This window comes from Vitis vinifera, chromosome 18 (assembly GCF_030704535.1).
Source record: "Vitis vinifera cultivar Pinot Noir 40024 chromosome 18, ASM3070453v1".
Taxonomy (NCBI): Eukaryota; Viridiplantae; Streptophyta; class Magnoliopsida; order Vitales; family Vitaceae; genus Vitis; species Vitis vinifera.
This window is the reverse complement of record NC_081822.1, coordinates 8,555,537-8,659,776: the sequence shown is the minus strand read 5'-3', so window position 1 is coordinate 8,659,776 and position 104,240 is coordinate 8,555,537. Positions and strand designations below refer to the sequence as shown.

Genomic DNA, 104,240 nt, shown 5'->3' with positions numbered 1-104,240 from the left:
AGACATCTAAGTTACAAAATATTAAAGTTCATTATTACAAGTCAAGCCATTAGAAGACAATGTGTGCCTCCTACAATGAAATACTTGGTCACTAGAGAACGAGACTAGTTAGGAGTCTGAAAATGCTTTATGATAATTACAAGCACATCTATAATATTGGTTAGGACAATGTTACAACCTACTCAAAATGACTCTTACAGGATCTTGAAAGCTTTTAACAAAACCTAAAAACATCTACACATCTCTATACAAGAATGAAAGTTAAGGAAACCAGAAGGCATCCATACATCTTTACACAATGATAAAAGATAAAGGAAACCTGGAGACAATCACATATTTTTTTAAAATGGTGAAAAATAAAGGAAAAGTATAAAGAATGAGGATAGAAGATAAAAGGAAAAAGTTTAGAGAATTTCATAGTGTTTTTGACAACTTTTGAAAATGCATCTCTACACAAAGATGGAAGATAAAGGAAAATATATGGAAGATAAGGAAAAATATAGAGAATTCTATAAAATAAAAATAAAAATAGAACTCTTGAAATTACATATATAGGCTTGTGTTTAGCATTTGTAGATAATTTTAGATTTGTGGGGAAATTAAGGGTTCTATATTGTTATTTAGTTTCTATAAATAGGAAGATATCCTATTTTGCTAAGAAGTTTTGTTTGGCATTGTGGGCTAAGATGCATGAGGCTTAGAAAATACCTAAATGTATCAACCAAGTTGGAGTTTGGTGGAGTTAGTTGTTCTTCGCTAACAAACAATTGAACGATGTTGACGTCTCTTACATGTATATGAATCACACTCTTTTCTAATGATCCAGTATTTTTTTTTTTTTTTTTTTTTTGGAATCAAAAGAAATTCAAACTTTGGAATTTCATCTTACAATTTTTAAAATCAAATATACAATATAACAGGTAGTTTTTGTTATTACTCCGCAAAATAGTGTCATTTTTTTTTTCTATATATAAAGGGTAATCTTTTATGATTTGATGTGAGTTAATAAATTTTTTTACAGATAGTAATTTCGTGAGCCAAGTTATAAGTATGAACACTTTATGTAATAATGTTGTAGTAGTGTACATGGGTCAAGAAAAAACTCAATGGATATTGTTCTCTCTCGGGTGAATTAGTATACTGTTAAACAGGGATAACGATTGGATAGGGTAGGGATGAGTCGATTTCATCTCAACTACGTTCTCATCCAAATAAAAATTAAATAGGGTGGGTAAGAATGAAAATTTCTTATCCTCATCCTACTCATTTAATTTTTTTAATTACATAAAAAATAAATATATTTTATAAATAAAAAATATTATAATTTTTAATAACTTATTTTATTGAAAAGTAATTTTATATATTATCGGGGCAATATAAGGCAGAACAAGATAATTTCTGAACTTGTCTCAAGTTAAAAGAAAATCCTCAAATTCATTTCTAACTCATTTATTCCAAACTCATCTCATTAGGGGTTGGACAGATGGATACTCGAAAAGGCTCACCCCATAGTCATCTTTACTGCTTATAGAAATATGAGCCAGTATGCTGCCAATAGAAATATGAACATCATAGTAGTTGCATTTTTTTTTATCATTTTGGTGAGGTGGTAAATGATGATTAAAAAAATTTTAAAAAATTGAAAGTTAAAAAATCAATTCTCCATTCAACCAATGCATGTCATCGAACATTATGATAAAAAATTAAAAATAAAAATAAAAACAATTTTCAAGCAAATGCTAAAATAACAAAATAATTATTATTTTTTGGTATTAACAAAATACTCTTCAATGCAATTGCTAAATTTTAGCACATGGTTCTATTGATGCCCAATTTTGCATACTTTATGTGGATCTATATACATTAATGTTGATTTTCGTGCAACGATTCTTGGTGAAAAATTAGAGAAAAACGAAAAGAAAATACACAGATTTAACGTGGTTCGGCAGATTACCTATGTTCACGGGAATAAGGAAGAAGACTTTTACTATATATCGTTTGCCTTTAATAGTAAAAATATAAGCTTGAATGACAAATGTTGTTATTCCGTTTCACTCCACTCCAATATTTGCCCATTTTTCTTCATATATGTCTTTCTTTCAATACGAGTCACATACTACAACAACCAACCACATGTTTCAATGTCAGATATTGAACCACCAACAATTCTATGTCATGCTTATACATATCTTATACACACACAAAATTATACATAACATCACTTTAGCACTTCCATTCAAAATATTCTAAAATGGTAAAATAAGTGTTAACTTAATTGGGAATGAAATAATATTATAATGGGAAAATGAAATTTAAATTTTTTTCTTTAAGCTAGATTAACTTAATTTCAGTTGACAATTTGACTCTAAACTTTACTAAATACACTCTATATAGTTCCTAAGATTTACATTGATATTTGAAGACTCCCTATTATCATCAATTTTGACTTGAAGTCATTCAAGTAAAATGTGATTGGGTATGTATAGGTGGATAATGACATCGACGTATGTGTATTGGTTTTATAGGAGAATAATAACATTAAGGTGGTGTTTGTTTTTTATTAAATAAAAAAAACAGAAATATTTGATTTTTTCTATTCAACTAAAAGTAACATGTTAACATCATCCAATATAACTAAATTAACATATTGATATCAAATATACTTTAGTTATATTAAATGATGTCAATAAGTTACTTTTAACTTAGTATAACAAAGTTAAATATTTTGATTTTTTCTATTCAACCAAAAAGTAAACACCTCATAAGAGTCAAAATGTTTTCTTTCTTGTATTGTTGATCCAACCCATTAAGGTTTTCAAAGTATAAATATGCCTTATTTTGTTGAATTTTTAGAGATATATCCTAAAATGACATGGCATTCTTCTTTGCACATTCAAAATACTTTTTAAGAACATTTTATTATTATTATTATTATTATTATTATTATTATTATCAAGATTTGTTCATATTGATGGATCACATTCCTTCGAAGTGTTGAGGAATTTACTAAGGAGCATGAGATCCTACTTCGAAGTGTTGAGGAATTTACTAAGGAGCATGAGATCCTACTTCACACATGTAAAGATAAGTGTAGATGTTGGTTAATTTAAAACCTTAGGAAGAATCTACCGTGTAGTCTAGGTAAAACCATATATTTGTTTTTTCATATTTCATGAATACTATGAATTCCCTAGTTTTTATGAGTTATGGACAGACTCTTTAAATAAATTTCACGTAAATCACATATTATCAAGTAATTGGATTTTATTTTAATATTTGACTATTACAAATTAATTAAAAAAAAATTGAATGTCAACTTAAAAATAAAGAATATATATTCACTCTTTTTTAGGAATCAATTTCAAAACTTTCATAATCTATTCTACTAAATTAAAATAATTTTCTAAACTTAAAGAGGTATCATGGATGAAGAGTTTGTTTGATAATGATTCTAAAAAGTGTTTATGATCTTTCTAGCATTTGATAAGCACTCTTTTGATAAAAAAAAAAATTAAGTATTAAAAATGTTAGAAATATTTCTTAAAATCATTATTAAACTGACTTGAAATATGTTTTAATATTTTATGATATATGTAAAAGTTGAATGTTTAAAATTGAGCTAACCATTTTAACATATAGATAAGCAAGGAGTGACACTATCAAATAATTCAATAGAGTAGGAATAAAGCAAATGATTTGGGGAATAAAATTGAATTTACATAATTAAATTTGAATAATTGTTGTGACTTAGCATGCATCAACCACTTAATCCCTCCATATTTTATACTTTTTGTAAGAAGAAAAAAACAATACTACTTTAATCAAATAAAGGCTAAGAAAAAAATTAATAAATTAAAATTAATATTTCTCATAGGGAAAGGGCATCATGAATAGTGCATTTTACATATGGAATAAAGGTAACGTCTTACTAAAAAAAGCATAATTATGTAGAAATAAAATCCAATATGAACATCTAATTCTTTGTAAGGGCGTAACTTGGATGAATTGGTCCTATCTAATCCAACTTTTTTGAACGGGCTTGTATAATTATTTTTAATAATTGAATTAAGTTTTGGTTAAACTTTTTCAACAAAAACTTAATTTAGGGTAGGTTTGAGCAAAGGTTACCCAATTTGATATTTTTTTTTATAATACTTATAATTTATATATAACATATATTCATATTTATTTTATTTATTTTTTAGATATTTATAGAAAAATGTCAAATAGTAATTATATCATTTATATTTTTTTAATAAATTTTTTGTTACTACTTTGAAATATTATCCATTTATTATGTAAATCTTGGTATAAATATATAAAATTAAAAAAAAAATATTGTATATGGATTTTAAATCATATAATCCAATCCACTTAAGTCTAATTGGATTACATGTTGGAGTTTAAAAAATGAGATTGAATTGAGTTTGGACTAAGGGTATATTTGGTAACTGTTTTCAAAAATAATTTTTTATTCTTCAAACAAAAAAAAAAAAAGTACAAGAAAACACGTTTGCTAATTATTTTTTTAAGAATAGAAAATAAAGTATTTTTAGAAAATATATTTTTTTAACTATTTTATGTTATTTTCACTTGTTTTCTTATGATCGTTTAAAAAAATAATTATATAATAATGTAGAAAGATTAAAAATAAAGCATCGAATATAAAAATCATTTTTTAAATATATTTAAAATATTTAAAAACAAGTTCAAAATATTTTAGATTGTCAAATAAATTTTTATTCTATAAAATATGGAAGAATAATTTTTTAAAATTGTTTTAAAAAACATTTATTAAATATGCGCAAGTATCTTAAATTAAGATAAAATGATTTTTCAATTTGAATTGAGTCAGATTTTGATGGGACTTAATACACCGAGTTGCAGCTCTGATGCCGTGGTTTTTACTTTTTAGGAGCTTTCAAATCCAGATGAACCCAATACAAATTAAGGCAATAGCGTTGATCCCAAAAATAAGGCATAATAATACCTTCCTAAGGCACTAGTGTCACTAGGAATCACAGCGTCCAACCTAAAAGATTTTTTAATCCACTTGCAATACTCGCCCTACATGGTTAATTTACCTTTGGGATACGTGGCAATTTAGTATAATATGGGCATGAAACTTCTAATAGCGGAGACAAATTACTAGTCCTACATTCATGGGTAATACTGTTTCATCAGTTGAAAGGCCAGACAACTTACGAAGCCTGCGGACAAATGGATTGAACTCTACATGGGAAACATCACACGGTAAAATCAAAGGATAAGTAGCGACACCTTTGTTTACTCCGATGAATATCACTTATAAATAGTTGAACTCAACTACAATCAATAAGATTTTTGAAACAGATAGGTTTATGTTTGGTTCTCAAAAAGCATTAAAAAAATTAAATATAATTAATATATAGATTTCTAAATTGTTAAGTTTTTAAGTAAATAAAATAGAAAGAACTTAAAGTAACATTTATAAATAGTTAATTAATTTCATTCTTTTTTCTTTCATTGAGGACCAAACATGGTCATAATGTGTCCAATTTAGTTTACTAATAAAATGAAATCGTCAACCTCTTATTCCATGACATCAACAATTTTCCTCAGAAATTATAGAAGCCTGAATCAAAGCTTGGAGGAGATTTGGGGACGCAAATAAGAGAGGGAGGAATGGAAGCAGCCAAGAGAGCCTAGAGCACCAATGTATAGAGATGGGCAGGTGAGAGAAGTAGCAGGCTCGATGATGTACAAATATTACCCACATAGGGGGATTTGGAAAGATGGGAAGCTGCCACTGACCTTTTTATCTTCAATTCTCTTAGACCGAAGAATGCCCTTCTCAGTTCTGAAAGTTATTATTTTCTTGTGCATGGTACTCATTCGCATGGATTGCGGCACCCCTGTCTTCAAGATGGGGATCATGAGATTGACAGGAGCAACTTTGTTCGGAAGAAAAATGCACTACGGCATATGGTGAAGATCGAGCGTTATCAGCAAATTGGTTCCATGAACTAAAATAAATGTTTGGTTCCAAAAGTTTCTGGTCCAAACAATCTCTTTTCTCTATCTTGTTTCATTTTTAGCCAAATTTCAATTTTGCTTATTTTAATGGCATGTACAAATTTAATCCTTTTTAGTACACTTAGGGGATTCTTTTCGTTCATCTCTTGACCATTAATGCCCATCTTTCTAATACGGGGCAGGGGTGGGTGAGAAGGGCAGAAATGGGTCAGTTCTTTGAATTTCTCTTTCAGCCTATTTTGTTGTTTTTTGGTTCACACTTCACAGCAGGATCATAATCATGGATGAGGAGCGTGAAAGTTGATCATAATCACTAAATGCATAATTTCCCTGCGGACCATTTGTCTGGCCTTTTTTCAACCTGAATCCATTAAGCTTTCAGCTTTCCTCTTCACGGATTTTTCTTTTGGGTTCTTCCCCAAGCCAAACCTAGAGTACTCTTGAACTCATTTCCAGGATTTTTGTTTTTGGTTTCAAGCTGAAACAAAATCAAATTGAGAGCATGGATGATTTGTCTTTAAAAAATAAATATCATTCAACAAATTTTTCATTAAGATAAAATATAAATTTTTTCCTTCTAAAATATTTTTAGGACTTCAAAAATGGCAAGAGAGATTTCGTATCTAAGGCTCCAACCTCATTAAACCCAAGCTGATTAGCAAATGTGATGGGGTTTGATGCCAAGTTGAATGGCAGCCGTCTTCAAAGGAAAATTATTACATAAATTTGGTAGGCTAGTTGCTTAAATTTGCCGAAATGTTCATGAAAGTGTTTTAGAGTTGGTTTCTATTTTGTTCAAAGTTTTGTGGGTTAAAAATGATGGTTCCAAGAATCAAGTCAAGACTCAAAAGACAAATTTAATTACCTTATTAAATTAAATGAGACTATAATTACCCCATAAATGTAATGTCAACACCCATAATACATAAATTATTACATACTTTCACATTAAAAAAAATTAAAAAAAAAAGGGAATATAATCACTCACAAGTCACTACCTGCTCTCCAACTCTCCGGGCAGTCGGGCAACCAAAAGTCAGTGATCGCGTCCTCCTCGGCTGCCCAAACAACTCAAAAGCTGCCCGTCATAGCTGTCCCTTTGATCTTCTTCTCCAAACACCGAAAAAGGAAAAAAGAGAAACAAGCGGTATCTTCTGCAAATGCCGGATTGTTATTGCCTATTGGTATGTGCATGATTTCTTGAGTGATAGCGGGACATTAAGCTTTTTCGGATCCAAATTTACTGAGCATTCGATTCTTTTATAGAACTTTGGTTTCACCAGTTTCCCTAGAACGTAAGCTCTGGATCGAAGCATGAAGCTCAATTTTAGAGGCAATGGTTCGGTGGTTGTGCCGGTGGAAGTACTCAAACTCGCTCCACCTCCGTAGAGTGGAATTTTATCACCCATCAGTACTATTGTTAGTGATCGGTGGCTCTTTCTCGATTGATAGAACTTCTTTATCTGCAAAACCGAAGTTGCCAAGATCAGGAAATTTTGATCTGAATTTAATGGTGGAAAAAAAAAAAAAGGACTGTAGAATGGGGAGTTTTGAGTAGCTTACGGTTCCGGAGGCCACCCTGAGTCGGGAGTAGGATAGATCTAGAGGCGTCGATGTTACATGTACACCGAAGAATGTTGCAGTGTTTCGAAATGTGAGTTTGACGGTGGAGTTCATGGACACCATGTCCGTAGCCACCCCTGTAGAATCAGAACCGGCTTGAACGACGAATCTCTCGAATGTGATGCTCTGGAGGGAAAAAGGCGCAACTTAATCCACACCCATTTGCGAATTTTGCAGAAAAAAATGATTAATTCTAGTAATTTAATTAAATTGTGGTTGATAATGTAATGATCTTACCTTCATAGTGATCTTGGGCTTCTGGGGCTTACTCGCACCCCATAAAATCAAGGAGAAGAGAGAGAACAAGACAAAAAAGCCAACAACAAAGGCGAGAAAATAGCAGCGGCGAGGGAGACCTTTTTGACGCTCTTCATCTTCAAGGAGCCCTTCTTCCTCGATCACCGCACACTCCTTCCAGGGCTTTTCACCTTTCCGATGGCCACCCCGAGAGGCATCATTGGGGGAGATCTTGCGAGATCCGGGCTTCAAGGAGCCGGAGAAGCGGCTAGAGGAAGACTCCCGGGAGTGGCGGCCGACGGAGGAGTGGGAGTGGGGAGGGGAGCCCATGGGGCTGAGCACAGGAGTGGAGTGGAAGGATGTCGTGGTCTTCTCTCCATCGTGGGAGTCTCGTGATGGGCTCTGCACATAGTAGACCGGCCGCCGTGGAGATCTGGTGGGCGACGATGCGGCCAGACTGGTGACCTCTGAATCCGTCTTGGCGTGCATTGTGTGGTTCCTGCAACCCTCAATTCCCCCCGCACCGATTCACAGATCAAAGGTGTACTCTAGTTCTTCCCCACTTTCTCTCCAAAGTCTCCACACTACGGAGAGCCTTTTAGATAATGAAGTTTCTTTTTCTCATGGGTTGCTTGTCAACTTGATTGTAGTTAATAATGACTGGAACCCATAAATTCTATACATATAAGAAAAATGTGGAGGTGTCAATGTTGGCGCTACAGACAGGGGGCTACAGCTAATCGTAACACACAGATTATATAAAATATTTTAAAATATCATCCCTTAAAACAGTAAACTAGACTTATGGAGAGGATTGATTCGGACTAACCCCTACTTACTTTGGTGTGGAAAGCAAGGGCTTTACAATAAAGTATGGCAAATAACTAGACCTGTTGTGCAATCTTTTTAAAGAAGTAAAAGAGAGATACAAAATAAAATATTTTGAAAAGAATAAAAGAAATGGGAATTAGGTTTGGTTTTAGGCGAAGACCTGACAGCCACCTTACAGTTGGCACCAGGACTCTTCGATTAATCGTGCACCGACGCAGTTCTGTAGCTTCCACGCAAATCGTTTCTGAGGAGACAATGGGCTGGGCCTTAATTGGTAAACGTAAACCATAGTTTTACCGTCTCGTGAATCATACTGGGAGTCAGAACCGCATATGAAGTTGCTCTGCCTCTCTCTCTGGGCCAACAATAATGAAAAATTAATAATTTCAGATGTTTTTTTTTTATTTTTAGAAACAGAAAATGATTTTAATTTCTATGCGTAGTAGGAAAACTTTTTTGAGACCTTAATAATACGATAATTTTTAAAAACTATTAAAGAATTTGAGATATTATAAAACTTTTATTTTCTCTAATATAAAATAAATGTATATTTCATAAAACTTTAATTTTTATATTTTATATAATAATAAAATAAAACAAAGAAAGTGGAGGTGGGCTGGCGTCCCTTTGGAGGTTGAGATTCTTATTATTAGAGGAGAGTGGCGGGCGTAGACTGAAATGGGGGAAGAATAGGGTGTGAAATGTGGGATCCACAGCCTCAACAAAACATGCATGTGAGGCCATGTGGAACGAGGATGCTGTATATCGCAATCAAATCTTTCTAGCGGGTGCATTCTTTCCTTGTGCTTTAGGAAATTAATATGCCAGTGCTCTTCCCATTTGCTTTTCATTAATTAAATCTGGTCATTGCCCATAGCCCATAGCCCATAGCCCATAGCCCCTCCTATATATACATATATATTGCTTGGAAATCCCAAGACAGTCCCTCTCTAGTCCCAAATGGGCTTAATGGCGGAAATCAACTGTGTAAAAATTCTGACACATCCATTGTATGATGGCATTGCTCGAGCACTTCACTAAGACTGGAACCACTCGCCTTCGTGGATGAGAGAGGGTTCAATCGGTGGGCGCTACATCCCATGTTCAAATGATTTCTCTTTTTTTACAGAGAAATTGTGAGGCAGGATACCCACACATTCCATTAAAAGATGATTCAGAGAGATTCTACTTCCACAGTGCCCTTTTTAATTAAATAATTTATAATTTTATTTGCTTCCTTATGTTTGCAAATATTTAACTCCCAGGCTTAATTTTCAAATATTCTTCATTAAATAGCCTAGTACTATTTTGAATTCTCTTTCAAATTAAGAAATCTATTGTTTTTAATAATTAAGCATGTCACCTCTTAAAATCATATAGTTTATAATAATTATAAATATATTATCTCAAAACTTACTTGGAACCACTTTTATAATTTCATTAGAGTCTCCATTCGGTTATCATGAAATATGTTGATTACTTATTCTTGAACCATCAAAATTTAGTTTAAATTTTTCATTGATGGGAGAAATCCATCAAATTTATTTTTTAACTATTAAATATATGTGATGTCTTTTATTTCAAATAAAACAATCAATTTCGAAGATTTTGAAGGTTAAAATTAACCTTTTTCCATAACAAGAAAGAGATTGGGGTGATTCTTACTAAACAATGTTTTATTTCTATAAATTCATATATTTTACATGATAATGACATTTTTTTGGAGCCGTTGAATATTTTACAATTAAATTTATAATTTTTGTATAAAACTTGGCCTTCATGTGATAGAAAAATGGGACAATTGAAATTAATGTCATCCCAAATTATTTAGATAAAAAGGAATTTTCTAAAAATATGGTTAATATTTTTCTGCACTCTTCTAGGAGTTAGATGTTCATAAAAATATATATATATATATATTTTTGACATAAAATTTAATTTCCAAATCCAAAATTTTGTTTACAGGCGGCGTAGAAATCCCTCGTTTCTTAGGGACCTTCTAAAGTAGTTATTTTTAATATATTTTATCCTCGTCGTCCTAGTCCAGTTGCCCATCACTAGAAGAACATGTTAATAATATGCTGCCACTCCAGATTGGAATGGATGCTGTATAGCGCGCTGTGATGGATTGGCACTGCAGGCCCATTACGAAAATATCTCTTTGGGCCTAAGATTGTCCATGGGCCTCGTTTTAGTGGTTTAATGAATTAGGTTAGGTTCGGATACCCAACGCCTCTGTGAGCTTTTACTCAAGCGCAGGGTTTGGTATGGTGTGTTGGTGCTCATTCTTTCACTACTTCATTTACAGGCCCACCCGCCCACCAAATTGATCAAAGCTTCTGCCCGTTTTAGAAAAGTTGGGTCGACTGTTGAATCTCGTGGAATTGGCTTCGCAATTGGGCCTGGACTTTCCCTGGCCATGACTAAGGCCTGGGAAATGGTTGGCTATCCCTACCCTAGTTGATTGTCAAAAATCAAAATATAAATAACAATAAAGCAGAGAAAGATTAAGAGTAGGTTTGGAAACTATTTTTCAAAGAAGTTTTCTACACAAAAAACTATTTGTTTTTAAACTTGAAAATATATTTGATCTTTAGTAATGAAAAATAACCTTTCAATTCATAATGATCTTGAAATAATTAGTAATAAATTTCAATATGGCAAAATCTAATTCTGAACATGCCGTTCCGGCTATTCATAGATTACATTTTGAATGAATGACCTGATTGTTAAAGTGATAATTAGTGCGCTTCTCAAATAGGGATTGGTTTGCTTTTAACTTTTTTAGATGGTGAAGTGGAGTGGAAGGTTATTATGTGGGGTGAATATTTAGCTACTAAGCAAAATAATAACAAATCCTCGTGGTGGTTACACATAGAATTAAGTAAGGAAAGTTCTTTTATGAGTTTAATTGGTTGAATTACCAATTTTTTTTAAAAGTTTCTAAAACTTGATGGTTAAACTTTATTACCATAAACGACATCATAGGAGATGTTTTACAAAAAACTAGCTCTATGTCAGAATAATAAAAAAATTTAACATCTCTCATTTTTTTATTTTTAAAATTTGAAAAAAAAATAAAAAAAAATAGAAAAGAAGGTTGTCTTACTCAAAACCCCGATTATGATATCCCTTCTCTCCCATTTCATATCTCTCAAACGCATCTTTTTTATATTTATAAAAAAAAGTTTGGGTTATGAGTTCATTATTAATTGAGGGTACATATAGAGATAGACGGAACTTTGATTCATGTTTAATTGATTAAAAAAGAAATATATAAATTAAAAAAAAGATTTAAATATGAGAAATGTAATTAATATTATATTAAATTATTAATTTTTATAAGAATTTAAGAGCCAGTTTTAAAGTGATTCTAAAACATGTTTTTAATATTTTAAATATTCGAATGATAAAATTTTTTAAATATTAAAAATATTAAAAACGTTTTTGATAAGATTTGGATTCACTCAAATCAAATGAAGAACAGTTTTGAGAAGTTTTAATTTAATCGTGAAAAGCACCTTCCATTCGGTGGAGCCGTTACGTGAAGGGAAACAGTAGCTGCATCATCCAATTGACCGATTCAAACGAAAATAAAGGAAGACGAAAAAGAGGAAAAAGGGTACGTCTCATCTTCTCAACCGACACATATGAAAGCTGTAGCTCTGTGCTTCTTGTGAAAGTGCGGGATGGGCAATAGAAAACCAAACAAAATGATTATTTATATGTAACACCCCTCCAAAAAAAAAAAATGATGGACCCGAAAACGTTGAGAAATTTGCCAGACTGCATGACAGTCCTACACGCCACAATCACCCACCGACTCAAAGCAGAGAGCCACCACGCAAAACCTTGAGATTCTCTATATCAAACTCCCTTGTCCCCTGCTCTTTCAGGGATGCGAAGCTTGTGATCCTTTAATTAATGCATTTTCTTTCAGAGCTCCATGGGAATTTGAACTGTAAAAGTGCCAGCCAAGGTGGGGGATAATTTCCCATATATTTTTTTGGGGTGAAAAAGCAACTGAATTGAAGAAATAAAGGAAGTCGGTAAAAGATACTGATTGCAGGCTTACGGCTTTGTATATTACAAGACAAGTTTTCCTTTTTAAAATTTTGTGAAGGTAGGACTACCTACACGGCATGCAATCTGGCATGGAGCTAGAGAACAAATTATTCATTCAATGAAGGAACCAAAAGAATTGAATGCACAAAAGCAGGAGAAAGAATCTTCAATTTTCCCTTGGAAATATCTTTCCGTTTGGGTGTAGTATGGAAACAGCCACCAGAATGGGAAAACTAAATCGAGCTTTTAATTTATTAGATTGCGTTGGCTGGATAGAACGAGGAAACTCATGACATGGGTGTTTATGTTTGACCAAGGATGCATCGGGCTTTTGTGTATATCTGATGAGTCATGAGTCATGACATGCAGGGAAAGACCAGCAAAATGCACTACATTTCCACGATTTTAGTCAGCATGTTGAAATTTGAAGCATATTTTTCAAAATCTTCTTCAATATAATAAAGCTGTTGAAGTATTATAAACACTTGCAGTGGAGCAAGGCTCCTGCGAGTAGCAATGGTGAAAATATTTAAATTTACATACAATTTTTTTTTAATGTTTTAAAATAAAAATTAATAATAATTTTTTATAAATAAATATGAATTTATCTTATATCGATCTTTAAAAATTCACTTCTAAAATTTTAAAATTTAAGGTATTTTTCAATGCCATTAGCTTTTTAAAGTTAGTCTCTACTAGTTTTAAGCTTCTATGTAAAAAGATTTATTGGTTAGATTTTATGAAAAATTTGGAAACCATCATATAAAAATTTAGAAGAAAAATGAATAGGATAAAAATGTATCAAAATTCAAAAAAACATGGAAAAGACTCTAAAAATATTATTGTATTTATTTATTTTTAAACACCAACTTTCACTACTGAACAGAGAAAAAGTTAAAACAAAATATTAATGTGGTAAACTTGGTGTGAATATATATAGGGGACTGCCCTCATGCAAGGAAAATATTTCAAAATTTAAAATATGAAAAGAATTTATTGCATTTAATTATTTATTAATTTTGAGATTTTGTTATATATGCTTATACCTGCAAAATAATTTATTATGTTAAAAAATTTATGTATAATTTATATATATATTAATATGAAACATTGCATTATTTTTATCCTTTGGGTAAAAAAATACTTGGATATTTTATTTATTTTGATCTGTGTGTTGCATTTTTTACTTTTGAAATTTTCAATATGCATGCATGTCAGAACCTTTGTCCTCAAATTATGATGGTCCCAGCCGCCCTGTAACGCAAAGTTTAAGAATTTCACAGCAACCGCTAGAAACCCTATCCAGTGAACTGGAAGCTCCAACACCAATCCATATTATAGTTTAGTGGAAATAAAAATTTATTCAACAAATTAAGGAGAGGATCACATGCTGAAGCAGACAATTCAGAAGTAGCACTTGATTTCTCACAGAGCTACTAAGCTCAGCCTTGTGGCCACTATGGGGCTTCTGACCACATGTTTAGCTTCAACATCCACCCAGCTCAGTGAACCGAAGGCTACCGTCTCTTTCATCAGACTGGGGCCTTCTATCCTCAGCTTGTAGCTTAGCTTCTGGTACTTGTCTTTGAAAACCAATTTGTCAGGCACCACGCTCACCTGAAATCCGTCCATGCCTGTCAGCTTAGCGTTGTAAGTCGACATTGCTTCCCCGACGTTAGTCACTGTTCTTCTAAATTCTTGCACGGTTTTAGAATCTGATCTGGAATCATTTGCATCAAAGGAGGCAATGAAAGACGGGTAGTTGAGATCCAAGGAGGGGTCGGAGCAAGTGTAGGAAGATGACCTTGTGATAATTTGGATTTGCTTGGTGGAGTAATTCAATGCACAGAGGAGATTTATATGGTCTTCAAGATTCACGTCATAGATGAATCCTGGGTCAAGAGCCTTGTTGGGATTGATATGGCCAGATCCCATGGCTAGGGGACTGGCTGGTTGGTTATCGTCGCCAATGCCTTTGATGGGGTTGAGTGTATTATCCAGTGAATCAGAAGTGGTCATCATGGCTGACCGGATGGCTGCGGGGCTCCATTCAGGGTGTGCACCCTTCAGAAGTGCCCCTACTCCTGCTGCATGGGGGCACGCCATAGATGTCCCCGACAATAGATTGAATTCACTATAAAGTAACCGCGAATTCACATCAGCCACTGGGTTAATTTTTGGCCATGACGCCAAGATTAATGCGCCGGGGGCAGTAAGGTCGGGCTTCAAGACCACTGGGCAGCTTGGAGACGGCCCTCTGGAGCTGTAGGTAGCCATTCTTGGTGCGCGTTTGGCACCAAGAATTGTTTTTGAAAATTCTATACTTGCTTTTGGCTCAGAGCTAGTCTTTATGTAGTCCATAACAACTTTTCCGTTTTCAGGGTTGACAAAAGTGGCTGGAAAAGAGCTTTGCATGAAGAATTCTATGTCGGGGTAATCTGTTATGAAGACTCCTCCCGCCACTCTCGCAGTGTTGGCATTATCAACTTGGATGCTTAAGGAGTCATTCTGGTCCTGGCACACAACAATCTTAAAGCCAACTTTCTTCAATTCCGTCAAATCCTCGCATGAACCCATGAAAACAATTGGGATTTGGCTGAAAGATGAATTTGCAGGATAGAGAGAGGAACCGATGACTGAAACTCCATTCCCGAGGGTCACAATCCCGCTGAATTGGCGGTCCATGGTGCTGGCAGCAACAGTTAGAACCCAAGGAATTCCGTTGTGTAAGGTTCCAAGAAAAGGCCCCTCGTTTCCTGCTGACGTAGCTACGAAGATATCCTTCTCCAAGGCTGCAAATGTGGCTATGGCAATGGGATCTTCATACAACAGAACCCCGTCTAAGCCCAGTGACAAGGACATGACGTCAACCCCATCTATGATTGCCTGATCAATTGCAGCAATAATATCAGATGCGACGGCACCCACGTCCCACAGGGCCTTGTACATGGCCACACGAGCTCGGGGAGCCATGCCGCTAGCAGTTCCTGAGCCATAGCCGAAGTACGACGCACCCTCTACATAATTTCCAGCTGCTGTTGTTGACGTATGGGTCCCATGGCCATCGGTGTCACGGGTTGAATTCATTGAGATGGACACATTGGGATGTTTGGCAATTAGACCTTTGTTGAAGAACCGAGCTCCAATCAGCTTCTTGTTGCACATTGAAGAATTGAACTGGGTGCCGCTCTCGCATGCTCCTTTCCATCTAGATGGAATTTCGGTCATTCCATCATCGTTAAAGCTTTCACTCTCTGGCCAAATTCCAGTGTCCACCAACCCGATTATGACATCTTTGCCATAGTTTGACATGGGCCACGCTCCGGAGTTGGAATTCAGGCCAAGAAATTTAGCAGAATGAGTTGTATCAGCTTTAACAGGAAGATCTGGAAATGAAGAAATATAGCCCGGGAAGCTTTTCAGGGCCTCAAGCTCCGAAGGGGAAAGGATTGCACTAAAACCATGGATTACATTAGTATAGCTGTATATAAGTTTAGAAGAGTAGGAAGAGGAGTAAGGGTTAGCAGTGGCAGCGGTATTATCTGACACAGACGCAAGGGTAGCCATGTACCAGCTATGATGGCCGGAGAAAGCTTTAGGCATGGCTGATAGGTCCATGTGGACAATGTAAGTGTCCGACTGTGCCAACGTGGAAACGAGGTGTGAGATAGGGATAAGGAGGAGCCACACATACAAAGGAATATGGGTAGCCATAGGAGAGCAACGGAAAGGGATAATTTTAGAACAGCACCATTAAGTTGGTGGGCTTTATAAAGAGAATTGAGGTATGGGGGCAAAGATATTCCATTTGATTTTTCCAACTTGTCCATTGCTCGGTTTGTTCGTATGGCAGCTAATAGAGGGGGGCCTTCCTTTCTGTGCCAATGTTGTCATGGCCGTTGACTCCAAACAAATTTTACTCTACCCATTTATCCATCCACCTTTGCTGTCACACAAGCTGCAATGAAGTTGATGCCACTGACAATCTCCACTTTAGAGATTTCATCCGAACCCTTCATTTACCCTTAGGCCCAGATCTTGGAATCTAGATTGCTGAATTAGGGAATGGAGACAGCATATGTAGCATTACAGCCAACGGGATAGGTGCTATAGAGTGAAAGCTTTCTAATAGAAATCTACATGCATGTACAGCCTTACGATGTGCAGCCCAATTATCGTGCATTTACGGTTGGTTTATCGGGTATAACATGACAATAAATCAAACTGATATCATTATATTATCAGAAACGCACATATTCATCGCCATCGTCAAACTTTATGCAAATCAAATACTTGTACATTTGCTTTCATCTTCTCTCACGTCGTTTCGTGTACGTTAACAAAGAAACCTGATATGGCCACTAGAGCGATGATCTTGGTCATGGCGTGGAGCACTTTGGCTTATAAGTACCTTAGGACAAAAGAAAATTGAATGCTTGCCATTGAGCCCACCATGTGCCCCACTGGTAGCGTACAAACAATTTAACACCAGATACATTCTTTTCTGAGGACAGAAATAAGAAGGGCCATGTGAGTGATTGTAAAACTATCATCATCCAATTAATGGAATCTCCATTATCCCATAATATTCAAGTTTTAGAAAATGTGATTGATTATGAGTCTAATTTGTGAAGATTTTAAGCTTTCACTATAAAAGTCCCCAAGTCAGAGGGCACTCTGAGCCCTCTGAAACAAGACAAGGAGAGTCTTGAAAAGAACAGGTGTTATGTCGGTGGAAACTTTGATGCAAACATGGTTAATCTAGACTACAAAAATAAAATAATCAACATAAATGGTATACGAGGTTTTATCGTGGTTCCAACAATCATACATACATCCACGAGTGAGAGAGAAACATTTCACTATGCAATAAAGAACATTATAGAAGACAAATGACATAACCAGATACAACTATTGAGTTTAAAAAACAGTTTATGTTTCCCCACTTTTCGTATCCATACCCTACAACGAGCCTTTTTATTTATTTTTTGTTCTTCCTTATATCTCTATCTACCTCTTAGTCTTTATAGATTAATCATATCTCAATCTACCTCGTATAGTTTTTATAGACCTATCTCCATTTTATAACTCTTTCTTGTCATTATCTAAAATATTTATAGAGATATTTTCAACAATTTTTTTTATTGTACGTGGAAGTCTAATCTTATAATAATATATCAATCTATAAATATTTTATAAAATATTTTTTACAACAAAAGAATCTATACTAATTAAAAATTTGGGATACTTCCTAACAAGAAGGGTAGAAGAAATGGCCGGAACCTGAACTCTATAATTTGTTCAATAATGGGCCACATTCAACCCTCTTCTAGTAACAGTATAAGAAAAAAAAACAAAAAAACCGAAAATGTAGTGGAATTGGGAACGGAAAAAGTTCGAATTTCCAAATTAAACTGAATCAAGCATTTTCATGGAGTACAAGAACACTGAAGTCACTATTCCTCTTGATCAAAAGGGGAATGATGAAACGAACTGGTCATCGTGTATTTGCGTAATTATTAAAGTACTTAATTGGCAATCAACAAAGGCATAAAAGAGATTCAGCCTACTGGCGTAATAACAGGGATTTGAAACCTGGGACTAAGTCCTCAGAATTGTTAATTTTAAATCACGTGAAGGCTGGAATTTAATTTAGAGTTAGAAGATTAAAGAGATCTAATTCAAGGGACAGAGTTCATTCTTAATTTAGTTCATTTTTGCTTTCATATTTAACATCATAAACTTTATAGTATTTTTATTTATTAAATATATAAAAATAATTTTTAATGCTAAATTTATAAACAAATGTCGTTGCATGGTGTATTGTTGTATAGAGTTCTTCAGGTCTGGAGATGGATTGGAGCAAGCGTAAGTGTTTGATCAAGTAATGGTTCAGATTTGCTTGTTGGTGAAATTCATGGAGTAGAGGAGATTGACGTAGTTTTGTGGAGTTGCATTGTATATTAGGCCTGGATGAAGTGGTCGGTTCTGATCAATTTGGCGGGCTCCCTTGGCCAGGGGAGAAGCAATTTTGAAATTTAAACCGCTATCCCGTGTATGATTAAAATTATAAAAATAAAATATCTACTCATCTTTTTCCGAGGGCAAAACAAAAAAATTCTGAATTTTACATTTATTTTTCAAATAACTTATTTTTAAAGGAAATCTCTAGTACATAAGGTAACAAATAAGAACCTTGATGTGGGCATAGATTTGCTTCTCAATTGGCCCAAATGTATGGCCAATCAGCAGGATTTCAAGTTTTTCAATCATTCGTATGATGTTTTGCTTCCCATTGTCATTCTCTTTGGAAATGAATGAAAGGCATAAACTGCGTGTGAGATGACCTCGGCAAAGCGGTTGACCTTGAGCCTAAAAATTTGGTCCGAAACTCCACAAGGCTTCTCCTAGTAGTATTATTTTGATTTGGTAAATTGGGTATAATAAATTTTTATTATAACCAGATTGTGAGAAATGCAAGAAGTTGAGTGGGCATAGAGTCATAAAGATTCCCCTCGTTTCATTTATTCTATTTATTCAACTATTCCAAACTCAGGAATACACGGTACAATTGCATTAATCGCTGCAGGTTCGGACATTTTGTCCAGATGAATAGCATGTTTACCGGTGGTTCACCACCAGCGGTGAAACCACTATCGGGCTCCTCACTGTGTGTTCTCCATCGTCTTCGATCCATGTCAACCAACCAAAGGAAATCTTCCCGTCCTTGTCGCTCTTATACTTTATACTCATAGTGTAACTCTGCTTCTCATACTTCTTCTCAAAGACTAGAGTCGTCGGTGAGACTGTGACCTTGGAGCCTCTAGGAGCTATCACTGTAGCGTGATAAGTTGCTGTGCCATCTCCTACATTCGTTACAGTTCTTTGAAATTTCTGAACCACTGTTGTTGATTTGTTGTCATTTTGGCTGTACAGAGCAATGAATGATGGGTAATTCAAGTCTGGAGATGTTTTGGGGCAAGTGTAAGTGTTTGATCTAGTAATGGTTAAGATTTGCTTTTTGGTGAAGTTCATGGAGCAGAGGAGGTTGACGTAGTCTTGTGGGGTTGCATCGTATACTAGACCTGGGTCAAGTGCTCCGTTTGGATCAATTTGGCCAGCTCCCATTGCCAGAGGAGAAGCAATTGTGAAATTCAAACCGTTGTCCCGAATATGATTAAAAGTGTTATCATATGGGTTTGCTGTGGTCACAATGGCTGACCGGATAGCTGCTACACTCCACTCCGGGTGTGCACCTCTGAGGAGCGCAGCCACACCAGACGCATGCGGACAAGCCATGGATGTGCCGGAGACCATGGTGTAGTCACTGGACAAGGACAAACCTGTCCCAATTCTTGCTGTCTCACGATTTGGAACCCAAGCAGCCAAAACCAGTGACCCAGGTGCCATTACGTCCGGCTTCAAGATGGTAGGACAGCTGGGTGAAGGACCTCTTGACGTGTAAAAAGCAACTGCAGGTGCAGGTTTTGTATTCACAATGGTCTGTTGGAATGTCATGGTGGCTCTTGGTTTATTACCAGTTTTTGCATAATCAATCAGAGCCGGCGCATCTTTCGGGCTAATCACCACGCCAGGCCAGTCTAGACCGCCCAACTCGAATAATTTGGGATCATCGGAAATAAATATAGCAGCTTCAACTTCTGACTCAGAGATCGCACCCAATTGACCATAGATATATCCGGTGTTGTGGCATATGATGATGCCATAAGGTGCGCCAGATAACAACTCTGATGAATTGCACGCAGATAAAGTCTTGTCGTAAATAAGAGGAAGGTTTTGAACAACAGCACTTGCAGGAAACATGGTCCATCCAGTAATGGTTAACCCATTTCCAAGAGTCAAAGTTCCAGTGAATGAACGGTCTATAGTACCGGCTGCGACTGTCAAGATCCATGGTATTCCATTATGTAATGTCCCAAGAGGAAGTGGGCCAGCATTCCCTGCAGAACATGAAACTAATACGCCCTTCTCCATAGCAGCAAATGAAGCTATAGCTATTGGATCTTCATACAATGGCACATAATCAAATCCCATGGAAATAGAAATCACATCAACGCCATCAGCGATGGCTTGATCAATACCAGCGATTACATCAGAAGTGAGCCCTTCTTCGCCGGCGACCTTATACATGGCCACCCTGGCTCTGGGCGCAACCCCTCTTGCAGTTCCCGTGGCATAACCAAAGTAGGATGCACCTTCCACATAATTCCCAGCAACGGTGGACGAAGTATGAGTCCCATGCCCAAATGAGTCCCTAGGCGAGTTCATTGTTACGTGAATGCCAGGATTTGCCGCTATCAGACCCTTAATGAATGATCTAGCTCCAATGAGCTTTCGGTTACACATGGAAGAATTGAAGTCTTCACCTTCCTCACATGTACCCTTCCACCTTGCAGGAATTTGGGTCATACCGTCATCTTTGAAGCTGGGGCTCTCCGGCCAGACACCGCTGTCAATAACGCCAACGATGACGTCTTCGCCATAGTCCGATGCAGGCCATAGACCAGTGACAGGGTTGAGTTTGAGAAATTCAAAAGTGTGGGTGGTGTCAAGTGTGACTGCCCTGTCACGGTAAGCTGAAACGAACCCTGGGGATTCACGTAAACTCTCCAACTCTTGTGAAGATAGAAGAGCGCTGAAGCCATGGAGAGCGTGATCATAAGTATAGATAAGCCGGGCAGTGGACTGAAGGCCGGCGGATGTTGTGGGAGTGTCAGTCTTTATAGCATGAAGGATGGAGGAGTACCAGTGGTGATGGGTTGCGAAAACCTTGGGCATCACAGACTTGTCCATGTGGATGATATACGTAGACCTCTCTCCTGACATTGATCTAGCTTGAATAGTCAACAAAATCCATGTCAGGAGGATCAAGTGGAGACGATGAACCACCTTATCAAACGATTCACACCTCATCTTTTCTTTAAAACTGAATTGATTGCGGGGAGTCCGTGTGACCGCTGATTATATACTGCACTGAGGAGGATATCGGGAGTTGGCGGAAAAAAAAAATCAAATTAAGTACAAAAGAAATAAGGAGAGGTCATGCCGGACCTCTGATTCCATTGACAAGTAATCCAGTATGCTTCGTTAAATTGCATATTAATTATTTTGGATCTCTACAATGAAAAAAAAAAAATAATAATGTCTTTTGTCTCTTCCAACTTTGATGTTTTGATGGTTGATATTTACTAGGTAAAGAATTGACTAGGTGGGGGAAAAAATGCATATTCGTTGGACACATGGACAGAGGTTTGTGAGCCCAGCTGGGCCAAAAATAGAGCAGAGTGCCGCAAATTCGATATGGTATATGGATTTAAATCCAGCGTTGTTATGACAGCCGAGCTCCAGAATTGGTTGGTAATCACTAGACTGAATTCATATGTTCCGCAAATTCGATATGGTATATGGATTTAAATCCAGCGTTGTTATGACAGCCGTGCTCTAGAATTGGATGGTAATCACTAGACTGAATTCATATATATATATATATGGTCAAATCTTTGATGATTTCATCATATATGATTGAGTTGAGAAAACTTTTGGATAAGTATCCTACATAATGTCTTTCATTCGATATGGTATTTTGATGTTAGGATGAATCTCTTTACATGGGAGAAGGCTCTCCGGCCTAGTCTTTAGACTTTCGATGTGGATGTAGATTGCTTACCGGCCGACGAGGGGTTCGGCTTTCATTGAGGTATTCCTTGTAATTAAAAGTATAATAAACATTTTAAAATTATTTTATTGAAAAATCTGATATACATATGATATAATTTGTGATATTAATTAGATGTAATTATATCATGTCGATCGATAAGAAATGTTAATTTTGTAATTATGCACTCATTATGAAGTTACATAAAATACTTCATTTAATCAAATATCAATAATTTGTACACATTACATTGCAATGTTCCTTTAGTACCAAAATGAGGATCAATGTGGTTCGATGGAATTAGTAGATGAAAAAACTTTGTCTTGCTGTTGGAGACAATATTGGTACCAACATACCATGCATATATCTCTTAAGTTTTGCCTATTGCTTCTACATGGATAAGATGCTCAAGGTTCACACATGTGTTAATGTCAAATCCTAGTTCCATTTTATACGAAACTTCATATGACATTTGTGTGGAAGGGGAGTAACTCGACATATTATACTCTTCATCGATTGAACTTGAAGATTGGCCTAATTCATTACAGGAGGAGGGTAGACGTTAGCCTCATTCGAGGAGTCACTAAATTGAGTCCCTATACTCATAGATTCAAAACTCCCTAAAAGTAACTCCTCGTTATATGTTTTCATCGTTCATTTTCTTCCTCTACAACGCTTCCAATAACTCTTATGCTTGGACCAGCTCTTCTAGAGCCATGGTCTTCATCCTGTGTGTAGTGGGTGAAATCATTTTCACAGGTAAATTAGTTCATTGGATATTGACTTTGTTGATGTTCTCAAATATCTCCTCCCACTTTATCACCTTCATCATCAGTTCCACCTCTTGAACCATCATAACCAGAAGCAGAAGTACCTATAGCACTAGGTCAACTGCTGTGGCCAACACTTGTGGAGTCAACCTCTTGGTGGAAATTCAATGCTACCTGAAATAAATTCTTAGTATCTTTACTAAAACTTTCAGAGTGAACTTTTTCAGACAATACACGTTCAACATTAACTCCAAATTCTCGAGCATGAGCGGTAATTCGTGGATCAGGATTTCCAACTTCATCATCCAATTGTATAGGTTTAACCCATTGGAACAACTAATTATCTTCTTTTTCACCCACCTCAGCTAAAATGTCAAAAAGATTAAGGTAATCCTTTTTAGCAACTCGATCATTTTCTGTCCCCATATCGCATAACTTTAGCCTCATATTATAGTAACAAAAAACTAATTGCTCCAGTCGAGGGTAAGCCAAATGATTTCGTTGCTTTGTGTGGATGAGAGAGAACATACTCCAATTTCTCTCACAAACAGAAGATGACGTAGTTTGTGAGAGAACTTTGATGACTAACTTTCTTAATGTAGGTGTTTGATTCCCATACATGAACCACCATTCAATTGCAATCAATTTCATAATTATATAAATACTTATGTGGTGAATTTACAATAATGATAATAAGTTTTTTCCTATAAATACTCACTGGGCACCATGGTTAACCTTGCGTCGTTGCAACCACTGCTCGATCACCGAATCCTCTTTTTACATTTAAAAAAAACACAAGCTGTGTATTCAACATTTAATTTGTTAATATCATATTTGTTAGTAAACGTTCAAATGAATTGGTGAACGAAATTATTGTTTTATTAAATTGACAAAAATAACAGTTTTTTATTTACCTCATTTTCAAATTGACCAAGCGATTCAGTAGCTGAGTCTAATTTTGCATAAACTTCATAGACCGCTTGAAGTAGTTTCGAATCACTACCAACTCCACGCCAATATTGAAATCTTGGATTCAAGAAGTATGCTACAATAAAATTAAGTAGATTTATTATTTTTTTAGAGAAAATTAAATAAATTAAGAGTAAAAACTTATAAAGATAGATAATACTTAAGTACCTGCTGCATGAAGTGGATGTCTTAGTGTTTTCTCTCAACGATTTTTTTATTATTTTGAAGATTCAATCTCTAGTTTCTTGACGAATAAGGTTCTCTTTCATCACTTGCATAAGCTTGTCCTCAAACGTCATTGCGGGACCAACTTCAGAATCCAAAAGTCGAAGCACCAAATATAATGACTCATATAATGAAATTATATTTGTCACTTTGTCCCAATACGCATGGTCAAACATTAATTACTCCAAATCTCGTCCAATTTTTGTCCTATAAGCTTGTGTTGTGCTCATTCATCACTCATAAACAATCTTTTCAAATTAGCCCTTTTTTTTAAGAAGACTATCAAGAGCAACATAATTGATAACAAACCTTATAGCTCTTAGTCAAACAATGTCTCCACCACAATACTTTTTCATTTCTGTAAGTAATCAACCATGGTTGTAAATGAAGTTGGTTATCTTACGAGCATTGCTTATCACATTTGTAACATTGGGTCTTTTGTCAATGTCTTTAAAGATTAAGTCGATGCAATGTGCTGCACACGAAGTCCAATATAAGTCAAACTTCTTCATCAACAGTTTTCCTGCTTTCACGAACACCGACCCGTTATTTGTGACAATTTGGACCACATTTTCTTGACCAACTTCTTTGATAACAGACTTCAATAGCTTGTATATATACTTGTGGTCTTAGATATTGTTCAATACATCGACTGATTTAAGGAACATTGTGGTCCCTTTTGAATAAACCATGAAATTAATAATACTTAATTTCATGGGTCATGTCTGATATTATTGTGGTCCCTTTGTACTCCATTTTCAAGTACTTGTTCTTTATTTCATATGGAGATGGAGATTTGATTCTCATTCTTGCAATTCATATTAATAAATATTTAAAACATGTCACAAAATACTATACTTACTAAAAGTCTGAAACAATATAACAATTCAAAAATTAGTAATTCAAAAATTAAATATATCTTTGATTTTTTTTTTTTTTTTGTCTTGTTGTAGAAGACTTGTAGAGCAAAGGGACAGTAGGGGGTGATTGGTTCAAATGTCGCATACTTTGTGATTTCCGCATCGTCGTTGGTGTACCAGTAGGTCGTGAAGACTCCCTTGTTTTACATTTGCTTCCTACAATGTTCTCATATTGTTGACGCTCCCATTCTATCGCTTTCGAGGCACGAATTGCAGATCGATATGCTTCCCGCTCATCCGGGTGCATATCTGTTGGATACATATACACATCTTGATCATCAACATCTTTATTATCATCATCATCTTCATCAATTAGAGGTGTATCACTGGCCCCCATTGTGCCACATAATTGAGCACAAATCTCTTGAATATCTACAATTTTCTTTACTTTTGCTTTAGTTGTGTTATGCACTATCGATCGTATCTCTTCTTTCACTTCGGGAGGCACTCTAGGACACTTTTTTGGTATTGTTATGCAAGTCGTTATGCATTAAATAGAACTTGAATCACGTGATGCCTCCATTTTTTATTAACAACCCATAAAAATTACAAATTGTCCCATTTCTGTTCCCTTTTATTGGTGAACAATACTTCCAAGCTGGATCTCGCTCTAGCATGGGAGGACCACCTCCACTTCCACTAGCCATGCTAAATCGATTGCAAAAAAAAAAACACTTGAATGTGATTTCAATGTAAACAAAAATTAAGTAAACACTTAAATTTAACATGTTGCAATTGAATGTGAAAATAAAATTAAATAATCATGTAAAATGAACATATTCCAAATATACTAATTTATTCTAATAGCTAAATTAATTAAATAATTTAGCTAAATTAGTTTACTAAATCTAAATCTATGAGAAATCTACAAAATATACTAATTAATTATAATTGAATGTGAAAATAAAATTAAATAATCATTTAATATGAAAAATTTATTGAATGTAAATTTAAATCTATGAAAAATTTACTAAATATACAAATTAACCATAATTGAATGTAAAAATAAATCACAATAATCATATAATTAAATGTGAAATAAACTAGTTGAATCTAATTATAACTAGATTCAAATTAACTACTTAAATCTAATTCTAACTAGATTGAATGTGAAAATAAAATTAAATAATCATCTAAAATAAACATATCCATCTATAATTAAATAATCAAATTAACCTAAGTTAATTCAATGAAAATATACAAATTAATTATAATTAAATGTAAAAATAACATTAAATCATCCATATTGCAAATATACTAATTAATTGAAAATACATTAATTAATTACAATTGAAAACAAACATACCTTAAAATAATTGAATAATTGAGCAACCTTAGAAAAATTATGAGCAATGAGAGATCAAATGAAGAATGAAATCAAATGTGGATGAAATGGATGCAAAATGAGCTATTTATGGGAAAATTTTGGGCCAAAATAGTTGTTGAAAGATGATTTTACCATTGAAAAACAATTTTGGTTGTTAGATCAAAATCTGGGTGAAATCTAATCGTTGGATCGTGAAATAACTGTTGAAATATCATCTCAACCATTAGATCAAACCCAGATTCAATTTGGGGCGTTGGATGGACTACCACCATGACCATTGGACGCGGGCATGATTTGGGTCGTCAGATCACACTCAAAAGGGCAACGATTTTTCCACATGAGCGGCGATTAATTGATAAAATCGTCAATTTATCATTGTGGGCCAATATATCGCTGATATATTGGCAATATTTCCCAATTTTTTGCCTTTTCGATAAATCCTCATGAAATATCGTATCGAAACCCTCCAATACACGATATATCAACGATATATCGTCGATACATTTTGATATTTTTGTCAATATATGTATTTATATATATATATATATATATATATATATATATATATATATGTATCCAACCCTATTAATGTCACAAATCATGGACAATTTGGCATATTCACATGATTTCTTGCGATGCAAACAACAAAAGGCCATAAATTACAAGCCGTTATTTATATGGAGAGGGGTTAATCTAAATATTACCAATGATATTGTTTGTCTGAATTCGTACTCAAATTTTAACTACAAATCACAATCAGGGAGTGATGGGTGGGATGTTTATTGCCGCCTAGTTATCAAATTGTGGTGTGAGATAAGTTGGTATTCAAGTCTGTCAACAATCAACACTAAAATTATTTATGATTTTAATGCTTTGATTCCATAGGTGAAAACAACGTTTTCTGGTAAGTGGACCATATTAATTAATGTGAAGTGATGGAAGAGACACTGCCCCTACCATGTGAACATGGCACCCATATGTGCACGATGTTGACTTGGATGTCTTTTACCAATTTCTCTTTCAAGTTTCAATCAACGGTCATAAATAATTCTCCAATTAGAACTTCCGTAGGTGTGAGTTTTGGGACAAAATACCCCTTTCAGTTTTAGCCCCCTTACCAAATTTATGTTCAAATTACCTTTTTATTGCCCCATAAGAGCCATGTCATATATATATATTTTTTTCTTTTTAAAATTAAGTTGAAGCCTCAGTTTTGTCAACTGAGGCTTCAATTTTGAACTAAAGTCTTAGTTGCTAACGAGACTTCATTTTTTAACTAAAGTCTCAATTGGCAATTGAGAGTTTAGTTATTTTTTTTTACTTTAAAATTTAATTAAAAATATTAAATTATAAATTATTATTGAAATTAAAAAATATATTTTAATAATAAAAATTTATATATTTAAACTTAAAGATCTAATATTACTTCAATAAAGATAAATTAATAAATATAATAATAAATAAATATTTTATTTATTGATAAATTAATAATCTTAAAATAATAAAGTTATATGAAATCTAAATAAGATATAAATTATATAATTTATTAATTTAAGATATTTAATTTGTTCTAGTTTTAATATATTAATTTATTTGTATTTTGGCAAATTTTTCTTTATTGAAATAATAGTTTATTCTTAAGTTTCTATATATAGATTTTTTTTTTATTGTTTTAAAGCATATATTTATAATTTAACCTAAAAAAAATCTATTATTTGTACACACAATATATTCGTCTTGAAGATACATTTTGAAATTAGTTAGTAAAATTAATTAGCAAAAGTCTATTACAAAATGTAATTTTTAGTAGTTTCATCAAAGTCACAAAAAAATACTTATTAAACATTTATATAATGGAAAAAATACCCCTCCCTAATATTACATGTGATATAACTTAAATTAATAAATTATATAATTTTATATTTTATTTATATGTCATATAATTTTATTATTTTAAGATTATTAATTAATTGATAAATAAAATATTTATTTATTATATTTATCAAATTGTCTTTATTGAAGTAATATTAGATTTTTAAGTTCAAATATATAAATTTTTATTATTAAAGTATTTTTTTAATTTCACTAATAATTTAAAATTTAATATTTTTAATTAAATTTTAAAGTAAAAAAATAAAATAACTGAATCCTTAGTTACCGATTAAGGCTTCAGTTCAAAAATAAAGTCTCAATCTTAATCGAGGCTTCAATTTAAATTTTGAAAAAAAAAATAAATTAAGATATGACTCCTATATAGTAATAAAAAGACTAATTTGAATATAAATTTTATAAAAGACTAATATCTTTTTACATGAAATGGCTATTTTACCCCAAAACTCGTGCTACTCATCCTTGGAAGTATCGGCCAACGCACGTATCGCTCCACTCCATAATTTATAAGTCCACTCGTTATACGTTATACGTTATATTCTTAATAAAAAGTGATACGAGATTTATAATTAAATATTTGGAACTCAATACTTTTGCAGATATTCTTTGTTACGCGGGTCCCATATTTTATTCAGATGAACGAAGTTCACATGAAACAGGAACATGACCTAATCCCAAACTAGCTAGTCTGTGATCGAAAGCTTTTACCATGGTGTCACCACTTGCGATACCACTATAGGACTCCTCACAGTATGTTTTCCATCATCTTCAACCCATGTAAGCGAGCCAAACGAGACCTTGCCATCCTTGTGACTCTTATACTTTATAGTCAGAGTGTAGTCCAGCTTTTCATACTTGTTCTCGAAGGCCAGCGTTGCCGGTGAGATCATGACTTTTGAGCCCTTCGGTGCTGTCACCATAGCCTTATAACTTGCTGCTTTATCTCCCACATTCGTCACAGTTCTCTGGAATTTCTGGACGAATGTCGTTGATTTGTTGTTGTATAGAGCGATAAAGGATGGGTAATTCAGGTCTGGAGATGAGTTGGAGCAAGTGTAAGTGTTTGATCTGGTGATGGTTAAGATTTGCTTGGTGGTGAAATTCATGGAGCAGAGGAGATTGACGTAGTCTTGTGGAGTTGCATCGTATATTAGACCTGGGTCAAGTGCTCTGTTCGGATCAATTTGGCCGGCTCCCATGGCGAGAGGAGAAGCAATTTCGAAACTTAATCCGTTATCCCGTATGTAATTAAAAGTATTATCGTATGGGTTTGCTGTGGTCACCATGGCGGACCGAATAGCAGCCACGCTCCATTCCGGGTGTGCTCCTCTCAGCAGTGCAGCCACGCCAGAAGCATGTGGACAGGCCATGGATGTCCCGGAAATCATATTGTAATCACTGGACAACGACAAACTTCCAATTATTGCAGCCTCAGAATTTGGAATCCAAGCAGCCAAAACCAATGACCCTGGTGCCATCACGTCCGGCTTCAAGATACCAGGATAGCTGCGGGAAGGACCTCTCGATGTGTAAGAAGCAACGGCTGGCGCAGGCTTTGTATCCAGGAGGGTCTGTTGGAACCTCATGGTGGCTGTAGGTTTATGAGCAGTTTTGGCATAATCAACCACAGCCTTTGCATACTTGGGGCTGATCATCACAACAGGCCAAGGTACACCACCTAACTCGAATAATTCGGGGTCGTCGGAAATAATTATAGCCGCTCCAACCTTTGACGCAGCAATCTGATATAATTGTTCATAAATAAGTCCTACCTTGTCGCATATAACGACGGCATAAGGTGCTCCAGACAACAGTGCTGATGAATTGCAGGCAGACAAAGTCTTGTTATAAACAAGAGGTAGATCTTGGACCAAAGCACTTGCAGGAAACATGGTCCATCCTGTGATGGTTAACCCATTACCAAGAGTCAAAGTGCCGGCGAATGAACGATCAATGGTACCCGCTGCGACGGTCAACACCCATGGGATTCCATTGTGTAACGTCCCAAGAGATGGGCCTTCATTCCCAGCTGAAGATGAAACTAACACACCCTTCTCCATGGCAGCAAATGAAGCTATAGCTATAGGATCCTTATACAATGGCACTAGATCAAATCCCATGGAAATGGAAATCACATCAACACCATCCGCGACAGCTTGATCCATACCAGCAAGAACATCGGAAGCGTATTCGCCTTCATCCCAAAGGGCCTTATACATGGCCACCCTGGCTCCGGGCGCAACTCCTCTTGCAGTTCCCTTGGCATACCCAAAGTAGGACACGCCTTCCACGTAATTCCCAGCAGCTGTGGACGAAGTATGAGTCCCATGACCTTGTGTGTCCCTAGCTGAGTTCATCGTTAGATTAACACCTGGATTTGCAGCTATCACACCCTTATTGAAGTATCTAGCTCCAATCAGCTTTCGGTTACACATGGAAGAGTTGAACTCTTGTCCTTCTTCACACGTTCCCTTCCACCTTGCTGGAATTTGGGTCATGCCATCATCTTTAAAGCTAGCGCTCTCGGGCCAGACTCCGGTGTCGATAACGCCAACAATGACGTCTTTTCCGAAATCCGACGCCGGCCATAGACCCGAGATTTGGTTGAGTTTGAGAAACTCAAGAGTGTGGGTGGTGTCAAGTGTGACAGTCCTGTCACTGTACGCTGAGACAAACCCTGCGGTTGACTTACGTAACTTCTCCAGCTCATCTTTGGATAGAACTGCGCAAAAACCATGAAGTACATGATCATAAGTGTAGATAAGCTTGGGCGTGGATTGAACGGCGTTGGATCTTGTGGAAGCAGCCGTCGTGAGGGAATCGACGGTGGAGGCGTACCAGTGGTGATGGGTAGCAAAAGCCCTAGGCATGAGAGACTTGTCCATGTGGATGATATACGTGGACCTCTCTCCTGACGCTGATCTGAAATGGAGAGTAAACGAAATCCATGCAATGAATATCAAGTAGAGACGATGTACCACATTATCAAACCCCATGGTTCTTTCACTTGAATGGAGTCCATATGGGCGCTGATACCTAGTTATATGATGATCACTAGTGTCGTCAAGTTATGAAAGACAATGACGAGAGCCTTAAAAAACAGACAAATATCAAAAGAAATAAGAAAATTCTACCGCCAGGGCCTGTCCCAGCTGATTGAATAATTGAGCTTGGCAGCGGAGCTAGTGGTCCTTTGGATTGCGAAGGCTGAATGAGTCTTCTTCCGCTTTGTCGAGGATATGGTCCAGCTCCCTGGAATTTTTTCACATATATTCAAATGACAGGTTTGTTCCTATTGTATTTTAACCTTTTTTATAACTTTGGATTTTATGTAAAAAACAAAAATAGAACGTGCGGTTGTAATTAAAAAGAGGGTGAGAGTCGTGGATATATCAATAGGAATCATATTCATCATCAATCACGTTAAAAATCTCTTTTTTTTTTTTCTTGTGTATGCATAATTTGGTTAACACTACTGCCCAGTTTCAAGTAACTCCTACGATAAAATAATGCTATTTATATATATATAAAAAAAAATCTGCATATTGTCTCTTCGGAACAAATCTTCTGTCTGCTTCTTGAAACAATAATATCATCAACGATAGCACTGAACTTGTAATTAAAAGAAGGGAATATTCCTAATCCCTGCATACTCGTGTATAAGAACTGCAGCTTTTAATTCTGGTTGATTAAAGGTTAATGAAGTGGGGCTCGTTGGCGGCTAATGCCAGTTTATAGTCAAATGCAGTGAACTTGTTTGGAGGAGCTCGGCTACATTAAACATCCAGAGATGCCCTGTAATGAAACAATATTTTGACAAAACGTACAACAACCATATTAATTATAAATTGTCCAAAAGTATCAAGGCTACAACTGGAAACAGGCAGAATTGCAAACAAACTTTGTCTCTACCGAGTATGATTGCAGATAACTTTGTCTCTACCATAAATATATATACATACAATGAGTGGGCCTAGTATGCAGCTTGAGTCATGCATTGTCCTTGTAATTCCAAACCTGGCTGACTATGTATCTCCGGATAGCTCAAATACGGATTGGTATATATTCATTCAATGAAAAACTGAGATTCCTCCGATATAAAAATGAATACGAAAAAAGGGTTTAAGAAATTCAACCAGGTGGTTTATCAGTTCCTTTGGAAAAGAAAATCTGGTGAGTGCAAAATGATTTAGAGATGAGAAGTTGTGAAATAAAGAAAAAATGGTGAGACGAGAAGAGGAGGCTATGTTGGCTGCAGTTTCAGCCTGAAACTGAGAAAGGCTATAGAAAGAAAAAATGGAAGAGTGACACCTTGTACCAGATGCAAAGAGATTTAACCTGTGTAAATCTCTCCACGTGGAAGCATGACAACCACTCAAAACAAAAACAAAAAAGTTGTTTTTACATATATATATATATATATATATAACCTAACACAGCATAGGCACATTATGTTACTGGCTGAAACTGAAAGTGGCGTCAAAACCACCGAAACGATGACGTGAAGAATTAGAAAAAATAAATAAATAAATAAATAGAAAAATAGATTGAAACAGTGAAGAATTAAAAAAAAAGGAAAAGAAAAAGTAAAATGGAGCGAAAAGGTACAAAAGAGTGGACTGAAAGAGAGAAAGGATGGGAAGAAAAAAAAAAAGAAAAAATAAATAAATCACCTATAGTGGATTTCTAGGATTCCATTTGAGAGACCAAAAGTGTGAAATTCTAAGAGGATATTTTATTTTACGCGAGGAACTTCCATATGGAGTTGAATTTCAAATCGATTTTTGGATTTTGGTAGGATGGATTATACCTGGAATTTTCATATAATAATTTTTAATAGAAAATTTTGTGGATATTATCATCGGTCTATTTATTATGGTGAGATTTTGCAAGTGATTTCATGTATACAATTATTGTTTTAATTTTTTTGAGTTTATATGAACTTTTAATTTGATTTTTTAAGCAATCACGTTGGAGAAAAATTCAGCAATTATCTAATAATGACATACCTCATGTCAATTAAAGAGAAATATTTGTATGAAGTACTAGAATTATTTGGATTTTGTTGAAAAGATGAAATTGAAATTTATTAATGATATGCTAGTATTGAAAATAATAAACATTATTTGTGAAAAATTTGGAGTGTTATTTTATGTTTAAAACATGTGTTTTATGTGCATTTGAGTTGGGATTGGACAATGATGGTATATTGCATTTACTCGCACACATGGTTATGTGCAAGGAAAAATAAACAAACCATTATGTGAAACTGATACGAGAATGAAAAGACCATAAGGAATGGGAAAATGAAAAGAAAAAAAAATTGAAAGGACTTAAAAAGGGCAAATTAAGAAATGGGTGAAATTCTTAATATGAAAAATATAAAAGTTTACCCTTAGAAAACTCTCAATGAAAAGTGTATTTGTGTCGAGCTCCAAAACCCGCTCCAAGGGTATGACGGTCATTTCACACCTCAAGCCCAAAGGCTTAAAGTGGAAACAACTCAAACATCATATTGTAACTGAAAAATTTACCAATTACTAAATTCCTGTTTAAAGTAGTAGAACAAAAATTCTAAAATCTCCAAATAACAATTTTTGAAACTCACACATCAAATCAAGTATTATTGTCCAAATAACTCTAAACTCAAATAATTCCAATGGAAAATAAATTTTAACATCTAACAATGCTCAAAATAAAGAGAGTTTTGACAAAAATTTTAACAAGCCAAATTCTCCTCATAATCGTCACTCCTCACCCGAATTGAGGGTACCTGAAAATTATCAATAAAGGGGAATGAATTCAAAGCCCAATAAGAAATACTAATACAGTTTCATGGATCAAATAGTTTCAATCATGCTTACAAATAGGAGATTTATTGTAGAATCATTTTCATAAGAACGTTTGAGTACAAATATACTAATACATGCTAAGGTGTTTAACCAAAATTTTCCTATATATCAAAATCATTTCATATATATTTCAAATCAAATACATTTCAATTGTTTTTACTAGTTATCAAATAACAAATAGTGTCCAATTAAGTGAGACTTTACAAATAGGTGGCTAGCCTCAAATGTTCTTTTTAAGGTGGACGAAACCAAATACTACTAGTACTAGTAACCTCTAACCAAACCCTTGGAGGTTGGGGTTCAAATCAATTACATTTCCTATTATAAAAATGTAAAGGTCAATTATTATATTCCATTGACAAGGACCAAAAAGTCAATTATTATATCCTATTGACAAGGGTCAAATAAATTAGAGTCAAATTCTTTATTTTATTTATTTCAACTTACAAAAGCATAAAATCCTCAAGTATTTCGATATAAACAAAATAAATATTATAACACATTTTCCATACAAAAATATATTTGATCCATGCTTAAAAGTAAAATTAACACTACTACAAAAATAATATATGATGTCACTATTTATGGTGTCGCATTTAAAATAATGACACCATTGAACTTAAAATTTATAAAGGTGACACATCATATAAAAAATCTTCAATTAGGATAGTTAGATGATGCTAATTTCAGATTTATGATGTCATTTTTTGGAAGTGACACCATATGAAATAAAAAGTTTTAAATTTTATAACTTAATGGGCCCTTTTTAAAAATAGTGAGTAGGAACAATTTATGAAAAGTCCATTGTTTCCATATATACATTAACTAATATAAAAAATCTTATTGCTTAACCCTAACCATCATTTTCTTCTCCTTCTTCTCACACCCATGGTCGGCACACCCATAATTGATATTCTTTGCTTCGTAAAATCTCGGGTAAGTCAAAATCTCTTATCTACCATCTTCATTTTTTTTATTAATGCAAAAAACTTTGTTAGTATAATTTTTTTATATCTCTTGATTTAGTATATCTATGATGTGGGTTTTGTAAATGGTGTTTTTTATCGAGTTCCAGGGAAGTAAAAACTAGGTTTAACATTCTAACATATTTTTTGTTTCATTGCTAATAAGCCCTAAAACAAATGAAAACAAGAAAAATGAATTATTTTTAAAAATTTTGTCTAATTGAGAATGAGAGATACACTAGTTTGTAGTAATTTTTCGCATGAAATAGTATTTTATTGAAGACTTGACTATATTTGATACTTTTTTCCACCGTGCTAGGAGCTTTTTGGTGAAGTCTAACAATAGAGATTGACATCTACTACAAGATGATACTCAATTAATCCAAAAGCACTTAAGTTATTTAGGGTTTTCTTCGGTTAACCTAAGAAAACATTCCCACTTTCTTTGTATTGAGTCACCTAAATAGAATATAATATTGGGTATCAGAGTCGTAAAGGGTATTATAAATATGACTTTTTTTTTTTAGAGTCACCTACATGGAATGAATTATTGGTAGGTGAACAAAATATTGGGGTGATTGTAATAGTTGAATTAGTAAATGGAAGATAAGTGTATGTTGCTTTGTTTATTCTATAAAAACAATAATTTTAGTAGTTGAAATTTACATGCTTTGTTGTTTTATAAAAACAATAATTTTAGTATTTGAAATTTTAAAATGTGAATGAAATGCCTGAAAATATGTTTTGAAAAATAGGATAGTAATAAATGGAAAATAACTCATTTCCTAAAAATATTTTGATAAATTAAAATAATATGTGGTTAAAATATATTTTTGTGAAAGTATTTAAAAATGAATCAAAATATTAATAATTGTTATTTTGTTTGAAAATAATTTAGGAATATAAAATAATATTGGGGATAATTTTTGAGTTTAAATTGGGTTATAAATGGTTAAATTTTTTAGGACTGTCCTTTTTGAAAATAATCCAATGATAATTTTTTTTAAATAAGAATGTTGAAAATAATTTTAAAAATAAAATTTTGTTGGCAATGATTTTTCTAAAAGTATTTTAGGCATAAATGGAAATTTCTTGTATGAAAATAAGAGAATTTATATATATATAATAGACATAAAAATAGACTTCTTTGATATTTAATAAACAAGTGAATTTTTCTCTAAAAAAAGAATAAAATAAGAATTTCTCTATATAATAAAATAATTTATATATGAGATAGTTTTCAATAAGAAAGTTTTGAAAATAAATTTGGGATAAAATATTTTTTAGTAAGTTTTGTTTAGATAATTCAAGAATAAAGTGGTTTATTAACTTTTCTTTAAAAATAACATTCTTCTTTCTTTTTTGAATTGATCAATTTTTTTAGAAATAAAATTGTTAGATTCTATTTTTTGTAAATGTTTAAGAAATTCTAAAAAATTCTTTAAAAATGAAATGACATTTCTACCACATTCCTTGTAATAAATAATTGTTTTTTTTTATACATATTGTAAAGTAAAAAAAAAAAGTCTTTGTTTAGTTAACCTAAGAAGACATTCCTACTTTTCTTTGTGTTGAGAGTCACCTAAATGGAATAAAATGTTCAATATCATAGGAAAGTAAAAAGTATTGTAGAAATGATTTTGTTGAGAGAGTTATCTAAATGGAATGAGATATTGGTAGGTGAATAAAATATTATGGTGATTGTAATAGTTGACTTAGTGAGTGGAGGAGAAGTGTATGCTTATGCTTCTTTGTTTATTCTATAAAAACAATAATTTTAGTAGTTGAAAACGTGTATGAAATGACTGAAAATGTTTTTTGAAAAATAAGAAAATAATAAATGGATAATAGCTCATTTCCTAAAAATCTTTTGATAAATTAAAATAACTTGTAGTTAAAATATATTCTTATGAAAGTATTTAAAAATGAACCAATATATTAATAATTGTTATTTTGTTTAAAAATAATTTAATAGTAAAAAAATAATACTGAGTTCAAATATGACTACTTTGTTATGAGATTCATTAAAGAAATAATTGTTGATTTTACAGTTATTGCATCAAAGGTTTTACTCGTTTAATGAATTGTACATAATTTCATACTTTCAATTATTGTGATATTAATGTTATTCTCATTTGATTTCAGTTTGATGACAAATAAAACATATTCTCAAGTAGAATTTGATGAAATTAGAGAAAAATAGATTACTTTTGTGTTATAACTAATCATGAATCATATTGATGTATCGTGATCATTCATGGTAAGTCCCTTAGTTGTTATATGATTGAATTTTCCATTGATATTGTATAACATTACTTATTCTTTACGAACTATTTTTATACCAAAATGAGAAAAAGAAAAAAGAAAAAGAAAACATTAGTACTTAGATTTGTTTATTGTTTATAACATCACATTTTTATTTTCAATAAGAACTCTAAAACTCATTAAACTATGAAATGCAGGTATACACTCTTGGGAGGACAATATGAAGAATAAAAAGAAAGGAGAAAGAGGCAACAAGATTTAGGTTTTTAGATATGACTCTTATGTCATACATTATAGGACATAAATGTTACTTTATTTGGAATTGAGAATTTTGGGTTTTTGGATGCAACTCTTGTGTCATTTTATGGTTAGCCGGTTTTATGCATATGAAATGAAAGTATACATGAATGTTGGGAAGCTTAACATTTCTAAATCATGTTTTAATGTGTATTCACTTTTCTTTTTTAGTTTTGGTGGGTTTGATGTGTTTGATGTACTATCATTTTGTGAACATTTGACATACAAATATTATTGGATGATGTAATATGTTACAAATTAATTCATAAGCATTATGAAAATATAAGTTAAATGTAATATGATTATTATATTTATGGACAATTTACACAGGTTAGTCTTATTTATTAATAAGCATTACAAAAATCTACAAACTAATCAACAAAAAACAACCATATCTTCCATAATCATTTACAATGATGTGACACCATAAATTAAAGGTGATACATTTAACGTGACACCATAACTCAAAGATGATGCATTTAATATGACACCTTATATATCTCATACAACTCTATATCAAATTAAGCATCACTAAAAATATATGGTGTCTCTTCTGAATGTGTCACCATTTATCTGCTTTGGTGTCGCTTCCAAATACGTCACCAATTGATACCCTCTATGGTGTCAGTGGATAAGGTGACGCTATGTTGTAGTGACACCCTATGTTTATAGTGACTTATTATAAATGTCACCATATATCTTTTTCCTTGTAGTGTAACAATTACACATTTCAAACAACATATATATATATATATATATATATATATTTATTTTCTTTTGCAAAATCTGTATAATTTCCTTTACCTCAAAAGAAGTCCTCAAAAACTTTGAAGAAAAATAATTCCGGAAAACCTACTCTTCACCTAACAAAGTACAAGAGAAATAACTATTACTATTTATCTAAAATTATAAGTTTAACAATCCTAAAATTTTAAGTATTCAAATTAATATTTTTAATTATGAAAGATAATTTCATCTATTCCTATTTTAGAAAAATTAATAAATTTATAATTCATATAAAACTTAAATTTTATTTTCAATTTATTTATTGGGACACAACATAATTTAATTAAACTATAATATATATATTAACCACCAAACACACTCCCCATGCCTATCTCCCTTATTCTTAATATTATTTTATTATTATTATTTTTTCCCATCCTACTCATTCTTTCTCACATGCTCAACACCCAAGCTTCCATATTATATATATATATATATATATATATATAGTCTTCTCTAGCGCACACCCGTCCTTTTTTCTTTTTTAGAGCTCACGCCCTTTTTTTTTTAATAATTTCCAATCCCTTAAATCACATATAAAATATATATATATTTAATCATTTAATTTGTTATATTTCATTGTTTAGATCTATTCATCTAAGAAAATTTGGAATTTCCCTATTATCATGAATAGAACAACCTATATTCATAATTTCAGTATTTTGACTTAAAACATTTAAATAGATTAACCCTAACCCAAATCAAAATCTTCCAAAGAATCATTTTTTTTTTTCAAAAACTTAAGATTTCCCAATTTCCAACAATAAATCAACCAATAATCCTAAATTTCTAATATTTTTTATATTAAAACGAATAAAACAAAAAAATAAAATAAAATAATTCTAATCTAAATTATTATTATTTTTCCAAGAAATCTAACGTGTTCAGAACTAACTAACGAATATAAAATATTAATTTTAGGGTTAGAATCTTACCTAGAAAAACCTGAACTTCAAACTCTGAACCTCTAACCCTTGAACCCTACAATCTCCAATTTTCAAATTCTGGTTGATAGGGTTTTCTAAATGAAGAAGACAAGAGGAAAATCTAATTTATACTTAGGATTTTTAATTGTGAAAGGACTCTTTCACCTTTAATGAATTTAATTAATTACTTAATTACTTTAAAAATTACTATTTTGACCATAGATTAAATTTTGGGTGTTACAATTTGAGTACGAACGCATATCTTTCAGTAAAAACTCGAAAATAATAATACATTATTTGATTGTATGTGAACGTTTGCATTATGTTTGCATCTAGATGAAGGATTTGTATAAATTATTTGATTGAATGACGTCAAATGTATGTTCGAATATGTTGCTAGAAAAAAATCATTTATTTATTTTGTGTAAGAAAAATACAAATATTTAATATGATATGTATGATTGATGAAGAAAAAAAATGTGATAACTTAGATTGATTTAATTTTGTATGGTTGAGTTTTATTTAATATATATGATGTAAATAAAACATTATTATGTATACTACGATGTTATATTCACTTAGAATCGTTAACCCCTTTGGATGCAAAACATCCTATTGAGCAATATGAAAATGCTTATTCATTCCTTTTTAAAACTTTTTAGTTCTAGATATTGTTTTGGAAGAATTGAAGGAATATCAAAGAATGTTCTAGAAAGTCCCAAAAAGTAAAGAACTTAACCATGATCATTCTTAATTTATATTAACTTATTTGGCATGCACTAATTTGAGTTATATAAATTATTGTAATCTAATCTATATTTTTAAATTTTGTAAAGGACTTTTGGGAGTATATTATCATAGAAATTATTGTAAAAATATATATAAATTAGATAATCACTTGGGTGGTAAGATGATAAACTTATTATATTTGTGATTAGGTGATGATTGGTTTCAGGAAAAGAAAAAAAAAATCAGGGTCTTCGAGTTGACTATTAGCTTAGATTAAGAATAATAGGTCAAACCTTTAACTAGGGTCCGAGTCAGGTTCTTGAGTTACCTAAAATTCAGAATGGGACATATCTTATACCATACTATATCCAACCAATCAAATATGACCCATATGGATTTAGATCTAGCATCATTATGTCAATTCAATTCCAAATTTGGTTGAAAACAACTATACATATGACAATCAAAAAATACTCATATGTAAATAATATTAAGATAAAAAATTATTCTTGAAAATATTTTTTAATTAATGTTTAGAATAAAAAATATTTTTTTTTAATTGAAGGAATATATTTGAAATTTTATGATAGAAAATAGCTTTTTAAAAAATTATTTTGAAAATGAGCTGATTTTTTTGAACAAATTTTAGACGTTTTTAATTATTTTTTGTAGTGTTTTAATTAATAATTGAAAATAAATAAAAAACATTTAAAAAAATTTTATATTGTAATATTTGAGTTTTTTGAAAATAATTTAGAATTGTTTTTAAGAACCATTCACTAAAACTATATTTTGAAACCATTTCTAAAAGATTAGTTCCAAACAAGTTTCAAAGTTTCATCCATACATGGAGGAGAGATAGAGTTAGGGTTTTGGATTGGTAGAGTTGAATAGGTTGAAAAAAAATGGAATTATCATCATCTCACATGTAAAATTTATTTATTTTAAAAAATGGACATACATAGAGAATAAGTGAATGCGTTTAAAATTTCTCTTCTTATTTTAGAAAATTAAGATTAATATTTGAAAACTAATAATTAAAAAAACCCATAATTTAACATATATTAGAATATCTCAAATCACGAAAGTGTGTTCATCATTATTTTATATTATTAAATTAGATAGTTAAGAGGTGTTTGATAAAATTGAATACTTATTAGTTAATGACTTAAATTAATTTTAAGTTAAATCATACTTTAGTTATTAACTTAAAACTTATTATTCAATTTTTACTTTAAGTATTAATGTTATTTACTAAAATTAACTTTAAATTATCAAATTAACACATTTATCCTCATAATTTATAATTGGGATAAAATAAGTCAAATAACAATGTAAGTCATAGAGTAGCAAAATAAATCAAAAAGGTAAATAGAACAAATGGGTATAAAAATATAAAATCAAGATATGAATTTAAGAATAAAACATACTTAATTTACTTGATGACTTAAATTAAGTTATTAAGTTAATTTATCAAACAATCACTTATCAACAAATAATTTAAAAAGTGAAAAATTGAACATATTTTGAACATACTAAAATATTAAAATTTATTCCAATAATAAAACACTTATAATAATTATTTATATGAAAAATTGGAATTAGTAACAAATAAGATTTATAATTATAAAGGTTGGAAACAGAGATTCATCAGGGCTGGGCCCAATCTTCTCTCCCCATATCTAAGGCTAAAAGACAGTCGAGCCCAGGCCACACCCTCGATTACCTTTGTGCCTTAAGTACATATATTTGTAATTTTATTGAGTTAATTTTAAAATTAAATTATAGCTTATAACTAGTAAATAAAACTTATTATTTATGAAAATTAAGTTTATAATTCGTAAATTATACTTTTTATGAAATATAATTTGTAATTATAATCTTATAAGTTTGAATAAGTTCTTAATTAAATTTATAATTTATATTATAAAAATATAAGATAACTTAAAATATTGATAAAAGATAAATAAATACTAATAAAAAATATTAAATATTTTTATTATGTTAATTGAAATATAATACAAATATGAGAATTCAATACAAATTAAAACTTTACAATAACATTAATTAGTATGTCAAATCAGAAGTTTGAAGTTTTAAACTATAAAACTTTGATACTTTGTGGTACATCTCACATGAATTAAATAGATGTACCATATATATATTATTAAATTAAAATATTAAAATTACATTTAATTAAATAGATGTATCAACTAGGACAATGGATTACGTCTTTGACTTGGGCTCACAAATTAATTAGGGACTAAGTCAAGATAAAAAAATATTTTGTCTTAGCACTTATATATATCTTTCTTAAACTCATTTTAAGGTTTGATATTTGCATTAAGAAAAACCATGACTTATCCTATCATTCCAAAATCTCTCAATTTTATCAAATTCTAGATTGTTGAAAGAACCTACATCCCCTTAGAGGTTAAGGTAAATCTCAAATTTAATAACATTAAATGAAAGATAAGAGATGAACTCGTCCTTGAATCAGTAAAGATATGAATTAGATTTTGTATTATTCTAATTTTCTATAAATTCGAAATAATAAATAATAAATAGTTTTAATATCTTGTAATTAAATGATTTAAAATTTTTAATCCCTGAGTATTAAGTATTAATGTATTATAACTTTAGTTGGCTCAAATGTCTAGGAAATGTTGGACTAGCGACAATATTTATGTTCCAACTACTTGCTCAGCAGATGGATAGGGATTTGATGTCTAAAGTTTTTTACATTTTAATCCACTCATTTACTTCTTATCATAAAAAAAAACAATAAATTTCACCATTCACAATCAGGATGGAATGGAAATTTTTTTTACTGACAATTAATGTTTACGGGTTCCATAATTTTTTAAATAATTTTCCTGATCATCGTAATGACGGACTAAACTAATGTTTGCAAGGGAAAGACAACATTCAGAAATAAATTTAAAATTATTTCATGAGTTTAAAATATAAATTCGAAAATTCTTAGGTGATGTTTGTTTTTTTACTTAATTCTAAATAGAACTTTAATACTTAATAGTATTAAATATTAGGTTGTTTGTTTTTGTAGTATTTTATTTCTATTAAGTATTAAAAAGTAAAAAAAAATCATTATGTTATTTTTTCTATTTAGAAAAAGCCACATATTTTAGCTTTTTTTATTTAATAAAAAGTTTATAATAAGTCATGAAAAAGTAAAAAAACAAACAACCTAAATTCTAAAACTAAATGATTTTCAGCAAAAAGCCAAAAAAACAAACACCACCTTAGTAAATTAAAATTTTTATTAAGAATATATTTTAATTTCAAAAAAAGAGAATAAGTAATTTTATTAATCAATTTTTAGATCCCGTTTCATAACAATTTTAAAAAGTGTTTTTAATATTTATAATATTTAAAAAAATTTATCATTCAAATATTAAAAACGTTAGAAATATTTTTTATAATCACTTTTAAATATATTTTTATTCATTTTTAATAAAAGGTGAATTAGTTAGTATGAGAAAGAAAAAAAAAAAACATTTATATCTTTAACTTATCATGGGATTCAGAATTAAATATTTGGAACTCAATAGTTTTGCAGATTCTCTGTGTAAGACTGCAACGCGGGTCTGATATTTAATTCAGATTAATAAAGTTCACATGAAAAAGGAACATGTCTTAGGCTGTAATCGAAAGTTTTTACCATGGTGTCACCACTTGCGATACCACTATGGGGCTCCTCACCGTATGTTTTCCATCATCTTCAATCCATGTAAGCGAGCCAAACGACACCTTGCCATCCTTCTCACTCTTATACTCTATAGTCAGAGTGTAGCTCAGCTTTTCATACTTGTTCTCGAAGGCCAATGTCGCGGGTGAGACCATGACTTTGGAGCCCTTCGGTGCTGTCACAATAGCCTTATAACTTGATGCTCCATCTCCCACATTCGTCACAGTTCTCTGGAATTTCTGGACGAATGCCGTTGATTTGTTGTTGTATAGAGCGATAAAGGATGGGTAATTCAGGTCTGGAGATGGGTTGGAGCAAGTGTAAGTGTTTGATCTGGTGATGGTTAAGATTTGCTTGGTGGTGAAATTCATGGAGCAGAGGAGATTGACGTAGTCTTGTGGAGTTGCATCGTATATTAGACCTGGGTCAAGTGCTCTGTTCGGATCAATTTGGCCGGCTCCCATGGCGAGAGGAGAAGCAATTTCGAAACTTAATCCGTTATCCCGTATGTTATTAAAAGTATTATCGTATGGGTTTGCTGTGGTCACCATGGCGGACCGAATAGCAGCCACGCTCCATTCCGGGTGTGCTCCTCTCAGCAGTGCAGCCACGCCAGAAGCATGTGGACAGGCCATGGATGTCCCGGAAATCATATTGTAATCACTGGACAACGACAAACTTCCAATTATTGCAGCCTCAGAATTTGGAATCCAAGCAGCCAAAACCAATGACCCTGGTGCCATCACGTCCGGCTTCAAGATACCAGGATAGCTGCGGGAAGGACCTCTCGATGTGTAAGAAGCAACAGCTGGCGCAGGCTTTGTATCCAGAAGGGTCTGTTGGAACTTCATGGTGGCTGTAGGTTTATGAGCAGTTTTGGCATAATCAATCACAGCTTTTGCATACGTGGGGCTGATCACCACAACAGGCCAAGGTACACCACCTAACTCGAATAATTCGGGGTCGTCGGAAATAATTATAGCCGCTCCAACCTTTGACGCAGCAATCTGATCTAATTGTTCATAAATAAATCCTACCTTGTCGCATATAACGACGCCATAAGGTGCTCCAGACAACAGTGCTGATGAATTGCAGGCAGACAAAGTCTTGTTATAAACAAGAGGTAGATCTTGGACCAAAGCACTTGCAGGAAACATGGTCCATCCTCTGATGGTTAACCCATTACCAAGAGTCAAAGTGCCTGCGAATGAACGATCAATGGTACCCGCTGCGACGGTCAACACCCATGGGATTCCATTGTGTAACGTCCCCAGAGATGGGCCTGCATTCCCAGCTGAAGATGAAACTAGCACACCCTTCTCCATGGCAGCAAATGAAGCTATAGCTATAGGATCCTTATACAATGGCACTAGATCAAATCCCATGGAAATGGAAATCACATCAACACCATCCGCGACAGCTTGATCCATACCAGCAAGAACATCAGAAGCGTATCGGCCTTCATCCCAAAGGACCTTATACATGGCCACCCTGGCTCCGGGCGCAACTCCTCTTGCAGTTCCCTTGGCATACCCAAAGTAGGACGCGCCTTCCACGTAATTCCCAGCAGCTGTGGACGAAGTATGAGTCCCATGACCTTGTGTGTCCCTAGCTGAGTTCATCGTTAGGTTAACACCGGGATTTGCAGCTATCACACCCTTATTGAAGTATCTAGCTCCAATCATCTTTCGGTTACACATGGAAGAGTTGAACTCTTGTCCTTCTTCACACGTTCCCTTCCACCTTGCTGGAATTTGGGTCATACCATCATCTTTGAAGCTAGCGCTCTCGGGCCAGACTCCGGTGTCGATAACGCCAACAATGACGTCTTTTCCGAAATCCGACGCCGGCCATAGACCCGAGATTTGGTTGAGTTTGAGAAACTCAAGAGTGTGGGTGGTGTCAAGTGTGACAGTGCTGTCACTGTACGCTGAGACAAACCCTGCGGTTGACCTACGTAACTTCTCCAGTTCACCTTTGGATAGAACTGCGCTAAAACCATGAAGTACATGATCATAAATGTAGATAAGCTTAGGCGTGGATTGAACGGCGATGGATGTTGTGGAAGCAGCCGTCATGAGGGAATCGACGGTGGAGGCGTACCAGTGGTGATGGGTAGCAAAAGCCTTAGGCATGAGAGACTTGTCCATGTGGATGATATACGTGGACCTCTCTCCTGACGCTGATCTGAAATGGAGAGTAAACAAAATCCATGCAAGGAATATCAAGTAGAGACGATGAACCACATTATCAAACCCCATGGTTCTTTCACTTGAATGGAGTCCATATGGGCGCTGATACCTCATTATATAATGATCACTAGTGTCGTCAAGCTATGAAAGACAATGATGGGAGCCTTAAAATAAGACAAATATAAAAAGAAATAAGAAAAATTTACCTCCAGGGCCGGTCGCAGTTTTAATAATTGAGCTTGGCAGCGGGCCAGTGATCCTTTTTTATTGCCGAGGCCGAATTAGTCTTGTTCCATCTTAACCCTTGAAAAATTGTTTATATATATTTAAATTACTAGTTTGTGTTTATTACATGGTTGTAAAATCTGCATATTGCCATTTTTGGACTAAAATCTTCATGTTGATATTTGAAACAAAATCATCATCAACCATAGACTCCTTTAAAATAGCAATATCTCTTTCCTAATTAGAAAAGTTTTTTTGGATAAAAGATGGCAATATTCCGTATCCCTCATAATCGTATATAAGAACTGTAGCTGTTAATTCTGGTTGATTAAAGATTTATTTTGAGTATGTATTGTGAATTGTTTCTCTTTTATATATATTTGAGTACTTTGTATGAGTAGGAAGCAAAAGAAGTTACACATTAATGGAGAGAACATTTTTGCAAATAATGTGAACACAATTTGAATACAATTAGTGCAATGCAAGTTATAATGAAGTGGGCCTCGTTCGCAGCTAATGCCAGTTTTTGGTCAAATGCACTTCTTGATATCTTTTAGCTGAACTTGTTTGGAGGAGCTCGGCTACATTAAATATCCGGAGATACCCTGTAAATTCTCGCAAGGCTACAATTGGAAACAGGCAGAATTGCATCTGAAAGTTTTGGTGAGTGGCACAGTCTGGATATGCTAAATATCATGGCAGATAACTTTGTCTCTACCATGAATATATATACAATGAGTGGGCCTCATATACAGCTTGAATCATGCATTGTCCTGCTAATTCCAAGCTTGGTTTACTAGGTATCTCCAGATAGCTCAAATACGGATAGGTATATATTCATTGATATAAAAATGAGTATGAAAAAAGGGTTTAAGAAATTCAACCAGGTGGTTTATGAGTTCCTTTGAAAAAGGAAATCTGATGTTTCCATACTGATATAGTGACATATAGAATGCGTTGGGCCAACAAGATGATCCATTCAATTGAAGCACAAGAGACGAGGTAGCCCTGCCTCAAAAAATTAAACTTACTTTGTTGAAGGAAAGAAGCCTGGACAACCCAGAATTGGTTTTAAGAAGACACATGATCGACAGGCTGGAGCAGATAAAATGAAACTTATGTGAGCCGAAGATCATTTTCAGAAATGAGTGGATTCAGACTAGTTTTTATTTTTATTCTTTTCTCGTGTTGTGTTGTAATGTGAAACAAACAAACTGCAAACTGTCCTCATCTTTTGCATCAGCACTCTACGGTTTTAACAAAGAATCACTATCACATTATCTATGATATCGTCATAGACTACTTGAATGGAAGCATTAGTACTACTATTTCAGCACCTACAGCACAAGGCCAGCTATATATGTTTTCTGTTGGTCACCTATTTCTAACATTTCCTTTATTTTCTTCTTGCATGCATCCGCTTCAAACTTTTCCGTTTGCTGTCAACGTTTTTTTTCAATTATAATAGAAATAGGCTCCTTTCATGGTATATATCACCCAAAATTTTCACTAAATTAATTTCATTAGTCCCATTACCCATCTCGAAACATCCTGGAGATCGCCTGCAAGGTTTCCCTTTGGCACTCTTACTCTTTACCATTCTAACAAATTACCATGGTAGTGTCACTAGCTGCTGTTTGGAACTCATTCATCCGAAATTTGAGTATATGCGTTTATGCCATCATTTAGAAAACTATGTGAGAATGTCAAAATAATGGTAATTTTGTTGTCCACAGTTTCTAGTAAAGAAACATTCCAATGGAAAGCATTTAAGGGTATTTTGCCTTCCTCCAATTCATGAATGCATCTCCTGTGTCCTAACGTTAAATGCTATCAAATTCATTTTGAAACCTGCTCTCCAATCTCATTCGGAGTCGAGATATATATAAGCATCCATGTCCCATTATGATGATCAGCCATGCATGTACCGAGTTCTTAATGATCGGATAGTGATTGAGTACTCACCAGCATATATAATTTTTTAATATCTTTCCATATTATTATATTCAATAAATTATTTCAAATTAAATTTCATGGACCATAAAAAAGGGATTATCAATTCATCAATACTATTGTGACATAACAAAGCTAATATTAATTGATATTATAAGTGATATATACTTTTCAACAGAATGGACCATCATCTGCTCACTGAGGAGCAAGAGCAAGAAAGGAAAGCCGGCCCTTATCCTACAATGCAACAGGCTATCACTTAGGATTCTTAACCCATACAACCAAAAAGTATCCAAACAGAGCATAAGAAAGACCGGTGGTAGCAATATTACAAACGGATAATGATCAAGTCTTCTAAGGAAAAAAATCGCCGAGAAAAAGACATATACTTGAACTTATCGTGCTGATATTGACCAGGTTGACCATAGTTTCATTTTAAGTATTATAAATCCTCTGCTCATCAACATCTTCCTGGCATTACATTTCTCTATGTGGGGTTCCTCAGTCGTTACAAAAGATACGCTGTACCTTAAATTTCTCTCGCGGAAAGTATTGCAAAGCACTTGATTTTCATCATCTTCCCAGCATAACTCATCCACAATGAGCAGGGTGCGGAGTTCCCGCAGTCTCTTTTCACATCATGCAGTACTGTCTTGGCTACTGCTCTTACTACTAGGGATCAACAATGCGATGTCAGAACTTGAAGAACGCCAGACATACATCATTCATATGGACCATTCCTACAAGCCTGATTCCTTCTCAACTCATGAATCATGGCACCTTTCTACTCTAAAATCAGTGTCAACATCTCCAGTCAACCACAAAGAAATGTTGCTCTACTCCTATAGTCATGTGATGCAAGGTTTCAGTGCCAGACTCACACCTTCTGAACTATCGCAATTGGAGAAGTCTCCAGCTCATCGTGCCACATATCGGGAGACGTTTGGAAAGCTCTTCACCACCCACACCACTAAGTTCCTTGGGCTAAAACCCAACTCTGGCATATGGCCTGCAGCATCATATGGTGACGGTGTGATCATTGGAATAATTGACACTGGAATTTGGCCAGAAAGCAGGAGCTTTAGCGACAAAGGGATGTCACCAGTGCCAGAGAGATGGAAGGGCCAGTGTGAGTATGGAACGGCATTTTCCCAATCTTGTTGCAACAGGAAGCTCGTTGGTGCTCGATCTTTTAGCAAAGGCCTCATAGCAGCAGGCCGAAATATCTCCACGGAGCTTGACTTTGACTCAGCACGAGACAATGTTGGTCATGGCACCCACACCTCATCCACGGCTGCAGGTAACTACGTACTTGGTGCAAGTCATTTTGGATATGCTAGGGGTAGCGCCAGAGGGGTGGCACCACGAGCGCATCTTGCCATGTACAAGGTCCTCTGGGCAACAGATACATATGAGAGTGCAGCTACTGATGTGCTTGCTGGCATGGACCAAGCAATAGTTGATGGGGTTGATATCATGTCATTGTCTCTTGGCTTTGACCAAACACCTTATTTCAGCGATGTCATCGCCATTGCTTCTCTTTCCGCAATTGAGCAAGGAATTTTTGTTGTCTGTGCTACTGGGAATGATGGTGGGACAAGTAGTACACACAACGGAGCACCTTGGATCATGACAGTAGGAGCTGGCACCATTGATCGGAGCTTCGTGGCAACAATGACTCTTGGAAATGGCTTAGTAGTGGAAGGGACATCATACTTCCCACAGAGCATTTACATTACTAATGCACCTCTGTACTACGGAAGAGGGGATGCAAACAAAGAGACATGCAAGCTTTCAGCTTTGGATCCAAATGAGGTAGCTGGAAAGGTAGTCCTCTGTGACAGTACAGAGACTGATGTTTATACACAGATACAGGAGGTTGAAAGTGCAGGTGCATATGCGGGCATCTTCATTACCGATAATCTGTTGTTGGATCCAGATGAGTACTCCATTCCTAGCCTGGTTCTGCCAACTAATTCTGGGACTTCAGTCCTGGAGTACGTAACAGGAATGAGTAATGCAACAGTGAAGGCCCTAAGGTTCGTGTCAACGAAGTTGGGTACAAAGCCAGCACCTCAAGTGGCTTATTTCTCTTCTAGAGGACCCGACCCAATTAGTCCGGGTGTTCTGAAACCAGATATTCTTGCTCCTGGAGTGGATGTATTGGCAGCAGTTGCACCCAACGTGCCATTCATGCAAATTGGTGACTATGATTTGGTGACAGATTATGCACTATTCTCCGGCACATCAATGGCAGCACCTCATGTTGCTGGAGTTGCAGCATTGTTGAAGGCTGTCCACCGTGATTGGAGCCCAGCAGCCATCCGATCAGCTATCATGACTACCGCAAATACTATAGACAATATTGGCTCTGCTTTTAGAGACCAATGGACAGGACTTCCCGCTTCTCCTCTAGATTTTGGCGCTGGCCATATCAATCCCAACAAAGCCATGGATCCTGGACTCATCTTCGACATGGATTTGCAAGATTATGTTGAGTTCTTATGCGGCCTTGGCTACACTAGGAAGCAGATGAGTGCCATCCTCAGACGCAACCAATGGAACTGCAGTGGGAAACCTAATGACCTCAATTATCCTTCATTTGTGGCCATATTTACTAAAGGAGCAGAGTCTCCAAAAGTAAGGAACTTCAGCAGGGTACTGACAAACGTGGGGAATGATACAGCAACTTACCAGGCAGTTGTAGAGGTTCCTACTGGAATGAGAATCAAAACAGAGCCCAGTATTCTCACATTCACTAGCAAATACCAGAAGCGAGGTTTCTTCGTGACCGTAGAGATTGATGCAGATGCTCCCAGTGTCACCTATGGTTATCTGAAATGGATTGATCAACACAAGCACACTGTATCAAGCCCCATAGTGGCCATCTATAATAAGTGAACACGAGCACACCATCCATGTTCGTTCTCGCACTGTTATAATAAGTGAACAGATATTTCTGCTTATGCTAATGTCTATCAGTCCAGGATTCAAGGAAAATGGCAAAGTTTGAGGATGAGAATATAAGATACATGAAAAACATGCGAATATGCGGATCATTTACTAGAATAAAGACTAAACTAAATTTGAATTTCATAATCCCCCTATCATCATTTAACATAAATTTCATTATTCTCAATAAAAACCACTAGAAGCCCAAATCACGGCAAAAGCAGAGACATATAAAATCCAGAGAAACTGTTCATGGAGGGTAGTATTCAAGAACTTAATTAATTGGGAAAAGAAACCAGTGAACTTAGGTTTTATTAAAATTTAATTAACAGATTAACCCGATTGACTGGTCCAGATTATCTCAAAATTTGTTCATATAATTTTCTCAAGGCATTAACATATCGGCAGGAGACAATAATGCTAAAGGAATCCACATTCAGCTCAAGTACTTGTTTTTCCCCAGAACATAGTGATATTATGCAAAACGAATCCAACAGTTCTATGAGCATGTTTTAGTGAATTTCTCCGTCGCTGGATGCAGAGACAGTGGTCAATCACACAAAGAAGTCGTTGCTTTTGTATAAAATATTTTTCATATTTCATTGTATGATGGTTGCCGACAAAAGGAGAATTTATACTTTCGGATCCAGTTCTCTCGAGGCCCAAAATGGAAAAGTGAGCGGACCCTGCAGCATAGGAGTTGCCTCCCAAAACCGTGAGTTGCAAGGTGGTGCAATTAAAACGAGGTCGTTTAAGCAATGCGTATGATACAATGCCATGTGGTGGACAGGAATGGGATAGGACCATCAACACCGCCATGACCGCCAAAGGGGCAATCACGGGGTGCATGGTTTTATTTTTTAATTTTTAGATGAAGAATACAAACGCCTCTCTGGCAGGAGAAATCAGCCCTTTTTATAATTTCTAAATAAACGTATTCTAGTCGGTATATTCCAAAGACGATTTTTTTATGGGTTATAAAAAATAAATAAATAAAAGGAAGGTCTAAAATTCCAAACTCCTGCCGACAAGATGGTCTGGTAAAAGAATAAAATAATAGCGCAGAAAGCGTGCTTTTAAATATTGAAAATGCCCTAAAGCAATATCTTAAAAAGATGGTCGGTGGACCGGGCAACCGGAGATTTTAGATATGAAGGGCTTTTTTAACTTTTACGGTCATTTTAAAAAATAATTCTTAAAAAATGGTACTTTACAAAATAATTCTTAAAATATGGTACTTTAAAAAATAATTTTAAATCTATTATACTTTTTGCTACTTTAAAAGGTGTTTCTTAAAGAGACACCTTCTATATTTTTCATAACAATCATAAATATTAAAAAAAAAATTTGAATTTACATTGAAGATGTCTTTTCAATAGACACCTTTCACAATTTTTATATTAATAACACACTTAAAAAAATTTGAATTTACATTAAAAGTGTCTCTTCAAGAAACACCTTTTATAATTCTACAAAATCAAATTTATATTAAAAGGGTCTTTTAAATAGACATTTTTCACAATTTTTGTATCAATTTCATAATAAAAAATTTGAATTTATACTAAAGATGTCTTCTTAAAACACATTTTCTATAATTTCACAAAATTAAATTGTATCAATGATCCATTGAAATAATTGAATTTATACTAAAAGTGTATTTTCAAAATATACATTCCACAATTTCATAAAATTAAATTTATATTGAAAGGTTTTCCTTTAAGAGACACTTTTAGTATAAATTTAATTTTTTTGATAGGTGACTAATATAAAAATTATGGAAAGTGTTTCTTCAAAAAACACATTTAGTATAAATTCAATTTTGTGGAATTGTATAAACTCTTTCAATGTAAATTCAATTTTTTTCACTGTGTGACTAATATGAAAATTATCAATGATGTTTCTTCTAGAAACACTTTTAGTATTAATTTGATTTTATGGTATTATGGAAATGATATTTCTTTAGTATAAATTCAATTTCTTTTTAACGTGTATGACTAATAAAAAAAATATGAAAAAATGTCTTTTGAAGAGATACCTTTAATATAAATTCAATTTCATGGAATTATGGAAGGTGTCTCTTCAAGAGACATCTTTAGTGTAAATGCAATTTTTTTTAAACATTTATAGTTGATATAAAAAATATAAAAGGTGCATCTTCAAGAAATACCTTTCAAAGTGACAAAAAGTGTCGTAGATTTGGAATTATTTTTCAAATTACCATATTTTAAGAATTATTTTGAAAATGAGAATAATTTTTTAAAATAGCCGTAAAAGTAAAAAAAAGCCCTAGATATGAATGTATGCAACAGTTTTGGGAGCACTTGAGTGCCCATCATTCATAATTAATCAATCTGACATTGCTCGTGGCAAATTAAGGTAGTAATCATTTCTATTATTGTTTTTAACGCGTAAATCTGGTCCAACAATGGTTGATTTAATAAGAGAAATAACATCCAAAATCTTCAAAATACCACCCCCTTCCTCCGTCTTCTGGGCTTATCAAACATCACCCAAATTTCTTTGCTCGGCTCGGTTCTCAAAAATTAGGAGTATTAACTTAAACATAACACATAATTCAAAATAGAAAAGTCCGGAGTTTGAATTAAGATATCTAGGATGCACTGCATGGAACCAGCAAATAAAGAGGTGCGGAGGAAGGTTGGGTGGCTATCAAGATTTCAGGCACTTCACGAAAGGTCCAATTGGTCAGGCAAAAGTTCAATGTAGTTTGGGTCATACCCACAAAGGTTATGAGCTCAAAAGATCATAGGTGGTTGGCCGGCGAACTCAAGCGGCATCATCCTACCCTACCGTACAGGGAGACAAGTCAAAAATAAAGATGGTCAAAAATGGTACATGCACAAAAGCCAAGGCAACCAAAAGGAGGATACTGATCGTGGGTCTCCTTGGAAGGCAAAAAGCCAAAATTGAAGCCGAAAAGCCCTCTAATAACTTCAATATTCAAATCACCGGCAAGCACATCAATGGAGGGGTCCAAAGATTCTCAGGCCTTTGTACCCTTCTGGGTCTCAAGGTATCCCACCACTCAGCGCTCAGCACCCACCGCGTTTGGAAAAATGCTATAGTTAGGCATGTGAGAAGCAGGTCCCATTTTCTTCATTCCATTCCATCGCTTCACCACAAAAAGTGGTCCCTCACAGCCATACATATTCAAGACATTGCTTTGAAGCATTTAATATCAAACATGTTAATTTAGGGATATGATGTAAACAGACTGAATTTGTCTGCCCTGCTTTTTTGGCCCTCAGAATCATGTAACAATACTCCATTGTCGATGCAGTTTTTATAGGCGTCGGTTGTCTCGTGAATCATACTCCAGGTCAAGTGCTCTAAGCCTCTAACCCGAATGATTTCTTTCTTTCAAGAAAAAACAAAGGACTGCTTTCAGTTTCAAATTTGAGCTGTATTTTCTCCCCCTTGTATGTCGACAATTTCATGTTATTTGGCAATCACTGAGCTGTTTTCCAAGAGGTATGCGACACGGAGAGTTAGGGACCTGACTCTAAAGTGAATTTAGAGAAGTTGTGAGTGTAAAACCTCACCAGATGACTAAGCTGATCTTTCCCTTCCCCAGGGTGAGATTACATGTGGCTACAATTTGATGTTCAGCAAACGATCCTCATGCATAAGGCCTTCTATGGGCAGTGAGTTTGAAGATATATGAAAAATATAAATCCTTTTAATACTATCCATAGCATTCGAGATGGGTTAAATTTGTTCCCTGGCCATCTAAGCTGAATTTAATTATTTTCCTCTGCACTAGCTGTTTAAGGCCATTTACAAATTTCAAGGCATGATATCAAACTCCATGTCATTTCTCTGTCATTTGAATGGAACATTTCTGTGGACAGCCGAATATGAAAAAAGAAACAAAATAAAAAGGAAAACAATAATTCAGGGGTACAATTCATTTATGATGCTATACAGAGCATGACACAAGATGCTACATAATCTACAAAAGTGAAACTCAAATTGATATAAATCACATATACAGGCGAACCAAATGATGTTTGCATAGACTCAGCTATGGAGGAAAAAAATGACAATAATGACGTATGTCAATTCACCTTCTATACGAGTAATATGAAACTACTGCTCTTCTACGAGTTCTTCTGGCTTTTTCCACAAGGATCTATTGTTTTGAGCACCACTTTCATACCCACTACTGTCACCTGATTCAATCATCCGTTTCTCCAGAAACCTATCCTTCATTCCATCACGCTGTGCGCGCCCATGTTCCCTTCCAGCTCTACGATCCTGAAACTAGATAAAGGTTAACAGCAATGTAATTCATTTTGGAAAATCTAGATAAAAAAAAAAAAACTACTTAAATTGATGTGGTTTGCAAGTCATGTGCAAAATGAGGTTTGAATATGGCTGGGGTTTGAATATGGTTGGTCTCACATATTCTTTGGCAAAAATTTTAAAGAGAGATTCAAAATCTGTTGACAGGCCTCTTTCCATAAAGCCCCAATGGTGATTTTCTTGAGTTTTCCTTTGTTTTTGAACCAAATATAAGAGAACAGATTCTATATTTAACATGTTTGATAAGAACACACTTCCAAACAATGCCACATCCAGAGAAAGAGAGTATCACTACATCCTGTTAGTATCAGAAGGGAAATGAATTAGAATTTCAATTCTGCATTTGTGTATGAAATGTTTTTGTTTCCAGCTCAGAGTTCTAAGAATCCTAAGCACAAAGTTGGTGGCTGTTGCATGTCAAGAGAGAAAATCTAAAACATGAAAGAAAGAATGCTACACAGCTAACTTCATAAGCAGCATGACGAAGATGGAAATGCAATCAAGGGAGAACAATTTTGCTGCAAAAAGAATGTAATCTTACATCTCGGAAGGGGAAATCATCAGCTTCAAGCATATGAATCACATGCCCCATCTTTGGCCTCTTCTGGGCATTTGGGTCCACGCAGCGCAAAGCCACTAAAAGGGCACGCTTCAATGCCCTGGAAGATGGCTTCTCAGGTATCTTGGGATCCAAAACACCCTCTGCATTCCGGTTTGTAACCATTGCTTTAAGCCACTCAACAAGGTTCACCTGAAAGTTGGACTTGCAACTTTAAATAAAAAAGAAAAAGTAGAAAAAAGAAAGAAAATATTGAAGAGCTACATTGAACTGGTCTTAAGATAATGTCATGAAGTGAAGTAGATTATCACAACAAACCTCTCCCGGAGGCCGGCTATAATCAACTGGGTTTCTCCCAGAAATTATCTCCATAAGAAGAATACCAAAACTGTATACATCACTTCTTTCATTCAACATGCCAGTACTAGCGTATTCTGGAGCTACATAGCTGCAAAACAGAAACTGAAAATTGTCATCCCTTTTTTGCTTGGTCAAATTTATGGACACCAAGACAGGTTGTGATTAAAAGATAATTTTTCACTCATGCAGTTTCAACTGACCCAAATGTTCCCATCACACGAGTTGTGACATAACTCCTCTCTGAGCCCAAGAGCTTCGCCAGGCCAAAGTCAGACACTTTAGGATTCCACTGCTTATCAAGCAAAATGTTGCTCGACTTAATATCACGATGGACGACCTTAGGCTCAAGCCCCTCGTGCAGATAAGTCAACCTGCATTCTTCATGAAGTTTCAGTTAGTAACAAGGAGTAAATAACCAAAGAACGAAATCCCAATTAATGATGAAGTTAATTGATTCAAAGCAATACCCTTTGGCTGTTCCAATTATAATGTTCATTCGGATGTCCCAAGTAAGAGGGCTGTGAGGCCCCACATCTCCATGAAGCCACTGTTCTAAGTTCCCATTGTCAACATACTCATAAACTAGCATCCTAGAACAAACCAGGAAAGTACATCAGTGCATCTAGATGACACAAACCAAAATTCCCTATCTAGCAAGGTCATAAATTTAGATTGAAAAGAGAAAGAAGTAGGATATAACTGATGAAAACTGAAATACCTATGGGCTCCTTCAGCACAGTAACCAAGCAGCCTCACCAAGTTCTTATGCCTGACACGCCCAATTGCTTCAACTTCAACCTTAAACTCCTTCTCAGCTTGTCCCCTGAAGCAAAATAACAACCCAATCAACCACTTTCTGACATAAATCAGCAATACCAAAACCCATTCTGCATAAAAACATATACTGCAAAAAAAGCCTTTTTATTCTCAATTTGATGTCAACCCAACAATCATTGCCAAATAATCGTAAAAAATACAACTAGTGCAGCATATTTCACAACTGAGTTTGTGAACCACAACATATACCTCATAATCAAAATCAGTTCAACTCCCATATAAATGTATTTTCCAATAAAAATCTATAAATTAAAGAAAAAATAAAAAGCCCAAAATTGAACCTGTTATTGAGCAAATTCTTGACAGCCACCTGTGTATTGTCCTCCAAAACACCACGGTAAACGATCCCATACCCACCTTCACCTATCACGTTTTCATCAGCAAACCCATTGGTCGAAAGTTCAAGCTCTCTCAGAGTGTACCAATGTCCCCAACCCAAATGCGAAACCTCAGGCACAGCAATTGTCACCTGATCACCGGACCGAGCCTCTCCACTTCCATGAGACGACCCGCCGCCGCGTTCCGGGTACGAAATCCGGTGATCTTTCCCAATCTCAATGTGAATTCTTTGAAGGCCCACGGGACTCTCCTCTCCCGGCTGAAGCAGTCGCTCCGCCCCGGCAAAGGGGTCCGATTCAGGGAGTGGGTTCGCATTTGGAGGATGATGAGTCTTGGGGTCAGGGTTGGGGTTCGCTGGGTTTCGGGAATGGTCGATTCTGATTTCCTGGATTTCTTTGGACACATTCGGGATGGTGGGTTTGTGGGAGGACTTGGCACTGTTCCGCCTTGAAGTGAACCAAAGCGATATGAGGAACAGAACAAGAACAATGCCAGCCCCCACACATATGCCCACAACTACCCACAAGCGCAGACCAAAAATTGAGGTATGTTTTGAGAGCTCATCGTTCAAAAACGCACCCTCAGGCATTGTCTTCTCCTCCTCCTCCTTCGGCGAAGACTCAAATTGTTGGGAAGACGCATCAAAAAAGAAGAGAGATAAAGTGAGCTGGCGGCAGCAGCAGAATGATAAAGAGGCACCAATGGGCTAATCTAACGGCAATGGGTAGGGACTAGGACTGGAGAGAGAGAGAGAGAGAGAGTGCAGCTGTCGTGATGGGACTTCTGGAACAGGAAGATACCCCACTCCCACTTGCTCCTTTTGACACTATCGTTAAAACCGTATCCAATCTCCAATATGTAAACATATTTATTGCTTACCATTATCATCATTTATGGCTGTTGACTGCTGTGGCTGAGTGGCTCTGCTTGCATTTTATTTTCCATTTTATCATCCTCTTTTCTATTTTCCCTTCTAATTCCAAGGGACATGTCATAAGAAAGTGTAAAATGACGATAGGACGACAGCGCTCGAAGCATTATGTGGAGGTGGTGGTGGTGGTGGAGGTAGCGTTGCAACTTAAGATATAGTATTATAAAAACAATACTTTAATAACGCGTATGAAGGTGGTCTTTGACATTTGCGGTGGACCTTTCACCTTTGCTTTTATCCATGCTTTATGATAACATATTAATAGTTTGTTTTAAGTAATTTGAGGTACAATTCCTTATCTCTGGATTTTCTGTAGGATTGGGTCCGGACTCCGGACTCCTGACTCGGGTTGACATCCGGCTGCGCTGTAGTCGAGGGGACCATCTCTTGTTTCAACTTCCAAACACTGGGCTGTCTCCGATCCGCACATTAGGGTTTAACGTCCTAGACCCACCATTCAGCCCATACTTCATTCCTCTCATGTTCACTCCCACCCCCTTGCCGCCCATCCAGAACATCCAACGAGAAATGAAAATGATGGTGGATCCCCTAAATCCGTAATTGATTGGATTTGCAATTATTAGCGCTAATAAATACACATATAGATACACAGAGATTAGGGAAGAATTAAGACATGAATGGTCTGTCGGTTGATCTCAAAAACATTGGAGTGGGGAATAGGAGGACCGGACCGCATTAATTTCTCAACAAATTTTTAGGTAGGGGGAACCCGCACGTGAAGATATTGTACTTCTTTAAATCCATTATCCACGACTGTACTTCCATTAATACCACCCATTTAGATTTCAGCCCTCCTTTCCACCGGATAACAAATACACTTATGCCTCAATTTTTATTCAAATCTCACATTAATCAAACTATGAGGGAAAAAAAATACATGTCCCCTAAATATAGATTTAACTATCTTTATAAATTAATGCTCGGTAAATTGGTAATTTGGATTAAATAATATTATTTTTCAATTTCACCCATGGATTAATTAATAATTCAATAAATTTATAAGATTATATATTGTACAAATATTTATTTAGTTTCATTTAGGATTACATAAATTAATATTTTTTTAATATGTAATTAAATCCATATGTTTTGTTATATGTATCCAATGTAATGTTATATTTTTCAAAAATTAAATATTCATAAATTTTACTTCTTTAAACAAACTACATAGTTTATTCATAAAATTAAATATTTAATTCACTTAATTGCAATAAAACAATATTAGATACATTATTTTGGGAAAATAAATCACATCTTGATTAATTTAGTTATTTATTAATCAATTGATTCATTAATATTCGCCTAATTAAAGGATTTTCTTTGGTCCTAAAGCTAGCTATTTATCAAAGTTTAATGATATTTTTAAAAATCATTACTTTCTCCACCTAAGCTTAAGATTTATTCTATCTTTTATAAAAGTTGGTACTATTTTTTAATTTTAAAATTAGAAAATATAAAGTCTATCCAACTTATTTTGCATGTTTAAAAATAGAAAATATCATTAATTTTTGTATAAAATATAAAAACTCTTAGGGGGTGTTTGGCACGTCGGAGTAAGGAATGGAAATAATATTTTGTTTCCTTTCCTATTTCTTAGTGGAATGGAATGAATTTGATGAAATAAAAGAATTCAAATTTATTATTAAAAAACCAAAAGTTTTGTTTTTGTTTGTTTTTTTCTTTTTATTTTTTTCCTAACCATTAAAAATTTTCAATATTGTAAACACGTGAAATCGAAAAATCTTTTTCCAACCATTTCAATTTTTCTCTCCAATTTCCATTAATACAAGATAAAGAAACACCAAAGATTTCAAACATAAATTAATAAAAAAAAAATTAATCGATTTATAGAGAAGAAGAAACACATATAAAAAAGTAGAAGAAGAAAGAGAAAATAAGGTAAACGTGATCGAAGATGTAGAAAGGAGTTTTCAGAACCTAGTTGCAGCAAACAATGACGAATCTTAGATCCAACAATCAAAATGAACATCCAAAACCCTATAAATTAGAAATTGATTTTTTTTTTTTAAATATCGTGGAAGGTTTAATTGATTCAATTTGGAAGAATCACTTGTTGCAGAGAATTGGATGATGAGTGGGTCTCTAGCTTTGCAAAGAAGATAAGAAGTGGATGATGAATGGATCTCTACCTTTACAAAGAAGATAAACATAGGGTTTGAAGAACAAGATAAGAGGGTAAAATAGTAATTTGGGTTATTTTATATTATCAAATAGGTTTAATGAATCAGAATACCACCTACTTTTAGGGGGTGTTTGGTACACGGGAATAGGGAGTGGGAATAGACATCTCATTCTTTTTCTCCCTTATTCCTATATTTGGATAAATGTTAAGAAGGCGGAAATGAAATAAAAAATTATTCCGGCAGAAATCAAATCCAACTTATGATCTGATTCATTAAACCTATTTGATAATATAAAATAACCTAAATTACTATTTTACCCTCTTATCTTGTTTTTCAAACCCGATGTTTATCTTCTTTGTAAAGGTAGAGATCCATTCATCATCCACTTCTTATCTTCTTTGCAAAGCTAGAGACCCACTCATCATCCAATTCTCTGCAACAAGTGATTCTTCCAAATTGAATCAATTAAACCTTCCACGATATTTAAAAAAAAAAAATCAATTTCTAATTTATAGGGTTTTGGATGTTCATTTTGATTGTTGGATCTAGGATTCATCATTGTTTGCTGCAACTAAGTTCTGAAAACTCCCTTCTACATCTTCGATCAAGTTTACCTTATTTTCTCTTTCTTCTAATTCTTTATATGTGTTTCTTCTTCTCTATAAATCGATTAATTTTTTTTTATTAATTTATGTTTGGAATCTTTGATGTTTCTTTATCTTGTATTAATGGAAATTGGAGAGAAAAATTGAAATGGTTGGAAAAAGATTTTTCGATTTCACGTGTTTACAATATTGAAAATTTTTAATGGTTAGGAAAAAAATATTATAATAAAGTTTGTGTTTTTTTATTTCCTTTTTTGCAAATAAGAAATAAGTATTTGGTAGCTTTGACAATTTATATGTTCTTATATTTTTTTTCTTTTTTTTTTTCTTAGTAAAATATAATTCTATAGCTTTTTTTGCATGACAAATTATTTAAAATTTTGATAAAAAAAAACGAATATTTAAAATTTTTTAAGGTTATGGATTTTATCGGATATGATACTTGTTGAAAATTAGAATAAATTTGAATTCTTTTATTTCCTCTTTTGAAAATAGGAAAAACATTTGCTAGCTTTGAGAATTTAAATATTATAATAAATAATTTTATAACTACTTAAGCATGACAAATTATTCAAATTTTTAATAAAAATAATAATTGAATATTTGTGCATTAGGGTTATACGATTTTTTATGGTTAATTTTTTATTTATTGAGTATATATATATATTTTTTAGTCTTATTATTTAATAACAAAAAACCTCTCAAAATTTATTTTTTTAAAATAAAAATAAAATAAAAATAAAATTTAAATTATATGTAAGGATATTATTGTAAATTTATTTCTTTTTCATTTCCATTCCTATTATTATCAAACATTGGAATGGAAACAAATAATCATTTCAATCTTGCATTCCTAAGTTCATCCAAATGCTAGAAATGGAATCATCAAATTCATTCCATTCCACTAAGAAATAGGAAAAGAAACAAAATATTATTTCCATTCCCTATTCCGACGTACCAAACACCCCCTTAATGAATGCAAATCCGACTCATAAGTTGGATTTGATTTCTGCCGGAATAATTTTTTATTTTATTTCAGCCTCCTTAACATTTATTCAAACATAGGAATAAGGGAGAAAATGAATGAGATGTCTATTCTCACTCCCTATTCCTGTGTACCAAACACCCCCTAGTCATTTTGTATGGGAATTGATATTTCATTTTTTTTATTACTTATTCTCATATTTTGATAAATTAAGTGATGTTGAAAATGAAACTAAAAATGTTTATAGAGGAAATGAAATCTCACTTATACATGAATATTTCTAATATGAGGTATTTTTAATACTCAATTATGGATATAGTATTCTAAAATTTTTATTTAATCTATAATTAATTAATCACTTTTTAAAATTTTAAATTATTCTTAAAAACTATAAAATATATTAAAGAATTTAAAGCATTAATCATTGTATTTATTTTGAGTTTCAAATTATTAAACTTATTAATAAATTCAATATAAAGTTTAGTTTAATTTAAAATTCATTCTCTAGTAAAAAAACAATTGAAAAAATAGTATTTTATTTTACTTTAGTTTTAAAAATTGTTTTTAAAAACAACAACCAAATAGTAATATAAATTTTTAAAAACAAATTTGTTTTTAAATCACTAGTCCAAATAGATTTTTATTATTTAGAAAAATAAAAAAATCTCAAAAATGTCTTTTTAAATGCTATTGTTAATTTATTTACTTTTTTTCTTCTCAGTACTTAATATTAAAATATAAAAAAATAATCGTTTCAATCTTATATTCTTATATGTATCTAAATATAAGAATTTGAATAGTTTTAAAAGCTATATAAAAAAATTAAGATATTAAATTTTTTTTATTATCTCAAAATTTAAAAATTTTAAAAATATAAAGTAAATCTATGTATATATATTTTTTTATAAGAGTTCATACTTTTTAGAAGGAATTTTTTACTTTTAAAAACAAAAAATAAAAAAATGTATCTAAACAAAGCCCCACTTGTAATTACTGTAGCTTCCCAATAATTGACTTTCGTTTTCACCCAAGGTAGCACATATCATGCAAAGGCTGTCACAATCGTTAATAAGAAAATTTCGACTCCAAGACACGGAACAATTTGCAAACCAAGGCTTAAGTATGATACACTCCCATATTCTCTATTTTTATATAAAATATAAAAGTTCTTAGAAACTTATGTCCAAAGGATAATGATGTTAGAAACTATTTAAGATATCAGAGATGTTCAAAAACTTTTCCTATCTCAATCACATAAGGAATCTCTATACTTTTATATATATATATATATATATATATATATATAATTTTTTATTTTTTATTTTTGAAAACAAAAATTTTAAAGTTTATCCAAATTAACAAGAATTAAATAATTAACATATCATTTATTTAAAGATATTTCTACCAAGTTCCTTATGTAATGTTATTTAATTCTAAATATAAATTAAAATTAAATAGTACTTAATAATTAAGTATTAAATTGTTTGTTTTTATAATATTTTATTTTTATTAAGTATTAAAAAATAAATAAAAGTTAATATATTATTTTTTTCATTTAAAAAGGTTATATGTTTTAAATTTTTATATTTATATCAAAATTTATAATAAATCATGAAAAAATAGAAAAAATAAATAACCTAAAATCTAAAAGCAAATTGCTTTTAATAAAAAACTAAGCTAATTAACGAATGAAACATTTTTCTTAATTTGTTTATGAAGTAGTCGATTTTCTTCACCCGAGTCTGTATGACTCAAATACCTATCACCCGTCCTAGTATCTAAAACATGCTTGGCATATGCTTATCTTTGGGTAGTGGTGAGTGCAGTTTCAAAGCAGTACTAGTTGACTGGGGAGACATCCTTTAATTTGCAAGTATGTGTGGTCCATAGAGGTTCACAAGAATCACAACTTCACAATGTGCATCATATTGGGGCTTTCAACTGTTGTGATTAATATTTGCATGGTCTGCAGGATCTTATGCGGGCATGGAAGGTGATGGTAGAGCTCAACGCAGAGGGTTATTGTTATTCATGATCAAACAGATATAGGTCCATCCCAGGATGCGTACTTGCATCTGATCTGGCGTTGATTCTTTGATTAGATGACATATAGAGGGATGAGATTTGACCCCCACAGTTGAAACGACAAAGCTATGAGTGTGTAAAACCCTGTGGTTGTGAAAACCAGTGTTATTGTGTATTATTATGTTCTACACTTTCACATGCTACATCAAATTATTGTAGAAATTAAACCGATGACCTTCTGGACCAGCACGCTAATATACCTACCAGGGATCAAGCCCAATACAGTGAGCAAACTGAGATAAATTAACTGCATGGGAAGAATGCATGCTTGCATACCCATTTCGTTGATCAAATTTAAAGAAAGTACCCCCCTCAATTCTTCAAAAATGGCAACCAAGCGATTTCCTTTGGGATGATGTTCTTAATTGTGTTAACATGATGAGAGCCAAAGGGTCATCTCTCCTACAGCTAGCTTGAATATTTCCTCCACTGTCAATCCCTTTGGAAGTTGATCATCTGAAACTCCACTAGCCTGTTCAATAAAGAAACCACCCATCATTTAGTAAAAAACACTACTCATACCCCAATAAATTCAAAATATCATTTGTTGTCTCTCATATTTTACTAGCGGGATTTACAGTAAGGCCTGTGGACCACTTATCCTCGATCAAGGCCCTAGAGGATAGGTGGTTTTTTCCCTCACAAAATGTTAGGCCATCGAATTTGGAAGCATCTTTCTTGTTTAGACTTTTGAGGGCAAAAAACTAAATTTATAGATCAGATTGCAAGGAATTGTTTCATGCATGACCATCTATCTACCTTACAAGGCATATTATAAAGGGAGGGGGATCTTAGGGTATTGAGGTCCAGTAGTTGAAGGCGTGAAGGACAGAACACTGGAACCAACCTCCTCCCTATGGCCCTAGCTAGAACGAAAATTAATTAGGTTGTCTCAGTCATTACTTCTATTGACTTGCAGTGGCTTTTCTTGACGAGAATAATACATTTAAGGAAGAATGAAAATTATATGATTATGAGTGATGTATTATTTGTTTTTATACCATGTTTGTTCCAATATTGTATCAAAGCAAACAAGTACGGATGCATGCATTCAATTATGATAAGCATTAATGATATATGCAATGAATCTCTAATATTCTATAATCAATAATTCAATTGCCTCCCACAAAAATCTCATTGATTACATAATTCACCACATGTCTTTATCATCATTAATCAAGCACTCAACGAACCGAATTTAGGGAAACTTCCCTTCATTTAATTGAATGTCATTAGCCCAAATTAAGAAATTAAAGCAAGGAAAGGATGTTGGACTTACATGGGCATGGATCATGTAAATGCTGCGCTGCTGAGTGGAGGAAATGTGGGCAGACAGCACATCCAGCTTATGTTTCTCCAGTATGTAGAAGATGGTGGCTAGCAACCCGGGTTTCCTTGATGAACACACGCTGATATGCGCATCATTGCCACACATGCTCACCACAACGTTTGGAGAAAACCATGTTTGGAAGCACAATGAAGAAGAAGGTGCTGAAAGCAAGTTTGGCTTGTTTGTGGGCAGTGAGAAGTAGTTCTTCAATGATCTATCACCTGCGGGCAAAGATGTTTCTCTCGTGTCCGGAGCTAACGCTTGGGATGTGATGATGGATTGTTCACAGTCAACAGCAGTTGCACCCTGCTGCATTTCATGCCTTTGCTTTTGAAGTTTTGTAAGAGAGTTTTGAAGGGTCTTGATATAGTTCACTGCTTCGTCAACTATGGTGGACTTGTCTGCCTGTGTGCATAACAATATATATATGGCACACTAAAATCATGCTATTGCACATTCAGATGCCAAGAAAATTACGAAGCCCTTGAAAAATGATTGTCAAAGATCCAAAACAATCTAAACCCATTTCAAATGCCATGAAAATAAAAACAATGGTGCTGAAAACACAATAGAAGAATTTGATTAATCCCCAAAAGCTCCCTTGAGTAAGTAAAAATAAAATGAAAATTAAGGTGCAAGACAAAAATACTTCAAATTGATTTCCACTCCGGTAGCAACCCTAGGACCTGGGGAGGAATTGTTTTCTTAAATGTAAAATGTTTTTCTCTAGCTAAAATTGAAGATTTATATATGTACCCAAACTCATGGTCTCAATATTAGAACACAATGGTGAAATTGATGCACGACCTGGGTTTTGAATATTTTTAAATGTTATAGCCGTTTGTTCTTTTAACGGCAACTGTACCTTTAATGCCAATTGCATCAAAGAAGAAAATTTTAATGTATGTTGGAAGCCAGATGAAGAAGGTTTTCTTCATATCTCTTATTAAAGTACTGGCATCTGAAGCCGTGTTCACTGACTTACCCAAGAAGAAAGAAATCAGAGTCTCAAGCACAGGAAACAAGGGAAACAAGGGAAAAAAGGGAAAAAGAAAAAGAAGACTAAATTACCTTAGGAGGCAATTGAGGAAGCAAAGCATGAAGACTAGAGAACATGTTCCTCATCTTCTTCCTCCTTTCTCTCTCCGTCCATATGTGAGTCTCATGCTCTGATTCACCACCACCACCGTCACTAGCCTTTGCACGCCTGCCTCGCTTCCGACCCACCAGTGCCATACCCTGTCGGTTCTCAACGGGGCTATTAGAGCTTGAATCAGGTGGCTTTTCCCCCAACTTTTCTCCACCACTACCACCTGAATTACTATCTGAATTCAAGAAATCACAAGAATGGTTTTGCCACAGATTTCCATGGCTTGCTTCTTCAGACATGACCGCTGTATTGAGGAGGAGAAAGACAAGAAAGAGAAGTGTAATATAGGGGGAAAAAGTGGGAGTGGGTTTTGAAAAGGTGGCGAGGTGTAGGAATGGAGACGATTCTGTTGCCAGCAAAACCCCAAAATATAATCATAAGACAATCCCGTTATTGGCGTCCATACAAAAACGGATGCCAACACCCTTCCTCTCTACATTTCTCTGCTTCCCACTTCCTACCTCCTCTCTCCTACTTTCCTCACACTCCTTTCTCCTTTATTTACCACAATGCCACCTTGTCCCCTTGGCTTTTAGCTTCAAATCGATATCACCTATGTTTTCTACCTCTTTTGTTTTCCTTCCACAAAAATCCCTGCCAATGTTCAATTTTCCACTTCACTAAATTTAACAGCACACAATATGACCTTCTTGTATTATTCAGAAAATTAGACGCAATGCTAATTGAGTCAGGGAATGTGTGCGTTAATGTAACACGGCATACCACTTGCATATCTAGATTTGTCCCAAAGAAATTTGTTTGCTCCCAAGTCCCAACCATTTCCATATAAAATCCTCGAATAAGCGTGTGGCAAGGAGGAGAGTGGCATTCAAGTAAATGAAAGGGAAGTGGGATGGTAATAATAGAAAGGACGGTCACCAAAGAGAGGGAGAAGCGTAGACGCGTTATGGAACACGGCTGTGGCTGCCATTATTTGGCCGTTATGTAATTCAAAAGCAAGACTATCACTGGAACTGCGGCTCAACTCACCCTCCTCCATTTCCCACCTGCTGTGCAATTATGGAGTATCCAAGGAATTCTCTCTCTCTCCATTTTTTTTTTTTGGTGGTACCTGTGGACCATGTATTAACTTCAATTCATCTGGAAGCCCGTCCCAAATGTACAACCACCAAAGCGCAGGGTATTTTCTTTTATGTGTGCCAAGGGGCAGATGAGATCAGCCAACCCTTCTTCACTAAAATTCAATAATAAAAATAAGAAGGAAGGAGGGGTAGCCTTTTTCAAACTCTCAGTCTGGTTTCAGTTTCAGAAACTTTTCTACATCAAATATCATTGCTATTCTCTGCAAGTCTCAGACTTTTTGAAGATTCTCTCGAGAATGGCTTATGATCACTATTGGCGAATAGTTTTCCTTTTTCTTTCCCTTTTTAATTATATTATGTAAATCATCATTCTGAAACACACATCTGCGTCACCTCAAAGTACTCAAGGGCCAGCTCCATCGCCCTCTTCCTTTGTCATTTCAAATCATGAATTCAACACCAACCTGCCTCTGCTCAAAACCTGGGTAGCAAAGCTCATTTCAATGATGCCATTTACGCATAATTTCGTTTAGGATTGACCCCTACCTTTTGCAGAAAAGGAAAATACTTATTGTCCAAATTTAAAAGGATAAATTCTAATCCTTCTATTTAGCTATTACTTTTTAGTGGGAACATGGGGTGATATGGTACCAAATCTTTGTTCCAAATTTTGAGCTCACATCTCAAATCATAAATCTAACAGCCTTGAAGGGGTGATGATCTCACTTTCAGAAACCGCGTTTCGTAAAACAAAAGACCCTTAAATTCATAGGGAAGAGAAAAAGTGTCAATTGGCTGAAGTGTAGCATTTGTCCTTACACAAACTGTAAGACAAAATATACTCATTATTCCTTGATAATACACTGCGTCTCAGCCCACTGCTTCCATGCTAACCGCCAACTTATCAAAAAACAAATCTATATATATGTACACAATTTGATAATGCAGATATATTTTTCTTTGCGTGTAATACTAGATATACCACCTTTTTTTTTTTTCAAAGGAGGGGTTACTCAATCTAGGATAATTTTGCTTCCAGCCCAATTTATTATGTCTGCAAGTAGAAAATTTCTTTTTTTTAAGAAAGAAAAAAAAAAAGGTACCAAACTCCTCATCCTAATAAGGAGTAAACAAAAATCTAGACTTTGATTTTGATGCATACTTCCTGTGTAAGACATGTACTTTGGAAAATGCCAAATCATACATCATTGTCATCTTCGTCTACAGTCTACACGAAAGTCTTAACAGTTGTAAGCCTCTATCCCCAGTCAAAACTCTAAGGTGGTTAGGTGGACATGAGAAGATAAAACAGATGTTATTGCTGATTTCATTTTAGTTTTCAAACATATTAGGTTTTTTGGAAACACCAAAACAACATTGGAGACGTTATTATAAAACATTAAGGAGTTTAAGAAGTTTGGATCACAGAGTCATACCTTCAATAACTTCACAGAGCTGGGTAGGCCAGCTTTTGAAGGATAATTAATGTGCATTTTCTCAAGTGTTTCAACTAGTTGGACTTTTAATATAGTTGCTGTAATTTCATACGTTGGTATCTGTATGTCTCATTGACGATGATATATATCTTGGGGATTGTCGAATTATATTCATAATAACGTCTTTCCATGGGGAAATGCAGTGACCTTGAAGGGTCAACAGCCAGCATTCAATGAGGGTTCCATGCATGTGTTGCTTCAGAGAAAGTTGGTGACCTCTCTGGTCTTACAATGTATCTCTCACTTTCTTTAGATTAGATAGATTAGATGAGAGTAGATGTACAACACAAAATTCCGCATCTGCTACTTGTTTCTAAGTATTCAAACCTCCTTTTGGGATGAAAAGTATTGTTACATTTTATACGATCTCTCCTTCCTTATTTTAAGTCTTGTACAAATGTCATTCCTACCTAGTGTTTGAGCATTTTACGCGTGCGTGAGACCGACAGATCCATTCAAAAAGATATCCTTACGTGCAACTAAATGGAGGGCTTTAATATATATATTAAAAGTAGAAAACACAAATTCCAACATATTCTTTAATTACTAAGAGATCCATGAGAAAAGATATCCTTATGTGCGACTAAATTGAGAGGTTTGGTCCCCAAGCTGGGATGGAACATTATTCAGTTGACCAGGCAATTATTGAACTCCATGTACACTGCTCATGATTTTGATTGTTCCATTGGACTGTGAAGGCATTATTGAGGGTACACAGGAGTTGGCTGCACGGGGGTCCAAGGAGAGGACATCATGTGGAGTTGTGTGCATGTGGCCAATCCCCCACCTCCCCGCCCCTCCCCCCCTCCTCCAGAGGATCTTGTGTGCAGACATGGGACAAGGAGTTGCCCGGGACTTCACATGCTCGGATTTGCTTCAATGAACACACCCGAAAGTACCACAGCAGATGATGGCATGTGCCAGCAACCCTCCAAAATTCTACTAATTGTCTTCTATGTATGTTCCAAACCCCTGATAACCCACTGCGCCAATCCACCTCATTTGTATCCTTCGAATGTAGCTAACCTGTGCATGTGTTGGTGTTATTGCTTCCCTTTCTCTCTTATCTTCCCAAAGGATATATCATAATCTATTGCATAAAAAACAGCATTTCTCTCATCTGTCCTTTCAGGGGGCTTTAGTACAATCTACTAACTGGTTAGCAAAGAGGATCAAATTAATTTCACACGGGATGGTGTTGATCATACAATGTCATACCCAAGTAAGAATGTGAGTAAGAGATACGACTGATGAAGAAGACTCCTGGAGGGAAGGAATTTGAGATATTTCAGGATGTCAAATTATAGGCATAGATGATAAAAATCGACAAATATCATATCAGTTTCAAAATAAACCAACCATCCCACCTGTGTCATCCTGCAATTCAAATAAATTATAGTTTCTCAGATTGCCTAACTTCAATATTTAATTTTAATCAAAATCTTTTCCCAGATTGATCACATGTTGCTATTTGCTTTTAATGGTGTAATCCAAGATGTGAATGCAATCAGTCTCTCACGAACAGAAATTTGACAAGTAAATTACATGCTTTCAAATGGCTGATAACGCAATTTCTCAGAAATTTCATTTGGACCGTTCAAAACTTCAGGTTCTTAAGCCAAGAATATGAAACTTCCAAGAAATTTCATTTCCCTTGCATTCTACAAATTTGAGAGGCATAACTTTTGAAAAATGGAAAGGGAACTATTACTATTTGTATCTGTTTTAGAGTTCAGTCCTGTAATTGATTCTTATAATTTGACATTATTCTCAAATGGTAGGCATGGAACCCTGTAAATTTGTTCTTTACCTACCCATTCTCAAACTTGAAATAGCGAAAAATCCAAATGCCAACCATGGTATCCTTCTTCCCTTTATGTCTAACGGTTTCTTTCAAATGGAAAACAAGACAGCTCGTTTGCTTTTCCATTGGGAATGATTTCCAAATACGTTATGTTTGGGTATCAAAAAGTTTAAAAATAAAAATACCAAAAAAAAATAATAATAAATTACTATAAAATTCTTTTACATATTTAATTTTTTAAAATGGACATTAAATAATTTTAAAAATATATAATTTTTTTTAAGAGTGGATTAGCTTGAACACCCCATCAGGTCAAGGCTTTATACACCACCATGTTTGGAATGCAATAAAATAAAAATATTAATTTTCATGGAATGTAAAAAAAAATATAAAGATTAAATAATTCTAAGAAGATAAGGTTTTGGTTCAAAATAAAAAATTGCCTTAATTCATTTCATAATCCTTCAATATTTAAAAACCGAAGACTGTTGTGCATTTAGAACTTGGGGCGTCAATGTTAAATCATCTTGAACTAGTTATTATCTTCTTTTAATTTAAAATTTATAAATGATTATAATTAATAAATAAATAAATATTCGGCCTAAGTCAACTAATACTAGTTTTAATTTTTAAATTTGAACTAATCCCACTTCTTAGGACAGCAGAAGCTAAAATCTCCAACCTAATTTTATGCATGTTTTCAAGTATAAAACATATCATGTGAATTACCCAAATAACCAACAAATTGGATCTCATCTCGATTTGACCAAAGTGAAAAAAGAAAAAAAGAAAAAAAGGAATTCAAATAAAACTAAACTTATTTAAAAAAACTAATAACGCCTAAATATTTTTATTTATGGATATCATGGATATCAATTGAGCAAATAATGGTAGTTATAGTTTCAAATAATTTAGAAATATTTGTAATTCATAAAATAAGTTGTAAATGTCTATAGTTAAGATTTATAAATCAATATATCCAAGAGTCATGTAACTTATTCTCTATTAAAATAAGTCAACAATATTACATAAAGACCAATACATGTATTATATAAATTAACTAAAGATATATTAAAAATGGTTGAATCAAACATATTTCTACTTTAAAAAATACTATAAAATTGATATTTAACAAATAAAATTGAATAATAATCTATCAGACTTATTCATAGAAGTCTTGCACATTACAAAATTCAAGAAGCTCATTCACAATAATGAAATGCACAGATTTAAGGAATTTGAAATGAGAGGAGCATACTGGTAAGGATCTTTCTACATTATATTCTTTTTCATTTATTTAAGTTTTCTCTCACTTAAATTCAATAAAGATTGTATACAAGAGAGTCGTACTGTTCATAGAGCATTGAAAGAATATCATACACCTTTTCATTCACTAAAGTTTTCCTAAAGGGATTTGCCTAACAAAATTTTAGTCAAACATATTATTCTAATGTAGTAGTCATCGAACCAGGAGTTTTGATAAACCCGCAATCACCATGTTTAGATTGTCCTGAGCTTATAAATAAAGGTTTTTGAATTTATAACTAAATTCTTCCTCGTCTTATTGCCTCTCTATCTTTATGTTTAAATAATGAAACTATTTATAATTTATCCTATTAAATTTTTTTTTTTTTTAAACTTATGTTTATAAAATATTACAAAGAATATTTTAGTTACTTAAAATTTTATAATAGCTTTAAACGTTTCAATTTTTTAAATAATAAATATTATACAATTAAAAATAAATCTGTAGACCCTCATTTTGGTCTATAAGTTTTTAGGGTATTTTCAGGGCATATTTTCACCACTTTGAGGAGCTTTTTGGCAGCTGGTATGAGAGGGTGGCATGAGAGGAGTGATCCTAGAAGTAAGAAATCAGGGATTGACACGTTGCATGGGGATATTCTGGCAGTAGTGAGGCACGTATTTTTTCTGTTAGAGGAGGTAGGTGCTGATTGGTGCAAAGGAACCTTTGGCTAGAGGTAGGGTGCTTTTCAGAAGCTGCTGCAGGGTAGTGGTGGTCGGGGGGAGGCTGTCGTTGGAGAGATATTTTTTAGAAGGTGGCAGAAAATCAGAGAGGGTGGAGGAGTTTTTGTTTGGTTATTTTGGGTAGAGAAGGGGATCCGAGAGAGGGAGAAAAACAGAGAAAGAGAGAGGGAGCAGAGGAGGTTTGAGGCTGCAGAGAGGAGGGGGTTTTTCAGGGGTTTTGACAGAGATTTTGGGCGTGTTTTTGGCTAGCTGGAGCTTAGAGAAGGAGAGAACAGAGAAAGAAAGGGGCTGCAGGTGAGTTTTGAGGTGAGTTTCTTGCTTACTTTGATTCATATATTTCTCATCTCTTTCCCATTTTGATTTACTCTACATTGCTCGCCAATTTGAGTTGGATAATATGGATTACATGCTGAATTTATTGGTTTTTGGATCCTTTCTTATGCTCTGTTGCTGTTGATCTTACTGTCATTTCTTGTGGTTTGGTTTGGAGCTAGTGGGACTCTGTTTTTCATACACTCTGTAAGTCTAGCTCTCCTCACCTGTATGAGCCCATGGATGTTACCTGAAATGAGGCTTTATACATTCATGCTTTACCTGATTCCCAGTCCATCATTCTCTCAATTTTCACTCTGGTCTCTGCCTTTGTTTTCATTCCTTTGATTTTGCTGTGGTTTTGGTGTTAAATATCTCATTTGGGATTGGCTATCATGGTTTGGAGGTGGGGTGTCTCTGAGGGAGCCTCATGAGGGTCACTTTCCATACAGTTGAGTATTTCTGAGTGCCTGAAAAGCTATGTAGATCGCATTGGACGTCCAGAGGAAAGAAACTTGAGCTAAATCCTCGTGAGAATGCGTATATTGTGAATGCTTTGGCCAATGCCTTTACTGTGTCTATAGATGCACCCTTTCTGCTGAATCTGGAATGTAATCACCATACCAATGACAGTGAGGCTCTTAAGGAGATTGTGCTGCACAATGGACTGGAAAAAGACAGATGACCTTCACCATGTGGTCCAAAAGGTCAAATCTGAATTGCATGAAGCAGTACCTATTCTTCATGTGGACATTTATTCTGAGTTTGGGTCATTATTGACTCACTGCTCAGGGAGTTGTTGAATTATTCTGCTCAGAATTGGTGACTGCCATACCTGGGCATTAGTATTGCCTCTTGACTGCTGATGATCCATGCATCTTGCTGCAATCCCAGGGTAATGATAATGCCAATCGATGAATGGTTCCGCCATAATTGTTCAAAAATCGAAATCTAAAGTATTCATTGGAGGCTCTACCTTCCTAAAGACGCGTTGCATCAGCTTGAGGGACTCGGGATTGCGGACGTTGATTAATCAGAGTTTAAATTGGCAGCATTAGTTTTGCAAAAATCCGAAAGTTGACCCTGAAATAAAGACCCTATTTGTAGATCATGCTGGTGGCCAGCCAAATGGTGCAAGGGCCTCATCCCCTCAGGTGGTCAGAGACTGGTTGATGGCTTTATGATCAAGGAAGGGGATTATAAGCTGGTGAGGACGGGATTCAGTGCATCCTTTGCCACCCACCTTCATTCTTTCCTTCAGAGTAACGGGATTAATATTATAGTTGGTGTTCAAACTCCAAATTGCATTAGACAGATGGTTTTTGGTGCAGTAGCACTGGATTATCAATCTGTTACTGTAATTGTTGATGCCAAAGACTGCTTTCCAACCACTATGCCGTCACTATCGGCACTGATCTTGCAAACCAGTGGCTGTCAAGGGATCCTTCTATCCCCACCAACAGTGCCTTGGATGTCCCGTCCGCTGAATTATGATGTGTGCTGCACTTTTCCATTTCTGGATATGCTAGTGGAATATAGGAAGTATGGTGGGATGGATTCAAACACTACTCGGGCAGCAGAGAACACCCCAGCAGCTATTGAAGAACGCGGAACAGAGTGGCTTGAGGAATGGCCAAAGAGATAATTTGATTGTAGGCACTGAGCACTGGAAAGCTATTGTCAGCAAGTCCTACCTCACAGGAATAGGAATTGACTAGTCAAATATGCGTAATATACTGGACATGAAATCCATCTATGGAGGATTTGCTGCAACCATCTGGTATTGGGATTTCACCATCAGGTCAAGTGGCAGTAGACATTCTGGAACTCAATTGCTCGAGACGTTCTCTCCTCATTGGTTCACATGTTCAGGATTAGCGGCTTAGTTCATTGGTTTCTCTCATTGAAACAAGGATTCCTATTTCTAAGAACAAACAGGAAGAGGCATCTCATGCTGAAATGAAGGACTGTAGTATTGATTCGTTTCTCATGAATATCAAGCTTGACCATCATCATGAAGAAAATGCTACTCAGTCTTCAAAAATACAAGATTCCCACAGGAATGATATGCTGTTGGAGCACAAAGGAGAGTTCTCTAATACAGAGCAGCTAACCCCTAATGCTGTGAGCAAGCACCCACTTTCTATGTCCAGATGTCAACCCAATGACACTGAACTCGAAGTTTCTGCCAGTCCACTCACCGATAATAGAGGAGACCAAACCAACCTTGCATGGCAGCCTTCATTACCCATCAAACCATCCGTCAAACCCATTTTCTCACTCTAAGACCTTCTCATATCCATTATCTTTTTCCTCACCTTTCAATACATCATACCCATATTCTCGCACCACCACCCTATCTGCCCATCTTCCTATCCTACCCATATTCACGTACCCCTGAACCTATCTCACTCAAACAAATCCTACCACCTTGCAGATTATTATGGGCTCTGTCTTAGTGATTGCATGGATATTACCATTTCCAGATGTCACTTCTCACAGCATGACAGGAAGATGCTCATTGGAGGATGACCCTATCTGTGGCCCGATCATTGATGACGCCGTCTTCCACCCAGGTTATATTGATTTCACTGCTAAACTCAGCTGTTAGACCACAAATATCCGAAGTTCAAGGTCGGAAGCACATGCAGCTGGGGTTCCTCACTCACATCCACTAAGTAATGTTATGAGTCAGATGGCATATTTTGGACCAAATGTGTCGTTTGCTGATTTGAGGTGTTCGCCGTCATGTCCCGTTTTCATTACCATCGATGTCGTCAGCCAGTGCTAACACCAGTCGCGTTGCTCTTAGTTATGATTCAGTTTCGCGACTCCAGCACCTCGGGTTGTTCAGGCGCGGAAGAGGAGCTCTCCCAGAAGGCTTTGTTGCTGCTGAAATTTTGGCATTTAATCTTGAAAAGACATGGCTGAGTCTTCATATTCAGGAAACAACAGCAACTGTCTTAACTGTAGCCCTTACATCGAAGAAATCTGATCCATTGGCTTCTGGGGCTCCTAATATTGCCTCACTTCAGCCAGGAAGTTCTTCAAGCATGGATGTTCCTTCATCTTCAATAAATAATGATGTTGAATCCTCGGAGGCGAGACCCTTAGTTGCTTCTGAGATAATAGAGGAAAGTAAAAGTTGTGAACGCCCAGTTAAGGAGAATATTGAAGTGGGTGATGCCTCATCCTCAAAAGTTCTTCACGCGGAATGAGAGTGGCAGTGTACACTGAGGTTCTATAACTTGGCCAAGCAGTTGCTGTGAAGCAATACAAATTGGCTAGTTCTCAGGGTGATGTTGAATTTTGCTCAGAAGTGGAAGTCCTGAGCTGTGCTCAGCACCGAAATGTTGTTATGCTGATTGGGTATTGTATAGCAGACAGAAGAAGGTTGCTGGTTTATGAATATATATGCAATAGCTCACTGGATTCTCATCTATATGGACGCCATCGAGATCCACTAGAATGGTCTGCTAGACAAAAAGTTGCTGTTGGAATTGCTCGAGGTCTGTGTTACCTTCATGAAGAATGCGGAGTGGGTTGCATTGTCCATTGAGGAAGCATGGCCTACGATTCCATTGAACTGCAGTTTGGGTGCATGGGAATTTTTATCTGCCGTTGTCGACGCATGCTGGTTCTTGAAAGTCACCGCCGTTTTATACCAGTATAAATCCCACGTCTTTGGAGTGTGCTTTTGCCTTACTACAGCTCCGACGCCTTGCACTGTCCATTACAGAAAGTCAGTTGAAAACAAGACATCCAAAATCGATTGGATGGTTTATAATGATGGAAATGTCGTGTGTAATGGGAGTTTTCATTTCTTTGTTGGAAAAGTGGCCTAGGAGAATACGTTGGAAGTAACGTGGCAGGGATTATCCTGGCTATGGGCTGCTGAGTGGTAACAGGAAGATTGGGTTTTGGCTATATTCTTTCCCTCTCAACCAGAGCTCCAAATTTGTTATCATCAGTCCAAAAGGGTAAAAACTGGCAGCCCTACTCCTCATTCGAGCACTCCCCCTGGCCCTCCTGCTATTTCTTCACCTGTCCATTTATCTGGCCCAACGGTATTGGAATTAAAGGGTTCACGAGTGATCTGAGCCTGTAGCTAAGGGCCTGCAAAGTGGAAACAGCAAAAGTTTGCACCAGTTTTGAGCATTCAGTGTGTTGGGGTTCAAGTCTACATGGCCGAAACATTAATGCAGAGATGGAATAATATGCAGTCGGTGCTCAAGGTGCCCCAAGTTCGCATTTCTAGTCTACATGGCTTGCTTAGTCCCCCCTCTAAGCCACGCGCCACCTTCTAATTCACCATCTTCAACTTTGGAAATGTTTTGTTTTAAATCTCATTTTTCAAATAAATTTTCAGATTTTAATTCTTCCATTTTTCATCCTTAGTTTTTTTTAGGTTCCAAAAATTTATTTTCCAATAAAATTTTGGCGCCATTTTTCTTCATGGCGAACAATTTTCACATTTTCTCTATTTTTAAAAGGTTTTTAAATAAGCAAGGATTTAATCCCATAATTCCGAATAATGGAATTTATGGAATTAATTCATGCAAAAATGAATTGAGCTTTGGTGGGGGGCCCAACATCAAATAAATTTTCTTTAAAATAAAATTGAGTGAAATGACACATTGTGCTATTGATGATTTTGTATTCAGTTTAGTGACATGTATGCTATATCTCATGATTGTTATTATGCACTAATCTCACTTCTTGATAGCGCATTGAAGATCGTTGCCCAGGTACGCATCTGTCCTTATTCTGGTCTTGCTATACGCATGTTTTGATACTCATATGTGCATGATTGATTTGTGTATTTATCGATTTCCTCATCATCGCCATGTCAGCTTCATTTTAGTAGTAGAGACCCGACTTTAGGGACTTAGAGGGGTGCTACGGTCTTTACCGTACCTTCCCGATAAGTAACCTGACCCCCGAACCCGATCCGGTTTTCATAGACCGCCTTTTCCAAAATAAGGAGTCACACTTAGGGTTTTTCTTTCTTATTTTGTTTACCCTTTTAAAAATAAAACAAAAATAAGTGGCGACTCCAAGTCATTTTTTTTTTAATCAATAAAAAAACCAATTTTTCTAAATAAAAATCGAGTTTCGCCATCGAGTGGGAAACGCATTGAGATTGTTCAAAATGCGGGGTCCACAAAATCGTTTGCCATTTTTTTGAACTTTTTAAAATAAAAAAATTAAAGTTATAATATACCACGAGTTCCATTGATAGCCGTCCGATCCTCTCCCCAGTCGATAGATCGTCAATTATTTCCCCCTTTTTTTGGGCAAACAGAAAAAAAATCACCGCGCTTTTCCGAGGGCCCTCACCCAATGTATCGGCCGAAATTTCACCAATTTTTTGCAGAAGTTTAAATCCTTGGTGCTACAGGGAGACATCAAATTCCAATCAACGAGTTCAAAATAATATTTATTCTGTGAGGAGAGAGAAAAACCAGGTCATCAGCATTATAAACTATTTTATCATATATAAAAGGTCAAAAACCATCACTTCAACGGACCAAATATGCCGAAATGGTGTCAGCGCTCTGCTGTACCCACGCATGCTTAGACACTGGAAAGGTTGAAATCAGGCTGCTTTATTTTTCTATAAAAAATTAAAATAGCATTTGAGCAAATTCATAAAACCAGCACTTAAAACCAAGCATGTTTAATCAATGCCTGTCCACTGTGCACAAGCATGCTCAGACGACTTTGCCAAGGTAACAATCAGTAAGTCTAATTTCCAATTTCCAATTTCCCATATAGAGTCACTAAGCATGCTTGAAAATAATCAGATCCCTGGGCATGGCAAAATGGCAGACATGGACAATGTTCGTCTTTGGGAACTGTACAAATAGCAACTTCTATCCAACCTAAGGCAACATCATTAGCTTTTTAAAAATGAACACCAAAAAACTTGGTAAACATTGTTATAAACGTTAAGGAATTTCAAAAGTTCGGATCCCTTATGTTTAACCTTTTTAAGCATAAATAACCTAACAAAGTTGCACATGTCAGCAGTTTCTTAAAGTGTTTCAACAAAGTAAAACTTCTAAATGGCTTCTGTGATTTCATACATACTGACTGTTTGAGGATGGAATCTTCCCGGCTGGTTAGGAAGACACACCAGATGATGAGTTTTTCCTGGAGCAGTTCATCTCTCCTTGAGGTTCTGGTAATGCCTCTTCGTGGCAGATTTCCTTCACATTGCAGGTACATGGTCAATGTTACTCCCAGATTCCTGAAAAATTATTCAATCATCCATACTAAAAAGTTACCTTGGATGATCCTGTGAGATTGAAGGGTCCATAATGAGGCTGATCCGAATGTTCAAAACCAAACGAGGTATCTGAATTGTTCATGTTTGTCATCGTGGGTATGGCAATTGGTTGGCTGGTAAGATCAAATGTAGTTTGCATTGAGATTTCTTGATTAGCAGGAAGTGTGCCAGTTCCACTGTTGCTAAGCAATAGATTTCCCTCAGCAAAACCTGCTCCCGTTTGGGGCAGCTGCGTAGGCTGCAGTGCTCCTGGTAAGTAGATTGGATGTAAACTTAATCCATTTCTCATTGTTAGCATCTGTAAAACCAATCACAAAGAAAAAGATCAGAAATCTTGTTGATTCTGCTTCAATTCCTGATATTATATTTTGTCGCATGAAGAAGAAATTACAAGAACATTAGTTAACAAGTTCAAAATCAAACAGAAAACCAAGCTTTATTTAGCTACATACCCATTCTCTAACAAATTAGCAAAATAGCTTTAAGGAGCATTATATTATTTTATTTAAAATAATAATAATAACAGCATTTGGCTTCAATTTACAGGTCAGCCAATACAACTTTATCATTTTTATTAAAAGGGAATGCCTGAACTTACAGATAATAGATTCAAGGTAATTGGTAAATGTTCTTTAACTCCAGGATTGTAAGTGGCTATTTGTTTTACAACCTAAGTAGAAATTTCATGAAAATGGACACGTAGAAAGTGATTAAGATGTTGGCCTCATTAATTATCACACTAAAATTAGGACTCTATAAGATCTTTTGCAAAAATGAAGTTAGTGCAAAGAAAATCACCAAATGTAGGAGAGTGATTCAATTCGAGTTGAAGATGCTATAATGGCAAGAGGAAGGAAACCAAGCTCAATCATGAGTATATGAAGGGTCAGCCCTGTAATCTAAAGCAATAAAATAAATGAGGGATCAAGCTCTGTAATCTAAAATAATAAAACAATAAGCAGCATTCAGAATACACTAGTACAAACCTATAAACTAATTCTGCTAAGTGTTCAGATCCAGTTACTTTCCAGAAGGTCGATCTGACAAACCTACACTCAAGATGAACTGGTCACTTTTTCTTTGCTAAATTATTGGGAAAAACAAGGCACTTTGCTTAACATGGAATAGCCCAGCATTCCCGCAAGGAATTAATATCTCACAACCCCAACTCATGATCTATTCTGCTTTTGTTGCTAGACCTTGGAATGTGTCTGATACTATCACTTAGAACTAGTATTGGATGATGGAAAATGACTGGCCAAATTCCTCTATTAGAATAAACATATAAATGAGCTTTAAATTATTTTAAAGTTTTTATATTAGTTCCACACACATTGAGTACACTGAGTTGATCAAGAACTAGTCATAGATCCTGTGTTTCTAAATGGATTTCACAAACACCAGAACCAAGTAGTTGATACTAGTATAAAACATGACATTCTATATTGAGTTTACAAGTAGAAACCGGTCTGGAGTTGATGAACATAGGCAAAAAACGTTCCATGAATTGACTAATCCAAAACATATTTGAAATCAGGCTATTTCTTACTAGATTTTGAGGAGAACAATGGATTTCTAGTCATTTCAATAGCCATGAACAGCCACATCATATTCAATCAGAATGTTCCAGCCAGATTGAACATATACCAAGACATCACTAGCAAATTGATCCGCTTGGTCCAACTCAAGGTTCTATGTGAATCAAATCAAAATTGGGGTATCAAGACAACCTAATTGCTAATGGATTTTTGCCCATGATTTATGATTCAATACACCACATATCTGGCACCATTAGGATGATTATTAAATCAATTTTACTATCATTCACCTGACAATTTCATGACTAGATTCATGTTTGTATATCCCGACTTAATGGACATGGAGACTTATCCTTGATACCAATCCCATGCCTTAATGAAATAATTTTGAAGGTTACACAGGCTAAGAGTGAAATAAATACACTGATATTGACTTACAGAAATAATGATGGTAAGTAAGCAAAATCATCTATAGCTGCAATTGACAATCACACAGTCACAGACGAAAAGCAACAAAATAGATGACAACCTGCAATTGAAGCAAATATTTGTCCAAAAACATAAAGAGAACACTAACCTGAACTTGGAGCTGAAGCTGCTTCAGGTATTCGATGGCTTCATCCAACATTGAAGCCTTATCCGTCTATAATAAAAAGGACGTCAAAGCATTAGCATTCACACACAGCTCAAGAGCATACAGGTTTTGGATTACGTACCTTATTAGAATTAGGAATTAAATTCTGCAAGGCTTTCATTTTTTCATTTATCCTGCTCCTCCTTCTCTGTCCACCAAATTAAAACATTACAACCCAGAAATCAAAATCTATAACAACAATACATATTCGACGTCAGAGCCTCATAACCCAACCTTTTCTGACAAATTATGGACCTCAGCTGCTCTGCTCCTCTTTGAAGAAGACCGAGACGGGGCTGGATTCGAGGGCACATCCGATGCTTCAGGACCCTTCTAAGTTCAACAAGAATCAACCAACGAAAAATTTCAAAAAAGATCAAACTAAGGCTCCGTTTGGTAGCTGAGGAAGTGTAGAAAAATAAAAAGAAAAAAAATCAAATATTAGAGTCTAAAATTATCCGTGATATAGGATCTCATAAAACAAAACAGACTCCATTCAACCAAGACTAATACAATTATTTTGCTTAATTGAGTTGTTCTATTCTTAAGAAAACACAGAAATTTTATTTACTTTATTTTCCTCCATTCTCTCAGCAACCAATCGGATAGTAAACAATTCCTTGAACTGAAACTACCTCGCTATCACAACCAAAGTCGTCCACGCTATTCTCCATGGAAAACATTCTTCTCTTCCTGGAAACCGTGATCGCCTCAGAATCCACAGCAGCAATAGAACTGAAAGTGTTCCCAGCAGTCTCCTTCATACCCGCAGGGCAATAGGCCCCGTGATCTGAGAAGTTAATGCCGGTGGAGGATTCAACCACGGCAGATGATCCAGCCGTAGAGAGTCCGCTCCTAACTCGGCAGTCGGAGTCGGAAAGAATCGCCGATCGAGAGAACCGGCGCCGATCCTTCTGTGGAGACAACACTTCGGCGGCGGATGCCGTCTCCGGATGTAGTAGCGCAGGCGAAAAGGAGTGCGCGTGCTTAGCCTTAATAGTACTAGTAGTAGTAGAAGAAGAAGACTGATTATGGAGGAAGTGGTGAAGAAACGCAGAGATATCTTCTGATTCGAGAGCGAGAGCGGTGGCAGAAGAAGAAACGTTTGTTCCATACAGATCCGCCATTTTTTTTCCCTTAGAAATCAGAAATCGAGAAAACGAAATGGAAGAAGAATAATCAAACGCCAAGGTTTTGTTCGTATCCCCTTTTCTCTGCAAGACGCATTTCTCTCTCTTTCTCTTATTTTCTCGGGGTTTCTTTCTCTCTCTCTCTCTCTCAAAGATGGCTTACAGAAGTTGGATAGCTTAAGAGAAACTGCTTCCAAGTTATAATCAAAATTTGATTATTCTCCCGCCTTAATTATCGTGATTAGGATTTAGGGTTAATTGAGGAGAAACACCCAGTATTTTATGTTATTTCGTAGAGACCCCTGGTTTCTTTAATATTTGCAAATGTGAGTGGGGATCGGTAGCCGTTTGTCAGATTGAAAATTTTCGCACATACAGGGATGAGCCATGGGCACGTACATGGAATGGAATCCGATGCTAATCTCCCTCACCCTTCCGCCAGGGTCAAATATATTTATTTGAGTTGAAAGGCTATTTGGGAAGGCGTTGAGGAATGTGGTTGAAGAAATGGTGAAGCCCCGAGGCTGAGGGTGACATTTATACTTTTTACCCCGGCCTCAATAATGACGAGGTAAAAACTGAAACCACATTTGTCATCATTCACTGTCTTATCCAACCAAACTGAATTTATTAAGAGACAAAAAGTTGCATTCCCAAGGTCTCTTTGGGTGGCGTGTGGCAAACATGGTCTGCTTCACACGGTATGACATTTTTATTTCTTTCTTTTTCTTCCTATTCCCCCCTCTCTCTCTCTTTCTCCACTTTGATTCATAGTTCTCTTCTTCTATGAATATTCAATTCAACCAACACCCCACGCCAAAATGTAAGGCATGGTTATTGTACTTCTTTGGAGCTCTGCTTCGTTTGTCATATGGATTAACATTTTTGTTCTTTTCTTAAAGAAAAACAAATGGTCTTTTCCTATTTCATTTTTCACGGGACCAAAAGGATAGAATCAAAGCGGTACAAGGTTAAGTGGGTGGGGACTGGGGATGGTTGGTTCAATCAAAATTGATTTGGTTGGGATGGGGATTCCATGTTTTCAGAATTCTCACACAGGTTACAATTCAACCTTAGTTATCACTTATTTGTTTCTTACTTCTTTTCAACCTGTCATTTTATGCAGGCATCGGGAAGGGAAATTTGCAGTCTCTCAGGTCCCATGGATGTGAAATGGATTGTTATTTCAATTTCTCACATTGAAAATAGTTTTAACCATCTACCATTCCTGCTCGAATCCCTTTCAATCATCTCTATCTTATGTTTGTAATTAAAGCAGCCTCTTTTAAAAATAAAAAAAAATAAAAAAATCTCAATCTGCATTAATTTTTTAAAATATTCATCAAAAAAAGGTTAGCTTGCCAAATCAGCATCCATATATATTGGTGATTGTAGTTTTAACCTTAAAACTAAAACCACACTAAGGTTTTAATAAGGAAAAAAAACACTAATTAACTGTAATTTTAATACAAAAATAAAAAATAAAAAATAAAGCGGTCAATGATATTATGAAAAAAATACTAATTTAATTAATATCTTTAAAAATACTTTATACTTTTTTTTTTCCTTTTTTCGAAATGGATTAGTTTTGTAACAAAATCTATGCAATATCAAAATATTATAACCATCATAACAGAATTTAAATCTATTACAATTTGCTAGTTGCCAGGCATTCATTGTCTCGGCTTGAAGATTTGGAAGGTATCGAGCGTTGGAATTTAAGGGTATGGAAACAAAAGACTAATAGAATAAAATAAATTAAATTAAAAGTAATTTCTAAAAATAAAAATAGAAATTATTTACACCCTTCCTACAATCTTCCATAGAGTGTAAACGTAATTTTTTTTATTTTTTTTATTTTTTTTTTTTTAAGAAAAAAGAATCCAATGCATCAATACTAGAATCCAATGCATCAATACAAGTGTCCAAAGGTTATGAACCCGTTTTAGGACTAATAAGTATTGAATCATAAAAGATGGTGAAAATAATTTTTTATGAACCAGTGTTTCTTTATGTAACTCAAGAGACTTTTATCCACATTGGTTTTCTCAACTACACTACGAGCTGTACAAAATGGGTTGGCACAAATAGGTCATGTGCCCTACCTGGATATTCATGAGAGCTCTAGAGAACCTGTCTAAGTTCTCATAGGAAGCGGCCCCACCTCCACTCTGATATAAGTGAAGTCATCAAGTATGTTTTGCATTTAAACATACCATCCATAAAGAATATGGTATTCATTAAGAGTAAACATTTAACCTTAGTCAATGCAGAATACGCTCTATCTACACTATAGGGATGGACTCTCATACAATTAGAGTTGATAGAGCACTTCAAGTCAACAAACAATTTGTTATTACCCATATAAACTTACTTCATGGAATTTTCATTTCTTATAGGTTGGGTTACCACCATTCTTGACTTTTGTAATAGGCATAAGTCTCATCCCCCTCGATGTTTCTTCCACTAGTTTTTTATTTAGTGGTTTGGTCAAAGGATCAATCAAATTCAACTTTGACCTCACAAATTCTAAGGATATAACCCTTGTTTCAAGCAGCTACCGCACAATATTGTGCCTTAGGCATATATGCATGTTCTTCCCATTAAATATTTTACTCTTAGCCTTAGCAATTGCAACTTGGCTATCACAAAGCATAGACACAAACAGGGTTGGTCTTGTCCATAAAGGGATATCTGCTAAGAGGTTTCTAAATCACTTAACCTCAGAACTCGCATTTTCTAAAGTAATAAACTCAGCCTCCATAGTAGACCGAGTAATGCAAGTTTGCTTGGCAGACTTCCAAGAAATTGCACTCCCACCAAAGATGAAAACATATTCACTAGTGGATTTCATCTCATCTAAATCTGAGATCCAATTTGCATCACTAAATCCTTTAAGGACACTTGGAAATCCACTAAAACACAAACCATAGTTAATGGTGCCTCTCAAATACTTAAGGACTCTACGAACATCAGTCCAATGGTCCTGATTAGGACTTTGGATGTATCGACTCAATCTACCTACTGCATAAGCAATGTCAGGTCTAGTACAATTCATTAAGTACATTAAGCTCTCTATGATATGAGTATACTTTATTTGGGCAACTCTATGTTCTCTATTTTTCATCAACTGTAAGCTAAGATCATAAGGAGTTGACACTGGTTTACAATCAAAGTGTTCAAACTTCCTTAGAATCTTCTCAACATAGTGCTCTTGAGAGAGTTTAAGCCCATTAGGTGTTCTAGTTATTTTAATTCTTAGAATCACCTCTGTCTCTCCTAGGTCTTTCATATCAAACTTAGAACCTAAGAATTTCTTGATCTCACACACAACCTCTAAGTTAGTTCTAAATATCAACATGTCATCAATATAAAGGTAGATAACTACACATGTGTTATCCTCATACTTGTTGTAGATACACTTATCAGCATCATTAATGGAATATCCATTAGTTACTAACACATGATCAAACTTATGCCAATGTTTGGGAGCTTGTTTTAACATTTCCACAACTCATAAGGAGTTTTACCAGTTTTCCAGGTTGGTAATAGATGAAAACCATCTTCTGGTTTTGGATCAATCAAAATGTATCCCAAGTTCACTACATCAATAGTAGAAAAAACCATTTCCTATCATCTCTTAAAGAATGTCTCATAAAAGGAATCAATTTTAAAAGTGTTAGGAAGTGTGAACTAGAGAAGCTTCCATTTGGATATATTTTAAGATTGTTAGAATCTAAGGGTATGGAAACAAAAGGCTAATAAAATAAATTAAAAGTAATTTTCAAAAATAAAAATAGAAATTATTTACACTCTTCCTACATCAAGTGCCTTGCACGCTTCCCCAATATCTACTCGATAGCGAGTAATGAGGTAGGAGTGTCGAGTGTGAAGCCTCCAACAACCCTGACGGGTAAATGTTTTTGATGGGTCTTGCCAACGGAGCTTTGATGCAAAAGGTTTCACAAGGTTTGAGCAGCCTCCTGCACAATCGGAACTCTAGACTTTCCAGGGTCCATTTGATTAAATCCACTGGCTCTCCACAAGAAATACCAAGTTTACGTTCCAAATTCAAACACACATCAAAGCATTTTATCTTTTCAAAATCTACAATGATAACCAGTAGGCAAAAGACTTATAAACTACTTAATAAAAAAAAATGTATTCTTTCCGATGATCAATGCTGTTCATGAATAAATGAAAAGTTAAAAACAAGTTTTGCTTTAATGTCCCCCTTAATGGTTTGCAACCTCCCCCAGGAGATTGCCAACTTTAATTAAAATATAAAGAAGAAAAGAAATACATCTGGGTCTTTGCATGACATAGAAGAGATTGATGCCATGAGAAACTAGCTCCCAAGGGGGAAACAAAGCAGCATCCGCCGGGTGTTGGTTTCACCACTCTCGGCCCCACCCTTGTGCAATCCTTTTTCAAGTAATAGCCTCAAAATAGCCCCTCTCATATACCCAGGGCAGTTGTTTTACAAATGGGGCACAAGTTCTTGTGCATCAGCCACTGTTTAATACAGCCATAATGGAAATCATGACCACATTCCAGAGTCCCAATATCTTCTCCATCTCCATATTCCTCCTGAAAATAATAAACCAACGGTTCATACAAAGCATAAACACAAGACATGGTCTGGTGAAGATGTAGAAAGAATATATTACCTGACAAATACAGCAGGGTTCCACTTCGACCTCAGCTCCTCTGGCCACTGACCAATATTTTCGCTGTTTCAGCTGCTTCAATATAGTTTCTTCGCTCAATCCAGTGCACACATCTCCGATGCGCTCTTCCAGAGCCAATAGCTCCTAACAACCCAATAAACATTTTATTCAGATAACAATCTCAAACAGGAGAACAAAATGCAAAGACATTTTTCATGTATTTTACCTCATAAGACATATTATCCACATCAAGTCGCATATCCCTATGACGATCATGAATATCAGCCACCCCAAAAAATACTGACTGGTCCAGGATCATGACATCCTAACACAAGCAAAAGCACATGTTATATGCCCCTGATTCAATTAGAAGATAACTAGCACCTGTATGTTGCAGCTAAACACAAGGATTCCATGTTCATCCACCAGCTCTTAGTTTATAGCAATCTCCAACACTGTTAAAGGAAATGACAAGATACAAACTTTTGGCTATTTATTTACATCTATATAGAAAAGAATCAAATGCGAGGCCAACTCCTAAATCTGAATTTTTTTTTTTCCTTAAATTTAAAATTGTAAATAATTAAATGTCTTAGGCCTAGAACTTTCCATCCTCAAGTCTCACTTAGTACACGGACTGCTAATTTCAAAGAGTCGTGTATTATAAAAACCAAAAAGGAAAGTCAACAATATTGGGCCTACTATTTTCCATTCTCTCCCCCACCCCACCCCCCGCCCCCCACCCAATCACTTTAGTGAATATCTAGTAATCATGATCAGGCATCACTCTCCTAGTTATTGAGGTAAATGCATCTAATTGTAAAATGCATAAATGAATCTCATGAAGCAGTGAATTTAAATTGACCAATTTTTTTCCACTATGGCACCACTTACCTCACATGAAACCACCTTTTTCCACCTCTCACCTCACATGAACCCAAATATACAGTCATAATTCTCATCATAAATATAAATCAAATTAAGTTAATAGAAACCAAACCAAACAACTCCCACCCTTTTCTTCCCTGTTAGATATTGGCAATGTTTTCCAGCCATTATTTCCACCACTAACAAATTATAAATTGGAAAAAATGAGAACCTTTTAGCTTATTTCATCTATTAATATACACAACATAATGTGTCTAACCTCAAATCGCAAGTCCTCACCCCTACGCATGAGATCCAAGACATTGCGAATCTGCTCCACATAAAAATGAAATTGTTAGCTACAATCAAATACCCTTTTTCCATTACCAGAATGTTTTTAAAACTAAGCAGAGAAATAAAAATTGTGATAAGCTTCCCAATATATCATATCATTTAAAAACATTCAGCATCCATGCATAAGATGAAAAATATTTTCTGTTAGGAAGGTTCAATGCAATTTTTATATCACTTGACCAAATTACACATAAATATCCCTCTGTCATATTATAAAATAGAAAGAACTGAAGAACTGAGCAACAAACATGCCAACTAAAACATCAAATTGAAACCAAATTTTTCATTTGTCATTTACTATAGAAGCACCAAGAAATCAACATGCCAACTAAATTAAAGCGAAACTTTATTTTTCATTTATTATAGCTAATCCTGTATCTAAAATCCAGTAAAAATAAAATCAGAAAAATAAACCAGTATAGGTTAATCATGACACTGTTAAACCAATAACATGTAAAAATAAACATTATCCACAACTGAGAGAAATTTCCATAAAAAAAGGATGAACTCCAACTAACAACTAGGCCTTCAGTGCCAAATATGAGAAATTCTGTGGAAAACACACATGTCATCAGGAAGGAATGCCCTGGAGTACCAGTTATAGAACCAGGAGTCCTTGATAGAAACATGTTTGTAGCTTTGCAATGGCCAAAATCATCATATTTACTTACTTTTTCACACATGGATTTCAGGTATCATATTGTAAGTAAAGTCAACAAGAACAAACTTATAGGCAACAGCAATCTTGCCTCACATGGTGGTTATGGACATCCTTCAAACTAGGGCATTATTCAAAGCATGAATTCTGCTAAACCAAAATGAATTTCTAATCTTTGAAAGTTGAGCGAGAGAAAAGCTAAGGGCCTGGTTTGGGAACTGTTCTTGAAACCAATTTTCTGTTGTTTAGAACAAAAAACAGTTTTTTAACTCCAAAAACATATTTGTAAATTTTTTGTCTAAAACCAGTTTTTTGAGAATTAGCTGTCAAAACAAACTAGTTTTTTGAACAAATTTAAGTCATTTTCAGGAATGGTTTTATAGTATTCTGAGAAGCAATTGAAAACATAAAGAATGCTTTGAAAACTTTTGCATTACATACAACTGCATAACACCTTCATGGACAATAAAGTGAGAAACTCATTTTTCATATCCGAGTTCCCAAATAGAATTTTTCTTTCCTAAAAACAGTTTATAACTGTTTTGTGAGAATTGCTTTTGAAAATGTTGCCAAACAAGCCTTAAAGTTTCAAAACAAGGAGAAAATCTCTCAAGCATCCACAAGTCCCCATTTCTAAAGGGTTGTTAGAGATGCACAAAATCAAAGATGAATATAAATGATTTGGATAAAACAGAAATCCTGGTGATGGTGATAACAGTTGGACTGGTTTAGTTCATGCAATGACTTCATATAACCATCAGATACGGTGTTTTGTCACATCAATCATCATGTCCAAAAATCTAATGAACAAAAGTCACCGCAGAACCACAGACATGACAGATGTTTAGTTGCAACATATCTCAATGTCAAGCAATAAGGAGTTCAGGAACATACCTCAGATACTAGCCTGCTTCTTCCTTCACTGGCAGCAGCCAAGGTACGCAATGAATAGGGAATTCCGAGAACACCATCACCATGTCTTTCCATCAATAATGCTGACCTTGGATATGATTGATGATGCCCCTGGTTGCCAGCTCCAGATGAAGGCGCCACCTCCTGTGAGGAAGGTGAAGGACCTGAATGTAATGGAGAATAGTTGCTGCTCTGGCCTCCAGAGTCAGCACCAACAGAAGAAAACAATGATCGGCGAACATATTCTGATAATCTTCGTGAATATTGTGAAGGAGGATCACGAGGAGGACCCCAGGTAGGAGCAGATGATGAATTGACACCTGAACTTGAGCCAGTCCGAGAAGTAGAAGCAGAATTTCCAGGGGTGGTCATATTTCCACCAGCTAAATTCCTATTTGTAGGATTTTGAGGCAAAGATCTGAGATCAATTGCAGGTAAAAACATTGAATGCTCCAAAGTGTTTCTTGGCATGCTTCTTGAACTGGATTCCTCACGAGGTGCAGCATCTCTCTCACCAGAAATGAGAGGACTTGATGAATTGCCATGTCTTGAGCTAGAAGCTCCACTCCATCTAAAAGATTGCATGGTTCTAGGCAAGTTAGGAGCATGGTTGACAACAGATTGGCTTTGAGAACTTGCATTGTCTGCTGCTGGTGTTGACCTCAAGTCTGGAGCATGATTAACTGGTATAAGTCTTGTTGACTGCTGGTGTGATGAAACATTAGAGTGCCTAACAGATCCACCTGCTGAAAATAAATTATGGGGCACAGAATCTTGCTGATGTGAAGGATTTATCCTCATACGGAAATTCCTATGAGAGCTTTCTGCACTTCCTGGCACATTTAAAACAGGAAGGCTGTCAGTAGCTACTCCCCTCACACCCAGCCCAAGTCTTGGGTTCACCTGTTCTGCAGGGCTAGCACCAATAATATTCCCTGAGGGGCTAGATATACTTAAACCGTTACCAGCATTATAACGAGCGGGAACAACAGCATGCCATACATTATTTTCTGTTCGTTGAAAGCTACTGGAACTCCCACCAACAGAAGATTGGCCAATGTTTCCTTCAAGGGCCTTCCTTTTACAGGACAAACGACGACCTTCCAAAGAACTACCTGCCCTACCATCATTCTCTTCCACCAAATATCCACCACTCAAAATGCGAGGCCCAAAAGGATCAGAAGAGCTACTAGCTGATGGAAGATTTTCTGACCCACTAGACTTGTATAAATTAGGGCATTCCAAGCCTTGACGATCATCACCACCAGAACCCACAAATCCTGCATTTAGATTAAGATTCTGAGCAATAGCATCAGAACTGGAACTTTGCAAAAACAAAGGTCCATTGACAATCTGATTGCTGCTAGGATTTACATTAACATTATCCAGTGAAAGCACATTTGATGGTTCACATCGGTGTTCTTCTAACCTTGGACCAGCTCCAGCACAACCACTCACCGAAGTTGCCCAACCATGTTCTGTTTTACATTCATCACAGCTGACAATATTTTGTGTGTTAATCGAACTGGGTTCACCTAAACTCCATCCACTCAAGTTTTGCCCTCCATGACTAATAGAATTCAGAAATGCAAGATTTGTATCACTGGGTGGTTGCATATAATCCGCTAACCGGTTTTCTGCAGGATTCCGCATATTATTCCAGCAAAGTTGCTGATCTAAACCAGCACCACTTGATGTAGATCCATGGTCAAAGTTTAATGTTTCAGGCAAGGAACCAATAGCACCTTTTTGCCCTTGCATTAAGGCCAACTGGTAACTGCTTTAAAATTGTAAAGGTTCCAAAGAAAATTCCAATCCACACAGTAATTCACACAAGGACTTCTTTGGCCAATCTGAAACCATGAAACCACAAAAGGAAAAAAGAAAATCAATTGATTTGAAAGTTAAAGAATTATATAATCATGTAACAACATATTAACTCTTGCAAAACAAGTTCAGTGTAAGAAACAATAGGGATGCAAAATGAATGGCAACCAGTTCACAAAGGAAAAGGCAGTCTGCTACTTGATACTCAAAATCCAAGTTTATCCAAAGAGCATATATTTTCAGAACCTCATTTTTAATTGCTAATCCATACAGAAAAATGGATATGAAAGCTCAGAACGGCTAGTCTTCCTGTGAATACAGAAAAATGAACATTAAAAGGAAATACAATCAAGGAAATCAAGGAAAGAGCAGTTGATTCACAAGGACAAGAAGCAGAAAAAGTTGTCAAGAATGCATATGATGGATTCCCTGAATGACAATGACAACCAGTCAGCTGTTATATATACAAGCCGTACAGGGCCACAACACAGCAACTGAAGGCAACCTGGAGAGCTAATAATCAGGAGGTAACCCATCAGATGCCATCTCAACCTGCAAGCAATTTAGTAAATATATCCAAAGGCAACTAAGACCGTCATATTCATTTACTAAACTCAATACACTTTCTGCAATTAGAACAAGCAGATAAATTTCCTAAAATATCACCACAACACTTCCAACCCGCTCAAAACAAAGAAAGGAGATAAAAAGCTTCTGATTAGACAACTGCATCTCGCTTGTGCACCATTTTAAGATCACCCCAGATCAAATCCTATACTACAAATAAGTCAAGACAACTAAAAGGGGCAGGGTTTGAGAACACCAAACCACCCTACAAAAGGAAAATCAAACATTCGAAGCAGGTAGTGTATACAAAATTGTATCCTTCATTCAGCATAATGGAAAACATATCCATTTACAACCAAGAAATGTGCACCAATTACAGAAAGGGTTTGCGAAAATCCCAAAATAAAGCACCACAGATTAGGTGAAACTGCAATCAGCTTCTATTAAACAGAAAATAACAACGTAAACAACAGAGAACAGACTAACAAACATTCTGATCAGATTTTAAAAATATTAGGCTGAAGAGAGAAGAGTTTCAAACAGAACCCATGATGCTCCGTTTGGTTGCTGAGAAAATGTAGGAAAAAGAAAAGAAATGTAAAAAAAAAAAAAAAAAACTTCCTATAAATCGAGACCTGGCAAAGGCTGAGCCGAGATTTTCTTTCTTTAGGGAGGCAAACTTTTTTCAACACAAATCAAAAGATTAAAAAATTTTCCTTTTCTTCATTTTTTTTTTCCGCTTCAGTTTCCTTAGCAACCAAACGACGACGAAATGAATCCGTTCTAATCTGCGCCATTTATTTATTTATTCATTTTTATAAATAAATTAAAAAAAGTAAAGAAGAAAAATCCGATAAATAAACAAAAATCCTTCAAATCCGATACCGTCATGAATCGATCTTCACCACCCCTAAAAACAACAACAACAAAAAAAGGACAAAAAAGAAAAAAAATGGAAAGAGAAAGGAGCGAATCCGAGAGACATACCAAATGATAGAAGAGCAGGAGATGAGCGGAGAAGGAACCGATGGATCTACAATAAGAGGGCCAAAAAAAATGAAGGAGAAGGCTCTCTTTCCCCCCTTAGCTGCTTCCTCGTTTTTTCCCCCTTCCTGGAGAAAAGATAGAGAGGGGAAAAAGAGAGAGAGAGAGACGACAAACACAGTGAGGAAAGGGAGAAAGAGAGAGGGTTAGAGGAGATGAGAATGGTCTGAAGAGAGAGAAGTTAATAGTCACACGAGCAGCAGTTTCCTAACAATTCAATTTAATAAACCAACAACAAAGCCGAAGGTGTCCTGTTGGCCCGCTTGCCAAATGCCCCTCTGGTCTCCGCCTTTCTGCCCCCCTCCCTCGTCCCATGCCCCATCACACGCCCAAGAGCCTCTCCCTCTCTCAAATTTAAACCCATCTCCCAATGCCACTGGCGAACCCACCTGCCCCTACCCTAACCTCAACCTGAGGTGTGTCTCACCCTAACACCACAACTTTCAACCTTAATGCCTGTACACCTGGTTTCCCTTCAATACCCATGGACCCATCCATTTCTAAATACGTTGCATTTTCCATATTCTTATAATAAATTTAGTGGAAAGGAAAAAAATCTTGTATGATAATTTCTAAATATAATGTATCTGATTTTTGGTATATTTTTGAGGTGGGATGCATCTAATGGGGGATTATGATTTTAATGCTACACAACTTGTGCGCATAATAAATAAAATAAAAATAAGGGAAATGGGTAAAGGAGGTGTGAAGACAAAGACTCTTTTGCTTGTGGTTTAATGGGATGAATAAAGAGGCGTGCAAGTTCAAATGGTTGTATTACCCCAACACCCTTTCAATGGCACCTCCTACCGTTCATATATCTCATTCCTGGCGTGGGTGGGCCTCTCTTATTCTCGAGTCTTTGGTCCTATACGTGCTTTTTCTTGGCTCACCTTTCAAAGGTGGTTGCTTTGCTTTTTTATCTTTGTATTTTTATGGATTTATGTTAGGCCAGAAAATAAGGTCCTAATCTAGACATGTGGATTGCTTATATAACCCATTGCGTAACAGCTCCTATTAGGAAAAATAAAATAAAGAAGAGTAGTGATTCCATGCGCCTAAGGGAATATTGAAAATTTTATTGTACGTGCTTTTGAGGTCAGACAAGGTGAGCACTTGGCGAGGAACCCTCACAACTTGAGGCGCAATTTTGTGAACCACTTGAGTGAATGAATGTGGCTTTCAAGTGCAAACGTCGAAGAAGAGGTCTTCACCAAGTGCGGCTGTGTGGAAAATGGGAATAGAGTGGGGTCTTAAACAAGGAGTCGAGTGGTTCAAGCAAAGAGGCGTGGTCGTTGGCATCAAAATGGGGCCTAATCCTTTTATCATTTCACCATTAAATCCTTTTCTGGAAAGGTGGGTGTGTGTGGTGATTGAATCATTTAATTTTGGCTGAGGAAAAACTCATGAACCGCCCTGGGTCTGAATGGACTGGACATGAGGATTAAGATGACCCACCGCCATTAGCATGTGTGACCATATGGGAGAGATGAAAATATTGCATGAGTGACAATGATTATACACGTTGAAAGCGAGTTCATTTTTAATTTAAAAGTCGAACACGAGAAGGGGGTATAAATAAACGACAGTAAAACGCCCATTGACCTGTTAAACCACCACTACCACCACCACCAAGTAATGACAAGAAATGTAGGGTTGATGAAAACGTCTTAGATGCAATTTAATGGATAGGAATCCAGACGCCAGAACAATAGGCGTCTAGATGGCTCACATATTGATGTGGTTGTCGACAACGTCAAAGTCCTAACATCCCAAGGGTTTTGCGTTTTCATATTGAAAATAACCTTGCCCTTAGCCCCATTTCTTGCAGTGGAGTTTCCAGTTACATCAAATAATGTGATACACGTGGCTATATTCTTGCTGGACAAAAGACGTGTCAACAATCTCTTCAGAAGAAAAGTTTGGAATAAAGATGGTGGATTATCGCATTAAAATCCTGGAAACTACCGAGTTGTTGTGAGAGCTTACTAATCATGTGTGTCTTTCTCAGAACTCAGAAGCATGACTCCATAATCCAACAGTAGTCTCAACCCACAATTACTATCATACTCCATTGCAATCCATAGCTTTTAATAGTTTTATCTACCTTAACAAGAAAATTTGGTAAAGGAAATTAGATCAAGCTAAAAGCAATAGTCTTGCTAAAAGGCAGGGGTAATTTACATGAGAACAGTGATAAAGAAAAATCTCCTTCAACCCAAGCCAGGTGAAGCAGCAGATACTGATTGATTGGCTTCGTAAAATATATCAATCTCCTGTGTTCCTCCGGAGAAAAATGCCTATCAAACCTAGAAGGATAAACAAATGAGAATCACCAATCTTTACCTAAAACAAAATTGAAAGATGAAGATTAAATAAAATTGCATAATTACCTTGACAGGCAAAGCCAGTCTGCCATGACTTATCTTTTAACTTCACAGCCTTCTTCTTTTGCCGGGTGTCTCAACTTCACAACAAACAACAGCATATGTCTTCATTTGATGCTATCTAAAGCACTTTCAATATTTAAATCCCTTCCTTTTTCTTGTGGGGATTATCTAAACCCCACGGCCAATCAATTTTAAGGCAATAATTTAATCCAAGCATCAAAATTTTTTAACCCCGTTCTCTTGAACCAAATGCTTTAATGTCTAACCAATCATTTCAATGTCTATCGTGACTGATCAATGCCCAAAAGTGGGTAAACAAGATCATCCAACTCTATGAAATCTTCCTCTAGAATGGACATTAACCCTTGAGTCGTACCATCTACAAACCTTGTGCTACCACTGGTTGACATCACCTGCACACCACCCACCATTCATGACACATTGAGGAATGTTGCTAATATGAAAAAGGAAGACAAAGAATTAGTATGAAGAGAACAGAATATACGGCCATGGGAACTGGATAAATATACATAATACATGCACGCTCAGTTAAAAAATTCATTTGCAGAATCAGGCAATAGAAATTTCAGTTCTGCCACTAAAATATGGATGTTAATCAGAGTGAATATTAAAGAAAAAGTTACAGAATTCAAATAATGAGCAGAGAAAACTACTTTGCAGGGAACTAAAAGGGAGTACAAGAAAAGAATTATGAAGTCCAATCCCAATTTCAAAAGGGTTGGAACATCCACAATAGCAGTTTCAGGTTAATAACTTAATATGAACATTTGAGATTTGAAATTTTTTTGTGGATATATGTGAATTCTTCCTACCATTGACTGCAAATTTTGCCACTGCAGTCAATCATAGTTCAAACATCAGCCAAATCTGTGCAATGATAAGAAAACATTCATGAGGACAGCAAGTTGTAACTTCATACAAATTGCATTGCAAAAGACTACATATTACATTGATATACGATTTTTTAGTTTCCATATACATAATTCAAGTCTTGAAAAAAAAAAAGTGAACTTTTGCATATATGGCAGTTTGTAATTGGTGACAGCAAAAAAAAAAAAAAAATTACATCATGAACTTGCTTACATTGTGAAAAACAACATTCTGAAGTACAAAACAATAGGTATAACAAGCCCTTGAGGACTGGCTCCAGTGGTAAGGAGTTGAAGTGTGGCTGGGGAGATTCCAGTTTAACTCCCAGTGAGGACAAAAATTAAAAACAAAAAAATGTTTACCTATCAAAAATATTAAAATTTGGTATAAAATGAGTATGGTGAATGGCATGTGCAACATAAATATATATTATGGTATTGAAGTTTCATCAAAGAATGTAATACCTGGAGCATGATAATGAACAAGATACTATTTGAGTCTAGATATAACAAGAGAAAATGCTGAAGAAGTCTTACAGGATTATGTGCCTGAATACCCAAGGGAAAGTTAAAGTCGGCAACAAACCCCCGGTGAGTCATAACTTGATCATCTAGCTCACTAAGCAATCTTGCTGAAATCTTAGGGATCTCATTTTTTGTGTCAACAGAGTTGTCACCATGCACGTTAGCTTCAACAATGTCAGATGTTGCGGTTCCATCATGCTGAATACCAACATGACGTACTGCTGAAACACTTTCTTCACCACAAGAACTTATAACATGGTCTGATGCATTGTTTCCACTTGGAGATTTGACAAATACTCGGCATAGGACAAAAGAAGCCTGCGGATGGTAAAACTCTGAGATTCCATAACAGCAATATAAGACAATCTTGTAAAATTGAGCAAGCAACCTCCACTCTCCGCCCACCCAAAAATACCATCAACCCCCCACAATTTTTTATTTCTGTAAAATCCTATCTGAATAGAAGAAGACCTTCACTATATCAATACGACATCATCTATGGTGGAGATGAAAGAATAAGAAGCCACTTCATTGTAGTATAAAACATATCAGAATGACTCATTGATTGACAAGATGAACAAGTTACTTGAATCGATCAAATGAATATTTTAAGCTTAATCACATTTGCAATCTACACTTCTGTTGATCAAGACGTTTCTAGCATAGCATGACTGCAAAGTACAACAAGAATCAATGAATTCAAATTGCTGTTCCAAGAGAGTACAGTTAGTAGGATTGTGCAATCCAAGTGGGAGTTAGGGCTATTTCTACTGTCTTGTATTTTTAGGTCCATGAATACTATAAACAGTGAAGAAATGCATATCCAGTCTCCTTTATGAATGACTTCACTTCCAACAAAGTTTGCAAAGAGTAATGCATACCAAAGTTTGCAAAGAGTAATGCATACCAAAGTTTGCAACAGGACTAGTGCAGAATAAAAGCTGTTTCACTGAAATAAAAACATGTTATTGGCATAAAATAGTTATCAAAATCATGTGGATGCAGCATATAAACATTTTCCTTCAGTTCCTATTTCGCAGAAGATAGCAACCCTTCACTTGATGCTTGAGCAGACTTAAGATGCTAGTTCTCTTAAAAATATATTTGCAAATGCCAGTTCAATTTTTTTCTGTTTGCTGATACATGAGTACTATAGCATAGATAACAAAAAGATATTTCTCTGATAGTTCTTCTGAAGTATGGTGGTGGAATCATTCTCCATTTAGTAGGAATTTCGTGGAAAGGTCCACTTCTTGTCTTGGTTGCCTCAAAGTCTTAGTTGATGTGGAAGGATACAAAGGATGGGAAATCTTCAGTCAAATTTGCCTCTACTTTTTTGCTACTGGAAAGAGGAGGGGCTCTTCCTATGGCAGTGGTTTGGAATTTTTGCATCCCACAAAAGTGGGATGTTTTGAGTGGAAGTGATTTGGTGGAGATTTTGATGTTGGATCAGCAAAGTAGGAGAGCTTGATCCTTGGCAAACCATTGCTCTCTCTTTGGGAAGAAGAAGAATCAGTTTATCACATCCTTCTTCATAGTCAATCAAGGGTCTTGTGGCATTTAATAATCTCCATATTTAAAGTGGAGTGGCCATTAGAGACTCCTCCAAACTGGCATGGGACTTTTGCGAGGAAGAGGCACATAAAAGTGTGGAACACAACTCCTTTGTGCCTTTTTTTGGAGTATTTGTAAAGGGAAAAATGGAAGATCATTTGAAAATATGGAAATGTCAGACCAGACCTTTAAAATGTCATTCTCATGTAAGCTCTTGCACTCGGCTAGAAGATCCTCAGATGTGACTTCAATATCGATGATTTTATTTTACCTTCTTTTATTGACACCGTCTATATACTTCTTGTATGCCTTAGTCCCCCTTTTGATTGACCCTATGCATAAAATTTTCCTTCTCCTATCAAAAAAAGTGCAGAGTTGAGACCATTTATCCTAATTCTAGGACATCAGGAGCCTTGGTTATGGAGTACTACCCAGTAAATCCATCAGGGAATCTTGTTTAAGGAATTTGGAAAGACCAACACTTCATATTAACAATGCCAATTATTTGGAATTGAATTGGTATTACAAGGTTATTCGCCGCTACTATGATAACAAGTGATATTAACATGCCACCAAAACTTGGTAATAGAAATATAACCTTCCATTTCTATGTAGGATAGATAGGAGACTGTGAATTCATATTTTTGGTCTTGGCTATTGCAGTCAGTGCAACTCCAAAATCGTGGGGAAATTGTTTCTCAAACACATCAAATTTAGCAGGACATGTCTATTAATGCTACCAAACGAGTATTTTGACATTTAGGGGGGTAAAGATGGAACTAGGTCATTCTCAGGCCTTTTAAGTGCAGTATTCCGTGCATTGAGTTCAATTCTATAATCTCCATCACCATCATACATCACTGACAATGCTTAATTATGCAAAATGAAACTTTCCAAATCATTAAGAGCATCTAAACTAAAGCCACTAAAATTTTCAAAGCATGAAATTGATACTAATATTTTAGTATCTGCTTTATGTTTCACCAATTGGCAATCTTCAGCAAACAAGCATGCTTATCAAAAAGAAGAAACACACACACACATTCAGCAAACATGAAATAAGACACATTGCTGACACGAAAGACTCAAAGCCCCACAAGGCAGTTTTCCTCACTGCAAAGTATTGGGACTCGCAACAATTAGCCAACAACATTGGTGCATTCAAATCAGAGACTACACTTACAAGCACGTGTATTTCAATGGAAATGAACAACAGAAATTAAGAATAAAATCAGCACTGATTATAAAAAGTACCTTGAGGTGATCGACTAGGGCATATTCAAACATGACCCAATCGGTCCTCACCGCGCTTTTCGATGAATTGCCCAAATAAAAGGCGAAAGTCGTCCTCCTCCCCAGCGTAACCTTGTCTTTCCCAACCACCACATCCCTAACCCTACCCGTCCTCTTCCAAAACCCACCCCCAGCCTTCCTCCTTCCTTTCTCCTTCAAAACCCTAGCCGTGTAACAATACCAATGCCTCCTCCTTCCTCCATGGCCGAACCCAAAGCACGCTGTATCAGGCAAATTGAAAGGCTCGTAACCGTACAAATCAAGCTCTCCGATCGCATTGAAACCAAAGACATTGTGATCGGAAGAAGAGAGAGCGCCGGTGGTGTTCTTGCCGGTGAGGTAGTAGCGGATGAGCTGTTCTTCAGAAGGATGGAATCTGCAACCAGGCGGTAGCTGAAACGGCGTCGTTTGCGAATTATTTTGATCTCCCATCAATGGGAGATTTTCTGAGATCCCCAGTCGAGTATCAAAGAAGAGAGGACTGGGGAGAGTGGTCCTTAACACCTTCTATAGGCCTCCCAGAAACGTGCACGCTAAGTTTCTCCGTCTATGTGTGATGGGCTATTACTCAAGAGTATGTTCTCCTCTTAACGTGGCCCGCTACCATGTCCCATCCAGGAATCCCAATACTTATAAAAATGTCAGAATACGACCTTCTGGTTTTGGATTGGTGGGGTGATGGTTTATACGTCGACTTTGTGCACCGAATGTGGAAAATATAAAAATGTCAGAATACGACCTTCTGCTTTTGGATTGGTGGGGTGATGGTTCATACGTCGACTTTGTGCACCGAATGTGGAAAATTTTAGAATGTTGCCGAGCTGGCCGTTTCTTATTGGCCATCTTACGAGTAAGACGTTGACCGTGATTCCCATATTGATAAGGGTCTGACCGGGTCAAGTTCTGCCACCGTATTTCGAACCGTTGGATTCGGATCATCTATGTCATAGCAGCCGGTGGATGTGCTTGGAGACGCCGAATTTTCTTTAAATTTTTCTCTAATAAATAGTTTCTGAAAATATATTTTAATATAAATAAAAACAATTACATCAGACAAGATGAGTCTCTCTTAAGTCTTAACATGGTTATATTGTCTTCAAATATTGGAAGGCAATAAAAAATCATGGGTAAGGAGCAAGTCAACTCATTTGTTTCCCTCTCACAAAAAATTACGTTTTCGTACATATAATAATTTTCATATCCAAACACATGAATATTTCGTTCTTATACTACGAAGATTCCACTTTTATTTACATTGGGGCGGTGGCAATTTGAAAAGGAAAACAAGGAGAATTTAAAATATATATTATCTGTTTAACAATAAAATGTGAATTATGTAAACGTACACTATTTACAAAATAAAGATGAAAAGATAATCCAAAAAATTATTTTCATGGAAAGAATATTTTAAGGAGAATAATTCTCATTTCATGCACTAGAACAATATTTACCTCACATTATTCCAAAACACCTCTTATATGTGTAAGAAAAGTATAAATAATTTTTATTTTTATTTTTGGGAAGAGTCCTATTATGAATTATTTTTATTTTATTCTATTAGTCTTATATTTTTGGGAAAAGTCCTTGGGAATTGTTTTTATTTTTTGGATTGTGCTAGTGGAGTCCCATTCCACTTATAAGTAGATTCTCCTTCCACTTTGAGTCATGTTCTATTACAAGTAGATTTTCATTGGGACTATGTTAGTGACCTATAAAAACAAATCATCCCCCATTCTCTATATATGAATACCAATTTTTCAGAGAATTTTTCAAAGTTTTTCGGGGAGTATTTTCATACATCTACACATCTCGCTTACAAAGTGCATCCAATGTGAGATCCGGTTGTTGAATCCTAGAGGCAGACCCTAGAGGTAGACCACTAGTACCATAGTGCACCGAATTCGTCTTTGAGGAGAGTGAATCTATTTTAAGGACAGTGTTTGTCACGCTTCAGCCAATAAGTTTTTATTCTTATTAATTTTGTTTTTTGTTTGTGTTTTTTGGGCTAGTCATTTGTTTTCATACCCTTAAATCCAACAATCTTGAAATATATTCAAATGAAAGCTTCCCTAGTTCACACCCATCTTGACACTTCTAAAATTGATCCCTTCAATGGGACATTCTTTAAGGGATGGCAAGAAAGGGCTTTCTCTGCAATTGATGTAGTGAACTTGAGACACATTTTGACTGACTTAAAACCTTTGATGCAATGTTGGTAATTTCAGGAGCACCCTTGAACTTGTGGGAGGAAGTTATCCTATCCGCATGCCATATTCAAAATAGAATACCTTACAATAAATTTCTAGGTTCTAAGTTTGATATGAAAGACTTAGGAGAGACAGAGGTGATTCTAGAAATTAAAATAACTAGAACACCTAATGGGCTTAAACTTTCTCAAGAGTACTATGTGGAAAAGATCCTAAGGAAGTTTGAACACTTTGATTGTAAACCAGTGTCAACTCCTTATAATCCTAACTCACAGTTGAAGAAAAATAGAGAACATAGTGTTGCCCAAATAGAGTATGCTCAAATCATAGGGAGCCTAATGTACTTAATGAATTGTATTAGACCTGATATTGCTTATGCAGTAGGTAAATTGAGTCAGTACACCCAAAGTTCTAATCAGGACCATTGGACTGTTGTTCGTAGAGTCCTTAAGTATTTGAGAGACACCATTAACTATGGTTTGTACTATAGTGGATTTCCAAGTGTCCTTGAAGGATTTAGTGATGCAAATTGGATATCAGATTTAGATGAGATGAAATCCACTAGTGGATATGTTTTCATCCTTAGTGGAAGTGTAGTTTCTTGGAAGTCTGCCAAGCAAACTTGCGTTACTCGGTCTACTATGGTGACTGAGTTTATTGCCTTAGAAAAGGCAAGTTCTGAGGCTAAGTGACTTAGAAACCTCTTAGCAGATATTCATTTATGGACAATGTCAGCCTCGTCTATGTCTATGCGTTGTAATATTCAATCTACAATTGATAAGGCTAAGAGTAAAATATTTAATGGGAAGAACATGCATATACGCCTAAGGCACAATATTGTGCGGCAGCTGCTTGAAATAGGGGTTATATCCCTAGAATTTGTGAAGTCATAGTTGAATTTGGTCGATCCTTTGACCAAACCACTAAACAAGAAACTAGTGAAAGAAACATCGAGGGGGATGTGGCTTATGCCTATTACAGAAGTTAAGAGTGGTGGTAACCCAACCTATTAAAATGAAAATTCCATGAAGTAGATTCATATGGGTAATAACAAATCACTTGTTGATTTGAGGTGCTTTATCATTTATAATTGTATGAGAGTTCATCCTTATGGTGTAGATAGAGCGTATTCTACATTGACTAAGGTTGAATGTTTACTCTTAATGAATATCA

The 104,240-nt window shown here is 35.1% G+C and overlaps 10 protein-coding genes and 1 long non-coding RNA gene across 18 annotated transcripts; 2 read left to right on the top strand and 9 right to left on the bottom strand.

Annotated features, from left to right (window-relative positions):
- Window positions 1–6,859: 6,859 nt before the first annotated feature.
- On the bottom strand, window positions 6,860–8,823 carry LOC100254049 (uncharacterized). The gene is made up of 3 exons (XM_002284809.4): window positions 7,876–8,823; window positions 7,579–7,764; window positions 6,860–7,478 (listed from the first exon to the last, which is right to left on the bottom strand). The coding sequence occupies exons 1-3, from the start codon at window positions 8,362–8,364 to the stop codon at window positions 7,194–7,196; spliced, it is 960 nt and encodes a 319-aa protein (XP_002284845.1). The 5' UTR covers window positions 8,365–8,823; the 3' UTR covers window positions 6,860–7,193.
- A 5,254-nt stretch (window positions 8,824–14,077) lies between these two features.
- LOC109121565 (uncharacterized) lies at window positions 14,078–21,705 on the bottom strand. The gene is made up of 3 exons (XM_019216230.2): window positions 19,415–21,705; window positions 18,207–18,233; window positions 14,078–16,468 (listed from the first exon to the last, which is right to left on the bottom strand). Exons 1-3 carry the CDS (start codon window positions 21,703–21,705, stop codon window positions 14,197–14,199), a joined length of 4,590 nt encoding a protein of 1,529 aa, XP_019071775.2. The 3' UTR covers window positions 14,078–14,196.
- Window positions 21,706–29,139: 7,434 nt separating this feature from the next.
- Window positions 29,140–31,961, bottom strand: LOC100248944 (subtilisin-like protease SBT3). The gene has a single exon (XM_002284828.5). It carries the CDS (start codon window positions 31,542–31,544, stop codon window positions 29,253–29,255), a length of 2,292 nt encoding a protein of 763 aa, XP_002284864.1. The 5' UTR covers window positions 31,545–31,961; the 3' UTR covers window positions 29,140–29,252.
- Window positions 31,962–35,269: 3,308 nt separating this feature from the next.
- On the top strand, window positions 35,270–38,097 carry LOC132253215 (uncharacterized). The gene is made up of 2 exons (XR_009465028.1): window positions 35,270–35,336; window positions 37,828–38,097. It is a non-coding gene; the product is annotated as an uncharacterized LOC132253215 (long non-coding RNA).
- A 5,819-nt stretch (window positions 38,098–43,916) lies between these two features.
- LOC100243797 (subtilisin-like protease SBT3) lies at window positions 43,917–46,390 on the bottom strand. Its single transcript, XM_002284833.5, has one exon. The coding sequence runs from the start codon at window positions 46,381–46,383 to the stop codon at window positions 44,047–44,049; it is 2,337 nt and encodes a 778-aa protein (XP_002284869.3). The 5' UTR covers window positions 46,384–46,390; the 3' UTR covers window positions 43,917–44,046.
- A 2,522-nt stretch (window positions 46,391–48,912) lies between these two features.
- On the top strand, window positions 48,913–51,455 carry LOC100248833 (subtilisin-like protease SBT3). Its single transcript, XM_002282820.4, has one exon. It carries the CDS (start codon window positions 49,048–49,050, stop codon window positions 51,346–51,348), a length of 2,301 nt encoding a protein of 766 aa, XP_002282856.4. The 5' UTR covers window positions 48,913–49,047; the 3' UTR covers window positions 51,349–51,455.
- A 3,847-nt stretch (window positions 51,456–55,302) lies between these two features.
- On the bottom strand, window positions 55,303–58,657 carry LOC100243696 (probable serine/threonine-protein kinase At1g01540). Of its 2 annotated transcripts, none has more exons than XM_002282827.4 (7): window positions 57,763–58,657; window positions 57,363–57,467; window positions 57,112–57,234; window positions 56,845–57,015; window positions 56,603–56,732; window positions 56,267–56,476; window positions 55,303–55,683 (listed from the first exon to the last, which is right to left on the bottom strand). In XM_002282827.4, exons 1-7 carry the CDS (start codon window positions 58,407–58,409, stop codon window positions 55,510–55,512), a joined length of 1,560 nt encoding a protein of 519 aa, XP_002282863.1. In that variant the 5' UTR covers window positions 58,410–58,657; the 3' UTR covers window positions 55,303–55,509. The 2 variants fall into 2 exon arrangements, with proteins under 2 accessions (XP_002282863.1, XP_010664563.1); XM_010666261.3 differs by having other exon boundaries at window positions 55,303–55,677.
- A 6,009-nt stretch (window positions 58,658–64,666) lies between these two features.
- On the bottom strand, window positions 64,667–67,632 carry LOC100266006 (transcription factor bHLH95). Its single transcript, XM_002284842.5, has 3 exons — window positions 66,993–67,632; window positions 65,871–66,326; window positions 64,667–65,063 (listed from the first exon to the last, which is right to left on the bottom strand). The coding sequence occupies exons 1-3, from the start codon at window positions 67,308–67,310 to the stop codon at window positions 64,962–64,964; spliced, it is 876 nt and encodes a 291-aa protein (XP_002284878.3). The 5' UTR covers window positions 67,311–67,632; the 3' UTR covers window positions 64,667–64,961.
- An 11,969-nt stretch (window positions 67,633–79,601) lies between these two features.
- LOC100245419 (transcription factor SPATULA) lies at window positions 79,602–83,515 on the bottom strand. Of its 2 annotated transcripts, none has more exons than XM_002284844.4 (6): window positions 82,815–83,515; window positions 82,414–82,512; window positions 82,262–82,327; window positions 82,123–82,188; window positions 80,006–80,305; window positions 79,602–79,927 (listed from the first exon to the last, which is right to left on the bottom strand). In XM_002284844.4, the coding sequence occupies exons 1-6, from the start codon at window positions 83,304–83,306 to the stop codon at window positions 79,841–79,843; spliced, it is 1,110 nt and encodes a 369-aa protein (XP_002284880.1). In that variant the 5' UTR covers window positions 83,307–83,515; the 3' UTR covers window positions 79,602–79,840. The 2 variants fall into 2 exon arrangements, with proteins under 2 accessions (XP_002284880.1, XP_010664562.1); XM_010666260.3 differs by having other exon boundaries at window positions 82,414–82,509.
- Window positions 83,516–87,432: 3,917 nt separating this feature from the next.
- On the bottom strand, window positions 87,433–94,705 carry LOC100267740 (probable E3 ubiquitin-protein ligase RHG1A). 4 transcript variants are annotated; one of them, XM_002282856.4, is made up of 6 exons: window positions 94,152–94,705; window positions 90,753–92,623; window positions 89,127–89,177; window positions 88,206–88,304; window positions 87,980–88,123; window positions 87,433–87,899 (listed from the first exon to the last, which is right to left on the bottom strand). In XM_002282856.4, exons 2-6 carry the CDS (start codon window positions 92,529–92,531, stop codon window positions 87,768–87,770), a joined length of 2,205 nt encoding a protein of 734 aa, XP_002282892.1. In that variant the 5' UTR covers window positions 92,532–92,623; window positions 94,152–94,705; the 3' UTR covers window positions 87,433–87,767. The 4 variants fall into 4 exon arrangements, with proteins under 4 accessions (XP_002282892.1, XP_059591025.1, XP_059591024.1 ...); XM_059735042.1 differs by having other exon boundaries at window positions 90,753–93,149; window positions 94,152–94,633; XM_059735041.1 differs by having other exon boundaries at window positions 87,433–88,123; window positions 90,753–93,149; window positions 94,152–94,633.
- A 1,545-nt stretch (window positions 94,706–96,250) lies between these two features.
- On the bottom strand, window positions 96,251–101,414 carry LOC100262577 (NAC domain-containing protein 72). 3 transcript variants are annotated; one of them, XM_002282863.4, is made up of 4 exons: window positions 100,822–101,413; window positions 98,026–98,331; window positions 96,602–97,011; window positions 96,251–96,517 (listed from the first exon to the last, which is right to left on the bottom strand). In XM_002282863.4, exons 1-3 carry the CDS (start codon window positions 101,290–101,292, stop codon window positions 96,880–96,882), a joined length of 909 nt encoding a protein of 302 aa, XP_002282899.1. In that variant the 5' UTR covers window positions 101,293–101,413; the 3' UTR covers window positions 96,251–96,517; window positions 96,602–96,879. The 3 variants fall into 3 exon arrangements, with proteins under 3 accessions (XP_002282899.1, XP_010664561.1, XP_059591026.1); XM_010666259.3 differs by having other exon boundaries at window positions 96,602–97,052; window positions 100,822–101,409; XM_059735043.1 differs by having other exon boundaries at window positions 96,602–98,331; window positions 100,822–101,414.
- Window positions 101,415–104,240: the final 2,826 nt, after the last annotated feature.

What these genes read in the sequence shown, in the direction of transcription:
- LOC100248944 (XM_002284828.5), bottom strand. Translation starts at nt 31,544, where the DNA reads ATGGGGTTTGATAATGTGGTACATCGTCTCTACTTGATATTCATTGCA.
- LOC109121565 (XM_019216230.2), bottom strand. Translation starts at nt 21,705, where the DNA reads ATGAGGTGTGAATCGTTTGATAAGGTGGTTCATCGTCTCCACTTGATC. An exon ending in AGCCCGATAGTGGTTTCACC is followed by an intron (nt 18,234 to 19,414) that starts GCTGGTGGTGAA and finishes TTTGATCAAGAG; the next exon opens with GAATAGTGACTTCAGTGTTC. An exon ending in GACTTCAGTGTTCTTGTACT is followed by an intron (nt 16,469 to 18,206) that starts CCATGAAAATGC and finishes TACCCATATTCC; the next exon opens with TTTGTATGTGTGGCTCCTCC.
- LOC100245419 (XM_002284844.4), bottom strand. Translation starts at nt 83,306, where the DNA reads ATGGCGGATCTGTATGGAACAAACGTTTCTTCTTCTGCCACCGCTCTC. An exon ending in ACTTTGGTTGTGATAGCGAG is followed by an intron (nt 82,513 to 82,814) that starts GTAGTTTCAGTT and finishes TGTTGAACTTAG; the next exon opens with AAGGGTCCTGAAGCATCGGA. An exon ending in TCCATAATTTGTCAGAAAAG is followed by an intron (nt 82,328 to 82,413) that starts GTTGGGTTATGA and finishes TTTGGTGGACAG; the next exon opens with AGAAGGAGGAGCAGGATAAA.
- LOC100267740 (XM_059735041.1), bottom strand. Translation starts at nt 92,531, where the DNA reads ATGCAAGGGCAAAAAGGTGCTATTGGTTCCTTGCCTGAAACATTAAAC. An exon ending in GTGAGGACTTGCGATTTGAG is followed by an intron (nt 88,305 to 89,126) that starts GTTAGACACATT and finishes TGCTTGTGTTAG; the next exon opens with GATGTCATGATCCTGGACCA. An exon ending in TGGATAATATGTCTTATGAG is followed by an intron (nt 88,124 to 88,205) that starts GTAAAATACATG and finishes TTGGGTTGTTAG; the next exon opens with GAGCTATTGGCTCTGGAAGA.
- LOC100243797 (XM_002284833.5), bottom strand. Translation starts at nt 46,383, where the DNA reads ATGAGGTATCAGCGCCCATATGGACTCCATTCAAGTGAAAGAACCATG.
- LOC100266006 (XM_002284842.5), bottom strand. Translation starts at nt 67,310, where the DNA reads ATGTCTGAAGAAGCAAGCCATGGAAATCTGTGGCAAAACCATTCTTGT. An exon ending in TTCCTCAATTGCCTCCTAAG is followed by an intron (nt 66,327 to 66,992) that starts GTAATTTAGTCT and finishes TTATGCACACAG; the next exon opens with GCAGACAAGTCCACCATAGT. An exon ending in TTTACATGATCCATGCCCAT is followed by an intron (nt 65,064 to 65,870) that starts GTAAGTCCAACA and finishes TTTATTGAACAG; the next exon opens with GCTAGTGGAGTTTCAGATGA.
- LOC100262577 (XM_059735043.1), bottom strand. Translation starts at nt 101,292, where the DNA reads ATGGGAGATCAAAATAATTCGCAAACGACGCCGTTTCAGCTACCGCCT. An exon ending in CCCTAGTCGATCACCTCAAG is followed by an intron (nt 98,332 to 100,821) that starts GTACTTTTTATA and finishes TACCATCCGCAG; the next exon opens with GCTTCTTTTGTCCTATGCCG.
- LOC100243696 (XM_002282827.4), bottom strand. Translation starts at nt 58,409, where the DNA reads ATGCCTGAGGGTGCGTTTTTGAACGATGAGCTCTCAAAACATACCTCA. An exon ending in CGTGTGATGGGAACATTTGG is followed by an intron (nt 56,733 to 56,844) that starts GTCAGTTGAAAC and finishes TCTGTTTTGCAG; the next exon opens with CTATGTAGCTCCAGAATACG. An exon ending in ATGATTTCCCCTTCCGAGAT is followed by an intron (nt 55,684 to 56,266) that starts GTAAGATTACAT and finishes ACCTTTATCTAG; the next exon opens with TTTCAGGATCGTAGAGCTGG.
- LOC100248833 (XM_002282820.4), top strand. Translation starts at nt 49,048, where the DNA reads ATGAGCAGGGTGCGGAGTTCCCGCAGTCTCTTTTCACATCATGCAGTA.
- LOC100254049 (XM_002284809.4), bottom strand. Translation starts at nt 8,364, where the DNA reads ATGCACGCCAAGACGGATTCAGAGGTCACCAGTCTGGCCGCATCGTCG. An exon ending in AGCCCAAGATCACTATGAAG is followed by an intron (nt 7,765 to 7,875) that starts GTAAGATCATTA and finishes TTTTCCCTCCAG; the next exon opens with AGCATCACATTCGAGAGATT. An exon ending in TCAGGGTGGCCTCCGGAACC is followed by an intron (nt 7,479 to 7,578) that starts GTAAGCTACTCA and finishes TCGGTTTTGCAG; the next exon opens with ATAAAGAAGTTCTATCAATC.